This window comes from Xiphophorus couchianus, chromosome 15, assembly GCF_001444195.1.
Source record: "Xiphophorus couchianus chromosome 15, X_couchianus-1.0, whole genome shotgun sequence".
NCBI lineage: Eukaryota > Metazoa > Chordata > Actinopteri > Cyprinodontiformes > Poeciliidae > Xiphophorus > Xiphophorus couchianus.
Window position 1 is genome coordinate 19,276,219 of NC_040242.1, and position 144,179 is coordinate 19,420,397.

Consider the following 144,179-nt stretch of genomic DNA (forward strand, 5'->3'; position numbering starts at 1 on the left):
TCTCTGGAGAGAGCTTTAGTCCAAACTGCTTCAACCGGGAGAGCACACGCAGCAACCGTTCCTCATGCTCTTCCAGAGTGGCAGAGAAGATGATGATGTCATCGAGGAAGACAAGGACTTCTTTAAGATGCAGATCTCCCATGCATCTCTCCATTAGCCGCTGAAACGTGCTAGGTGCATTTGTAATTCCTTGCGGCATCCTGTTCCACTCCCAAAATCCAAGGGGAGTTACAAAAGCTGTTTTAGCCTTATCTTCTTCTGCCATCTCTATTTGATAATAGCCAGATTTTAAATCCAATACAGTGAACCATTTGGATCCTGTCAAAGCACAAAAAGATTCTTCCAAATTAGGAAGGGCATATGCGTCTTTGATAGTTTGCAGATTCAGTTTCCTGTAATCTATGCATAGCCGGACGGAACCATTACGTTTCCGAACCACAACTATTGGAGAGGAAAATGGTGATTTAGACTCTCTTATGATGCCAGCTCCAAACAGATCTCTAAGATGTTCACGGACTGCCTCCAGATCTTGGGGATGGATTGGCCTTGCTCTGTGTTTAAAAGGCGTTTCCTCATTAAGTTTAATGGTATGTTTAACTGCATCTGTACAGCCAAAATCCATATCATGATGAGAAAATACTTCAGGCATGCTGTTCATTTTGTTGATAATATGTTCTTTCCACTCAGGTGGAATAGGAGAGTCTCCAAAGTTAAACTCCAAAGTGGTTCGTTGTGAGGTTTGAGATGTGATTTGTTGTGACAAAACAGTAGGTGCCGACCCAATGTCTGCAATAATAGTTAATGGTGATATAGACACCTCTTGCTCTGATTCATTCTTCATGATCACTGGGACTTTATATGGTGGATGCCGTGGCAATGTAATTAGACAACTCTGAACACATAAGCCCCCTGGTAAAGGTGAGCTAGGGTGTTCAACAATGGCCCACTTATCTGCAGATGGAGGGGTGTTTTTAACAGAACCCTCCAAGACAATAGTTTGACCAGGTGAAATAAGGACTGGAGTGGTGCTTAATAGCCTGACAGTTCCTGCATTTCCTGATTGATTTTGCTGGTGTTTTAACTGTAGCAGTTTCAGGACCGCTCGATATCCTTGGGCCATGGGTTGGAATTGTACATGGTTACCGCTAAGATGTTGTTCATACAGTGGCTCTAGTGTGTTCATGCCAATAAGTACATCAGATGGCCTATCAGGACTAGTATCTGGGACCACCAGAGCGAGAGTTGGTACCTCTGTGTTTACTCCTATGAAATCTTCAGGGAATGTGATGACCAGCTCCACGTACCCCAGATACGGAACAGACTGTCCAGCAGCACCTTCAACCTGTAACAAATTATCCAGAGGCATTACAGGTTGGTGGCTTAGCTTATCATTATAGAAAGAAACTGGGATAGTTGTCACCTGTGAACCAGTGTCTAAAAGGCAGTTACACACATGACCATCAATGTCAACAACAGCAGCACACTTTGATCCAATCAGACCTTTGGGTAGCTGACTGGGTAGTTTATTAGCTTGCAGTTCTTTACATTCCACAGCCTTGTTTTCAAAAAAAGGACTGGTTTGACTGAGACTGGTTCCAGTTCGTCCCACAACAGGAACCATGCCTAGTTTAACTTCTTCTGCAAGACGGTCTGCTGTCGCTGCGCAAACTGTTTCCTTTTTCTGGCAACAAGAGCAGGGTTTGGTTCATTATTACATTGTGGCTTAATATGACCATTTTCACCACACCTGAAACAATAACCAGGTTTAACCTGAACTGGTGGGTACTGTTGAGATGTCACTGTATTGCCCCCTTTTACACCCTGCTTACTGTGTGTTACCTTAGGTTGTGATGTAATCCTTGGCTGGGTGGTGGTGGATGTTAACTTAGCCAGCTGCTGCTGTACATCTGTCAGTTGTTCTGCCAACTGCTGAATCAATCTGGTTAAAGCAGCAACTGCTCCACCATCACCTCTATCAACACAAGTCAATCGCGCATGACTGACTACTTTTTGTTTGGTGGACCCCAAATATTGTTTCATCCGGGAAGTTTTAGCTGCCTCCCGGTCCTCTTCGGTACGCAGAAGCAATAGCAGTTCAGAGAAACTAGGTGGGACCAGTTTCTTTTGTTTTAATTGGAGTTCAGCAATCAAAGTGTTGTCCCAACAACCCCTACAGAACTGGCTTATGAGATGTCGGTTTACATCCTTGGCCAACACACCACCTCGTTTCAGGGCTAAATTTAATGCTACCTGCAGCCGCTGGAGGTATGAAGATGGCTTCTCCCCTGCATCTTGGAAAGTGTCCATGAATTTTGCAAAAAGTTCTTCTCCATCTTGTACTGTGCCATATGCCGAATCCAATATGTTCAGATACACTGTAGGTGGAGTATCTGAACTTAAATGTTTCAGCATATCAGCGGCTGGGGGAAGTAAACTCTCCACGATCCTCCTCGATCTCTGAAGCTCAGAAACTGATGGGTCTTTTAATAGCAGATCCACTCCTGAATGCCAGGTCTCATAGTCTGCTTCATGTGCTGGTCTAGGCAGCCGTCCAGAAAACACTCGGAGCCTTTGTAGATGGTAAGCACTTTCCTCAGCTTTCATGATGTGTTCCACCACGTAGCGCTGGACTTCAAGTGGTTGGATATCACCATCATGAAGAGAAGGTTTCTGTCGTGAAGTAGATTGCTGCTCACTTCTCAGTCTGGGAACTTTAGGATCAGCGGTAGTTGACAACGTTGGCTCTTTCTTCATTGTTGGATCTGCAGATGCTGCCGTAACCTCAGACTTCTCATCAGGATCCTCCATCTTAGCAGCTGAGTGAAGTTCAGCAACTGATTGTCCAATCTGAGTCATCGTGGATTTTAACACCTCTGCAAAGTTCACTCCAGAATGCTTTGCAAGTTTCTGTAACTCAAGTAAATAAGAATTAGTTTTATTCCGTGCAACATGTTCTGCATATACAACAGCTAATTCAGAAATAAAAAATGTATCTGACTTCTCAGCTGATTTGAATGCATATGGTAGAATTGAACGCAATTCAGCTACTACTGTACCACTGCTAAATTCAACCACAAGCTGGCCCTCAAACTCAGAATCCGCTTCAGAAATGATTTCAATCTTTGTTATCTTACCATATTGTTTCAAAAAGTCAAATACTTCCTCTTTATCATCTTCACCTGAAATGCCTTCAACCAAAACAGAATTGGGAATTTTTACATCAAGGTTTTGAAATTCATCCATATTGGTGATGACAGGAGGAAAAAATAAATTTGTGTTTAACAAAATGCCAACAACCTCCTACCTAGCTCGCCAAGTAATGTAACCCACATTGCGTTCAAGGATTAACAAGATTTTAAATAATCAGAATTAAAATTTATCCAAACAGTTCTTAAAGTCTAGCTAGGTTCGGCTACTGGAGGAGATGGCAATTTGTAAAGCACAGAGACAGTAAGATGGTGCAAATTGGTGAGTTGTATTTAGTATTTACAATATATATACACATTAGTCCATAGTTTAAAGGAAAAAACAAGTTAAAGTTCCTTATACCAAGGACGTCCACCAGTCTTTGTTGATGATGAAAAAAACCCAAAATAATCCACTTCCTTCAATGGGGACTTGAGCTGATCCTCCAATTAGTTCGGAAGAATGTTCCCAGATAAGTCTTGTGTTTCTGGATCCTGCTTATTTTAGCTCGCCAGTCTGGTCAGTGAAACCAGACAATCCTTGCTATTGTCAAGATCCCTCCAGCCACTCCTTGCGCGAGGGATCTGCAACGCACCTGGCCTGTACAAACAGACCTAATTAATCAGTACATGTACAGAAGTTTCATAAGTATATATAACTTATGCAACCAATATTGTTACGTAACAAATCAATATACAATCACAACAGGCTGGAAGGCTAGTGCTAGCATACTAGCTCCCGACCACACTCACCAGTTCCCTCTTGACTAACCGTGATTCTTGCAACGCTTGGTTGAGTAATCACCCGGCTGCAAGTTAACATAATTACACGATTGAAAAATAGACAATAAAGATCTGAAACCTCTTTGGAAACAGACCAGTCCTACCTGCACGTCAGAGTCCCGCAGCGGTTCTGCCTAAGCTGCGATTTGCAACCATATAAACTGTGCTATCAATTTAGGACGCTGATGTGCAGCTGTCGCATGACGTCAGAGTCACGCGAGAACACTATTGTTCTCGCCTGGTTGGTGTTAAATAAATTAAAGGGGAAGAGGAAAACATTTAATTAAACCTTTTTTTCTTTTTAAATAAATCTAACAAAATGGAAAATAAAATAAATAAATTAAACCTAATATAGAAAATGATCCTGGTTACATTTTCAACAAAATTTGAACCAGGAGAAGCTAAAACTGTCACTTAAGGACAAAGTTGGGGTTTTTTTTTTATGTCAAATGCTAAATTTATATATTTTTTTGTGCAGTTTGGATTTAATTGCTGCTTTGTGTTGTTCTTTCAGCAAATGGCTGTTTTTGAGTTTGTATACCCTAGTTATCAATTATTCAGTTACGAAATAAGTTGGCAATTATTTCAATAAGCGATTAATCTCGACAAACCCAATTAATTGTTTTGGCCATACTTGAATTTTTCCTCAGATTTAGATGAAAATGATAGAAATTAGGCATTACGTGTGTCACAGGACTTACTGTATTTTGATGCCAAGTATTATTAGCATGGGTTTGGTGCAACAGAAAAAAGAAACGAAAGCCAAGCTAACTTTTTTAGGTTAATATATTAAAAACAAATTGAACAAGCTATTCTTGGCGCATGACATCTGTAGCCACCACTGCTGCTTTCGGAAGCTGGTCCGAGCCAGATATCAGGGAACAACCAGTGGCTGAAAAGCATTAGTTCACAATCTTTTTATTACAAAAACCACCAGTAAGTTCCTCTATTTGTTGAGATTTTAAAACATCAGTCAAATGTCATGAGCTCTCTGTTTCACGCTGCTCACAGCCCCTCCCCTACCTGTTGATTAGTGCATTGCTCTCACCTGTACCTCTGTCTACTTTAAGACCTGCCACAAGCAGGCAGACCGTTTCTACAAACCAGACACGTCGTTTATCACAATAACTTCTGGTAGAATTTATCATCCAGTAAAATTTGTTATTGCTGACAGGCCTTCACATCCAACATCAGTGTCTGACCTTGCAAATGTTCTTCTGGATGAATGGTCAAAAACTCCAATGGACACAATAACCTCTGTGAAAGGCTTTCCCGGAAGAGCTGCAGCTGCAAACGTTGGCCCAACGCCACATTAGAACCTTTGCATCATTAAAGTTCCCGTGTTCCAAAGAAGGAAATATGAAATATGACTGTTTTGCAGTAAAGTGTAAATTACACTCCGTCTGTCAAACAAATCTATATGAATTGAACAAATCCAGCCGAGCCTCATGAGCGGTCCGTTGCGATTCCAATGCTGACGAGAGATGCTGGAATCAATAGCGATCAATGCAATGCATCAGGGTTTGTGCCGCCTCAGCAGAGACGCAGGTGATCCGTCATGCTGATGGGAAAGGACCTTGCTTTTATTCTGCACCGGAGCTAAGCTTTGTGCACAGCGATGCTCACCGTGCAGTCCCCAGGTGCAGAGCACAAATCCGTTTTAGCATTCTGATCGCAGCCGTGAGCGACTCGGACCTTTCCCTCCGGCTTGCGATCCGATCGTGTCGTCTTTAATCTGGTCCGTTCAACAAAACGCTTTAAATGTCTGTTGCTAAAAGTTAACGTGACTCTCTGCAAGCCGTCATCTTCGCTGGAGTTGTGGTTTTTATAGGTTTTATAGGCTGAATGACACGGCAAAGAAACAGACCAATCACTGTGGAGTTTGGGGGTAACGGCATGGATGAAGAAAAACCCCAAGAGATTAAAAAAACACAAAAAAACAATTGGGGATTTGTGTGATCTATATTCATGTACTTTGGAGGTAAAAATAATAATAATTGGCTTCAGGCTTAGTCACATGTGTAACCTACAGTTTTTTCCTCCCACAATCATCGTAGGAGAGGACTCAAAAAAAGAACAAGGCCTCCACTTGTGAAACCCTTAAACCTGGAGTGTGTTATTATCTCCCTGTACGGTTCGAAGCAGGAAGATGAAAGGCCTCCAGAGTAGTTTCTACGGACGAATTAGTATTGTTGCACTCAGGCGCTGTTTACTTCCTGGCTTCAGCCTTTTTCCTGAGGAAAATGTACAACTCATGAACAGATGGCTATGAAAAATTCTGAAATTACTCCTCTTATTATGGCTCCTGTAACTTTGCTGCTTAATAATTTGTGGGGAATGATATTGACCACTTAGGGCTGAGGCGTAATCTTTTTGACAGAGAACTGTCTTTAAAAGCTAAGGCTTCTCTTTCCTCTGTTTTTGCAATTACCCATTTAAACACAGTTTCACACACGTATCACTTGAAGCCTTAAGGTTTTCGATATATGAAATGTATTGAAAATAGGTCAGAGCCATCAGTCACCAATGCATGTGCTTTTTGCTTTTAATACACTATTTTATAAAGGCTGGATTGAAGCCCATTCTGGACAGCATTGATGATTTTCATATAATTTTACTTTGGTATATTTGTTTTGCCACTGACACCTCTAATATATAACACCATTTGTATCACTCTTAATCATACAGTATGGAGAACTTGGATGTTACTGGAAACTCCAGAATACCAAAACCAACAATAGCTCTGAATGTAATATAAACATTTATGACTTTCCAGTTATGTTGTGTGCGATTTATTTCAGAACTGGATGCCCGATACATGCATTGGATCTTGGATTTTTTTTTGTATCAAAAACAGGCATTTTTCTCGAGTTAAGAAGTACTAAAAATACCGTATCTTGGCCGTCTGTTAACGCTGCAGTATGTAATCATCCTTGGTAATCCATATTACCTCCAAGACAAATCCAGTTGCAGACGATGGTGAAACCAGAACACAAAGGCTCTGCACACTTACCTTTTAGTCTCCGAGTGTTTATCCGCTCATAAGTCATAAGACATGACCTCTCAATCTCTTCCACTGATTGGCTGATGGGTGTTATCATCATTCTCTGTGCTGGTGAATGTTGGGCGTCTTTATTTAATGCTGATACAAACAGACTGGAATATAGGACTAATTTGGGAAGTAAGCTAAACACGGGAAAAATGGTCTGACATATTAATAAGAACAGTATTCATAGACAAGCTCCAGAAACAAAGTGAGCTTGAAATATATTTCTGTTAGACCACTGCATTAAGCAGAGTGATTGTATCTTCAAACTCCTCCTGTTACCCAAAAAACCAGCAGAAACCAAACATCTCTGAGATCGTTTTTTTTTTTTTTGGGTTTGGAAGTAACGCAAAGAGATTATATTGGAGCTAAACTGAGGCAAACTGGACCCAATATAATTCCCTTCCAGCTTTCCTTTTGACAGATCTTGACTGGCAGTTTAATAAAACGAATGAAAGGCTAAAGCTAAGGCAACAGGAAATTAGGTATTTACTTAGACCTGGCCTAATCAACCGATCAAAGCTCAAGATCTGGCCTTTAATGGGTGGGCCATGTCATTAGCTGACTAAGAATAGGAAAATCACTGCTTTTATTAGTTGATAGTTGATTGCCAAATGTTGGGATGAAAACCTCTGCCAGATGTTGAGCTGGTACCTATAATGCTAGAACTGCGACTTTAGACTTGCCAGCTTGCATCCAGGCAATAAAAAAAAAAGCAAATCAGCGGCAAAAGCTCATAAAGTTCAGTCAGAAACGCACACTGTGGTTCTTAAGACCAGTACGGCGGCTCTGCCAGGAGCAGGGAAACAATCAGTCCAGAGACATGTTCATAATCAGTGGTGTCTTACATAAGCCGGAACGTTGACGATGAATGTTGGAACCAGAAATGAGGTAAAGAAAGTATTCAAGCAGAAATTGCTAGCAAGACTGAAATAGAAAACAAAATGGAGTCACGACGAGGCCCTGGAAAATGAAACAGACTTTAAAAAGCATGGACCATCTGTGAGACAAGGCAAGAGAGTCTCACTAGATTTGACCAGTTACCAGTATCTAAAGCTGACCTGCCACTACCAAGTTTTCCAAATCAGGAGGTGAGAATACATGTGCCAAGTGTTAATGCACCTCGCTTGCTTTTTAAACTAAAAAAAAAAGAATCTACACACACTTTCGAAATATCACAGGCACAGGAGAGCTCCCACCCCCCTCAAGACAGCAAGCATTGTTCCTATTAGCAGGAAGTCTGCAGTGTCAGGTCTAAACGACAGTCACCGCGTTGCACTCGAAAACCTCTCTGATTAAGTAGAGAAACTGGGGATGTTGAAGTGTAAAAGCTGATGCTGCGCTACCTCATGGCACATAATGCCAACTTCTCTGGCTCCCCGCCAGAATAGCTGCCAGAATGCCAGAGATAATGGGGATCCTAATAAACAAGAACTACCATCTTTCAGCTACACCCTGACAACAACAAACCCCACATTAGGATGCCGTTAGCTGATTTCAGCTCACCACTCAGTGCTACGGTCCCAATGAGTTGGACTCTGAAGCACAAAACCAGAGCTTATTAAGGTTCTGCTCTGCTCACCGAACACCCAGATGGCATGCTGCATGAAGACCGGTGGACTCAGTAGTTTACTGACAGCCTCAGTAAGTCAGATTTCAGACAGCATGTTATTACTAAAGGCTACAGTTTTGCAGTGTGGTGGACAAGGAGGAAAACATGGAATGTGATCAGAACTAAAAAGGTGACTATTGATTTTCGAGGATAGAGAAAGTGTTGAGCTGATGGCACTGAAGCTTCCTCTCAATCAAAATTCATCTGAAACTTTAGTTTGGTTTTTATGACACGTATAACCTGACCCGGAGGTTCTCTCTGCCCTGCACGCTGCGTAGAGACCCATTTATTAATTGAAAGCAAATTCCATTTAATTTGATTGTGACGCCTGAATGCAGAAAGCTTTATACCCAGACTTTGTTTTATATATGGAGCTTAAGTTGGCTTCTGACTATAAAAATTCTGACCAAATATTTGGTTTATTTTTGGTTTAACAAACCAAAAATAAACCAAAAACAAGTGTTTTTTTAATTTTCTTTTGTTTCAAACGAAAAAACAAACGACCTCAATGTACATTGTCCTTGTATGGATAAGCAAAAAAGAATAGCTAAAAAAACAACAAGACAATAAGATCTAGCACTTGTATCTTCAAGCTAAATGTAAGTGATGTTGTTTTTATGTTCCTCCACTGATTTTATACACAGTGATTTCTAAGGTTGTGTCCATGCAGATTTTTTTTTCTTTTGCATTCTCACTGAAATTCGTTTTAGGGGACCCACAACATTTTAGGATTTTTTTGGACACGAGTTCCCAAGTGAAAATTGTGTATTCATTTGATCAGATCAGATCACTTTAACCTGACCTACGTAGCGACAGTGGTGGGTTACGTGTTTATGTTTGTGCTGCGTCTACAAAAAATGATACAAAAGTCTCCTCTCATGTTTTGCTGTTCACCGTTTTTGTTTTCTTGTGATTAGCGTGGCTGCGTCACAATCAAATCCCATACTCAATGCTTAGCACCACCTACAGGCCTGGAGGAGAGAAAACAGCATTTTTTTTTTTTTTAGCTTTTCTTTGTTTTCATTTTGAAACTGACAACCTGTTTTTAGATCTTTGTAGAACTTGCATTAAATATAATAAATATAAGTATAACAATACATATAACTCACCAGATAAGATACTACCAGATACAGTGGCTTCTAAAGATAAGACAAAATTTATTTATTTATTTTTTTGTGCATAATAATCCAGCCGTGGTGTTACTCGTTCATATATTGCCATATGTATGGTTGTCTTTTCAGAAATTCAGGAATTCCTAATGACGAAAAAAAAGCCTTTAATATATGTTTATACAAATAAAAATTAATAACTTCACATATGAATTTATTCATTGAAAATTTTTACAGATACTCTGTTCAGAATCATCATACCGTTCAGGTTTAACTGGATTTTTTACCAGAGACTTTGGTCACAAACAGCTCTCAATGCTTTTTTTCACCAATTTTTTTTCTATGTTATGTGATTGCTTTTGTGTGTGATATTTTGCATTATGATTTTAATGTGACTGGCATAATTGTATGCCAAACTTCAACAGGTGGACCTAAAGAAGAAGGGTCAATTTTCCCACACTAGCCGAGGCAACTCGAAGTGATTTAACGAAATGTAAATGCAGTATCAACGATAAAAAGTTTCCAAAGCATAAATAAATAGTTTGGTATTCTTATGATGGCACTCCAATGTAGAAAACTATTGATCCAGCTCTATAAAAATATGTTGTTGTGGGCACGAGAATTGGCTTCACCTGATTTTATTTCCATGGTCTGACTGCAACGACATCCTTCAGCCGGCACACACACACACACACACACACCCTCAACCCCGCTCCCAGACAGGCACAGGTTATCTCCACAAAGAAGAGAAAAAAAAACACACATCCAATACTAATCAAATGAATCAGTTCAAGTGCATTTCTGCCCTCCTATTTATCAGATGGCTGTGACTGAACCTCTGAACCTGCTGATAATGCTACGCCGTGCACACCCAGGCAGAGGCTCACTTTGACACACAGCGGGCGCCCATTTCACGCCCGCCCAGTTCAGGCTTGGGGGTTGGGGTGGGGTGCTAATGAGTCTGGCCTGCACGGGAATCGAACATCATTAAATCCACCGCGATTCATTTTGCAACCAATTCACTGATCAAAGTTCATTCCGGGAGAATGATGGTTTGATGTCAAGCCGTCGCATCGCCTCAAACAAATTATATGGATTCCTCCCCACCTTGTCTGCGCACTTGATTAAATAAAAACGATTGTACGTGAGATTAAATACCCATCTTTTATTTTTGGATGAAATGGCTGACGGATTGTTGTGGGTTGGCTGAAACCTTTATCTGCCTTCCATATGTAAACCTTAGGTGGTCAACCACTTAAATAGTCTGTTGAACAAAATGTTTTCTCTCGAATCGGTTCAAATCAATCCTGCTAATAAAGACGTTAATCTTCCCTCACTGACACAAAAAAAAACAGGTAACAAGCACTAGAGTTGGTGTAGAGATGGAAATAAGATTGTGTACTGTATGTCTCAAAATGTCATGGCTATCTTGCAATGAATACAATATTAGTTCAAACAGACAACAGAGCTAACGGTGATGATCCTCTCTTTTTGAATGGGATGTTATTAGACAGCAGCCTTCGTGCGTCAATGAAGTTACAGATTCGGTACAGAGCCATGGAGTCATTGTATCCTCATGCAGCAAGTTGGGCTGCAGCCGTTCTTGCTGCTCAAGATGCAAAATTTGTTCTGGGTTGAGGTTTACGACCAAGCTGATCCCAAACATGCTAGTGTTGCTGGGGTGGAATGGGGCATTAGCATGGTAAGGGCGATATATGTAGAAGTGCGCTGGTACGTTCTAAGACTTTTGGAGGGGTAAATGACTCTTGGTTGAGCAGGAGTGCCGAAATCAGTTTTCATTGTCGCACATGCATGGAATCTACACGTCACTGTAAGTATGACACAAGACTCATACGGTAATTTCTCCCCTGATGTCTGAAACAGTCTGGGCTTCATTGTAAAAAATAAAAATAAAATAAAAAAGCTTTCCTCCAGACCTCTGCAATCTAAGCCACTTCCCACTGATTGTAAGTTCACCCTTGATGGTTTTCTTGGAGAGAAGTGGCTCTTTAGCTTTTCTTGGGCCACCATGTTGGCATCCCAATGCCTTCGTTGAATTGTCCTTATGAGGCCGTTCTGAGAGCTGCTAGACTCTCTGAAGCATCCAAATCTTTCTGTACAGGTGTTGAATATCTCTCTTTCAAATTCCTGGTAAGTCAATAAATGGTTGGGTTGATGCAAATCTCAAAATAGTTTTTTCTTACATGCGAGGGCCTTTTGATGCAAAGCAATGATGACATCACAAGTTTCCCTGGAAGTAGTATTGGCTGACAAGACAGGCAATTATGACTCTTCCTAACTGAATCAGAACTTGAAAACATTAAAACATGAATAAAGACAGTAGTCGTAGATTGTATGTCATCGCATGTTGGTTCTAAATGGGAAGATGGATTATTTCTTCCAGGGTACAAAATGTCTCTAAAACTCTAAGCAATTCTGTTGTCACTACTGTCAAATACAATTCATATTACAATTTCTTCGAGGACGTTGTTTGGAGTTTCTTGTTTCAAACAGAACCACAGTGGCCATGTAAGGGCGCCAAAGATTTGCTTAGGTTTCAGAGGAGTGGTGTATTTTGAGTTTGAAACAACTGTGTGACTTTGGTTGCTTTTATTCATTTTCACTCAGTGTACAGAGGGCAAATGAAAGATTACAGTTAGGGCTGGATTTATGTTACATTTGTTAACACATGGTAAAAGGCTGAACTTCTTTGTTGCTACAGTGACGAGTCCACAATGGCATCCTAACGCAGTTCTGTTCTTTTTTTTTTTTTATTTGAAGCCTAGTCTTGAATTACTGAAATCCATCATAAGTGATAGATGTTGCTGTTTTTAGAGAGAGAAAATGCCTAAAAGGACAGTCTTCAATTCCTTCTTATGGGCTTTGTGAAAGTAATGGGATTTTATGTGATAGAGGAACACAAATGGAGCACAACTGTGAAGTAGAAGAAGGATTATTGACCCGTCGCATGTTATTGTTTACATCTGGAAATTTCGCACATGCGCACATTGCTGGAGGGCAAAAAGACTATTTGTTTACATGCCATCCGAAGCCGCGCTGCTGTGGTAGAACAGTTCTGCTAACAACATAAAACCTGGAGATGTAGGTGTTATGAATTTGGTGCAGAGTGCCACATCAAAGGGAAAAATAACCATTGAATAACAGCTCAAAACCACTCAACCTTCTTTGGTTCTTTCTATTTGTCGGCTATGCTACACACACACCTGTTACCATAGCAACCGACTGACAACAACTCCACTAATGTATCAGTACTCAACACCGAAAAACACACTTTGTTTTTTTTACTGAACCGAAACACTCCAAATTCTGCAGTACATCTACATGTTATGTTTGTCAAAGTCAAGCTAGCATAACGGATCTCCTTCCCTGTACTGCAATATTGTTTTTCAATTCAAACTTTTCCCTGGCCTTCTCTAATTGTCGTAGTGTAGTGCTGACAATTAGTAGCAAAGCACTACATTCCTTGTTCTTTTACATTTTATGCATACATTTAAGATTTAGTGCGTTATGTTGATACTTCCAGCTAAAACCAATGGTGGTCATCGTTGGCGAGCAGCTCAGCTTTTTGCCCTCTGGTGGAGAACGGGGTGACAGGATGTTGCAACATGTCTATACATGTTTTTTTTAGGCTTGTAGGGCCACCTTGTAGTGAAAATACAGGTGCAATTTTTTTGTGGGGGTATGTACAGTATATCAACATTGCACATACATTTTTTCCCATTTTTCAGAGTTTATTATAGGATTTTCAGACGATCTGTGAAAATGCTTGCAATTGGGCCGACTGTCAACCTAATTGTTTGTAGTACATTTTGTAGTTTACATTGGATAACGAGAAGTATTCTCTAACCCCCAGGAATACTGGAGGCTTACTGTACTATTGAATTTGATTTGATTAAACGAAGATCAATGAGAAGGTGGCGAATTGTTTTAAACTTAAATTTGCACCCCTCTGATTTATACACTTCAATTGTAGATCTTAGTCTGGAAGTTGAAACTTTTTCCCAAATCCAAAATCTTTTGTTTTCAGCTTTAGCCATCATCTTTTCTTTTTTTTTTTTCTTCACAATTGCCCTGAATTTAGCTTCGTCCATCATCCCGTCAACGTCTTCGGAAGATGGATTGGACAGTCCTCCGCGAGACGCTTAAAATTTGAGATATTGTTTTATAACTTCACCCAACTTCAAACTTTCCTCAGCTTTCTCCCTGACCTGTCTGTTGTTTTTCTCATTTTTTATGACTCTGGTTGCTTTTTGATGTTCTCTAACGAACCTTTGAAGCCTTCGCATCAACAACTGGAATCATTCTGAGAGGAATTTGCTTTGTATGTATGCGACTTCTGATTGCAGCTAGTTGCACTGGATTTTATTTAGAGGTATCAGTATAAGAGGTACTGTATTGAAATGGTCATTCCACTTTCCCCCCCATAAATTCATATTAAAATACAATAGATATGTTTTTAAATGTGACACATTCTTTCACCATGTACCATATCACAGTTGATCGTCATCATAAAATAATGCTGCAAGGCTTTTTTTTTTGCCAAAAGATGATTTAAACAAAAAAGAGAAATCCCTTTTGGGAAAATAAATAAATAAATAAAATTGTTAAGACCATTATTTTAGGAAATTGACAAAATCTCAATTATGTTTTTCCCTTATTCCTGTATCTGCTTAAAGGCAGTGTGATACAGCTGGTTCTTACGCAACTAAACTTACAGAGAAGATGCTACTAAACTTTCGTCAAAGGACAGACAGCTTCACCAGTTAACCTAACCTCCAATCTTTTGGACTGAAAAGTAAAATCTAAGCATGCACATAGTCAATATGCAAACTCCCCACATGAAGACTGCAGCTGACAGTTAAATCAGAAAACCTGTAGCTGTGAGGCAACAGTGCTAACAAACACGGCAACTTGAAAGCCAGAAAAACAACAGAGCAAAAATATGTTTTTTTAAAACTCTCCCCAGGTGCACGGTGTTGTTTCTGGCACAAAACCAATACAAGTGAGTCCAAATGCTGAAGTAAACAAGAGGCGAAAGCAAACATGAAGACTGAAGTTTCAAAAGTATGGAGTCTAATAGGAAGGTGAACTCATGACAGAAAAGTCTGGAACACCACCACCGTGCAAATCTCCAAATGTGAGCTTTTTTCACTCATAGGAACTAACTTCTGTGACAGTTTCACACATTAAGTTTCCCTGACTGGAGAAAGATCAGTTCAATTGGTGTTCCATACAGCTTTTTAGGCATCACCATAAAGTAGGAAGCATACACAGAAAACGTCCTTAACAGTTTACATAGGATAGCCAAAGATTATGTCCAGCTAAATAATGGATTTGAAAGGGTTTATACTTTTTTTTTAAAAAAAGTTTAATTTGCAGTTTGAGAGGCAAAACAAGTTAAAGTTCCCACACACAGACTGCTGGGTCAGTCATAAAAGTCAGCAGTGAGAAATGTCCTAAAATACAGAAAACCTATAAGTGTTTCAAAATCTGTTTGCATACTTTTAAATTATTAGTAAATATGTATAAAATAAGTGCCATCAATGTGACTTTAGCTGATCTGAAATGTATTAATGATGGTATACATGTATACAACTTCAATATTGAAAAAAACGAATGTATTTTATTCTAATTATGTGACCAATCAATGCAGAGTAGTGCTTAATTGTGAAGCAGAAGAAGAATGATACATAACATAAAATCTGAAGTACATGTTAATAATGCCTCTAAATAAGCCCTGAGTAATCAGTAGCTTTCATCTGACAGGAAAACACATTCCACCTTATTTTATTCAAACTGCATATACATCCAACCGCTCTGCGAAGGCCTCAGAGATTCGTTAGAGGACATTAGGGAACGTACATCATCAAGAGGATGCTGTGGAGAAGTTTATAGCAGCGTTAGGTTATAAAATAATAATCAAAGATTTGAATGTCTCACGGAGAACTGTCCAGTTTCAAAATGGCCAGCGCGGTGCGAACAGGTGGAGGAAGCCGGCGCAGAAATAGATGCACAAAAAGGAAGGAAACATCTCTGGAGCCAAGTAATGCCAGCATGTTCTCCATCAGCTCGGAGGGCTTGCGATCCCCCCAAGCCATTCAGAGAGAGTCTGACAGTTGGTAGAGCCGAAGCAGATTGGTGGGTTCCTCAGCAAACCCATCAGACGGCGGGTGGAAACAGAGTCCAACGCAGCGACTACATGGAAGTACTTGGTCTCACTCGGTGGTTATCCCACGGAGATGGAACTGGGCTTCCACATGCTGGAACCATGGTTCTGGGTCGTGCTAACAGAACTCTGGAAGCTTGATAACGGCAGCAAAAACAGAAGCGGCGGTCGGTGCAACGGCCGCCTGGCAAGAAACTGGGTCCGAAACCACAGCTGGCGGAGAAGCGGCGGCAGCATCTGGTGAGTTCTCGTTACAAAACGTGTTCAGATGTTCGCAGATGTTCGGGGTCACCAATGTGGAAGTCAGCAGAAAAAGACGAAACTATAATTTGAGTCTTGTTTTATTCTCAGTGTCTTCCAACCAAAACCAGACATAGAATGTAGGAGAACCACTGGCGTCTTCTCACCTCACCTTCAACAACAACCGCAAAGTCAAAGTGAGTATGTCACCATTAACCAAGGATCACGTAGAAGGCACTTTACTGCTACCTAGTGATTATATTGAGGTCCAGTTACTTATGCTTGATATGTCTAATGTTTCGTGCTAAATGCCTAATATAGCCTATGTTTGTTATGTGCTATAATCAAATGACCAAGAATTTTAAAAAAACCCCATCTAGGTCTTCTCTTTTCTTTTAAGGTTTCCGGACCGACTGAGGACATTTTGTGTGCTGGACAAAATCCGAGCTTATTTTCAGATTTTTCAACCACTTCCATTTTTACATCAAACGGAAACTGGGGGAAATTTCGGCCTTTGCCAGTGGAGCCAGTCCTGTTTCATTAATTGGTACAGTAACTCCAGCTATATTGTCCTTTGCATTAAGTGCTTGAAATGACCCATTTCAGAAACTTCATATTTGGCAACATCCATGGTTTTGGTATTGCCTCATTTTTTCCCCCCCTGATCTTCGTTACAGTTGTTTCAAAGCCAAGTTTGCACACTGTGAGTATTGAAAGTAAAAAATTGTGTTTTTAGCACTGATCTTAAGAAAGTAATTTTCCTCTCTATTTAGATAAAAGTGGAGGTCAAATCCGATTGGTATAGCGGAGCTGCAGTACCAGTCCATGCGTGACAGGCGCAGCCTGGTTCGGAGCGAGCGCGGCGGGTGCATTCATACAGGTGGAGCTGATGCATATTGATGGACACAGTGAGCTGCGGTAGCTGCTGCTTAACGCAAGTTATGAACAAACCGGATGTTATGAAATAAGTTTCATACCACAAAAGCTATAAATAGCTGGGCAAATTGACCGAAAATGAACACATAAACTTACAAACTGGAGTATAGACATTTTTTTAGAAGTGCTGCTTTATTATTAAATTTAATATAATTTCAGATTTATGTATAATCTTTGCCCAAGTTAACTTAAACAGTGAGTTATTATTGTTCTGGGTTAATTTTCTAAACTACAGAAAATTAAATGTTAAGGATGCACAAATGTGAAAATTTGGTCCGATGTTTATATCCGATATAAATACTGTTGTTGCGGTAATTAACATATTTTATTTTGTTTGATCAAATTGTTTCATCATTGGAATAGTTGCTAGATTACTCAATTACTAAAATAATTGTTTACAACAGCCCTAACTCACTTGTGACTTTTTAATTTAATTTCTTATTTAATGGGAACACCGTAATTGCGAAATTGCGTTGTTTTTTTCAACATTAGCAGAATAGCGACGAAGATGAGCGCAGATTTAAAACAGAAACGCAGCTGGTGATGGTCACAGATGCTTTCAATTGGACCCTGATGAAGCCTGTGCTATTTATTAAAGAGAAATAGGCCAAAACACTTGGCTTTATTAGCAACACTTTAGTTCCAGAAATTATTGAAGCAGGGTGGCTAAGTACAAATCCACAAAACACCGTTCATACTGTTAGTAAAGAATATTGAGAACCTTGGATGATTCTTCTTCTTCACAGTTACACCCTACTTTGTGTTGTGTCTATCACATTAAATACCAATACAATTATGATTGCGATATCACAAAATGAGTTGTTCGATGGGTTTGAATGCTCTCGTGAGGTGCTGCAGATTGCAAGATAAGCGAGAACTGAAACCGCAGGTGATAACGTATCCGAATGCCTGATGTGAACAGACACATTCAGAGCAGATATTATCAGGCGCATAAATTAAAGGTGTGAAGAAAGCCTCGGAGATAATCCCGTCAATGTAAGACATTCTCCTGACGTCTGAAATATGTGAGGAAAGCTTCCTCTATCCTCCCCAACCCGTTCTGTTCTCCTGCAGCTGGCGGCGAACGACGCAAATTTGGCGTAAACGGCTTCGGAATAACCTGCTTCCTGAAAGGAGGGCGGGGAGAGTCTGGGTTGTACAAACACTGGACTCAGAGTAAATCTCTACGCATTTGGTAAACAACATGTTGCACATGTTTATCCGCCGCCAGCGAATGACTGTGTTAGAGATTGCACCCGTCCACCCGGTTCTGCGGCCCTTACAGAGACATCAGTTTAGGAAGGAAAGGCACATTCCTATTTTAATGTTGAGTTATAGCACCACCAGTGGTGTTGCAAGCTTCACATTTAAGTTTTACTGTTTTAACAGTCGAGCCCAATCAGGCTAATCACTCTACTGTCCCCTTGCCAAAATGGGAGTTGGAGAAAGCAGTGATTACCCATCTAATGAAATGACTTTGAATAAATTTTATAGCACCCTTATTAGGCCACTTTGAAAAGCCATAAAACTATGACAATACATCAGCCCTTCACACTTAACTGCCCGTGAAAACAGTCAAACAACAAGGCAAACCACATTCATGGAAAAGTCTGTAAGGACAGGAAAAGGAGAACTATTAACACTTTTAACAAGCCAAGTGGGCATATTTTATTTAACACAGAGGGCAAAGGCTGGGATTGGTTTGATGTGTTTTGAGCCCTAGTCCACATGTTGCCAGTTATCTGAGAAAACACATTTTTATGCGTTTTAGCCTCTCATCCACACAAAACCTCCGTTGTACACCACCAGAAACGATTTACAAAAACACCAACCAAAGTGGAGGTTTTTGAGAGCACTGCGTATTTGTATTTCGTGTGTACGTGGAAAACGGGGATTTCGGGTCGAGTGCGTTACGGTCTGCGACAAACACGCCAAATACAAAATCGACATGATCCAGTTTTAACCTTTTATTATAATACGCTATTTAACCAATACACACAAACAAACCTCCTGGCACCATGTTTAAATCCCAACGGGAAATTATCACTGCTTCGGAGCATTCTGATTGGCTGACAGGTTTTAGCTTTGCACCACACTGCCCCTTTTGGGTTTGACATGTTTAAAACGACGCTCAGGGACGTGTTTGTGTTGATGAAAACCTTTGTGAAACCGGTCCCATGTATATATATATATTTTTAAACAATATGGAAGAGAAATTTGTTATAAAAGTTTGCATATTCAGACTTTATTCCCTGTTTTTTTATTCTAAATTCATCCATCCATCCGCTTGTCCATCACTCCTTCCATCTGTCCAAAACCTAATTCCCCATCCATGTATCGATGTTTGTCCAACTATCCATCCTTTACACCTACAGATGTTAAAGCCACAGATTTGTCCAGCCGTCCTTCATGTTCATGTTCCTTTATGTTTGACCATACATTGTTAGGCTTGTCACGACAATCAACAAATTAATCGCACGAGAAAATAAAACAAATTGAATCATTGTTGTTTTTCTTATTTTCTGTACACATTGTTACACTATTCCACCCACCTTAATGGGAATCCTTTCGGTGTGGCGATCCCGTAGCCTTTGGAGTCCAGGTTACCTCCCACCTTCATGGTGTCGCAGGACTTTTGCTGCTCGATGTATCTAGTTGGTGCTTCGGTCTCAACTAGATCATTCTTTTGTTTACAGAGACTTCATAATTCCCCTATTTGTTGTTTTGTTTATTTATTTTGGGTATTTAAAATGTCTTTCAGTTCCAGTCTTAAATGTTCATTCAAATTTAAAGTTTACTCATCTTCGAGAATGTGCTCTTGCATTATTGTCTTGCCATTACTGTTAAAAATAATCTCAAAACAATACTTTTTGTTCATCGCAATTTGTTATTGTGACAGGCCTATCCATTCTCTCTCCCTCTCTAAAAATCTCTTTGCCCTGCATAATTAGTCAAATGACTGCAATCCCTGTACATTTCTGCTTAGAAAAACAATCAAAAAAAATTCCTTAGAATTGCAGTACAATGGAAAAGATATAAACATATAAAGGTGCCAGTGTTTTCTGTAGGGATGAAACAAACAGGAATAATAAATACATAAACTGTTCAAGCAGTCACAAATTCACAGGTACAACAATAAAATTTACAACAGACATTAAAACCCCGCATCAGTTCACGCCCTCTCTTTAAAGATGTTAAAATTAGCAGCTGTGCAGCAGAAATTAGCCCCACCCCACTCATTGAACGGCATACAATGGCTGCATGTGTTTTTCCACGGCCCTCCTTGTTCCACGCATTCCCTGAGTGCACTGATGTGCATGTCCTGCTGCCTGTCTGAGATGACAGGGATGGCACGGCGCCCGAAGACCCAGCGCCGCATTCCGATGGCCATTAATTGAGTACCTGCCCGTCATCTCCTGCCTGATTGATGGCATAATTAGAGACGGGGCCGTTTGATGGAGATGCCTGGCAAACCCTCCTGTCTGTTGGCCTTTGTGTGAACGTGAGGCCCAGATCCCCGGAGCTTTGGTCTTTTGCTAACCTTGCCTCATAAGGTAGCAGCCTACCTTAGTGTGTGTGTGTGTGTGTGTGTACATGTGTGGGTGCTGTTCACCGGTCCTGCTCTCTCTTTAACAATGAGCACAGCTTCAAGCTTGGGGAAGCTGATTAAATTAAAGTGCCTCACAGGCAATCGTCCCAAGGTCAAAGAGACGCTGTGCAAACTGCTTTTGGCATCGGCGCTCCTCCTCGGGGTGCAGAGGCGCTTATCAGCCGCTGGTGTGTGTGGTTTCGGCCCCGGCCGTGGATGAACAGTCGTGGAACGTGGAAAATTGAATTGTCACTGTTGATTTTGCTTCTTGCATATCAGAGAGAAAGGAGACTTTCATCAGCGGCACAGTATGAGGGCCGCGGCTTGCAAACATCCAAAACAAAACGAGGGAGTGGGATTGCTGCCTTTTTGTCTCTGTCAGCGAGATTCGGTGAGATACATTTCTTCAGATGAGTGGTAACTCATTTGACTGCCACGTCAGTCCACCAATGTAGCCGTCCCCCGGTCAGACTCAGTGGTTCCAGCTACATTAGAACTTTATTCCTCAAAAGCACTTTGACTCTATCTTTAGGGTGTAGAACTTTTGCACAGCTCCTAATCACCGTCTGTGTGCTTTTATGAAAACGGATGAATCCATGCAGGTTGAAAGAGACTTGTTGGTTTGATGAGTGCTTAAACATGGGAAACAAATGCTGTATGACTCAGTCACCGGGTTTTCCAGAAGCCACTTAAAGGCCATGTGAGGCGCAGCATTGCCTCCAACTTAGTCATAACATCAACAGACAGATGTTACAAATAAAAGTTGTTTTTTTTTTTTTTTTGGATAATGGACAAGTGTTTGTCTATTTACCTTTTGATTACACTAATATTTTCTAAGGTAGATAATTTAACAGTATTGGTATTTATCATGTAGTGTATTTGTAGTACCGGGAGGTGTTAGAGGTATACAGTTGAAACAAAACTTTTCTTTTTCTAGTGGGTTGGTCTGTCAGTCAAACCTCTCATTGCAGAGCAAAAGTGGACAGTGGTTGATCTTTAGACTTTTGCCGAGGTAGATGACATCAGTGGATGAGATTGACTTTATATATGCATTGGCCGATTAATGAAATTGGCACCGATAAATCAGTTGGCCGATAAAGTATTCTTGGCATTTCTGTCTGATGCATGCCCAAAGGTGCCAATATGCAGGCTTGGAATATGTTTGGAATAGAGAGAAAAATCCTATAATGTCCTATAGGGTCGTCAGCCGGGGGGCATCCTTTATTAATGTTTCTGGGAATATTTTAAGGTGGAGCGAAGGACTTCTAACCTAACTTAACTCTGTTCAAGCTCGACATTGGACAAAACACTGATGTGCAATTTATTCTACTCTGTGAACTGGGACAACTGTTATTACCGACACCGGCTAAAACCAATCAATTTCTGTGCATTTCAAACACTGCGACAACTTGTCCAGTAGAAGAGGTTGTGCATTAATACACTCCAAATGTGAACGATTAAATAATATGCAAATCATCAGAACCAGCAATCCCGACTTTCAAGGCTACAAACCTCTGATTTCCCCACTTGGACAACTGATTTCAAGGGACCTTTCATTTTCCCCAACTACAAACATCTTTACATTGCATCCTTCAACTAACTAACAGATGATGGCGATCCAGTCAGCAGCTGTTTTCCGCTCCTCCATGGAGGTCTGTGGCTAATGACTCACCATTTGAGTGCCTCCACGTCCCGTGGAGAGATTCTGAACCACGGGCCAAGTTTTGCGCGCCATCAGATGCGCGACCCCCAGCGGCGTCGGCAGCATATGCTTAATTGGCAGTTTGAGCCTCTGCTCTGCTGTCTGCGTTCCAAATCATTAACATGCATCACGCACGCCGGACCGACCGTGGGCCCACAAGAACCATTCCCGTCCGCCGCGTCCGCCTAAGCAGCTTTGCAGGCGCGCTTCCCCCAGCTGCGAGACAAAAGGGGGGCCTCTGCTTTCCATCACACGCAGACTCCTCTTCGGTTTTTGCGATGTGAACTGTCGCCACCTCTCAAAATGGATCTCTCTTCACAGCGCTTTCTTGTGGGATCCCACTCGAGCGGCGGCTGGGTTTTTTTTTGTCTCTGCTGGTTTAAGGCGTAAAAGGGAGGAGAGACGAGGGTGGGACAGCGAGTGTTGTTAGCAGCTTGTCAAACATTTCTGCTCAGCTGAGGAACATTCACACCCTTCTGCTGGTCTGCGATGCACAACAATCATCAAACCTGATGCAAATGGGAAATATGTTTGGAATAGAGAGAAAAATTAATAATGTCTCACCGGTCCATGTTCTGAGTGAACATGTGAGGCTTTAATGAGCTACTAGCTCAGACTGAGATGTCTTTGTTTTAGACCGTAAAGGACCAGGCATTGCAGGCATGAATATGTAGAGAGAAATAAGTTGCTCAAGAATAAGTAGTAATTAAAAATTTCCCTCTAAGAAGAAAAAAAAAGGTCTTTTTTTTCTCTCAAAGCTGTTTGAAACTGAAGCTGCAGTACTTATTAGATGCAACCAAATTCCAAAAATAGTCATGCTTACTATTTTTTTTCAGCTTCCTGCTTGAGCTTTGATTTAGACTTTGTTGCCACTACATTTTCCAAAAACAATTCCTGTATTTGTTGGTTGTAAAAAAAGCTCCTAGTAACGGCATGATTACACAAAACCCAGGTTTTAAAGTCACCTGTTCGATACGTTTCGGTATGCTTTGATCGGGAGAAACAGATTTTTCTTTTTCAAACTTTGACCCTCTTTTTTTTGTTTTAGAACTTCAGAGAGCGACTCTTTTAGAACTGACTGGGAATTGGCTCGATTATTTTAAATCAATAAAGCATAACCAGGAAAAGACGACGTCCGCCTGAGAATGGACAAAGTTGTCAGTAAGAAATATTTGGATATTTTAGTTATATTTTGTAGTTTTGGGCAACTTTCTCTGCGTATACATGTGCTGTTTGTGCAGATAGTTCTGCAGGTAAAAACACTCTGCATTGGTTCTGTTTTGAAACATGTGCATGTGCAACTGTAAGGGCTGTACTGGTACCGTTGTCCCTATTTACGTTTCATCCATCCATCCATCCATTTTCCGTTCACCCTTGTCCCTAATGGGGTCGGGAGGGTTGCTGGTGCCCATCTCCAGCTACGTTCCGGGCGGGAGGCGGGGTACACCCTGGACAGGTCGCCAGTCTGTCGCAGGGCAACACAAAGACATACGGGACAAACAACCATTCACACACACACACACACCTAGGGAGAATTTAGAGAAACCAATTGACCTGACAGTCATGTTTTTGGACTGTGGGAGGAAGCCGGAGTACCCGGAGAGAACCCACGCATGCACAGGGAGAACATGCAAACTCCATGCAGAAAGACCCCGGCCGGGAATCGAACCCAGGACCTTCTTGCTGCAAGGCAACAGTGCTACCAACTGCGCCACTGAGCAGCCCATTTACGTTTCAATATTGACCTATTTGTGAATTATTCTGTGGAATGTAACTAAATTATTCACATAAAATCTGCAAAGTCAGATTTTCTCTTTTTCCTTTTTTTGTGGTGCGTATGTAAAATATACAACAGGAAATGCTACAGCTAAACAGGAAGCGCTTTGACTGGACAAGCTCGTTGTGTTGGCAGGATCAGGGCTTTCACATTGTGTGTTTATGGGAAATATGTTTTAAATTACATTTTTGATTTTTAAATTAAAGGCACATGTCTAGTGCTACTATTACAGTTAAATCTCAATTATGTTTTGGTGGTTCTGGAGAACATCATCCTAATTAATCAAGACAGTTTCAATTGTAATGTCTAATTTAAAAAGTAAGAAGTATAAATAGTTCATCTGCAATCAGTAACTGTTATTAGATTTTATGTTTCTCATGAGTCATTATTGGATTGAAGAACTGATGCACACCAATGCTGCAAAGAAAAAAAGAAACTTGATCATTTCTAATAAATAATAGTCAAACGATGTTTTTATTTTCCCTTTAATAGCTTTAATAAAATGAACAAAGTAAAAAGTCTTTCCAAGTTGTTTTTTTTTTTTTTTTGTATGTTAAATTCTTGCCAGAAATGAACTTGGGAGTTGAGTGAGACCATAAATAAGTGAACATCAAAAGCCACTTCCCAGTGTTACATCAGCTGCAGATGTTTGCCAGACAAAAATACACCAAAAAAAAATAAATAAACCTCTGCAGTCTTTCCGTCATAAATGAGAAAATGTTTTGCCTCTCTAAAGCTTTCGTTCTATCTGGGCCGGCTGTACCGCAGCACAACAGGCATCACTTTCTCTGCAAGGGCGGCTTTTATGACTGCGGTCCAGAGAACGCCACGGCGAACAGGGAGTTCACGACGAAGAGAAACCCGACGTCTCGCATTCCAATCGAAGCCATCTACCGATACTTCAGGAGAACAACGGCAGGGTAGTGGGACAGTGGCACACTCTGAAAAGGTGGATCCTGACTTGCACAAAGCCGAGGAAAACTAGAAATGTTGGAGTTTAAAAAAAAAAAGAAAAAGAAAAGACCCATCATTGCAACTTTTACAAGTGTGAATGCTTTAACTTTCATATACAGGAAAATTTAACCGAATCCTAACGTCTCATTAAATACTTCAGTTTCCACTTGTTAGGCGACGTTGGATGTGTCTAAATACGTCCGTGCTGCCCATAAATTGACCATAAAGTCCAGAAGTAAATGGCTGTAAAGTTGGATGGTGTATCCTTCTGATTTATTACTCCCACCTCGGCATATGACCTGTGACCCAGTAAGCTAGCAGGCTAAAGTGAGATGCGAATCGACAGAAGCTGCATAGGAAAGCAACGACCAGGCTAGCATATGTTGAACTGTGTTAAGATGGTCTAAATTATCTGACTCTCTATCTCAAGTACAGTTTGACGTTTTATAAGCTCAGTAATGCAGTTCAGGGTAGGAACCTTTTTAATCCAAGTTGTCAGACTCACCAGACTGGAATGGTGCTAATGATCTTTCTTTGTTTACAATAAGTGATTGCTATTTTGAATTAATTTTATGTCATTGTAAGGTAAGGTCATTTTATTTATATAGCACATTTTCAAAGTGCTTTACATGAATTGGAATAAAACAACAAAAGAGCAAAAGAAAAAAAGTATAAAACTACATATTAGTTCCCTATGTTTAAGAATACGGAGTCTGTAATTTATAAACTGGTAGGGGATTCTTGTTCTGATAAAACTAGATGGTACTTTCTAAGTTTGTTCTGGATTTGTAAACTTGCAGGAGTTTCTTTAGGTCTGATATTAAGAATTTAATGCTAAATGTTGATCTAAGGTAATGAGTAGTTTCTCTAGTTAACCTAATTAATCCAGTTTCTCTGGATTCTAAGTTTGTTCTAATTCCTGTTCTGGGTTGAGGGAAGAATATAATTGTACTAGCTAATGATGGTAGTTGCTATGATTAGATCTTTCTCAACGTTTTTGGTCATATCCTTTTTACCTCCTGGGGGTGAAACATCGCTCAAGTACTACATCAGTTTATTGCCCTTTTTTTTCTCCTTTTTTAATGAAAGCCATCACAACCTCAAAGATTAACTCTACCAATGATTTATGGGGACTTCCTGTGTGCTTGAACTGAAGGTATTTCGTCTCTCATCCATAGCCTTTGTGCAGGTCAGACTGATTGAGGCGAGTCCTGAGGCTCTTAGACGCTTCACGTTCGCTGCAGGCCTTGAAAGTCTTTAAATGCGCGCACTTAATTTTGTCTTATCAAGGCTCTTCATAACTCATGTGAAGATGAGTTGACCTTTAATATTCAAGTCACTGCCATTGTAATAAATACGTCGCCGTAAGACATAGTTTGGACCTTGGACCTCGCAAAGGAAGGCTTCCCTTTAAAAAACTAAAATTTAAAGCAGTACAAAATGTGAACTGAAATAATAAATTCTTTTTCTTCTTCTTCTGAGAGGTCTTAACTTTTCTGGAAGTTGTTTTAAAGTACACCGCCTAGAGTCCAACTGTCCCGGGTCTCCTGAGAACGGTAAATCTCTCTGCATGGACCTTGCAAACACCTCCAACATGAAAGTAAAGAGGAAGAATGTCTTCCTCGTCACCTCTGGTAAGCTGCGAGCCCCGCCGCCTTCGCTGTTCATCACCGTCTCCACGCGTTACGGGCCCTACCAGACGGCAGGTCCTTCTCAAGGTCACAGCTGCGCCGTCCCTCCTGGATCGGCGACTCCTGCGACCCGCCAGCCCGGCATGTGGAGGCGTCGCCGCGCTCCACGAGCTCCCGGAGAGAAAGCCCAGCCTTAATCTGGTCAGCTACTCGGGAATTTGCTCAAAGTTTCCTTGGCAGGTGGCGCTTTAATTATTGACATAGTTGGGTTCACATTTAGTTTAGCCACCGGTGACGTTTACATCAGCAGCAACTGGGAGCCAGAAGTAGCCATATGCAGCACATTTGAAGCTATTTTGAGCTGTTGTGCTTTTCTTCATCTTGTGCATGCAAAAAAAAAAAAAAAAAACAACTTCTTTTTTTTTTCTCTCTCCATTAAATCTCTCGCCCAGCTCACCCCTAGACAAAGTTTACACATATATTTTCAAAAATCCTTGGCTGGCTTAGATACAGCGCCTTTAAATCAAGGAAGCCAGACGACAAGAAAGCGTTGTTTATGTCCGAGCCAATTATTCCTCTGTACTCCTGTCTCCGGAGACATCACCTTTCCCATGATAAAAGGCTTTCCAAGGCGCCCAACACTGCAGCGTATGCCGAATGGAGAAATCACCTATTAGAGAAGAAGTTTTCTTCAGTGCAACTTCTGTAAAAACACCGAAAGAAAAAAGATTTGATTTTGTTATAATGAGAAGAAAAATGTGCCGAGACCTATAGGTTGTTAGTTGGCAGAAGCAGAAAAATGTTGGGGAAAAAACTTTTATCACTTAACAGTCAGCTTCACTCGCTTTTACTTATGGAAGCAGATCGTCGGTATTATGCCGCATCGTACTGAAGTGTTACGGAAACGTAACACTTTCTGCGTTACGTTTTCCAGTGGCGTTCAAAGTGGTTCTGAACTGTTCACATTATTGTTGTACACATTTAAAGCCAGAAGGGAATCGAGCAGTTAAAGCTCGACCTGCAGGATCAGTAGGATTAACTGGAGTTGGAGGAAAAGATACAGTTTGACCAAAAATGAAGTCGTTTATAGACGTGGTTAAATGGGAGGTGCCACTGTAGCAGAGTATTATTTGATTTTATTTTATCTGAATTGCTAAGCGTTAAAGTGAGGCCCAATGGATTTACTTTCACAAGATTCTCCACTTGATATACAGCTGTGAAAAAAAATTAAAAGACCATTTAACATGATCAGTTTCTCTGATTTTACCATTTATATATGTATATGTTGGAGTAAAATGAACATCGTTGTTCTTTTATTCTGTGAACTACTGGAAACATGTCTCCAAAATTCCAAGCAAAAGTTTCGTATTTATTTGCAAATAATGAGAAATGGTCAAAATGACAAAAAAGATGCAGAGCTTTCAGACTTCAAGTAATGCCAAGCTAACAAGTTCGCATTCATTTAGAAACGGCAATACTAATGTTTGAACTCGGGAAGAGTTCAGAAAGCAATATTTTGGTGGAATAACCAGCAGGTTTTCAATGGGGTTCAGTGCAGTGCGTTCTTATTTTTGTTCCATAGCTGTACATATGTAACTTTAACTAGACGATGCTTTTGCCTTTATTTCAAATGTAATGAGAAAAAGAGAGAGAGAGAGAGAGAAAGGTGCTGGAAAGGTTTAAAGGGAACAAAGGAGTTAGGAGTAGAGGCGTGAAAGACACATACACAAGTTGACACCCCAAACGTCTGCCTGTAAACCTGCAGAGAAACCACATCAATAAACATGTTCGTGTATAATAACTGCAACACCACTTAAAAGTACAAGTTAATTCAAGATGGATGGAGTGGCGGCCAAAGCCCAACTGACCTGAATCGAAAAAATGAACAAGTTTTTTTGTTGCTTTTGTTTGTTCGTTTTTTTGTGTTTTTTTTACATTTTAAACTCTTAATTTAACATATATTCCACAATAAAACGTATAAAATCCTTCAATACGGTTTATTACATCATAAAAACCTGGCGTATAACCAGGTAGTGTAGACTTTTCTACCACTGCAGGCGTGCTCAAAACTCGTATTTGCAAGCAAATATCAGTGCGAGCCTCGGGGGAAACTGAGCCAACGAATCCGACCGTCGGAAACTTCCCAGAGGCCGAACTGGTTGCACGGTTCTGTTTGTGGGTTGCGTCATGCCTCAGATGGTGGCTGGCGCTTTTGTTGTGTCAGGGCCCATAAACGCCTCCTGAACCTAAGAGGCTTTGAGGCAGCAGTTTTCAGGCCGGTTAACCCCGCTGTAGTTTTACTGAGTGGACTTCACAGACTACGGTATTACAACCAGACTCGATGTAGTGAGCATGTAATTTAACAATATTGTTGTTGATCAAGAGAAGGAGCCTGTTTTTCTCTGCGAGTAAAGATTGTTGATTGCGTGTACTGAGAACCGAGGAGATAATTTCATGTACAAACATTAACAGCAACCAGCTTGATGACTATTGAAGGTACTTTTTCTCAGAATTCAATGCTTAAATCCAGATGAAGTCGATGCAGTATTTTCAGTGCTTTGTCTTGTGTCAAACCTTGATAAATGAAAAGAGGATAAAAAGTTGGTTTTGAAGGTTTTTAATCTTTGATATGACCTAAAAACTGCGTTGAAAACAAGTGAAATTTCTAAGAACTGAATGCTCCACTAAGGTTGACGAAGAGACAAGAAGAAAACTGGATCAGGAGGCTTCGAAGAGGTCTTCAACCACTTTCAAGGGGCTACAAGTACTTGCTGTGCAGTACACGTGTTCGCCCCTGTTCTGGCCGATCCTATGCAATGGTAGCCTGGTAAAAACCAGCTCCTTGTCCTACACTGTGCTGCAAGCGAGATCTTTTTCTTTTTTTTTTCCAAGCATAATTGCACGGGAAAGCAGCAACCAGGCTAATAGAGTGATGAGTCAGAAGCATTTTCTTGTGAGGAAAAGCGTTCAAGACTGGCTCAATTCAGCAAAACTACATTTAAAGTTTCCCAAAACCAAAAATGTGTCACGGTCTGATGAAAGCAGAATTCTTCGAGAAATGAATATCATGAGAACAGAGTGTCTCCACTTAAAGGCTTCAACAATATGAGATCCTTCAAAAAAAAAAAAAAAGAAGATACATTTAAGAATTGTTACTATAATTTTTTATGCCTACAAAACATGTTTTTTATCATAAAAACAAGATTTTTAATTGATTTGCCTAATTTTGCTATATGTTTGTCATTCACATCTACTTGGGGGAAGGAAAGCAGATATCATGACATTTATTCTAAATGCTGTGATGAACACGAAGCTTCATTTGTTCTCCAATGAAAAGACGACTGAAGACGATGAAACGTACCGAGCGCAAGAGTTGATTTTCCCAGATGTAAACGTCTGCAATACCTGTTTTGAGTCTCCTTTAAATCGCATCCCTTAATTACATTTTCTCCATATTGAGTCTGATTAGAAGTTGTTTAAATGCGGATCACAAAGTGAAGCCGTTCAAGGAGCTTTTAGTAAGCAGGAAACTGACAGCTCTTCTGGCACAAACAGAAGAAAGCAGACGTACAGCTCACATCTGTTCAGCGAATACAATAAAAAATAGAGAGGAGATTCCCACTTCGTTGGACTTCGCCGTATGGACGGTGGCGGCCCGTTTCCTTTTAAAATGAAAGAAGACCATCACAAATGGTCGAAATCAAACCGTGCTGGGAAGAGAAGAGACATTTTTGAAAAGACTTTTGACAATAATGTGAGTTGCGATGCATGAAAATGAAATATTTGTATTGTCGTACAACTGGCGGCTTGTTTTTCTGCCTAAATACGACAACATTCCCGCTTTTCGTACCGTTTAACATTTTATCCAGACCATTCCTCCCTTAGACCCGGCGGCGTCCGAAGCTATTACCGTATTTTGGGTCAAACCAAATCCTAAAGCAGTGGGGTTTTTTTAATCTTTCTCTCTTAGAAAACAAAGATTTCCACATCACAAAGAACCCATAGTGGCACTTTATGACATTAGCTCTGCTAAAGCTGGGCGCATAAGTTTAGTTAAAAAAAAAAAAAGAGAAGACAAAGAAAATTGACGAGGGCATAACTTTTAAGGAAGTGGACAGCACAGAAGGAGGGAAGAACAACAAGGTGGCCGATGCCAGCGCCAAAAGCCACAGTTCATTTCACTCGGTTAGCCTCTCCATAAAACCTTCACTTCTCTAATAACAAATCACATTTTGACGTTCTGGGGGCTTTTAAGGAATATAGAAACTTCCCACTCCAAACACCAGGGTGACACGCCCTTTTGTGTTCCAGCTGCGGTTAATTGTCAGAGTGAATTAGAACCGGGCTAATGTGGGTTTCCAAACTGGGACGGAGGCTCCAGAATTCAGGGGAAATAGTTGACTCTGGGATTAAACCAGTGCCATGTGAGTCAAATCCTGGATTTCCCCCCAGCTCACTGCGGCGGCGACGCTACCATGTCTGTCAAGACGCTTCCCTCACAGCGAGACGCGGATAACTGGGCTGGGTGGGGGCAGAGCCAGAGACCTTTGACCCAGAATTACGACTGTCTGACCCAGAATAAATTTAGCCAGCTTCTGTGTAAAACCAAGAATGCTGGGTGACTTCACGAGGAAAAAAAAAAAAAAAAAAAGCGTTCGTTTAAATCCAATGGCTTTTTTTATTTCTCAAAAAGCTTCACTTAAGTATTTACAGTTTGTGCAAAAACATTTAAAGGTTTCAAGGACTTTACATTGTAAGTTCAACCTCAAGGCACATACATGGAACAACATCAATATTTCATCATGAGAACAAAAAAAAAAAAAATGTTGGTTTTTTTTTTAAACTTTGGTTCCTAAAAATGTCTCGGTGTGGATGGCTAACGTAACACTGCCGCGTCTAAATGAGAAGCCGGTATTCCCGAACGTAGCCATTTTACATGCACTGCATAAAAATGTATTTTATTTTATTTTATTTTTTTTCCCAGCTTGCGTCCTCCAAACCACATGAAGCGTTCTGCGGACGCTCGCTCACACTGCAGCTCAGCCACCTCTGGGGATTTCCTTAAACAGAGAGACGGAGGAAAAATGAGAAAATAAAAGGCCAGTCCAAAGCCTGGTGAGAGAACAAAATGAAAGGCTATGAAGCTAAATACAGAACATGCAACAACAACAAAAAAAACCTAAAAAATGTCACTGACTAATAGTTTTGAGGACAGGTTTTGTCAGTATGAAGAAAAGATGACATGAATCCAGAGTCATGTGTTTCTGTCTGAATTTAAAAAATGATTTAAAAAAAAAACGCTTTAATGTGAACAGTCTCTCCATGTTTCAGCTGTTGAATTTTCACAGAAAAACTAAATTATTGAGAGGTTTAAATGAATGTCCAATTTAAAATATATACATATTTTTTTTTCTTAAAAGCTATGATGTAAATGATTTTCTTTCCCCCCACAATGTAAAAACAGTTGGTACAGACGTTCACGTGTGTCGTAATGTTTGGATTTTCTCTTTGGAAATAATGACAAACTAAAAAAAAGGAAAAAGAACAAGTTTTTGTTTGCATTTTTAAATGTAGAATATTAAATTGAAATGCAAGCAGTCGCTCTTTTTTGGGTCAAAGAAGGACGAGAACACATATTTCTTGAATATATAAAATAATAAAAATTCACTGGTAAAGGGAAACAAAAAAAAAAAAACAGCTTCCATATCTGAAGTTGCAGTAGTAAATGCTTCAGAGGTTTTTTTTTTTTTTTTAATCTATTATTGTGGTTCTCCAAACGTATTGAAGCTGTGGAGGTTTTCACTTTGTATGATTTTGTTCATTCATTATTTGTGGTGAAAAAATATTTGTGACGTCACCTTTGAGGTGTTCATAAGACACGGTACCTCCTACGGTCACAAGCACCAACATGAAAAAAATAAAATAAAAATTGTTTGCTTTTTTTTTTACACTGGAACCAACCACCATGTTTTGTGTGGAATTTACCCTTGTTTTATTTTCTATGTCGGGGTAGATTTGGTTTGCTAAGAGGACAACCAGCACACTTCATTTATAGCACTAATAAATTTATTAAAGTAGGCTAAATTCAAATTTCTACTCATCCATTTTTGACCCCAAGAACTGAATATTTTTGCATTTTAAAACTAAAATAATCAAATGATGTGTTTTTTTTGTCATTACCGTTTTATGATGGGAACATTAATTTACCAAACAGGCACAGGCCCAAAAAACAGTTGGCTTGCTTTCTCGTCTTCTGACGCTCTACATCTCACTTTCGCTAGCCTCACAGCCTCTAAAATATGTGACGAAAACAATCATCTTTGTCTAGACGCCTTACGATTTTAGAAATGTGTTTATTTCGTATGCTTTTATTCAACTGCATTTAATCTCTGGTCAAAAAAAAAAGCAGCATAACTCCTTTGAGGTACACAAAAGTAGCGGAAACCCCGACTGTTGAGATATAAAAATGGTTGCAGATGTGTCCGTCTTGGACTGTGGCGGGGCGGGAAAGAAAAAAAAGGTAGAATTTTTCTATTCTCTTTGCCTGTGAGTTTGTTTGCATGACACAAAGCAACATTCAGATTTCTATCATCTGTTGAGGGCTGCAAAAATAACAAAAATGAAAGTAAATACTTTGTATCTTAATTTTATTTGTATTTTACAACAAAAATCCAATCATCTTTTTTTGTTTGTCGTTGTTTTTCCATTCCTGGTTTCTGACCAAAATATGCCTGCTGGCACTCTGCACACACACACACACACACACACACACACACACAAAAGGAGCCTCAGAAAGGTTTTCGGTTATGCTGTTGGTCCTGACAGTGACGCCACATTCTGTCAGCGAAAGTTAAGAGAAACCGTAAAACAGCCAAAGCTCCACCGCTGCCTGCTCAGGCTCATTTTTTTGGCACAAAATGGTGGACGAACCGTCTTCGGTTAGCTAGTACGCTTGATGCTAACAGTTAGCCTGCCTCTTAGGGCTCTGTGAGAAATGTGCTTTCCTTTCAGCTTTTCTTGTTGACGTCTCTTCCCATCTTTCACCCCCTTTAGCTCTCTGTAGCTAGCAAAACAAAGGTAAGGCAAAAATATCCGTCTCCGTTAAACATTCACAGACAGGGCAGATGCTATGTGGCAACGATTCGACCGGACTTGTTTGACCAGCGCGTGGCTTCAAAATGGGGCTTCTGTGTTTGAAAAAGGCCGGGGCAAACAGAGGTTCATGGCGGCGGGTCACTGCGTGGGAGAGTGGGAGAGGAATGGCACGCAGACGACGAGTAACGGGAAACCTGTCAGGCGCTGAGCGGGGAAAGTCCGAGAACAGATCCGGGCGGTCCGGTCACTGTCGTCGGACATTGTGAGCAGGGCGAGCTTGATATGTAGGTATTAGTAGAGAAACGGTGAAATAAAAAATTGGGGAGGCTATGGTAACCACAGAAGTTGATGATAAACCCATCTAATCGTGTCCGACTTGGACAATATTTGCTTAGTGAACCGATTCCCAAACCTTTCACTTTCCAGCCCACAAGATAACAGCAGCAGAAACATGCGACGTTCAACTGTCAATGGAGTAGGCAGGCATTACTACACTGTAGTAGTGGATATTATATTATGACAACAGTGACATGTTTTGAAAATTGCTTTTTTTTTTCTTTTTAATACTAAAAACAAATTTATTTTAATATTAGAATCACACAACTTTGCGTTACTTGGCTGTAGATGGCAATAAATTAGAGTATGCATCAAATGACGCTTCTTCGTCAGATTAAAAGTACATTTTGAAAATAAGCTTATGGAATAAAGGTATGAAACACATTTTTGCTAAGCCCACATTTTTGAACTATAAACATTGAAATCTGAACGTTTTGTTGTCCTTTTCATTGGTCCGTTATCTTCCAACTTTAAATGCCATGTTTTCATTGGCTGTAAGTGGAAAATATCATAAATGAGAGAAATAAAAGTTTGAAAACATGTGCAACTAATATGTCTAATGGGTTTCACTTTGTGAACTGAGTTACTGGAAAAAAAAAAACTTTTCAAATGCACTCTGAACGTATCAAAAGAGTTAATTGAATAATTAGATTTTTTAAAAGTCTTTTAACCTACCAAACCTAAGAAGTCCCACAATTTTTGGCCAATGAATGCAACAACCGACATGTGCTTTGATACTATTTTGCTAGATTTTGTTTATGGATAGAGGGAATTAAAAAATGAGATCAAATGAGGGTCATATCCTGTGACAATCTAGAAATGTCTATTGATTACTTTCTTTTTCTCCAGGGGTTTATGAAAAGGCAGCTGAATTGGCAGGAAAACGAAATAGCAAGAATTTACCATTTTGATTTTTGTTGGCTTTTTAGAACCTCAGTTTTACCTCCGTTTTTTCAAATTTTATTTTAGGTATTTTGTTTCACACAGAACCGCCGACTATGTTACATTTAAAGGAAAAGTTGAGACAACATACCTCACTCTCAAACTAATGACCAAACTGATAACTCATGAGTGGCAAGCAGCCAGTTGGTGAGCTTAAATCAAAGCACACACTAGATAGCAAGACCTGACTCAGACCAATTATAAATCATGCTTGTTGACGAATCAGCTAGAGAGAATAATTTTCTTTTTAAATTTAACCTCCTGCCCATTTCTAACGTTTGTGATGCGCTAAGCTGGTTTTCCTTAACAGCTCCCACCTCAGACTGGAATAAGTGAAAGAAAAACATAGTGAAAGTCGCAGCAACTGGTTGCATTTGATCACATCAGCTCCAACGTCAGTATCTTCTGTGCGATTATCTTTTTGTAAAAATGTTCTTTTTGGTGTTTGGAGCCATAAAATATTATCAAACTGGCTTGTAATGCGAAAACTATAGTCTGGTCAACCAGCGGAGCAGTTGGCTAAAGCTTCTGGTTTATGATTTGCAACTGGAACGCTGTTAGAAGATGTGAGGCAATTAACAAAAACCTTCCAACGCACAGCTTTTCCCTGTAGTTAGAAAAAAGGGTTTGACGACTACAATGTAAAAATAACTAACTTTTCCACTAATTATAAATTTTTCCATAAAACAAATAATGAAACCAGCTGACTTGTTTTGCTTTTTTTTTTTTTTTTTTCCCCAAAGCTGTTGCTCATTTTCTGTTATTTTGTTCTCTTTTGTTTCCTGTCAGGTTTTAAAGCTGATTTAACATAGAAATCTACCAGGGCTGACATAGAAAATAACTTGATATGTGCAAAATATAATTAGCTAAAAACATCCTCAACCGCTGCTGGAATTACTAACAAGTGAAGCTAATTTTGCAAAACTCTGAGGATAAATACTTCCACCGATTATCTCCGTGATCTGGAACAAGCGTGTTGTTTTTTCTTCTGCTTCAAAAGTTCACCAGCTCTGTAAAATCTATTCCAACAACTAAAGTTAATCTTCTAGGGGGAGCTTCATCCAGCGCTGCAGATTTTTCTCCTGTTTTTTTTGGTCGGATTATCAGGAAACATGATCAAGTAATTCTTGAAACGTGTTACTATAAAACTTCTAAATCCGACTTGAAAATTGTGAGGTCGTAGTAACAATCTGTTAATTTGTTGTTTTGACAAGAGTCTTTGCGTAGTAGCTACTGTCAATGCTGCTGGTGTTATGCTGCTTGATATGGTGTTTTTATAAAAAATCTAATCCTTTCTGATGGAAATGGACTCGTCACTCTTAAGAAATTAACTTCAATTTCAAAACAAATAGAAAAACAGTCATCGTTTGCTAATTGTCAAACGGTTTTTATCATAGTGTCTATTTGCTGTTTCTATGTTGATCCATTATTTAGCAGTAGGGCTTGGGATGCCTTATGACAAAGTAAATCACGGCTGGAATTAAAATCAAAACCAACTAATTTTTCAGATTTTGGAAAAGAACAAATCTGGAACGCTTTCCGCTCTAAACGTTTCCTACCGTCTGTGGAGCCTCGCAAAGAGTTAAAGACTGTTTTCATCTAGAGCGGGCTTCATGCGGCCAAGTGAAAATAAGGTTGACATATTTTTCTTCCTTTTTTGGTAGGATTACGAGGAAAGAGGTGGGCGGGAATTCTTTAAGCTTGGCCGCCTTAAAATCAAATTGTGTCAGATCAAATGGAGTCCTAAGAAGTGCATAAATGGAGACCTCTCGCACGCTGAAGTGCTGCAGCTGCCGCAGCGTCTGAGCCGAAGGGCAGGAAGAGGGTTTTAATTGAGCCCATGCAGGGATCAAGAGCAATGCGGCCTAGAAATGGAGGGTAAATCGGGTTGGACAGAGTGCGAATCATCCTCCCAGCTACTGTCGCCCTAAAGAGAGCAGGTGCAAACGTTTGAGACGAGCAAAGGGGGAGAAGGGAGGGCGGGGACAAAGAGATAAATAATGATGAGCTAAGCGAAGTGCTCGGCGTGATCATGGGCGGGGCGTGATCTCAAAGTCATTTTCTAATTCATCACTATGTCTAATAAACGCCAGGACAAGGATGAAATATGTGGGTGTAAAATTAGCGTTATGTGTGCGCCATCTCCAAATTCATCACTCTCCCCTCGCCCCTCTTTCTTTCTTTCTTTCTTTCTTTCTACAATCTCAGAGGAATCTTTATGCTGTAGCTGAAAATCCATATCATTTAGCCACCAAACACTGAAAACACTGTTAGTTTTAAACGCTTCCGTGTCATTAAGTAGCTCGATGAGCGTGGCTGTGCTGCTTGAGCGTGAGTAATGCTGTCTGGGCAAAAGGCTCTGGGGAGAACGGTGGAGGTAAAGTGATCTCTCTGGCCGCTCTACCATTACTTGGTCCCACACACACACACAGTTGAAGGAAAACCTGCCCCCTTGTGGCCAAAAGATGAGGCCAAGAAAAGGACAGGATAAGAGCACATTACAATTAGAAAGGAGCTTCAAGTCTCCTCATTAGAGACAACAATCCTTTGTTGCTTCTAAGCCCACATTAATTATTTTTTGCTGAAAACTGCACATCCTTTTCTAGACTTTTTGTTTGTGTCACGACTAACCTCCTCTGTGAAGCAACAGAACAAAGACGCTTTTTATTATCGTGTGGCACTTTTGGGAAAATTTCAACAAATACTCAAGTTTGACATTCTCTATCCACAATTCCGTCACCTCTACCCTCTACTCACGTCCTGCCTGGCTGCTATTCAATATATATGTATATAAATTTTACAACACTAATCAGCAGTGCTTCGATTCCCCTTGCTCTGTTTTACCGGGGAGTGACTGAGGTGGAAGGGAATAATCGTTTTTAGAGTTGTGAGGATAATAACCAGAAAAGGTCATATTTTGTTTTTGTGGTTGGCAAAGGATCCCAGCCCTCTGGAGCGGCCCTTTCGTTTCTGAGGCTGATGCTATATTTGTCTGTCAGGAGTTACACCAGGGTGCCGTGATTGTACAAACCTATGTTCATGTACAGTACTGACCATTGAAACGACTTTCAAAACCCTGCTGGTTATAAAGAAAAAGAACAAAAGAAGAAGAAAAAAACCCACTTGTCTCTTTTTTTTCTAAGAATAAAAAAGATAGCAGAGAATCCCACATTATTATCCACAGTATAAATTACATTGTAGACAGATCTTGGAAATATATATGGTACAGTTATATTTCACTAGAATTTTTGTATATTTTTTTTTAGATGTCATCTACACAAACAGTGTGTATTTAAGCAATTGTTTCTGGTCCGTGTCCGTCCGAGCACTGCATCACGTGTGGCAGAACTCTGTACTGGGCACGTTGCTGCTCTTGCAGTAGGCTATGCTGTTGTTGCTGAGGTGACAGTCTCTAAATCCAATGCCCCCGTTGGGCGTGTAAATGGGCTGGATCCGGAAGTCTCCCTTGAGCAGCTGCTCATTGTTCAGAGCCACTATCTGGAAACTGGTCTCAGTCATCTCCAGGATGGAGTTGTCCTTCTTGGTTCCCGCCTCGCAGTAATCGTCTTTTCTCCGCCCGCGGTTGTATTTCCACTTGGTCGAGGACGACCGGCTCTTCCGGTGCATGTGCCAGCAGAACAAGCCCAGCAGCGTCACCAGGATGATGAGGACCGCTCCGCCTATAATCCCAGCCATGAGCAGCGTGAAGTTCAAGGTGTCCTGTGGGGCTTGCTCGCGTCCGGGAGGCTTAGTGGAAGCGGGCGCCTTGGTCCTGGCGTCGGAGCAGATAGTATCCTCTCCTGGCCTGTAGGAGTTCAGGGTGTCCAGAACATGAACGCAGATCCGATACACCGAGCGGGGCTCGAGGTCAGTGAGGCTTAGGTGGCGCCGATCCCCGCTCACCGTCCTCTCCCGCATCCCTTCGTTTTGCCTTTGGCTACTTTTGACCCAAGTGACTTTGTAAGCTGTGACGGTGAAATAGGACGCCCAGCTCACCTCGATGTTGGTGGAGTTGACCACATGGAAGGAGATCTGAAGGGGATCCTCATAGGGGGGAAGTGGCCCAGGGGGGTTATTATGGATGGGTGGTAAGGGAGGAGAGGGGGAGTCGAAGTAGTAAGGGTTAGATGTGGTGATGAGGGTGGAAATCATGGTTGTGATAGGGGCGGTGGTGGGTGGAGGAGGGGGTGTGGAGCGGAGAGTGGGCCAGGGCGTTTGGTCAGGGAAAATAGGGCACTCAATAATATCCAGCGTGAGCTCTCTGATTGTCATGCCTCGCACCTTCTCTGGACTGTTACACACAAACCCCCTGGCGTTGATGGAGGACGGCAATGACTTGAGCCACACCACCACCCACTTGACAGAGCAGTCACAACGCCAGGGGTTGCTGCGCACCACGAGGTGCTTTAGGCTCGACAGGCCATCGAACACTCCGTGTGTAAGAGTCTGCAGCTGGTTGGAGGAAATATCCAGTCTTTCTAGCCTGTTTAGGTCGGCAAAGGCCGCCACAGGGATCTGGTCGATCAGGTTCTCCTGCAGACTGAGCTTGATCAGAGACTGGCTGGGTAAGAGGGGTGGGGGAAAGGTGAGGGAATTCCTAGCCAGAGCCAGCTCTCGGAGAGAGCCCAGGTCCCTGAAAGTCCCTGGCGCTATGCCCTCGTCCGTCAGTAGGTTCCCGTCCAGCAGGAGGCGCTGCAGGCGCGTCACATTCTGAAAGGCCTCCTCTGCAATAACAGCTATGCGGTTCTCATCCAACCGCAGCTCCTTCAGGTCCTCAGGAAGGCCAATAGGAACACTGCTTAAGTGGTTCTTGGTAAGGAAAAGGAGCTTAAGGCTTTGCGCCTCCCTAAAGGCCCCTTCCTCCACCCCCACTGTAGAGATGGAGTTATCATCAAGGTGCAATTCCTCAAGTTTACTCAGCTGAGCCAAGGCTGCTCTGGAGATTGTTTGGATGTTGTTTTCCTGAAGATGCAGGACTTTTGTGTTTTTGGGCAGATTTATGGGGAATTCATCCAGCTGGTTGCCGTACAGATAAACAACTTCTATGGATTCTAGATTGTGAAATTCCATAGGGAAGCCGGCATTGTTGATCTGGTTGTTATGTAAGAAGAGGATGCTGTAGCCCTCCCCTATCCCCAGAGGCACTGATGTCAGGCTGCGTTCGTTGCAGTATATAAACGCTTTGTCACAACGGCACACTTGGGGGCAAGAAGCAATTGGGCTGAACTGCATGTGAAGGCTAAGGATGACAGTCAACCAAAACTGCAGAAATGATGCCCAATCTTTATTCCACGGTCCAGAAAGAAACTCCATAGTGGAAAACCAAAAAAAGGAAAACCAAAAATAAAATATGTATATATCTCCCTCCCAAAAAAGGGCAATTTTGGTATCCACCAAAAAAAAAAAAAAAACCCAGACCCTGCAAAAATGTCCACCAAAGGAGAGTCTACCAACAATTTACCGTTAGTTGGGAACAAAGACAGTAATCCCGTAAATAGTCCTCAGCTGAAGAGCTACGGCCTCATTCACGGTGGCGACTCCATCCATGCTGAGACGTCAAACAATGGTGGGACCCTTCACTCGCCGCTCCACAAAGAGCTCAGCCAGGGCCAATTTGAAGATTCGCAGGAGAAGGCCGCCACAGGCTTCGCTCGCCTGTCCGTCACACACTGCTGGTCCCAGACCACCGCAGAGCCCACAGGGGGCGGCATTTGGATCCAGCGACCTGTGGGAAAATGAAGGAAAGCTAGATAAGTTTTTTGTTTTTTTTCATGGAATGATTAGTTCTTGAAAAATGGGGACCTTGTTTTTTCTTCTGAGCCTTATGTACCTTTATTTAACATACCAACACACACTTTTCCATCTATGTGTCCCTGTCTCTTGAACAGACAACCCGGGTCACATATTGTTTGGAATTATACACCGACTATGTTATATAGGAAAAAAAAAAAGAGTCGTCGTCTGATAAATATTCAGAACAGCTCTCGCACATCCGGTCTCACAGACATAAAGAAGGCTTTTATTCCCCTCGCGCTCTATCAAAGGAGGTAATAGAGCACTGCAAGGACACTCACTCATGGATTCACGGGGGCTTCTCAGCAACATCGGGGCCCGCTTAATGGAAAACATGATAAAAAGAGATAAGGCTAATACAGACATCGGCTTTCTAAGTGCCAACATGGATGCACAAGACGGTTCCTGGTGAGAAGAAGACAACATGAGGAGGGGGGGGGAGATGGATAAATAAGAGCTGAACCTGCTTTTATTGTTATTATTTTCTCTTTATTTCCAGCTGCTTGAGCAGACGTTGCACGGAGAGGTGCACGAGTAAACACGACTGCTTACAGTAAACAGAGGCGACTGTTTTGCCGGTGGCCCGCAGAGGAGCTTGTTATTATCAGCAGACTGGAATGACGTGCAGATTTAAGGCCGGGGACATTGGGGAGAAGCAGAGGCAGTCGAGGAATAGAGACACTGCGTGTCGGCTCCTCCTCCGGATCGGCGTGACATACACGACCTGCCAACTGGAATGGGATTGGAAAAATCATATCCCCCTTCAAGCTGCAATGCATGACCAATACAGGCTTATAACGTAGCACTGAAGAGATATTGAGCACCCCCCCACACTACCACCCCTCCGGATCCATTATTCCGACTTTTACAAGTCATCAAACACCGCTTCTTCCATCTTTGCGGGATTTAAAGATAGTGGTCGTCATCTGCAGCTTTCAGCTTTGACCGAAGCCCCTCCCCGAGTCGGCCACGGCGTTGGGAGCGAGGAGTTGAATGTTAAGCACTGCAGTGGCCATGAGTGTAGATGAAGGGTTCCTGCTCGGTTTGGAGCAGCCAGAAAGAGACGGACTGGGGAAAACAGGCAGAGTTTGTGCCTCTTTTAAGGAGAGTAGGACGCTTTTGCTAATGAAATTTTGGGTGAATTACATCTGGCAGCCATAACGGGTGAAATCTGTTTAAAAAAACAAACAAAAAAAAAACAGATCGATGGATCAATGGATGCACTGATCGTGTCTTACTGACTGATCCCGGTTTTGTGTTTTACACTAACAATTATAAAACATAGAAGTGTAAAAATATGCTGCAGGTTCTTTTATGTAGCTATGAATAGATTAGAAAGTGAAGAAATCACCATGTTACCCTTAGTTAAACATGAAAGCAAAAGAATACATAGCTACTTAGTTATGAAAAATATCTCACACTTTATATATATATTTGTGTGTATATGCTGTTTTACAGTATATATGCCACCAATACCTAGATTGGACTATAAGAATAGTCTATTCTTATAGGCCCCATTGCCTTGTGCTTCAAAGAGTGAACTTACAAATAACTCATTGAAAAAAAAAACATGCAACACTTATGTCACTTATGTGAACATATTTTGGACGCTCAGTTGAAAACAGAGACACTGACAAACAAATTATAAGGAAGCGCCACGAGAATAACGTCAGTGTTTTTAGCTAATTGCTAGCTAAAAACACTGACGTTAGCATTAGCTTCACAGCTTTTCTCGAAAGTGATGCTACGTTTATTCTTTTTGAGAAAACAAAATAATATTACTTTCTGCGATTCCTGGGACCCTAATGTTCAGTCAGTGGACCCTTTAGGAACAAAAACCGGATTCTCGGTTCTCCAAACCATCCTGTCTCGTTCTCCTGAACCCATCATCATCTAAGCTGGTGTTCAACCCAACTCAACCCAAATATAAAACACATATAGCTGCGCTTTTAAAAAAATGTACCCTGCCTTTGCTTGTTGTGGAGATGGGAGCCAGAGACAGAGGAACAATCCTTTGACACACATCTGTGATCTACTTTTCTAAATTGAAAAGAGCTAAATTTAATCAAATAAGCTTCAGGGGTGGTGGTGGCGATGGGGGTGGATAAGGATAAGCAACTGCATGAGGAGATAAAATGCGGCTGAATCAACAGCAGAAGGCAGCAGCATTAAGATTATTATGGCAGCGTGAATCAAGCGCCACCAAGAATCCAAATTATAACCTTCAAAAAGCAGCACAAGTTTACAGGAAAACACCAAAATTCCCTCATGTCAAATGCAGACAGGAACCAGCACGTCAGGGGGTGCTCTTTCTTTCTTTTTTTTAATCTCCCCCTCCTCTCTCTCTCTTTCTTCTTTTCTTTAATTTCATTTCCAGTCGAGGGAGCACAGTTTCTCACCACCAGATGAACGCGGTGAAACGCGACCAGGACAATCCGATTAGGAGAGTGGGTTTAGCGCCTGAAACGCAATTTAAGAAAGAAAGAAAAAAACTTTTTTTTTTTTTTTCTTCATTTTAAATGGATAGGACCGTTTAAAAAGAAGGCGATCAGGTAGACTTCAAAGGGCTGCCCTGTTCATCTGAATGAATTATTTCTAAAGGACGGGGGCAGGAGAGCGTGCAGAGCATCGAAAAGCTCCTCCAAATCACAGAAAAGGAGGAAAAATAAAACGTAAAGCGCAGTAGTCCACGGCATCCAACTAACATGAACTAAAAATGTGGAATTAAAAAAAAAAAAGTGTATAATGCGATGACTGTAAAGAGGTTGAGTTGTTCTGTGTGTTTGCACATACATTATAGAAAAAGTCTAAGATCCTAATGTCATTTAGGCCAGAGCCACACATGGATTTCTTTCCATTTCCCTCCCGCTTTAACATGAGACATTCTCCGTACCTTTTGCGACCCCGCGTCCATCTCGAGCCCCGCAACCGCATTTAACTTTTGCCCTCTCTCCGATCCTCCGTCCTTCATGCGGTCCCGCTGCGTGTCCGTGCGTAAAAGGCTCCCATCAGCGGCGTGGACCCGACGACTCCTCGGAACAGCGAAACATTTTTATCCCGCATGGGTCCCCCCCCCCGTCCTCCGTCTCCTGCGCGCTCTCTCCGTCCGTGCGTCCGCACTTTTTCACCGGGTGTGCGTGCGTGTGTGTTTGCGTGAGTGAGAGCGAGAGCTCCGCCGCTTCCACTCAGCACAGTCCGCGGCGCACCGGGACCGAGGAACGCGGCTCCCCGCTCACACACCGTCTCCGCGCGGCGAGGACGCACTCTCCCGATCCGCTCCGGCGGGCCATGGCGGCCAGCTGCGTCCGTCCGTGTGTGTTTTTCTTTAAAAAAAAAAAAAGAAAGAAAAAGAAAAAAAAAAAAAGAAAAAGTCGGGAGGCTCAAGTCTTCTTCTGCCTGCGCAACTCGGAGCTCGGACTCCCTGCGAGCTGTTTTCCAAGATGGATTCAGTTGATAGTGCGACGTGCCTGCTCCGCTCACCTCTCCCTCCTCTCCTCTCCTCTCCGTCCCTCCGCCCCCTCCTCACGGTGAAGAATGCCTCTCCTTCCAGCAGCTCCGTGATGGCTCCAAGCCACAGATCCTCCCCGCCGCCTCTCAAACTGCACAAAATAGTTTGCCTCTCAACAGACTTGATCCTTGCGCGTTATTCGCCCAGCCTCCCCCCTCACCCCGCAGCGATAACACGGCTTTCATTTGCGCTTCATGCACAAAATCCAGGCATTCGACTTGGAGTCACATCCACGGTGAAAAACCCCCAACAAAAAACCCCCAATAACCACACAGAAGATTCCTTTATTTCTTTGGATTGGTGGATTTTGGTGGCTAAAACCTTCAACTGCACTGTTCGCTGTGTTGATATTTTATTAGCTCAAACTCGCTCGAAAGTTTGGTTTTAATTCGTGATGTGATCGAGTTAAAGAGTGAAAAGCTGAACCCCTTTGAGTTTTTTCAGAGTTTTCCACGGGTATCTGGATCAGCCCTCACAGCAGAACTAATTTAACAAAGATTTTTAGCATTAAAGTTTAACCCTAACCCTACATCCAGTGGCGAAAATAGCATGAATCGGGGCCTGGGCAGACTCTTCCTCTGTGTCCCCTAAACAAAACTGAACACATCCTCTCTGCCCGAGTTTAGAAAGGGCTTAAAGGGGCAGTAGCCCCGTCATCTCTCCCTCATTTTTTTTGTCACAAAGTATTTTATAGGACCACAAAGAAAACATATCACATGAAGTTTAATTTGTTTTAGTTTTATTAGCGATGAGAATCGATTAAAATCTTTAATTGAGCCGTAATTTATCACGCTTAATCACATTTGAATCAAACCATTTAACAACAACATTAACATTTTCAATTCAAAAACCCTTTTTTTGCTGCCAAATTATTGAATGAATAGAGAGATGAGCTCAACGACAAAGATATTAATTTTTAAAAATCTGTTAAGGTTATTCAGCCATTCGATTGGTGCAAAGTGCTATTATATCTATCCAGCTTTCAAGTGTTTCCCTCATCAGCCATGTAGCTTCTTTGACACTTCTTTAGAAATGTGGATGCTAACATTAGCATTGGGTACACTTGTGCTGCTGGAGCCTCGGTGATGGGCCACAACAATCGTCTTTTCTAGCATCATCGGATCATTTTTTGAAGCAAAAATGAACACAGAGTGTTTTAAAGTAGCACCAATTCATAATTATAACCTGCAAATGGGATTTAAGTCACTGCTGTGGTTTATAGGCTTGGTTTAAGAAAAAAGCTCGGAGTGATATGACTCCCAACTATTACAATTAAAAATCTATTACACCTATTAGATGCTAGCTCCAGTAGAATTAGCGTTACAAACCGACATCAAAGTATTTCTCTGAATTTTATGGGAAATGGATATTGTCTAATAGCGTGTGTGCAAATAACTTTCAATGTTCCTTGACTGTGGCAGCCATGTTGGATTTACAGTCATAGTTTACGACTTCCAGCTGATTTTCAGCTGGAAGTCGTAAACTATGACGTCGTATTTCAGACGTCATATGACAAATGTAATCCACTGAAACATGCACAACTATATTCCTTAAAGCAAGGCACACCTAGCCACAAGTGCTAGCATGAAATGCATACAAAATCCTACTTCTCTCTTTTTTTTTCTCTCATGCACTCAAAATAATGTTTAAAAAAAAACAAATGGGGAAATAAAGCATGAAAGTTTTACACTTTTTTCCAACTAAGATAAACCCAGAGGTGGAGTTAAGGTCGTAACATTTGACCCTAATCAAACATGTTTGAACATCTTTAATGTTGAAATGAGTACATGATGTGCTGGATTGTGCATTTAGAAACGAAACAGAAATAACCACTGATTGAGTCCGCATTCGTCTCGGTCATTACTTCAATTGTTCCCAGCGCAAGTCAAACACCAGGAAGTAATTACAGCCTCAACAGTGATGACAGTCGTCCGGTGAATTGTTTGTTGGAGCCCTCCATGTCCTCTTATGCAACCAGGGTCACTTTCAACTGTGACAAGCTGATGACTCCACGCTTTATCTATCCGATAACCTCTTCTTCGCCTGTCCAAACCCTAAGATGTCCCCGCCTGTCTGTTGCACTCCTTATCTCCTCTACTCCTCCGCCTCACCTTTCCACCCTCTGGTTCTACTCACACAGAGAATGCAGTGGAAAAGCAACCAAAATTGACCTATAAACTATAAAATGTACGTTTTTAGCTTCTAAAAACAGACAGGGCTGCGGCAACAGATGCTAATGTTTTAGGAAGCCAATGGGAAAACATTAAACTATAAGTTACACCCTGGCCCTGTTTGGTACATCCAGGGGATTTACTACTTCAGCCGTAATCTTATAATTTATGGATCAGAGTGCCAAATATTTGCTAGTAGTTAACATAGCCTAAAAACTTAATGGTGCTAGCATGACTATGATCAAAATATTAGCATTTTTCATCACACCGTGCAGTGCCTGAACGGATTTGACTCTCTGTAGTGTTGCCCGTTCATCTGTTATTGTAGAGAATAACTTTATAAATGTTAGATTTTTCAGTAATTGTGCATCTTAATGCTGTTCTTCTGATATGTGTATTTCCACCACCATCTTGTAATGAAAAACATTTCTCTTTTTAAAATGAAAAAATAGTAGTCAGATTAAGTATAGTTTATGAACAGTTGTTCCTTAAGTAATTTAGATTTTTGAATGAGTGATAAGAGTAGCACAAAGTAATCATGAAGAGAGTGAATCTGTAAAGTCATGGCTTTAGCTGCTAGTTGAGTATTTAACACTCTTGTCAACACAGAGGAGAACAATATAAAAGTGGCAGAACACTTAAAGTATTTTAAATGCTTTTGCCGCCCCCTGGCAGAACGTTACCCTGGGCAGTGAGGCGTATTTCCCCTTTTTTAAAACAAGGTTTGACGGAAGTTGTCTTTTCACCAGATGCTCGATAGACATTTTAATCTCAACGCCGCTTCTAAGATTGTGGAAAGGGACCAATTTTGGCAACAGAAGCCAAAAAAGTATTCCCATCCTATCTAGGTTTACACACTTTTGAGTATTTATTAACCAACTCACCTCTAAAAGTACAATATACCGACTCTTGATCTGAGTTGAATGTAATCCTGAAAGCTGAACGATGACAGAATATATACTTTATCTGTTTTAGGCTACGAAGAAACGATTCAGTCGTGCAGCAGGGTAGTTTATGGCCATTATGCAATTTCAGGCATCAAATTTCAGAGGAACATCAGTTTAAGCCATTTCATTTTATTGCAGTTTCTGTTTAATTTATATCCACCGAGGCAGAAAAGAAATGAAATACAAGTGAAAGCCATAAGACTTTCAGATTCAAAGGCCCCGGTTTTACTTAAAAAAAAAAAAAAAAGAAAATGAAACCTGTCATGTTCTTTGTTTCCCCCCCGTCTTGCAGTCGAGGTCAGAAAGGCACACGGGAGTCACAGGATCCACACGGGTCAGCAGGTGCACATTTTCCCTTTCATCTCTGCCTCCGGTTCTCGAGCGGTATTAATGTTTGACTTCTACTGACCCGTTCCAACATATACAAATCACACGCCAGACTGCCGGCAAGTAACAAGGCTCCCGTTTAAACTGCCGTCAGTCATTTTGCGCACGCGCCGCAACGCCCCGACTCGTCAACTCCGTCACGAGACAATTCGGTTGTTCCAAACGTCCCCTCCTTTCATGTCCAATTTCGTCTGCCTTGTCCTTAGGACAGACGGCTGTTGCGAAGCCCCAGTCCACAACGTTTAATTCCTTCATAAATCAAGCTTCTCTGCACGGCATGCATTATTGATTGAGTGAATTTAGAGGAAACGGCCTATTTTTATTTTCCCTTTGACGGACGTGCTTCGCGGCGGTGCACTTCGTTCGCCGCCGCCGCATTATGGAATGTCTCTTTCAAGCAGCCAAATAAGAATAAAAATTACAGCTACCTGAGGGGCCCTGAGAGGACAAACACACCGGTGCCATTATACGGCCCGTTAATTTAATTGTGTTTATTGTTGCCAAGCAAAATAGCCGAGCCGGCATTTACGTGTGAAAAGGCTGGAACAGTATTAGCGCTTTAGTTTGTTTTTTTTTAAAACAAATGTATTATTCTGATTAAGTGAGTCTGTTTGGTGCATTCGTTTAAGGTTTGATGACTGCATGCTGTGCACTGTATTGTCAAAGTATTCACACCCAATTAAGTTCTTAATATTTTGTGATATTACACTTTCAAATTTTTACGAACATCTAACTTTTTGGTATTTTATGCATGCATACTGTGAAAACGGTGGCATGTGTGGGAGGAAGCCGGAGAGAACCCAGGACCTTCTTGCTGCAAGGCAACAGCTCTACCAACTGCGCCACTGTGCAGCCCTCCTTCTAGAGCCTGATCCATTAATTATTCCTAAGCAGCTTTTCTATTGACAAAAATAACCCCCACAGCATGACGCTGCTATCACCATGCTTGAGCATGAAGGTGGTGTGTGCAGGATGTATAGTAGAGGCGGAACGAGCCAACATATCGGTTAATAGACATCAAATGGGTATAAATATTGGATCCATGCTAGCGCGGTAGCATGGATCTTTTAATTGTTTTTATTTTTAAAGTTAGGGTTAGGGTTAGGCTCAACTCTACTTCAAAAATGTTGTTTTGATTTGCTTTCATATAATATTTTGTACTTTATTTAGGAAAAATTCACATAATTCATGTTATGTTCTTAGAATATTTTATAGCTCCCTATAAACTTTGCATTTAGTGCTACATTTGAACAAAATTATTCACAGGAAAAAAAACACAAACACCTAGAGGTCAGACGTTTAATGACATATCGAACTCAAAAAGTATTGGCATCAGTATCGGCGATATTTTTTCCTGTATTAGCATGGTATCGGATAAGTACCAAGATATGTGTATAATAGTGTATTGCATGTTTGCTTTTTTACATGTTTTCCAAAGAGTTATGTTTCACACAATGAGTGGTTGTCATGTCAACACATTCTTCCACCTGAGCCGACTCCTCCACAGGTGGAATTTAGTGAGTAATTTGATGATCTGTGGATTTTATTCAATAGAGAAATAACAGATAAATAGGAAGGTGCATTTTTAAGTGGCAAAACTGTAAAAAAAACCTTTTCTTTTCATTTTCCTTATCCTACATTTACTCTACTCCATAAAAATATAAAGTACATTGGAATTTGTGTTTTTTTTAACGGCACAAAATGTAGGTATATTCAATCCCTTTGCAGGGCATTTTTTTCTATCCACATTCCATAAAGGCAGAGTAAAATGGTAAAACATCCATGTGCGTCCTCTCTCAAATCTCAGACTGGAAATTCCCCCTGCCTTGCCCTGTGTTTTGGTGTGGCATATTTACTCTGCACGCATGTGTGGCGTGATAAAACTACAGATAGCCATGACCCCAGAGAACTTCAAAGCCTGCTCCGTCCATCTGCTCCTGCTCAGGCCCCAGACTCTAACGGAGAGTAGATGGGCTTTAAAAAAGAAAGAAAGAAAAAAACGATCCAGTTAGATATGTAGATATGTTTCTCCTCCTGGTTGTATCCACTCCAGTCCCCGAGGACATCATTAGCTTATCACATTTCTCCCCGCCGCCCTCCTGCATGAATTTACATCTGGACACCGAGAGGCACTTCAAAGGTGCCAACAGCGTGAGTGTTTAAAAACCCCCTTCCCCTCGGCAAGTCTTGGCGAGACCCTTCTCAGGAGCCCGAGTGTGGGAAACCACAGTATCACGGCGAGCGGTGATGTAATCGGGCTCCGTCGCTCGAGATTCGCCAGGCTTTGAGGAAAAATATGCTGATTGTGTTTAGAGTGGGCGATCAATGCATTCATTAATTTCCGAGGCGGTGTAATTACGTCTGCCCCTGTCGATTATCAATCTACATACGGCTCACGCCGCGGCGGGGCTCTGAGGAGAGCCGACCGGACGAGTCAGTCAACAACACGCCGTATGTTTTGCTCATGGAGCACGGCGGCGTTTTACCCAGCTGTACAGAGAATGTTACAAATGAAGCTACAGCTCAGTTTTCCTTCAAATAAAGTATTTGTGTCTGTTCATTTTAAACATCAGGATGTCATTTGAGGCAGATTACGTTTTCTCAAGAATGTGGCACATGAAAGATTAACACTGTTACCGTATGTTTATGTGTTTGTCAGAAGTTCATTATCTGCTCTGAGACCGAGTTCAACTCCTCAAAAATGTGAGGAGCACGCTTTCCATCGTACTTTTATTGAATTTGCTTACATTGATAATATCTTTTTTTGCTGTTTAAGGAGATTTTGTTGTTTGCTCTCCTTTCATATAGTGTAATAGCAATTGGTTGACCACTGGGCCAGTTTCTAAAGGTCACAAAGTCTCTTAACTGGAGGGAATACAGCAACTAAACAGGATATGATGTCATTTAGATGAGAAAGCTCATCTTCTGAGATGAAAGGTTAAATTATATTCCAGCCACACCTTCTTTAATTGTTCAAATGTATCAGGGCTACAGATGAAAAACTATACTTACATTTTCTAACACAACAATGACAACATTAAACATATTTTAACTGGGATTTGTTAAAGTGCAAAACTAAGTAGGGCTTCATTTGCTCTTTCACAACAATCAATGTTGGATTTATATGCATTTTTGCTAGTACCAGAAGGAGATTATTTAACGTATGACAAATTTCCCATGTTACAAGTGCAATGATTTACTAGTGGAATTAGTGCTTCTTCATCAATACTAAAGAATTTACTTAAAACAAGCCCAGATATCGTAATCAAAAGTTGCTTGTAATGCAATTTTGGCTTATTTCAAGTGTACCAAGATATTTTTACTAGAAATAGACTTGATAAGAGTTTGTGTTTTTGTAGTGTTTGTCCATTGTGGTAATTATATTGTCAATATGTTGAGACCAGGACATTTGAATCAATAAAGGACAATTGTGGGGGGGAAAAAATATGTTAGAAGCTGCAAAAGACATGTTGGTTACTTTTGTGTTAGAACGGCCCAGTCAAAGTCTAGACCTAAACCCATGTGAGAATCAATGGCAAGACTTGAGATATTGATAGCCACAAATGTTCTCCATCCAGTCTGACTGAGGCTGGGAGAAAATGAATTCATTCAGTTGCAAGATGTGCAAGGCTGGTCGAAAAACTTTTGATTCAAAACCTAGTTGTTGTTTTTTTTTATGTATATGCTTTATTAGAAATTGCTTTGGATTTATTTCAAATTTAATGGACACATGGAAAAGAGGGAGGAAAGGGTTTAAAGGGAAAAAAGAGAGAAAGAAACAGAGAGAATATAAGTCAAGACCTGCAGAAAGAGGAAAAAATGGAGTTCTAATGTTGAAATAAAGGATGATTACAGATACATGCTCCAATTACAGATTGTGGTTTGTAATAAGAGAAAAAAAATGTAAAAGTATTCGGAGGACATAGATAATTTTGAAAGACACTGTACAGCAAAATGTCATGTGCGATATGACGCGTGGCGAGAAGATTTATCAGCAGAAGATTTATTATTTTTGAATTTAAAAAAAGTCTAAAATAGATGGGGAAGCTGTCAGAAGGCCTAGCAGCACTCAATCAGGGCCATTTCATATGTGGCGGTGCTTGCAGTAAGCAAGGTCTGGGATGTGAATTTATCGAGGAGGGAGCGCGCGATCCTCGCTGAATGCTGCCCTGTGCTGATGCCAGGCTGTAAAACCACCGACTTGACAACAAGCGAGCCCCTGTAGTTCTGCTGAGAGAGGGATGGGAAGAGGAATGGCAGGAGGTGGGAGGGGCCGTCACAGACGGAGGGCAACCTTGGAGGTAAAAAAAAAAGAAGGAAAAAAAATCGCTCTGACAGAACTGCCATGTCATCCTTGTCCTCCTACTGTTTAGTATATCAGATAGCTGCCATGTAATATCATATTTTTAACTGTAATGTTACACTGATGTGTTTGTAGTCAAAGTAACACAAAGCAAGCTGTTCCATTTAAGGTTTTCAGGGTTTTTCAAAGTTGATTATTTCCAGCTTTTCTCCTGACTGTTTTCTCCATTTAAAGCCCTTTGTTAATTTCATTTTTAACCTGCATTACAAAAAGTCAATAAATAACTTTAAGTCAATAATTCCTTAATATTGATGAAAAGGTTATTGTTCCATAGGCAGATTATTTCACTAATAAGACATTTTCCCATGTCATAAGAGAAATAATCTGCCAATAGGATTACTGTTTTTATCAACAATATAAGAACTTGTAATTAACTTCTTAGTTTTTTGTCTTATTTCAAGTTTACTATAATATTTACATTAGAAACTAGACCAAAAATACTTGGTAAGATTTTATGTTTTTGCAGTGTGTCGCAATAACCAATTCATTAATTAATCTTAAGACAAATTAAAATTAGGTCAATTCAAATGGGTTTAACATTTTTTAGAGGCCAATTTTGTTTGGAATTCATAATCTGTTTTATTTATGGTACTGGCTGAATTTAGTTTTTATTTCCATCTTATTTATTGTTTTTGGTTTATTTTTTATTTGGTGGCTTTATTTTGTCTTTGGTCATTTAAGCATCTTCCAGTTCCTGTGTGACTTGTTCGTTACAAATTACACTTTATTGACCTTTGAAAGAGCAAACGTGCATTATTTTTGCAATTATCAATGTATCTACTTGAAAATGGTCTCAAAACAACAATATTGTTTTTGTTTATAATAGTTTCTGCAACAATTTATTGTCCAGCAACATTTATCGTGACATGCCCAGTAGGACTTAGGAAGACTGCACATATTAAGACAGTTTCCATGGTGTGTATTAATCTATTTGTAGTGGTAAGCATTTTTTGATGGCATCTGAAGTATTAGCAGATTTTAGCTTCTTGCTAGCAGCTGTCAATGACTCCTGTGTGAATCCATCGTCCTGCGCAAACCAACGACAAAAATCCAATCTACTTAAATGTTCTGGACTAAAATATCCCTGAGTCTAGAGAAAAGCAGCAAAACAAGCCATTTGTGTATGGATCAGTGTGGAAACTGGAAAAATGTGCAGGAACTCTGATGCAGGTGTTAGCATTTTGAGTCTTAATAGCTTCACAGAGCCGCATTCCAAGCTTTCAAGATTGCTAGAAAAAATGACCATGTTGGCGTATCTGTGCTAAAGCTCATGCTGAGCTCAGCAGCTCAAACAATAACAATGACCTTCATTAGAGTGAATTATAACACTTACTTACTCAAAGTCCATTGTACTGTCACAGTGTATGAGTTGAGGAAGCAGAGGGGGGAGGAAAGCCAGAGAACAATGCACGCCGTGATTGATAGTTCAAAGGAGAACAAAGTTCTTTGAGACACTGATCTTGTATCACGTCGTCTCTTAATCTTTCTGCGCATGATGTTCGGCAACAAGGCCGGTCAGACGGATCAGCACTTGTTAAAAACAGCCTTGTCCTTCTACGAGCCATTAAAGGAGCAATGGAAAAAAAAAAAAAAAAACAACTTTGAAGAGCTCAGCACAGAAGAGATGCAGTGGAGAAGAAAAATAGACAGATGCCAGGAAGGAGCAGGTCCCGGGGTCAGGCGAAAGATGGGCCTGATCCCACCTCCAATCCCCGCAGCTTTTCTTTTGTTTGAAGTCACATCTGGGCCAAATTTCCCCCGTTTCTGACTCGAGCAGAGAGGAAGTCTTCTGTGTGGGTGCGAGGAGGACGCGGCCCGCCGTGGCCTGCTGGGCTAAACTGTGCGAAACTCTGTAGCCGCCATGAGTCAAGGCAGAAGGGACAGAAGCTGGGGGGGTCACAGACATGTAGTCAGGGTTGATCACGGGGATCCAACGGTGAGGACAAGAATGTGTCAGATAAGTCATTCAGTGACACACAGGAGTGCAGACATGTTTAGACACTGAAGGCAGATAAGCAAGGAAAAAACCTGGGGGGTGGAGGGTATTAATCACTACATTTAGCACATCATCTCAAACGCAGGTCAGCACTGACTCAACATACAGTGGACAAGAGAAGAAAGAAATACTCAACGAACTTCTCACCTCAATTAAAGTTTGCTCATAGCTTTGAGCTTTGACAATGAAAACTAAAATGCTACATAATATGAAATTAAAGAACTCATTGATGGAGTATTCCCTTAATTCTTTTCATAAACTTTGGTGTAATTTATTGGGATTTTGTGATAGACCCACCCAAAGCAGTGGATGTGAGTGAGGTGGGAGGAAAAAGATACGTTTTACAACTGGAAAACCATCTGCCATAGAGCCAAAACAACATTGGTTGTGGGTCCTATTGAGCGTCGCCATTGGCTTCCTATGCAATTCTGCTAGATTCAAATCTCGCTTATCTGACCTAAGGACGTTCTTCCACATATTTTCTGTGTCCATAGCCTGACAACCGATACTTCTAACCTTTTTGGGTGCTTTTGCCTCTTGAACGGTTCCAAAACTCTGGATTTTTTTCCAGCCCTCCTTGATATGTCCGAAAGTTGGGATCCTATTTCATAACCTAACTAGCTTAAACATCTGCAACCAGACCTGTCTGCTGGGCACCTTGATCTTCAAGATGCTATTTGTTCACTATAGTTCACCAACAAACCTTTAGAGAACACCTGGATCGATACGGAGACTAGATCAAACGCACATTTGCTGAGATTACACTTTAGTAATTAGGCGACCTCAGGGGAGGTTAGTTGCACTGGATTTTATTTATGAGCAACAGAGTAAAGAGGCCTTCATGCAAATGCAAAACAATTTTTCTAGATTTTTATTTTTACTTCAGTTTTTTTGTTTTTTTTTTATGAGAAAGGACATCTGCAGGGACATCAGTTCTATGTTTTCCGTAAATTTCGAGATATACTTTAGAATTGCGGTTGCAAATCATTGAGATGGAATTGGAAGCAGAGTGGTCTGACGCAGATTATTGATTCAATTATGAAGGAAGAGGGAAATGAGAAGTTATGGAAGCACGGTGACCCGTCACCTGCTTCTCTGCTGGCTATCTTTAGCTCAGTTGTTGCCGTAGTTTCACCAGAGCAGACCCAGATTCACTTGGAACCGGCAACATTCTGTCCAGAGAAATAATCTCCCCTGTTTTCCCTCTTCTTGACCTCATGCTGTTGTCCATAGAGGACAGAGTGAAAAAAAAGAAAAAGTAGACATTTTAAGAATTCACGCACTATAAAAGCCATATGCCTCTTTGTTTCCAACCAATTGTCTTTTATGCTGCTCATGTGAGTTCAGTAATTCTATTACAGAGGAGCATAAAAATAGGGACTTTTTTTTTTTGTTACATTTGGAAAAGTATTCAGTAGATTATTGCAGATGTAGCTTGCACATTAGTAATGGACATAAAGCATTTACAAAAAACAAACAAAATATCAGATTATGCAGACCAAAGCTGATATATAGTGGGTTAATGAAGAAACATGACTTTATGGTAGTATATAATATCCAAAAATCTCGAAAATAAATGAATGGTTCATTTGTCTTCGTCAGCAGTCAGTCTAATGCAATCCAATTATTTTCTTCAAATATGGGGATTGTTGACAAGCTTTTGTGGATTAAATTTTATTACATTTATTCAAATTTACAAATGCATACAAATGCATTAGAGCATAACAGAAAAGTTTATTTTAAAGCAAAACTCATATTGAATGGTTCCATCAGGTAGTGTTATTCCACAATAAATACATTTTTATTTTAACTTTTTTTTTTTTTTAAAGTACCTGCATATAAGTATAATTTAGCAAAAGGTTTTCAACCACAAGAATGTCTATACAGTGATAATTTAGCAAATTACTTTACCTCATATTTGTTCTTCTGGAGCTTTTTTTCTACCAAACTTTTTCTCCTTCCACTAAACTTTCCATTAATATGTAGCTACCTTCATTAGATATTACATTTTGTAGCTTCTTTTTGTCAGTGGTACATTTAAATTATTTGAGACCCAATTTAAAAAAACTATTTGTCCCTTTGGAACATTTTGGTAAACTTTTTCCGTCCACTAAACTTCCAAATATTATGTAGTCGTCTTCATTAGAAGTGACATTTTGCGGCTTCCTTTTATGTTTGACAGTGGTATATTTAAATTGTTTGAGACCCAATTTAGCAAATCACGAATACACAGTGCCGTGTATTCGTCTACCAAACCTTTTCCTTCCACTAAGCTTTCCATTAACATGTAGCCATTAGAAATTACATTTAGTGACGTCTTCTTTGGTGATTTAAAAAAAAGAAGATCGAGACACTCACCTTTGGTTTTTTTTTAATTATATATAATCTATAATAAAAGAACAAAACAAAACACAGACTGTGTCTGAAATTATCTGCATAGATGTCATTTGTTTGAGTTGAATCACTGTAGCAGTATTCTTTTTATAAAGCAGGCAAACTATTGAAATATACCTTTATAGTGTTAAGTGCATGTAACTTTATAATTAGAGGCATTAATCATGTTAGAACAGTAGTCTGTATGTAGAACAAGGACCTATGATGTGAAGCCCGGTGCGTTTAAATGAAGCTCAGCACAGCGGCGGCGTTCTGCTCCGTCTCAGCACCACCTTGATTTGATCGGGTCCTTGCAGCTGTTTAAAAGCTCCGCCTGCGCTTGAATGACAATCTGTGTTTATCTTTGGCTTTCCTCTCCAACTAATTAACTAAACCCCAGAACACCAAAACACACAGTTCCTCCAGAACCTCCCCCCCCCCCTCCCCCCCAGCTCTGACAGCTAACGCATTGTTGCGCCGTTTTTAAATTAGTGCCGAGTGGAAGATGTCTCACAACAATTTACACTCATGTGGCCTGAGACACTTATTAATTGCTGTATTTTAATTAAAGGAGAAATTACTCCATCTTAAGCATATAGTGGAGTGTAACTGTCATGTTTGGGTTTTTATGTGTGAATTACAGGAGGATGATCGAGGGAACCCGCTGGTTTTCTTACTTTTTTTTTTTTTTACCTGGATTTTTATTTCATTTATGCTTTCTTTTTTTTTTTTCCTTTTAATTTACAGCGGCAGGTTTTGGGTTATCAAACCGGATGCGGGGCACTCTGGAGATGAGGCTGCTCACTCCCGCTTCCACTTCTTCAGTTTCAGATGAAGCACTCTGCCAATCTCTATCCCTCCCGGAGACGTTTAATTGCCTCTGAAGCGGAGAGAGACGTTTTCAGGCTCGCGTTGCGTCCAAACGCAGGCATTGTTTTGTCCCCAATTATCTATTCTTTTTGTTTTTTTTGTCATTCCCCCTTCAGCATTTGAAATGCTCTCAGTGTGTGAGGTGGGAATTTGGATAAATCCAGATTACATCAGCAGGCAGGTGAACCAGCTCAGAGAAATAAAAAAAAAAACAACAAAAAAACCCCCCACACAACTAAAAATATAATTATGCTGTCAGAAGCTGCAGCCTTTAATCCCTCGCCACGCAGATACCGCCGCTTGTCTTCTCCCATCACCAGCCGAAATCCAATATTCTTATCCCAGGTCTTAATATGCGTTTCTTTCCTCTTGTTAATTCATCATCATCGTACTTTTTCATGTTATTTACTCTGGTAACAATCACAGTATTGGCCTTGGCACGCTCGAGCGTAATTTAATGCGCTGTGATATTAAAGTCTGGAAAGTGTTCATTTGCTTTCATTTCGGGAATATTGCTCTCAAGTCGAGGCGAAACTCCCCTCCGACAGACTTTTCTCTCTCTCTCTCTCTCTCTCTCACGCACTCGTGGCGTTCCTGCCATCGTTCCCCCTCAAACTAAACGGCCTGGACAGCGTGGCAAGAGACTGCATTGATATCAGGTTTTTTGTTTTTGCAGAGCCCTCTTCCCCTTTAAGACAATCTGCGGTTCCATCTGGTCGCCGTGGGTTTTTCGCCTCCTCGTCCTCATCAGCTCCCCTCCACTCGATGACCGGTTTGAGAGTAATTTTCTGAAACTTCCCGAGGGCATCCTTCGACGTGGATGGGAGCTTCCGCCCCACGTCGCTGGCAGGACGCTGCAGAGACGTCCAGAGAACGAGTCGCTCTGCCCGGCCTTCATGTCCCCATGAGGTACGATGGCCAAGAGGAGGAAGAAGAAGAAGAGCTCGAAGCGAGCAATCAGTTCAGACAGATTGCTTTTCATGGCTCCTTCCTTCCCTCTCAGGTGGCAGTGGGCCCATCTCTGGCGCCTGCCACCATGCCCACGTTAATTGGAGCGTGCCGTTGTAAATGAATCGCACGTGGCTCATACCTTTATGATGGCTGAAGTAGTGGTTCCTTAGTTTGTCACATTAAAAGAACAAATCTCTATGAATTTTAACCAAGATTTTATGACAAAATTGAATTTGAGTTGAAATGGTACACGAGTTTTGAATTGCTACAAATAAAAATCAGAAAGTTCTGGCATACAGAGTCTTTTGAGAATCTACCAGATTTGTACTAATAAGGAATGAAGGTTTGGTCAGTTCTTCTGTGCAAAATAGCTCAACGTTAGGTAGGATGGACAGCGTCTCTTTGGTCAAACTTGTACGTTTTTAATCTCATTGTCGCTTTAGCTGGGTTTTTAGCATTGTTGCTAATCTGGCTGTTGCCTTCCTATGGGATTCTGCTCGTTTCTCATCTCCCTTCAGTGCTCCGTCTGGGATTTCTCCTATTGAGTTAAATTTCTCCGGCAGAATTTCAACAGTGCCAATTGGCGAACAGAAGGGAAATTTATGAACAATGTCAATTGGTTTTAAAACTGAGGTCTGTACGTAGGGTTTCCGTTTAGCAATGTCAGTGGAGAAAGCAAACGAAGCCAGTGTTGGATTTCCAAATGTTGAGCAATTGAAGTCAGACCAAGAAGAATGTTTGAGACACTTTATTACTGGCAAATATGTCGTTCAGCTCAGTGTTTCTTTCATTTCGCAGGTTGTTTACAGCCCACATAATTTCCGCCAAGCTTTGTAGCGTAGCTTTGTTCACAAATTACATATGTGATAGCCAAACAGTAACGCTTTGGTAAAATCAGATCCAATCATTTAAAACTGCAACTGAGTTCATGACTCCAGCAAGCAATCGTTTCCCAATCGTCAATGGTCCAGATACTCTGTACGAAGCAAACGAGGGGCTGGTTTTCACCAGGCTTCGTTGTCCTTTTATTGGATGGTCAACGCTTTTTCAGCCTCTGTTAGTATATTCTAAAAGTGTTTTGTAGACAGCTATAAGCTTTGTCCAAATTTTTCAAAAAGGTTTAACAAAATAATTGAAAAGTCAAACCACAAAAACACCTGAAGGTCATTAGTTTGATGTTATATCAAACATAAATAATATGTTTCGGTGTTGGTATTAATATTGTTGATACTGGTCATGTATTCACTTGGTATCAGATCAATTCCGTTAGATACTCAGTATCGCACACCTACAGTATCAATACTTTTGCTAGGCACTGTATGAACATTACTGATTTATATGTTGTTTTTTTCACAAGTCTCTCCCTATTGACTCTTTTTTTCCTTTCAAGAAAAAAAAAAGGTGAAGGGGTAAAAAAGGAGGAAGAGTAAAGATAACCGAGGTCAGGTGCTCATTGGCTGGAGTTCACTGTAAAATTCATGACTTTCCATTTTGGCCTTTTCCATTTGTCTCGTCCCGTGGTCCACTCTCTGCTCTTAACCTGGCACAAAGCAGATTAATTGCTCTGTCGTACAAAAGGTAGGAACGGGCCCGCGCACCTGTCCGCCGTGCCACCATGCGTTAAGATGAATGCGTCCCACAGTTGGTCTTTATTAATTATTTATAAGGACCCACTGCCCAGAATAACAGCACTAAAAAGAAAGGGACAGGCTGAACGCGGGAGCCAGCGGCGGTTTCTGGCAACGCTCACAGGGAAGTAATAGGAAAGTGTTGACCAAAGTGACATTAAGCACGGTGCCCCGCCAGACGGCTCAATTGGGTTGTCATGTCAACGCGGCGTGCTTGTCACATAAACATCAGGCTTGGACAAAAGCTGTGTGAAGAGGATTTGCTTATTTTAATGGCTGCAAACGGATTAAAGCCATTTGAATTTGTTGGTTTTGGCACCGTTTTAAGTGTTCGTTGTTTCTTTTTTTTTGGTGTCGTAAAATAACAGAGTAATTTTATGGGAGACTCTGTAATTTTCACCACAAGGAACATTTATATGTACAGTAATTGATCTCAAGGAAAAGAAAAAAAAAAACTATAGAAATACTTTTTTTTTTTAATAACCAGCATCTTAAGGTTAACTGAAGGTAGACACTAGAGAGGTATTTCTGTAATTCTGCTTAATTTCATTTTGCTGTACCACTGTCAGCTCCTCTATGGAGTTCTCCAGGTGCCAGGTGTTGAAATAAAAACAACAACTCTGTTTTTCACGTTTATTTCATGCAGATGAGCTAGCGGTCGTTTTTATGTGCGAAAACAAGCAGTACATCAGTTAGATGTACAAAAACCCATCAAACTAGGTTCTTCATAAAATAAAAAAATAAATAAAAAAACTACAGACAACCTTAAGCGTCCTCTTCATGAAATTGTTACATGGCAACAGTGTCTTCAGTCAGATGCTTCTACAGAACCACTGTAATACAGACTGCTACAGGAGCTAGAGCCGTCAGCATCTACAGCGACTTGATAACGAAAATTGAATATGAGTCACAACATTCATTTTACCTCTGGGATTAAAGAATACTTAACTTTTTTAATTGAAGGTGCAAATATACTAAAATACTAGAACCAAGAAATCCAAGGATAGACATTCGAGAAGCTTTGCTAAAATAGTCGACTCTGCATTCGACAACTCACTGAAATCAAAGTATGTTTAACATCTTTTCACCTTCATGTAATTTAGCACAATACAGATACATTGCTTTATTTGATTTTATATCTAGAGTCTAGAGGGCCACATAAAAGCGTCTGGTCGTCTGGGTTTGGTCAGCGGGCCTTTAGTTTGACACATTATCTATTGAAAAATTAACTTCAGAACTTTAATTGGAGTAAACGATTCCCAACACGAAAAATGGTGTTGGCAGCATCATGGTGTGGGAATGCTCTTATTAAGCACCTGATGGGCATTGATGGGAAGGTGAATGTGAGTATATGTAGAATGTCGGCAAGCCCAGTCCAAATGTAGACAAATCCAGTGAAGAATCTATAGCAATACTGGTAAATTGTGGTATTTAACTAAAAATTGTGCAAAAGATTAATAATCTTGAGGTCTCCAAAGTTAGAGACATACCGTAACTTTTTTCCCCAGACGTTTGAAGGCTTTGGCAATGTGCTGCAGCTTTTCAGGAAGATCTCGTAAGACGAAAGGCACTCTACCAAAGTTTGAAGAAAACCATTAGTGAAGAGGAAACGCGGCATTCACTGCGCTTGTGGGGTTGGTTTGCTGCTGTCAAATTTGATCTTCCAGCAGGCTGGCATTGCGGGAGTTTACTGCCTGCGAGCTAATATTTAGCAGCGACTCGAGATGTCTGATAGCTAATGAGAGGACAGGCTTTCACAAAGCCACAGCGCCCCATTGATCCCCCCTTCTTATCATCAGCCTCATCAGGGTGCATTCACTAACTTGGCAGGGACCCTGATTGCATGGTTAGAAATTCAAGTGGTGGATGTATCAGGTTTGATATGAATATTATGTGGTTTGCCCACAGGGACAATTCCATTTGTACAGCCTTACCTCCCTACTCTGGAACCTTTTTGCATTTGTCACTTTGCATTTGCTTTAAGGAGCGAAGCTTTTAAGCACTCCCAGTAACAGAAAGCATGCTTTGCTGGTGACATGGCTGTGATCTCTATGAAAGCCATCTGGAATATAAAAGTTCTCGGCTTGCGTTTTAAAAGCATGTTTTGTGCTTCTTTTTTTTTTAAATTTTATTTCCTGGTCTGTGCTGGGGTTTGGTTGGAAGCGAGTAAATCAGTTCATGCACACGCTGAAAACGCTTTGAGGACGACGATGAGAACGTGTTAAATTTAAACGCAGTGAGAGTTAAACACTTGTCCGTCATCGCGGCAGCGCGCGTCCCCAGACGCCCCCTCGCATTTTCCCATCTGTGTATAAAAACAGATGTGGGCGACGCTGTTCTTTGAGTGCGTTTTAACCTTCAGCCCCTCCCCCCACATACACATTAAAAAAAGAGTCTGTTTTTTATTAAATGCCGCGTCAATGTACGTAATCGGCCCATTAAACGGCACGTTTCGGGCTCCCGGCACGAGCCGTCCGCATGAGTTCGCCAACCCACCGCCGCGATTGGCGGCCTCGGTGCGCACGAATGCGAATGAGGGTCGGCTCCTGCTGTCGAGGGATTTGTGTACACAGGCTGTAAAGAGGGTCTGCGAAAACATTAACGCGAAACGGAGCGTGAACGCGCGCCGCACGGCTGGGATTTGCAGGTGCCTCGTTTCCCGCACACTGTAGGTCTTTGTTCTGCCACGACCTCAGTCCAGACGCTTCCGTCTGACGGCGAGGTGTGGTCCGCGATGGCCGACTGGACGGGTTGGCGATTGTGAAAGTGATAGAAACGGCCTTGGCATCCGTTGGCATCTCCTGGGTGCCTGCGAAGCGGGAAACAATAGCTGACGCACGGCCGAAACTCCGGAAAAAACAGGACGGAGGGAATGGCAAAAATCCCCCCACCCCGCTGTAATTTAAAACTGATAAAAGCTAGCAGGTATTTCTCATGACTATCTGTTTTCCCCCTGGGTGTCTGGTATCTGCGGGAAAAGTCGTGGAAGGTAGTGCTAAAGGTAGGCGGAATGCAAGGGCTGCACGTGGAATCGTTTTAGACCGACCGTATTTGAGAGGGATGTGAGGAGAAACATAATGTCCTCTTCAATGTATCTCTTGGAGAGAGTGTTAGCACATGTTTGGTTCCCTGGCTGCCCAGCCCCACATGTGTGTGGGGGGGTTTGTGTGTGTGTAGGCATGTATAACCGGCCTTGCAGCAAAGCAACTGCCACGTTAAGGTGGGGGGTTGAGCAGAAATACACCCCTGGGACTTGAGTCCTGGCTCAGGTCCAGCTCTCCTGATATGTTAACAAGAAGAACTTGTTCTTATCAATGGACTGCTTTATTCCTATTCCACACACACACGCACGCGGATCAACAAAAATGCCAACATCAAAAATTCCAGTACTCTCGCTTGCATCTACACACAGCAACACACACATCCAGATAGACCGACAGAGGAGAGACTCAACCAGCCTCTGAAACAAACACAAATGTACAAAGGTAATGCTGGACCTCATGTCGTCGGTAGAGACGCACCGATACACACTTTCTGTGGCCAATTCAAGATTCTCAATTTTTTTTACAGCTCTGGCTTGCCAATACTGATGTTGATAAATCTTCAAGATTATGGGACAGTTGGATCTATACATATGGTTTACGTTCAGCTTAGCTCTCTGATGTGTATAATATGCTCTTCTTCATACTAAATCCCCTAGAAATAACGTTGTCCATCTTAGTACCTGAGTAAATATCTTATTTTCTATTGCAAAAGAAATTAACTCTATTATTAATTAATTGTAACTTTAAAAAAAAAAAGCCATGATACTCTTTTCTGCTGTTGGTAATCAATTATTTTTGTTAGAACCAAAGGTAAAATTATGAGATGTATGAGAGAGTGCAATTGGTGAGAATTTAGAAATGGAATTTATTTAAAATAAAGAAAATGATTATAGAGTTCACCTTCTTGACTGCGGTTATCAGCGTTTGGCATGCATGTAGCCTGTAGCAAAACAAGCATAGTTAGCGCAGTTAGCATTACTAACTATAAATGTCAAGTAAGGTAACTAGACCAATATCTCACTTTGTGCTGGAGCAGACTGAATGAACAGCTACAAGATTTCTAGAAGCTTCTTCTACTTTTTGAAGCTACTTCCTTGGACTTGATTTGTAAATAGCTCTGGTAGCTAACAAGCTTCTTCCCTCAGTAAGAACACCACACCAAAATGGGTGGCTGTCATTGGCCCAGCGTTAAACTGGTGATGTTTTCACCTCCGAATGCCAGGATCAACACCTCCAACATGCCGTTTTGTTCTTTGCACCAACACAGGCTACGTTTTGTCCATGTGCAACTTATATGTGGCCTTTTCATGGCTGTTTGGCTCAAAATCTCCACATTTTGTTGCTTTTATATGTGGTACTGAATCGCATACGCATCTCGTTTTCAAAGCGTCACACGGTCACGTTGCATTTTATCCAACTTTTGCGTCACTGATGCGAGGCGCGAGTCATGATTCTGCCCCAGAAGCAGGCAGGCGTGGTAAATCCAGACGTAAACGACGCTTCATGGAGACCAACAATCAAGCGAAACATTGTCAGCAGCAAGTTTAAAACCCTGGAGTTTATCTGCCCAACTTAAAGAATTGTACTATCACACTGGTTTAACAATGGAATAAAAGAAGCGTACCCAGGGTTTCCAAGCGGTAGTGAAAGGTAGTAAATTAAATGAGCTCAAATTAAGGCCAGTAAAAGGTAGTAAGAATGCAGGCCAGTAACTAAAGAGAGTAAAAGGTAGTAAATTTTTCATCCTCCCTTCAAAATATTTGTAATTTTCCATTGATGCTCAGTTATTGTTTTAAGTTCGTTTTACTAAAATCTGTATAAAAAAATTATAACTATCGTACTGGCAGGACCTGAGCTGTCACTGACAGACTCCAAGCTGCTGTGCGCATGCTGACTGCAGAGCAGAAGAAGAAAGTGGCTGATTTTTAGACCTTTGCTGAAGTAGAAAAGATCAGAGGATGAGATTGGCTGAGATTGAAGAAGAATTACTTTATTCATCCCAGCAGGGAAATTATTTCGCAGTTACAGCAAGAATTTTTTATACACAGATTAACACACACAAGAAATTGCAGGCAGCCAGTAGAGCCGGCGCCATTTTTGAAGGAGGACATGCGGCAAAGGTTGTCGAGACCGGGAGTCGAACCCGCGACGTCCGCGGGTCTAAGGCCTCCAAATGTGGGGCGTGCTAACCCCCTGTGCCACCACAGGACGCCCCAGACATTTGCCACATGACAAATGTTCAGAATTATCCTCGTGTTTTTCTCTTGCTGTTGAAAACAAACCTGAGATGGCTCCATTCTTCCCACTGTTTGCCTCAAAGCCTGCGTCATTACTTAAAGCCGGGACCTCGGTCCTATTGATACCTTCGCTATCAATCCCCTCCCCTTCTGCTCCTCGCCCACGACGACAAGGAGCGTGCCAAGCGGGGCCCGCTTGTTAAAAAAAGTCTGAATTCAAAACACCTGCTGAGAGGAGAGGGCTGAGTGGCACTGATAAACAACACCTCAGAGCGCTGATGAGAGGCAGGAGAGGAAATCTAAACAAGTAAAAGGTAAAGTCTGAAGGCTGAGGGAAGAAAATGAACCGAGAGACGCTGCGAAAAAAAAAAAAAAAAAAACAAGCAGGAGATGTCTTGGGCCGATGCGAGCTTGATAACTGAGGTTGCGATCCGTTGCAAGCAAAAGATTTAATCACTGCTCTGCATTTTTTGATGTCAGCCAAAAGAAAAACTGGAGATATGGCAACATTTGAAGCAGATAAACTCTGTTGTTGCCTCAATGGGAAGAGTGCCAACATCTTGGTGTGATGGTAGGATATAGGCCGCAGCAGTTCTCTCGGTGAGCCCCTCCCTTTGCCTGCTCCCAGCCAATTAGAAGGCAGGAAATCGTCTCACACATAGCTGTGCAGTGAAAGGAAACTTTGTATAAATTCACACCCCTGCAATTAAAGCAACAAGTCTTTTGGGGAATGCTTCTAACAGCTTTGTGCATTCTTCTTTAGAAAGGAAAAGAATCCCAGATGGACCGGATGGAAACCATCTGTGTACTGAGTCTTTTTTTATATTTTCTCTTGTGGTGAGACTCTAACAAAACAATTTTAATCGAGTTAATTGCAAATTCTGTAGTTAATCATAAACAAAATGAGCAGCACTTTAAAGTCAAAAACCCCTTTTGCTGATAAATTTGTGCAAAAAAAGACACTTGAGCTAGCTATTATTTTAATCTGTTATTTGACTTATTGATCTATCAGATTGGTGTAAAGGGCCATTATAGCCACTCATCTTTCAAATGTTTCATGAACCTCTGATCATTCATGGAACCTCTGTGGGAAAAAAAAAATTGTCTGAACTGGACGAAGCGTTGGGGTTGTCCACGCTGCTGCTACATGTTTACCATTCAGATGGCATGTCAGGCTGGAACAGCTTTGCTGATAGGCCAACGTCTTTTAGCACAACTTGAACACAGCTATAGTCTTTTTTCCAGCATCTCTGAAGCAAAAAATGAACATTCAGTGGACGGAGAGAAGCGGCTTTGTCGTCCGTTGCCGTTTTTGGATGTTGCCTGTGCGTCAGATTTACGGGTGTAACGGAAACGCGCAAATCCAAAGGTTCTGGCCGGAACCTTTGGCTGTAAGAATCAATTTAAAAAACACATAATTGTGTTAAAATTCTTAATGTATTGAAATATGAGTAATTCATTGAAATTAACGCATAAAAGTCCAGATTTGTGGAGCAAACAACTGCAGTTCTCCCACCTGAGGTGTGATCCGCTAGACTATAGAGGGCCGCATAATCAGAACTTGCAAAGTAACGGATGTGTGCTTTGATATTATTTTATCAATCAAATAAAAGCAGGTTTTATTTGTATGCTGCTAAATTACATGGATATGAAAAGATCTTCAATATTATTTAACTTCAAGAAGGACTAATAGAATGCAGAGACGGCTATTAATATTTTAAAAGTTTCTTTATGGCTTTTATCTATACATTCTGGTTCAACCGGCCCATTGAGAACATTCATAATCTTGATGTGACCCAAAATGAAAATCATCCCTGTCTGCCTCCCTGATTGACAGTCGATAGGCCTGCAGCTGTTCCATACTCTCCCTATTATCCCGTTGATAGAGCAGTCCTCAGTAAGACATTAAAAGCCTGGGATAACTCTGCTTTACACATCTCTGCAACTTTATCTCAGCACATTTTATTAGTAAATCAGGGGAGTAGCTGTGCTCTGTATGCCTCTCTGCATTATAAAAGACACAAAGTGAACTTCTGGAGACAGAGAGAGAAGCTGATGAAAACAAAAATGTGACAATATTGTTTCTACTAGCTGACGGGAGTTAAAGCACAGAGAGAACCGAGCGGCGTCTCCTCCAGGTCGGCCCGCTGACACCGACTCGGGGTGAGGCAGTGCGCCGCGTTGCCCCCGCCGTCACCCGCCCTCCCCCCCGCGGCCCACCTCTGTGACGGGGGAGCGTAATTACAAGCTCCTACACTTTCTCCGATTCTCTCCATCGGCGACTCCTCCGCAGACCTCCCATGCTTCCTCTCGTGTCGTAATCAGACCCGTTTACTTATGCCAACAGAAAATCCTTCACTTTTTCATTTTCTGTCGCTCGGACTGCTGCCCACATCCAGCACACACACACACACACACACGCACACAGTGTAAAACACAACTCCCACTCTTGAGTAGTACCAAGGCCAAGTGCTGCATTACTCACACTCTGTGTCATTTGAACAAAGAGCGCAAGGCTTGTGCGGAGGCAAGATGTTAATACTTTTTCCCTCAGCACAGTGTTATTATAGCTGGAAGGGTCTGAAAAATCTGCCATGTGGTTGACACCATCAGGAGTCTCTTCTGTCTGATCCTAGAAGGTTTTTTTTTTTAGTCTCGCACCGGAAGTCACATGTACCTGTTGATTTTTAGAAACCCGCCCGCAAAAGACAAAGCATGTGGCCGCCTGCAGCCACCCTCGCTTCCTCCGTTGCCCCAAAACACGCGCATTGTGTTGCATCCTCCGTCACGCGGCTCACTCTTGGGTTTAATCAGGACCGTTATTGCTTATTCTGCTACGAATCACAGCCCCTGTGCTTTTAGTTAGGAGTGCAAACCCCAAAATCGGAGTGCTGAAGTAATTAAAATCCTGCTGTGTTTGTTGTATTTTCAGTTCTGGTGGTTGCAATCTGGGACTTAGTCGGGTACAAGAGTCGGATTAGAGCAGTCAAAAGAATTAGAAATGGATTCTTGGTGTCTGGATGACGGTGGGTCCAATATGAGTTTTTGATGCAGGGAAAAGTTATGGTGCAAGTCACAAATGAGACTTTATACAGATCCAGACAATGAATTACAAAATTGAAAAAATGACTTATTACAGTAACTCAATTAACTAAGCAGAACACATTATATAGATTATTATGATGTTGTCAAGGCTTTATGTATGTATGTTTTATGTATTTTGCAGGCACATAGTGCCATTTAATAACACAATCAAGTAACTATGTTGCCTTCTGTTCTAAAAATGCGGTATATATCAAACATAAGTTAAAATAAATTTGACTTTGCAATTTAATGCCTGGGAATTGGCCTTTATCTCTTTAAAAAGCTGCTGCTCTTATGACAATTCGTCTTCAGCAAGTCTTCACAGCAGTGTGAAGATGTAAACAGTGTGTCGTTTACAACAGTTTTTAGCATTTTGGGACTCCCAACTGGTTGCCACGAGAGATTCAAGGATTTCTCAAACATGCATGAAAGAATCAAAAGCAACACTCCAGGTACATCTTGATAAGGGAATAACATTCTAACATAACAGAAAGCTCAATAAAGTTGGTTGTGAAAAATACTCTCTTTCATGCACAAATACGGACTTAATTAAAATGTTAATCCCTGCTTGAAGCTCGTTTTCAAAAGGTACTTGTAATCTGACAAACAAGTCTCATTGGGATAAATTTGAGCAAAATAAAAACTTTGAGATATGCGTTTTTATCCAATGTTTTTTTTTTTTAATCCAATGAAATTTTAAGGAGGTACAACTATAAAACAATGACACTTGAAGTGTAATTTTATTCAGAACTCAACCCCTACTAGACACCAAGCAGTTCAGGTTTAGGAAAAAGACGACCAGTTCTTGTGTGTAAACATGCTGTGACCCAGTTCTAGACGAGAACCTGGTGACGTTCAAAATATAATCAACTATCATTACAAACGGAACAGAGGCTGACAGAAAATAAGCAGACATGAACATACATCACGTAAACCCTCAAATCCTGTTTTATGACCAAACATCTTCGTCTTGGTAGTTTCCCTTTTTACCCGTCACTATTTCTGATCGTGTCATCAAAAGTTTTGACAGTTTTTTTTTTTCTTTATCTAATGGCTAACAGGAACTGGAATCTGCTTTAGTTTCCTATTCCTAGTTTTACACTTTCATCTCATTGACTGGCCAAACGCCAAGTGGATAATTCTAGACTGAACAGAGATCCTGAAAATAATGTTTCATATTTCTAAAGCTTGTCATTCTCACAACATTTTCATTTTTTATTGTTCCTTTTGGCATTCTATGCTATATGGTCGGGTTCACCTTTTATGTTAAAAATCTTGTGCTCTCAGGAACCCAATATTGTGGATCGTCTCATGTTGCGATCTGGATGCAGTGCTACATCCATCAGCTTCTTGACAGAATATCCAGTTTTGCTGTAGATTATTTCTTCTGCTCCTGGAACAAAGTGCTAAAGAATACAAGGGGGCTGACAGGGTAACGCAAGGAAATATGTTTTATTATAAGACAAACTTTTGATTTATTTCCTTGTTTCATGACTGCTGGCGTCTTTCTTGGAATCCATTTGAAAAAATATTGTGTTTATCTTGTGTTTGACATCACTACCAAAACAATTATGCACATACCAGTTTGCGTTACTATTATTGAAGTCGTACCATTTGGTGTTTCTCTCACGACATTATTCCAGAAGGTTTTATGAACATCTACTCAATTGAATATTACTATGGAACAAAGGTAATTTCAGCTGAGAGAGTCTGTTTCCAGTGGAGTACTGTTCAAGTAACCATGGGAGCGTTTTTCTAAAGTTTTACCTTGTCCTTCCCCAAATGCCTGTAACGCTTTTGAGAAAATCTCCTTAAATTTGAAACAGTTTACACAGCCGGGCCGACTGAACACACAAACACACAACTTTTTACTTTCTCCCGCTCCATTCCCGCTCCGCTCCCACGGCTCCCTCATCTACGCTCGATCCGATTTCAGCCGGACGCCGGCGATCCGTCCTCTGAGCTTTGTCGGGCTGCAGGCCGCGGGGCCATTTTCACGCGCCGGAGCGAGAACGAGGGATTCCTAAAGACTCTGGATTCCGATAGTCTTCTAGTGGCGCCCAGGGCTTCCAGTCAAGGACCTTCTGATGTGACATAACTACTCATCAGGCCGTCCCCGTGACTCTGCGGCTCAGGCGGGAACAACACGGGGCCTCCGAGTCCGGGAAGCTCGGCAGCAGGCGAGCGTTAGTGGATGGAGACTTGCTGATCAGAGGAATTGTTTCAAAGGTCTTTTCTTCTCTCCCTATAATGAGGCGCTAATTTTTTAAACACCTATTTTGTCCTTGGGGAGAGCTTGAGAGTAAAAAAAGCTCCTTTCGTTCAAGCAGAGGTTTGTAAAGTATTCATAATGCAATGTATAATTGATATGCTCGTATAAAAAATATTTATAATCCTTCAGAAATGAGGAGCTGTGAATGTGTCCTTGGGCGTTAAGGAACCTTAAAGCTTTGTATTACCTTTCAGATTTATACGTTTTTTTCCCTCTTGGCTTTCTGAACTTTAAATTATTAAATGTACACGACTGGACTATTTCAACACCTTCTGTGTTTCATGTATATAAAGTTTTATAAAGTTATAAAAGTGCTTTACTGCAATAGAAAATTGTTTTAAGCTATGCTTTAAATGTTATACTACAGTGATGGATGAAAAGTGTATTATTTTGTATTATTTCTGAGTTATTTTACTTCCAAACTAATTAAAATTGGTGGTATTATTATTGTTATTCAAGTCAATATGTATCTTAGGAAGTTCTGTAATGTTTGTAATAAGTAACATTACATTTCTAAATAAATCTACTTTCAAACCTTATTGGGTAGCAAAGCTTATGAATTAAAGAGAAAATTTTGGTATTTTTTTGTTTATTTCTACTGATGCTCCAAAGTTTATGTCTAATCTTTAACTGAATATGCATCAGAGAATATTCTACGTCCTGATAAGTTTATGACCCAAAGACAAGGAAGCTTGTGGTTATTTGATTATGAATGAACTAGACTTTGTTTAGACCTGGTGATCGCTGGTCAGATGTGATGAAGGGAAACCGGCCGACAAATTGGTGCATCCATAACTCTGATATGAACTTAGATAAGAACTGCCTTAAGGACTTTCAATGTTCATTCATAGTATTTTTAGCTTTTAGCTACCTTAGCCAAACAACCTATGTTATACTCAGACATATCTCATTTTTACTACAGCTTCTTAGGGGCATAAATAATGTTTGCATAATGTCTAATCAGAAGAGGACAAGAATAAAAGAACCAATAAAAAAAGAATGGAGAGATTTCACACCATGCCATTACTGTAGTATTTGTGAGAAGTTTGTACATTTGCTTTCCCTAAGAGGAAAATATGGAACAACATTCCAGCATCCGTGCATAGAGCAAATGCAAATCTTTCAGTGTTTGCTGATTCAATTTATAAGGTCACGATTCGATTCAGAAACAATTTTTTATTCAGAAACCAATTTTTCTATTCAAACGGTCTGGAGATGCTGCTTAAATTATGTGACTGACGAGAGGAAACGACAGTTTAAACAGACCGTTTATTGAGAACAATTTAAACGTTTCTATACTGCATCAAGTTTCTATTTAAATAGAGACAGGTTTGGGCATAATATTCTGTAACAAAAATGACCAGTATTAGGTTAGCTTAGCTGCCAGGTGAAAAAGAACAAAATCTAAGAAATATTAGAAATTTTACACAAAAAGCTAAGCAGACAACACACACAAACTTTGCTGACACCAGTGCGTAGTTACATCTAACTACACACTTGTATGGAATATGGGCATATTCAGCTTATCCCACTGTGTAGAAGTGCACAGCGTTGTGGCCACATCGATCCCAAAGAAAAAGAAAACATGGTCTAAGCTTTTTAATCTGCTTGTTGTTCCAAATTGAGCGGCACTTTCAATCTCATGTCTCCCCGCCTGGTTTTACTTCCGCTTGTACAAAACTGTCAGACGGATTTTAAGCCCCATAGTCCTCAACACGAACCTGTAGTCACATTGTACGGTGCGCGCTTTTGTAAATGAGATAAATGTTCTCCACAAAGCCCGTGGGAGAGGCTTGTAGGTCGGTCAGAAAAACATTTAGTAGCTTCAGATATTTATGTTTGACTCCATATAAAACAAATTTGAGTGTGTGCTTTACTAATGCTGCCACATTCAAAGACAACCGACTAACGATGCCGGAACATGTTACATGCGTGAAACATCCGCCGTTTGGTGTGAAAACGTTGCGGTGGCACATCAATCCATGTGATTATGGATTAGAAATCGTGAGCTCAAGAGCAAAAGAAACTGCGTCTGTTTTCAAATGTGGTGAAAGGAGCAATTTAAATGTCCCCCTTTGCAGCCAGCACTGATGTACTGCGGAGAATACTTCACAACCTAACACCTCATCTTCTTAAACAATGGCTGAATGTGGTGCCAACTCTCTCTGCACTGGCGCTGCAGCTCTGGAGCGCCGTGGTGCCTCGCTCGGCCCGAACCGCCGCCCGTTGAAACTCCTCGTTAGCAACTGCGTGCAGCGCTTTCAAACATCTTAAATTTGTTTTCGAAAGCCCAGCTGAAAGACGGCTTGCAGGAAAATGAATGTGGGCAGCTCCGGTGCAGAATGTTGGTTGAAATTTGAATCTGTTGTTTTGACAGCAGCGCGACACTACAGAGGATTTTCTGCTGTTTGTCAATGTTAGAAAGGATTTTGTCCTGCACCAGTTCTTTTGAAACAGCAACATGCTCTATTCTTGCAGTAGGTTTTTGTTTTTCTAGCCTCCGCCCCTTGGCCTCAGCTTTTGGTCAACAGACGACAACTAACAGAGATTATATCACTCCTTGTTAAATCTGGATCGATCACGTGTCTATTGGCAGTCTTTATAATGAAAATACCGGAAAGGTAGGTAGTTATGATGATTTCACTTGTAACTAGATAACACTGAACAACCATAAATTATTGAAAAGCTTGTTTGTTTCACTTTAAATTATGCCATATTTGTAGAGGAAATACATTTGTTGATTGAGCAGCAAAGTAAAGTACAAGGGTTGACAAATCCTCTCCACTAATGCCAAGAAGCTTTGTTACAACAAAAAACTAACTGCACACATTCACTTACTGTGTGAGAAACTTAAATATTGATCCCCTAATTAGATATGGCAATACAATTACAAGAAAAGCAGCACACCCTGTCCTGATATTGCAGAATACAGAATTTACGGTTTTGACAGCCTTTATTGGCTGTCAAAACGGGACATAGTGCTACTTTCACACAGCAGGTCTTAATGCTCAGAGCTTCAGACTGTAGATACAATTTAATAAGGAACTGACACAAATCAAAACATTTTAGGGGTGAAAATATCGGAATGGGCCGGTCAGACTGCCGTGATAAAGCCTGATATGGGTTGTATTTGCCTGTTTAGTGAACATAGCCGAAGTGACACATTTTTCATAAATTTGACTTGATGTTTCAAAGAATGAGCTTCATATGAATGTTTCTTTTTTTTTTGCCTAGCATGCAAAGAGTGAGTGGGCGTGTCGCTGAGCTAGGAAGCTACATCACTTTGTCTACTATGGTGAAGCTAGCCAGTGCATGTTGGCATACAAGTTTTTCAAATCTGAGAAAAAAATTTTTCACACAAAAACTGCATGAGGACAAGGGATGTAAATGTAGGAAATAATTCTGGTTTATTGTAGGTACTTCTTGGCTAATATGCTGCGGTGGCCAGGAGCCAAGTGGCATCAAAAAGCCCCGATCCTCCTCCATATGGGTCTGAATAAGTGCTATTAGGGTAAAACTAAGCTCTTGACCCCCATTGTGTCTGCGCTTGGTCATATTTCTCCGTCATCATCACAGGCCCACGCTGAACTTCACTTCCTTCACCGTATCCATGTCTGAGACAAAATAACACGGCGGGCGTGCAGAGACACACACTTAGACAGAATGTCATCACAACGTGGGTTCATCACCTCAATCAAGAATGAAGCAACTCATCATCTGCTCTGGAAAAGGACACACACACTCACACCTAACTCCCACACAGCTACGTTTCAGTTTGTCATCTGGGCACACCAAGATGTGCGACGTCTTCACCGTACTCATCCCCCGACAGTGCGGCTCCTCTGACATTTACCCAAAGCAAAACAAATTCCACCCATGAGCGCGTTTCCAATACACACGGAAAAAAAACACGTTTAAAGCCATACCCGGAGTAATCAGAGTGTAAGAGCGTCCCTGGATAATAAAGGCGGCAGAGGAAGAGGACGGAGAACGAAGCTCCCTCGCTAGCTGACTGGTGATATTTTGCGGCAGTGCAAATGAGGCCATTTCGCTGCTGATAACGACGCGGGATTCCACGGTTTAGGGGCTAATGTAAAGAGGAGGACCGCTCCAGACTTACGGCCCGTACGAGTTGAGTATTTTTCTCCTCATTTGAGCTTTGCTTTCAAAGCAAAACAGACTCAATAAACCCTTTTTTTTTTTTTTTTTTACGTGTCTGGCCCATTTATGTGAAAAGCGTTGTATAACTCCTCCAGAGGCTCCCTCTTTCTTTCTCTTTCTTTTGTACCCTCCGTTCTCCCTTCCCTCTCCACCATATGGGAGATTGAGACGCAGCATGTTTTGAGGATGGAAAATTGATTATAAATAGATGATGCGGGGATCCACGGTAACGACGGGCGGAGAGTGCTCTGTCCCACATTGCCTGTGTCTCAGCTGAAATGATGCAGCACTCTGAAGCTTTCCAGAGCATACTCCTATGCTTTAATGCTAGTAAGTCTATATGCCTCTAGGGAGCTTGATTGGAGGGGGGATCACCTAATGGGCCATCCTCTTCCCTCTTTGCCTTGGAAGAGCGTCAATTTCTTCTTCTTCTTCCCCCACCCTGCCACCCGCCGCTTTCTGTTTCTCTTTCCAGAAGACTGGTTACAATAACTACAGCTCTCACAAACTCCGGTCAGAGCCCCGGCTGTGCGAAGAGATGGAGGAAAGGCGCGCACGTAAACCCGACCTGCACATCCAAAAGCCCGCACACGGTGACTCACGCCTCGGAATCCTTCAATTTGAGGGTAATAAATTGCAGCAGGAAGCAATTGTGTCACCGATGTGCTAAGGGAGATGAAATTGAAACCCGGCTTGGTGACAGTGGCACGCTCTCAAAGGGGGAGAAGCACCCAGGCGGCCCCTCGCTTTGACTACAGGGAGACGAGCTGAAACAATTCCCAGAGTCCCCCCTCACCCTCTTTTGCGATGCCAAGGCTTTCTCTGGGTCATGAAAACGTTAGTCGGGTTGAGCACTCTTGGCAGTGGAACTGCGTCTGCATACACGTGTCAAGCAATAACCTCCTCTCCCTTATTTTTTTTTTTTCCTTCGCGAAAAATGAGAATTCGATTGACAGCAGCAGCATCTAGTCGGGTAATTGTGCAGGCAACCAAACAGAGATATGGAAATGCGATTGCTGCGTTAAACAACCACAGGAGGTTCTTATGATGATTGAAATATGTAGGAACACACACACACAGAAATAGACACACAACCTATGCATTGCCTTGCGAGGTTCTCTTATTGCTTGAACTATTTCACAGTTTGTCACATTAAAACCACAAACTTTGATGGGTTTTATTGGGAATTTTGTGAATTAACAACACAAAGTAGGACATAAGTCTAAGGTGAAAGACAACAGTAAGATTTTTAACCCTCATTGTACCAATAAATAAAATAAAATGCTTCTTGCCTAGTTAGAAATATAGGAAACATCTCAACTAGGACAGTTAAATCCAGGACTTGAAAATTCACTAAGTCCACTGAATCAAGGCTCCACTGTAACTCTGGTGGACCTGTAGAGATCCAAAACGTAGGTGGCAGAATACGTTTGTAGGAAAACCGCTGATCATGTACTCCACAATCTGTTCCCAGATGCAGATCGAGAGCAAAACTGAGTTGATGGGAACAAGGACTGAGGAAAATACAGATAAACTCTGGAAGCAGTCATTCTGAAGTCTGCCTTCCAGCAGGAAAACACACCTAAAAATACAACCAAAGCTACGATGGCATTTTTATTATTACAGTTCACACCTACTCTCCATCCAATCTGATTGAGTTTAAACTAATTTGCAATAAACAATTGGCATCTCTACAGTAGATGTGCAAAATTGCATATTCCTCAAAGATTAATGCCTGACTTTTCAGACTTTAATTTGTTCAAGTAAAAGAAATGTACGTTTTATTTTCTCTCCATGTGACAATTGTAGACTGCATAGTTTTGTCTTATAAGGAATCCAAGTAAAATACATTGAGATTTGTGAGGTCAGTGAATACAGAAATGGGTGTCTAAATAATTTTATAACGTGCTGTATATATAGTTTTAATTAATTAGATAGATTTGAAAGGGTTTAAAGTTTTAAAACAGTTTATCACTCGTTTTATTTATTTATTTTACATACAAAGGTTCCACCTGGAACCTTTAGGTAGTTTCAGTTTCTGCATCAAAAATTGATCTGATGCGACGCCGGAAAAGACAATTGTGTGAATATTATTCAAAAAGGAGTCAGCCAATCAGCGAAGCTATTCAAGCCTGAAAAAAAGCATCTCAATGTTAAACGCGTTGCAGCAGAAGAGACGTCCCCAACATCAATGTCCGTGTCCACGAGACATATTTCTAAATAAGTCGTTTTTCAAAGAAGTTACTTGAATGATCCGAGGTTCCTGAAACACTTGAACGCTGAACGAGTCTAATTACAGACACTCCAATCAGCACAATGAAAAATCTGAACCAAGTCCCATCACTATATAGATATATAGCTCCTCCCTCCGCTTTACTGTGCAGCTGGTGGGCGACTGTTTGCTCTGACTACAGGTGGCATTGGTGACACACACACGACTCCATCTTTGGCCCCGAAGAGAGAAGTCAATCTGATCCCCCCCAGAGTGCTGAGGGGGAGCCCCAGCATAACTGGATAAACGCTACTGTCTGGCTCGCGAGTGGAAACGCAGTCGGAATCCAATAAGAGCCCAATCCGCATCCAACGAAAAACATAGCTAAACTAGGCCTGCGCAACGTGGACGTCCTTAAATGGGTAATTTGGCCAGGTTTAAACTGCCGTCATTCTGTTACGTTCCCTCACGGCCCTCTGCTTCGCTCTCCCGTCTTGCTCCGCTCCGATTCGATTCCCTCCACGAGAGAAAAAAAGCAGACGTTTGCTGAGCTCGCAAATTCTCTCACAATGATACTGTAGTCTGTGCAGACAGCTGATTTCAAATCCTCAACCTCGTCTGTAACGTCTTGTTTTATTCGAAGGCAATGGTGTTTTTTTTTCTTCTCATGCAATATAAAAAATAAACAGCATGTGTCGAGAGCGTCAACAAAGGCTCGTCTAAAAGCAGGCGGACAATAGGATTGGCAGAACCTTGTTTTCTCGCTAAGTCTGTGGGTATCAGATAACGCGGAGTGTTTTATTGGGTGACAGATAAATAAAGAATAGCAGAACAGCGTGTGGGAAGACAGACACCAGTCTAAAAGCCCTCCATTCATCCCTGAGTTATGTTTCAGCTGGGTTGCAGTGTCAGATTGAACCCTAATCTCCTCCAGATGCCCCCACAGAACAGAATTATCCCCACCCACGCAGGACCAAAGCAAGGACAGAACCTTGAGAAGGCGACTGATTAGCTAGGTATGCTGTAGTTGTAACTTGCTCATCCATCTCCTTGGTTTTGTTTCAGTGCATCATTTCTTTCTAGTCCTGACTATAACTGTACAGTATTTTCTATAGCTCTTTATCTTTTGCCTGTTCCTTGATGGATGGGAAGAACAAGGGAAATATATGCATAGCCCTGTGATGACACACCACCTGCTTTTATGTTGGATTTTCAAACAGATGTGCCGTCTCTCTCTCACATTATTGGGCGTATTAAAGTGCGCCGTGGCTTTGTCTCCCTGACTTTGTAAATACAAACACCCACAACATCATTTGCAAAAGCCAATTCCATTTCCTGCTCTATAAACCCGACCCACCGCATTTGTTTTCCATGGAATCAATAAAAACCCGACACGAAACTTTTTAAGTGTGTGAAGGACAGCTGGTGCCGTCGACGCTCTGCGGGGGGTGGCAAAACCCCGGATTTCATCATACGGAAAGGAATTTTTACAATGTTTGACATTTGTGTTCAGAACAGAGAACATAATTTATTCCCGGGTATATATATATATTTTTATAAGCCTTCAGTCCGATTTCTTGCATGATGAATTCCACATAAAATTAGTTTGGTTTCAGAAGCACTTTGGGGTTTAATGAAAAGAGCTAGGCTACGTCAAAAGTTTTCCAGAAAATAAGAATCGTTTTGAACAAACTTGTGTAGAGTAAAGCAAAAAAAAAAAAAAATAGAGAGAAAACAAATTATTCAGAGTTGGATGGAAAAGAGTGCTAACACAAAAACCAAAGTTAGTTAACACGTTCGTTCTCTTTTGCCAGTAGGTCAGTGTTTGTATCATCTTAAATCTGTAGGAAGACAAAGGAGTTGAAATTTAACTTGTCGTCGCTAACAAAACTAGCTAACAACAGTATTTCCGCTATGCTAATGCCTGTGCAATAGTATATCAGATTATTCACAGTTTTTATGGGTGTTTTTTTTCTCATGGTCCAGAATCTATTAATTTAAGGATTAAAATTGTTAATAAATTAATTTGTGTTAGATATTATTCAGTGCTTAAATTTTTGTCAGATAATTGCATACATTTTCTCCAACTGTGTTTGGGGAAGAAATACTCATCTCACTTGGTCCATATCTGTCTTCTCAGTGGAAGAAAAAGATGAAGTGGTTTAAGATATACTGTAGATTAATCTAGCATTGGTTTTAGACACATCTGATTAATCAGTATTAAACTAGACATTCTGATCACCAGTTTGTCCAGACTGCTTCAGATTCTTTTGAGAGTAACAAAACATTTTCTTGCAAATTAGAGATTACACATATCCTGTATCCCTACCACAGAATGTGTGCCAGTGATACTTGATCACTTTATTACGCCAGTTAATCAGATAATAACTAGTCAATCTCTCAGGGACACTCTCACTATAGCGTATTGAATCTTCATTCCAACAGTCAGGCCAGACGTAATTATACAAAAACATTTAATGTATCCTAACGTCATAGCAAAAGTAGCACAGCCCATCCTGATGCAGTCCAACACTTGATGTTTCACAAAACGTGCCTCAATTCTTCATGCCTGACACGTGAATTTATTTTTAAGATATATCAAGATACCTTTGATTGAGTGGTAACCCAATTCATTTATTTATGTTTACATTTTAAAAAGCAAATCTTTCAAGGCTTAACATTTATTCTCACCTGGCGAGGACGGGCTGTAAAATATCCGAGACGACGCGGAGTTTTAAAAGGCCCCACAATTTGAGAGGATGTCCGTCTGTCCTTGTAAAACAAAACTGTAAATACGCAGAGTGAAATTTACAAGCCAATTGAGCCGCCTGGAATTGAGTCAACTTAGTAAATGCTGAAGAGGAGAAAAGGAGACAAGGAGGCCTGGAATTATGTAGGCCACTCGAGCTGAAGTGTGGTCAGGGACGGACTGGGCGGCTCTCGCCTCGCTCTGGGCCAGGTCTGCTGAGAAGGTCATGTGAAAGTGGAATGTGGCTGAGCTGGACGGTCGCCAGAGGCTGTGTTCAGTTGAGTTCCCACTTTTTTAAGCTAAGTGAGACCTGTCTGCCACTTGAGAGAGATTCTCTCTCTCCATTTCCAGACATTTTAGATTTGAATAATTGAAATCAATTAAGCTCTCTTACTACAAGAGAAAAATCTCGCTTTTGCTGAAGGAGTTTGTGTTTTGCGTGACATAATCACTACAAAAACAAATTATACTCTAGTGCAAATATCTTGAAACTTAAGTTTGTCTTGAATTAAGACCAGCTTTAAAGTAAAATTTCAGCAAGATACATGATCTTCTTTTGTAAATAATTCCTTAATATTGATGAAAAAGTTTCCATTGTCAGATAAATGTGAAAAATGTCTTGTTACAAAGTGAAATAATCTTCCAATGGAACTAGACCGTTTTCATCAAAATTAAGGAATTATTTACTTCAAACAAGCCTCTATATCTTGATAAAAATTACTTTTACGTTAGTCTTAATTCAAGTGTACCAAGGTATTTTCACTAGAAGATAGATCAAGATCAATTGGTAAGATCTTGTGTTTTTAGGGTTAGGGACAAGTCTGCTGTTTAACTGGACCAGCTATGGTCTGGCAAAAAACCCCCAAAAAAACGGTTAAGATTTAGTGATAGAAGGGAATCAGTCAATCAGCAGGCTGCCGACAGAGCGAGTTAACCCAGCAAGCGACATGCAAAACACCAGAATGATTTGTGTTTTGTGCCAGAATGTAGACTGTCCGTACCACGAGGAGGCATAAAATAAACAAATAGGCAAAGAATGTACACAGGTAGTGAGGCCACACTAATGTGTGTATACAAACAAGACACATATCCACAGAGATATGAAGGGATTTTCCTGATAAAATCCAAACAGACAGCGGTACCTCGCCCTGGATAGGCATCTTCAAGATAAACCAGTTGGTACAAAAACAAATACACTCTCTTTTTGTACATGTGAAGAAGCTTAGAAAGAAAAGAATTACGGTAACCCCTAGCAGGAGAGGCAAGGAGTTACATATATGGTGTCAGAATGCTGTTTGGGTTGGGAGCGATACCGCATTGTGTCAATCGGGCTATTGTTCCCACCTTGAGTCACAACTCTTGGTATCGCAATAAGAAACCAGGCGGTGATGTCATGCTGGAAATGGAAAGACTAACAGGGCAGTCTGTAAAGGGGAATGAAAACAAGGGTACTTTTTCATGAGCTGCCTAAGATCTCATCAAGTGGCGACTTGAACAGCGTAAAAGTATTAGGTGCATTGAAATTTGATCCAAACCATCTTTTGCCTCGAGGGCAGAAAAAGGATTAATTTACTTTAAAATAGGAACCAACACAGAGCATTTCTAAAGTATCATCATACACCTTTAACTTCCTGATGCGAGTAATGTTACAGCAGCAAACTTCAATGCATTTCATTTAGATTTTATGCAACCAAAACCGTAAAACAGATAACTGTAGACAGGAAGTACTGTAGGATGATAAATGGTCTTCAAATTTAGAACCCCTTTTTGGTGCAATTATATGGCAGCAAACCATTCATTTGGGAAATGTTCTAGCTGGTGTTGCAGCTCAAGAGGCTCAAATGTTCTGCATTTTCTTTGAAACGTAGCTGTAGCTCAGTCAGGTTAAATGGAAGAGCAGCAATTTTTTAATTTTGCCTCAGATTTTAAACCTATTAGCTTTGTCTATATGCTTCTGATTCCAGGATTGCACTTCACTTCTGGTTATACAATAATTGAATCATGACATTACTAGCCATTGTTGGCCATAAAGTCAAAAAATATATATATCAGCACCTGTCCTTTTGGAGATGAATTTAATATAAAATCTCCCCAAAAATTCCTCTCTTGTCTGATTGAATTAAATTGTTTATTTGAAAGTTTCCAGGTGTGCAGCTTCACAGCTTTTTTAGATAAAAGCTTCATTTAAGAGTTCACAGTTTACACTGATGTGAACAGAAACCAAGTACAAGCATATTTTGCAAATGAAATTGCAGCAAGGAGAAAATTCCCTAAAAGTAGCAGAAGGTAGGAGAAAATCGAAACGGCTAAATTGTGTCATTTAACAGTTTGTTTGGAGCGTAAACACAGAAATATCTGTGTGCCGCAGATACCTGCCCACATCGCCACCATATCTGCGTTGTGAAGTGGGACTTGTCTCCATTTTTCATCTTATCAGCGGCTGCATTTGTGGGGGGAGGGAAAAAAAAAAAAGTTTCATCCGTCCCGTCACTATGAATTCTCTGCTTCTACATAAACCACCTGAAATGCCACTCGCAAAAACGTCAGCAAAAGGTTTCTCGCTCCGAAAGATCCCGACTGTTGAAGAGAAGCTCCTGAAGGCAAGGTGAGTTTTTAATCAAGTGCGAACATAAAAATGGAAGACGGAGAGGAAAGTTGAGGGCAGACGGGGTTGAGAACGTGTCAGAGCCGCGAGGCCCCGTTCGAGGTTCGGTGAGGCTGGAGCAGAAAACCACAGAGTGAGGTTCCATGTAGAGTGCTGTACGCCTGTTGGCAGGCCTTCTGGCTCGGAGTCACTGATGCGTTTTTGGCCAATTTATGATGGCTCCAAAGCAAACAGTAATGGTTCTGCTTACGGGCTGTAAAACATGTGTGTCAGCCTACTCAGTCATTGCCAGCGCTGTGCGCGCAAAAAGAAAAAAAAAAATGGCACGATGGTATTATTACCTTTCATATCAGATTAACACTAAATGTTAACCTCATATTCTATAAATCCTTGTCTTTAAAAGGCCCACTTGTGGGATTTAGATTAAAATGGCTGGGTTTTCGATTTCTCCCTAGAATGGCTGAACAGGGCCAAAAGGCCCTGAGTCCACCCTGACGACTCTGATGGCTCAAATTAGCATTCTTCTTCAATTGTAAATGTGGCCGTTGACCGTCAGGCCAGAATGTAGGAATGTGAATAGTCCATGTTGGGGGTGGGTATCTATGATACCTGCAGGAGATCAGATCTCCTGTAGGTAGTGCTCTTCAGTTTAGTTTTGAAGCATACATGAAGTGTTTTTGGAGAGATGTGACCTTTTGCAGCTGATCCATGATGTTGTGCTGCATTATCCAGGTCATTTTGCCAAATGTACATAGAGTTTGCAAAACATACAATCTGTTTCAAAAAATATGCAAAGGTTTTTCTAAAAGAAATGAGTAATGTTTCTCTTTGAAATAAAGCTAAGAGGGTATTAATTGTGTTGATCCACCTCAAAAAAATCATGCAAAAAGTGTAAGCAAAAGAAATCTGGGAGACTTAGCACATGCAAATTTGCATGCAGCCTTTTGTGCTGTGGAGGATAAATAGGTGACTGCTTCACCTATTTAGTTCACAAGAACTAATGGCATTTATTTCAGTCATAATCTTGCGGGGGGTGACCAAGGTTCCATCACTATGTGACAGCTGGTCAGCAAACCTGGCAAACATGATTGACATGGCAGCACTGAATGCACATGTGCTTTATCAGGCATGCATTGGGGTGCAGGAGAGACGGGTGGACTTCCTGGTTGAGCTTGCAAAAGAGTTCGGTAACTCTCATGTGAGTGAGAAGAAGGCACACAAGGAGAAACTGCTTCGGCAACAACCTTCCACACCCAGCTCAGGCAAAAGGGCGAAGTGTCAGGTCAACCATCGATGCAGGATGCGTGTCCTGAGGCCGAAACATCATCAGTGACCCCTCACACCCCCACCATGGACTGTTCTCCCTGCTGCCCTCTGGAAAGAGGTTCTGCAGCATCCGGTGCAGGTCCACCTGGTTCCGAAACAGCTTTTTCCCACTTGCCATCAGACTGCTGAGCTCTTAACTGGACTGCACTCAAAAACTGGTCTCCACTTTATACCTTGCACATGTACAGAGCTAAATAACTTCTATTTTACTGTCAGTCCTGCACTTTATATTTTATATTTAGATTTATATTCATATTTTATACTGTATTTTATTTTACTCACAACATTGGAACCTCAAACATTATCCTGAGCCGTATGCAACGAAATTTCGTTCTGTATACACCCTGTGCATTGAAAATGACAACAAAGTCAGTCTAAGTCGAAGTCGAAGTCTAAGGAACAATTGTGCAACTGTGAGATGCGTTGAGGCCATTACCAGGGTACTTGGCCTAGGTAATGGCCCTATTTACTGAACAAAAGCACCTGCTAGATAAAATCCTCAGGCCAGTTGGACTATCTCTAGCCTGAATAGGTATATGTCCAAATGGCCTAACTCCAGCCATTCTAGTTAATGGTACGTTGGACAACAGCATGCTGGATACTTTAGAACAGTGAGAGTGCATTTGTATTCTTTGAACAAATTAGTGAAAGCGATCTAATGTTTAAACTATTTGTACATGTATTTCCCACGCCAGTGATTGACAGGACTCCTGTGGTTGGACAACATTCTTTCACCACTAGTACTGGTCCACTGAATTGGTCTTATACCAAAATAAGTATCAGCCCATTGTTTCGTCTAGTCAGAATCAGTCATATTCACCAGCTCTCTCTTGGGATAAATCAAAAGACCTCAACTTTTTCAAATCAGTCCTGAATGTAGTCTGAACATATTTCCTCGTCATGTTACCGTTTTCCAAAATGAATATTTAAACGTAGCTAAATGAAGTGTTGCGCCTGCAATCTGCAGGATTTTCCAAATGGTGGATTTCACTGTAAAGACTAATTCCTTGTACAGGTGTGAATATCTTACATCGTTTACATACTACAATACTGTACACACGGGATTGTTTTGAGAAAAGTTTTCATCAACACAAACTTCCACAAATATACCAAGAAGCATTGTTGTAAATATGCCAAACGAATAGTGGGTAGGGTAGCTAAAACCTATGTCAGCCAAACATAGGTCGTCAAAACAACCAAGATTTCCTGTCAGGAATTAAACATGGTGCCAGAAGTTTAATTTGTTTGGACAATATAAAAGTTGAACTACTTTTAAATAGAGTATTAGAATATAAAGTTATTAAAACACAAGGCGATGCCAATTAGGAATCATGTCAAAGCAAGTATTGAGATACATTGGCGCATTAATTGTTGTGTCAATGTGATAGTGTACATGTTTTCCCATGTACACACACAAACTCAGAGTTTTCGTAACTCTCCACTTTGGTCAGAGTTTTTGTAAATAATTGTTCTTAGAGAGGCCAAAATGCATGAAAATGCATTCATTTTCCAAGATATCCATCTACCTGAGGACTACACCTAAGAACAAGTAAGACTGTTTGTAACCTGATCAAAAAATCTTAATTAGGCAAGCTTGGAACATGTTCAAAGTCAAAAATTATTTTTCATACAGGAGATTTTGTTCTTCGGCCCTGGAAGATTCGTAATTGGCAAAATAAGAATTATAAAAAAATATGGTGTAACCCAGAAACGAGCAGCCTGCCAACCTAAAAACTGTTCCAAAATCAGACTGGTCCACCTCAACTGGGAATAAAGAGTACTTAATCTCCAGATTACCAGACGCAATGTTTACAGTGCAGTGACACTGTTTTTCTAATTGGTATTATGTAAATAAGCATTTTCTGTAGGTCTGAGATGCTCACATTTTGTGAAATATTTATAACATATGTACATTTTGCATCACTTACATTCCTCCAGGTGCCCTGCTGCAGACTGTATGACCATCTGGGGATGATTGTTAAGGATCAAACACTCTACACACTGCAAACGTGTTGGAAAATTGGTCCCGCTGCCACGCCGTTGGAGCTACATCGAGAATTTCATTGAGGTGAGACAATTTATATTAGTAAATTAGTACAGAAAAATCTGTTTTAATTATTAATAACATATGCTACAATATCAGATGTATAGAAAGCTAGTGCTGCAACATTATTTGAAGTTGTGTTTCTTTAAAACGAAATACATACATGAAAATGTGACAAGGGCCCTAGTGTAGTTTTTGTGAGAGGCCTTTTAGCTAAAAAAAAATTATTGTGTTTATTCGATCATGGTGCAAAGGCCATGATTAGACTTTGAGTATCAAGCAGGCGCAGCCAGGTTAACTGTCACATAAAACTGAAGAGCTTAGATTACATTTCATTATCTAAGTGAATTTACGCCATCAGAGCTTCATTTGTTAGCTGCTGCATAAAATCAAGCAAGTGAAATTTCTGCAAATAATTTTTCTTCTTTCAGTGTTGGACAAGTAAAATAAATAAAAACATTCTAACCATGTTTTTTTTTTATTTATTTATTTACTTCAAGTAAAGTCAGAAATGTATTAATCCATTTTTTCTGTTTCTGTTCACCCTTTGTCCCTAATGGGGTCGGGAGGGGTGCCGGTGCCTATCTCCAGCTACGTTCCAGGCGGGAGGCGGGGTTCACCCTGGACAGGTCGCCAGTCTGTCGCAGGGCAACACAAAGACATACAGGACAAACAACCATTCACACACACACACTCACACCTAGGGAGAATTTTTAGATAGACCAATTAACCTAACAGTCATGTTTTTGGACTGTGGGAGGAAGCCGGAGTACCCGGAGAGAACCCACGCATGCACAGGGAGAACATGCAAACTCCATGCAGAAAGACCCCGGCCGGGAATCGAACCCAGGACCTTCTTGCTGCAAGGCAACAGTGCTACCAACTGCGCCACTGTGCAGCCCAAAAATGTATTAATATATTTTTTTATTGAAGCAGTTCCTTCTTTTCATTCAGGAAAGCCTGGAGGTTGAGCTCAAATCTCTCTCATTATGTGTTTAATGTTCAAGAAATGTCTTTATGCCAAAAGAGTTTAGATTCAAAATGTTCTGTAGCATTGTTGATATTGCAGTCAGGCTGATTTTCTCATTTAGGTTGGCAGGGGTTCGTTTAAGAAAAAGATTGCATTTCACCACTTATGCTTACATCCATAATGCTGCACAACGAAGGTCATTGTGGACGACTCGGCTGCACACTGAGGTATATCGGAAGTAGTGAAGTTTTTCCCCCCGCTTGTTTAGCTCTGGTCATCTTTAGAGACCAAGGCTAAATTTTTAAGTGTTTTTTTTCCTCTCTTCTAACTCTGAATGACAGATCGCAAATAAACAGGTTGCTGTGGTCGCTAAGCAAGAGATTATGAGCGTTTGATGAAAACATCTGTTGGTTTAAGTTGCTACAGTTGACGTCAACGCCGTGGTTCGACCTCCAGACGTTGATGTGAATTAACCGTTAAGGCCTTTTTTCTTTTTTTTTTGGTCTTGGTCTTTGTGTTATTCTAATGTCTCGGCAATGGACTTTAATCTAATGACCGTGTTATAAGTACCCAGGTATTATCTTCAAAAAATATACATTTGCAACATTCTTTCTGAACTATTTAGTTTCTGTTTATTTTCCAGGAGGCAGAGGGAATTTGAGCCCAGTTGGCAGGATGGAGGCTAACTTGCAGATGTATATAGAGGGAGCTTTTTTTTTTTTTTTTTTTTTTTTTTTACAGACACTTAACTCCAATTAACCTTCATTCTCTGATTTGCCTTTAATCACATTGTCCGACGGTATTCGACTCCATTTTTGTACCCCTCTGCTACACGCTCAAAGAACAGTGAAGCAGCGCGAGAACAAGCTTCTCCTTGTGTTGGATCTCCCTATTGGCCGGTGAAACATGCTATAGTCTTCTTTGTCCGTTTTCTCTTTCCCTACTCTAAGATCTCTCTCATTACTTCTCGTCTTAGCCCCCTCTCTCCTTCTTTCCCCGCTCCATTGCAGGATTACCCTCAGGCTATGTCCAGCTTCAGACAACGGCTGATTCATGCCCATAGTAGGCTGCTGCCTTTACTTGACTCCACTGTACAACAAGATTGGGCTTGATCAAGCAAATGTTTCCACATGAGAGAGAAATTCAAGAGGATTGTTAAAAGGGGGGAAAAAAGTCAAGAAATGTCATCCAAGTGTGCTTTTTATTTCCAACATTTCCAATTTTTTATTTTTTTTAACAAAACTCTCCAGACTAAGTAGGTCATCGTTGTGTCAAAATAATGTCAGATAATTTTACTTCTTAGCCTAAAACTGTAAGAATGGACAGTATTGAAACAGAGGCATAAACCGGTTTTTTCTCCTTTTTCCCTCCCTCCCCTCCTGCTTCTTGCAAAAACACATTCCAGCTGTCGAATGTGTTCAATCCTGCTGCAATATATAAAACTGTTTCAGACTACCTGCCTGTCCCCTAAAGCAATTACAAGTGACAGAGCTCACTTTTGGCTCTTAAACCCAAATGCCTCAAAAAGGTGCCTGTTGAGCTGTCACCTTCCATGACACATTAGTAACATGCTTTGTCTTCCAGTTGACACATGAATGACAATGCATGGAATTCACAGATTAGGAAAGATGTCGCTTCGGGAGACTTCGCCACAAAAGAGAAGGACTGCGTGACATTTATTTTAGTTTTAAAGCTAATACTGCAGGCAGGTTGTAGTAGAATAATAATAATAATAATTTTAAAAAAGAACGTAAATTGTACTGTACGATAGTTTAATTTAGCAAAATTTGATAAAAACAATTCGGTACAAAAATGTTAAGTAAATTAGATGGAACACAGTGCCAACAAAAACAAGGGACCAAGATTAATAGAATAAGCAAAAAAATGTGATTAGGCAGAAAATATTTAATTAGCTAAAATTAGTCAACAATGACTAGCTGAAGTAAGTCTTGCTGATACATGTTAATCATTGTAAATGACTTAAAGAAAAAAAAAGAAAGAAAAAAAAGTATTTCCTGAGTTTTTAAAAGCCAGTGTTTCAAAGATTCTTTTTTATTAAGATGGAGTAAGCCATTTGAAATTGCCGTAAACTATCTTAGTTAAGCTAAAGTTAGCTTACAAATTCAGTAAGTAATCCTAAATTGCCGTTTTTTTAAGGCTACAAAAGAAGGTAAAAGTAGTCAGACTTGTTGAAAAGGGCACATTATAACTTTTTTGTATAATATAATAAAACGCTTCAGCTAAGACTTAATTTTGAAATTTGCTTCCAAAATGAGAAATGTTTAAATATATTAAACCAAAGTAAAAAGTTTAATTTAAATACATAGATTTGTTTTTATTTGTTATTTAACACGATATGACAAAAATTGTGTGTCCTTTCCAATAATCAACGGACATACAGTACTTGACTGGTATTACAGACATCAAACCCTACTTGTGATTGCCGATTGGTATTTGAAAAATGTACCTCAACTTCTTGAGGGTAGAAACCCTCTTTGCCATCGCCCTAATCTTTAATTCTTTCCACACAGTCCGTCATGGATTATAGCCACAGAGTCCACTCTGTGTTAAAAATAAATTTTTTAAAGATTTTAAAGGCATCTTTAAAAATTACTTAAATCTAAATATGCTTGATATGTGAATGAATTATTGTTTTTATATTTACGTATAGTTACGTGGTTTTGGCAGTGGTTTCACATTAGAGCTGTTAAAAAAGGGGAAAAAAAAACCCATTACTTTTAATAGTTGAAATACGGGACACAACGGCTGGAGTTTTAGAAATACTGAACGGAAAACTTTACATATGTTGGCATGACTTGACATGTTAGAAGAAAATAGAAATTTCAGAACCTGGAAAAAAAAAAAAAAACGAATTGATTTCTTTAAAAAAAACAGAACAAAATGAGTGACTCAGTGAAGGTGAGCTCAGCTGATCTCCAGGGGGAATCAGTGTTATGAAGCGCTTTATTTCCTTCTTAGCACATTATAGATCTGACCCCTTGACTCATCCTGCCATTCAGTGGATACGGTAAAAGCTGCCTTTGAATCATTCTGTAAATAGAATTTCTTCTTCTTTTAAAAAAAAAAAGCAAAGTAGGGTTTCCTGTACAGCAAGTGTGGATCTTCAGTAAAATCAACTTCAGTAAAATATGTTGACACCGGGGAGGTATGCATTGTTATTCTCTATAAGATGTAACGCTCCGTCATTAATCACGTGCATTTGGCAGTCGGGGTCTGGTGTTCAGCGCGCCAGAGGTGTATTAAGTGAAAGCCGTAAATAAAGCAGCTTTGTAAATTGAGTGCATTCGGGAGCAGCTCTTTTTCCTGCCAACAAAGCTTTTGATCATAGCGATTGTCATTTTCTTGGTGTGTTTACTTGCATGAGGCAGAGGAAGACTTCACACCTTTTTTTTTCTAAATAATGACACCTCTGCAACAAGGCAGAGATTAGAGATAAATGGTGGCGTTTCACCCTCAGACTAATAAAAAGGTAAAACTTAAAAGGCTCCAAAGTTATTTTTAATGGCTTTCAGCGGAGGAAAAAACAAAAAAAAAAAGAAAAGACGATGGAAGACTCCAGACTGGCCTTTAAGCTGATTTGAATTTTTAAAACGACCCCCTGAGAAAGCATGCAAGTGCTCTTTTATCACGCTCGGTTCAAAAAAAGAAAAGAAAAGAAAAAAAGAGCGAGAGAAAAAGAAAAAAAGAATGCGTAGCCAACCTTTTATTTACTGTCACCTGTAGGTCGCTCATTAAAATCATCAAACCTCTTTAAGACTCTTCCTCGGATGATTCACGTCACCCCGAAGGTTGACGAGATGAGCGCGAGGTCACGGAGGAACAACAGGCATCGAGTTAGAAGGGAACACGGCGCTTATGAATAATGCATGCACCAAAGGTTTTGTCTAATGGCACTCTTAAAAGTTTTAAAAGTTCATCTTTCAGCTGAGGGTGCTCTTGGCTAAAAAGCCTCTTTCTCCCGCCCCACCGACGTACATGAAGTCATCCTCCAAACTCAGTGTGAGTGAGACACTGATTGGTGTAATTATGTTTTCAGTGATTACTTATCTTAATGGCACTCATCACAATATGAGACATGAATCACAATGATTTCTGAATTAAGTTTCTGGAACAGACTGTCTTTTTTCAGTTGTATTTCACCAAAAAGAGAAGAAGAAAAAAAGGCTGCACAGCCCCTAGAGCAATCCACACACAAACACAAACACATGTTGAACATTTCAAGAGGGCCACTCACCATCTTCGGTCACTTGGTGGTCATGGCAGGGTCAGAGGGAGAACAGAGGCGCTGAGAGAACGGAGAGCGCAACCCCACGGTGTTTACGCTCACATCCCAGGCACGAGGAAGAGAGCGGCCGGTCTCGCTAACTTGAAAGCCCAGACGGAGTGCGGTGGGTTCCTGCCGCCGTGAGTTCAGAGGGAGCCGCTCGGTCGGTCAGGCCACGACAGCGAAGAAACAAGACGGACAAAAAAACCCAACAAAGGCAGGGAGAATTCAAAGACGCTTCTTCCTCTTTGCTCCTTGCTTTCCTCGGTGTAACTCGACCTCCTTCGAGGTCCTGCAGGCAGGCAGGAAGGCGCACAGAACCAGTTCCAGACCTGTCCCACTCCCGACGGCTGCCTCACCCCCTTCTTCTCTCTCAGGTTTTTCTCCATTTTTTTTTTTTTTTGTATCGCTTAACTCTGGGTTCCGCGGCCCTGGTGATGAGCTCACCGCAGGCTCAGGTTTCAGCTTCTTCGGCTGGAATGCGAGGGCAGCGTTCGCAGAGGCAGAGGTGCCGGGCGAGGTCAAAGGCTACCGGGGCAGTTTGGAGGAACTAGGACGACAGGGGTATCTGTCATCTGGGACCAATGGAGGGAAATCTGAGGGGCCTGGAGAGCCGAGAACATAACAGGAGTTACGAGGGTCACAGGTTACGGATGTTGTGGAGCAAGGCAACATTTGACAGCTCTGGAGGCTATGGACTAGGCGACGCTCACTACATTTACACGCTCAAATTCACACACCAACACGCACTACCACTGCTAAGTGCCAGATTTACTGCTCACTTAGAGACCGGAGTGTTTTCCTCAGGGAGAAACTTCTTTTTTCCCACCCCCTTTTGTTGAGCTACTGCTTTCACAGACTTAGGTCAGCAATATGAAATCTGCAAATGGATTAAACAAAGTTTGTCACCCCAAGCACAAAAGGAATAATAGTTTAATTTGGTCAGAGTATTGATACAAAAAGATACATTTAATGGTAATTAAGCTAATAGCCAAACCCCGGCTCAGTTAATAAGATTAAAACAGTACATTTTAGAAAGGTACATTTTACCTTTCTAGTTTTAGAAGGTAAAACTAGAAAACTTCTTAAGAAATTTGAACGGGGCCTGCCACAGTGTACCTGTCGGTTGGAACCCAGAGTAGGGATGCTAAAAATTAGGATCAATGCCAAGCTTAGCTAAAATAATATTAATAGCATGTGGAAAATCAGAAGCTTGAAAATAAATTCAAATTAGACCAACTTTTACCAAATCAAAACAGGTCTCCTTCCATTTTAAATACCAGATAATACCTTAAGACTGAAATTCACCACTATTCTGAGTTGAACATTTTTTAAAAACTGGTAGGAGGCATTCTCTTTGTTATAGAAAACTCAATAGTCTTCTAGAGCAGTCGTTCCTAACCCCCGGGCAGCGGACCGGTACCAATCCGTGGACCAATTGGTACCGGGCCGCACAAGAAATAATTAAATATTTCCATTTTATGTATTATTTGAGCCTGGAGGTTCCTTTATTTTGAAAATCCTTTAACCAGATTCTCTCAGTTCTTGCGCGCCAACATTGAGCCCACAAGCAGCAAAATGAGTAAGAAACAGATCAGATGTCTTTGAAAAGGCCCAGAGAAGAGACAGGAGAATGGATTTATCCCGTCAGGTGATTCCCACATTCCAAACCCGCTCTGCATAATATGTGGCGACCGGCTCATAAGCAACACTTCGGGCGTCATTGTCTCTCATCTCTCCCAGATGGGACCGTCTCGTTGCAGAGAAACAAGCTCAGGGCTCCCATTAGTTGTTATCGTGAGTTAAAATTTTCATAAAAATGTTCATTTTTGTGGTGCATCTGTATCTTATTTTGAAGGGATGTGTAAATGTTACCATAGCAACCAGAGCCAGAGAGCGTTAGGGCAGTGGTCGAGACAAGATGAGAGGAGTAGAGGTTGTAAGTCTTTAGTCTGGTTCACATGGCACGATTTAAAAATTGTCGCCTCTCAGTTGCGCCATGTCAGCTGTTTAGGATTCCCCTCCGTTCTTACGTCACGGCGCTTTCTGATTGGCTACCTGTCACATTCAACAGGTTGCGTTTTTTGCTCCCAGTCAGGGAAAATCCCACACGCTGCGATAGTCGGGCCAAGACAATGTTAAATATGTCTGATTTTAGATCAGAGCAGTCCCAGTGTTCTACCGACTGAACCAGATCAGTCGTGACACACATCACACTAGGAGGATCGGTTACTATTATCGGAACACGCCAAGATTGTCATAGGGGGGAAATCAGCGCAAAAAAAAGAGAAAGTTGTGCCGAGTGACACCCAGGGCCGCAGTAAAATTGCCAAGCCTTGACCGGTCCGTGGTGACAAAAAGGTTGGGGACCAGTGTTCTAGAGATTAAGTTGTTCAATGCTAGTTGTTTGTTGTTTGCTTTGCTATTTTTTTTCTCCAAAGGTGTTCCTCAAGGATGATCACTCAGCCTCTTGCTGATGTAAGGTAAAGTAAAAGATTGCAGCATTTTTGCTTCTTCACGTCTTATGAATGGCAAAAAGCTGCTATTCACTTTGCTTTCTTTCAATTTTATTTAGCTTATTTTTTCAGTTTTATTTATGTATTTGTCCATGTATTGCAAAATATGTCATCTTATGATAATCTACTTTTTTTTTTAGGTTTAATTTTGAAACCAATTGTATTGTTCCATTTGCTTTGAAAAAAAATGTAAATAGAGCTTATTTTCCAAAATGACTTAAATCAGAAAACCTTCAACTTATTCTCTGAATGAGCCTGTCTCCTCATTCAGACTCTGTTTGTAACCATTTCTGTTTAACCTTTTCAGTTACTGCTGTGACTGTACAAATTTGCAGCCATGAGTCGTTTCCTGACTTATGGACATCAAAAAACATCAATCTCCCATCTTCATCTTCCTCGCTTGCCCATTTTGACAAACGGCTTGGAGAATTAAAACTGTCACATATTCATGCCCCAGGGAAATGGCATAGATAAAAAGTTTATTAAAAGATTTCTTGAGATTATTTCTATCGGGTTTGCCAAGATTTTTAAGTTTTAAAACAACCTCAAAATAGGATCTTGAGTCTATTGAATAAAAGTTTTCAAATTTGAGGTTGGATTTTTAACATTATTTTCCCCCTGTGTTGCTACAAGATGGATTAATAAATATAATTTAGCTTTTTCTCACACCCGTTTAAAAAAAACCTGAGATGTTTTTCCTCTTCTGAAACATCTCGTGCTTGTTTAGGGAATGTGACATCCAGAGTGAAGGTTTGATGAAATAACTTAACCTTCTTAGTTTTAAAGCATTTTGAACAAAGTGGTCAGGTCGTGCATTTGTACTCTTACGTACAGCTCTGCCAAAAAAAAAAAAAAAAAAAAATTTTAACAAAAAACCTGTTTCAAATAAATTTTCAGAAAAAGCAGTTTTGATTAAAACAAGTCAGTCCACAAAGCCTTTAGCAAGGGAGAGTGCATTTACTGAGGAAAAACTGGCCAAAGTCTCAAAGGGAGATTAGTTAAAGTGCTGAGATTTCGGAGGAATTATTGCTGGGCTTTTACATCCGACTGTGCTTAATTTAAGATGGCGAACCTACAAAACTAATGCACATTTTTACCAGCTGCACAGAAATGTCTAACTGTGCAACAAAATAAATTGCATTCTCTTATTTCAAAGACGTTTCCATTAAAACTGGCTCTAGCTCTTTTCCCCATGGATTCCTCTGAACATACAAAAACTTAGCAAAGCGTCTCTGCTTTTCTTGGTTGGGCTAAAAGTTCTGAAGCTAATTTAAAAGTTAAAATATTTACCTTACCTCAAATCCTTTACTGTAATTTTTTTCTCTCTCTTTCTCCTTGTCGCACACCATCGCCTCCGACGTCGTACCTTTCGGCCGTGCTCTCGAAGACTGTTAGCAATTACTGACACCTGTTCTGAGGCGCGCGCTCGCTTTCGCCTCCGCGAAGCCACGCAGGTACACTGTGGGATAATTACACGGTGTTTGTGCCACCTGGAGAGGAACAGCAGAGGTGTGAGGACAGGCGCTAATTCCAACCAAAGGCTAACCCGACGACGCAAACCGCGGAAGGAAACGGCTAATATTCGAGAGCAGAGTGTTACTTTGAAAGGCGTCCCTGTCAGACTGACTTCCGGCGTAATAAAAATGGCTTACTGAAGTGGTTTAGCATGCATTTGTTTCGTGCTTTTGTCCTTCCTTTGCCCCCTGACAACAACCACCACCACCCCCCAGCCTCAGTCTACCCCTGCTTCCCTAGCCACTAGGAATGTGTGGACTTTATTAGCAGGAGGAAGTGAGCACCGCAGGCCCAACGTCTCAGGTGTCTTGATCCCTTTCCCCCCCCCCCCACGCTGCGCCTCTTACAAGCGGGGTCCGGCTAATCGCTTACTCATAGCGAGGGCTCCGGTTCTCCACGAAAGAGCCCGTGTCTCTCTCTTCCTGCCCTCCTGGTTTCACTCAGTAGGAAGAAGAAAAAAAAAAACCCGAAAAAACCTCGCATGTCATTTGTGCAGTTAAGTGTCGGAGCGGGGCTCACCCTCGGCGGGCCTGTTCCCATGGGAACGGCAGGGATAGCGAACAGCTTGTTTTTGTGTTTTTTGGAAAGTGTTGCTGCTTACTGGAATACTGATAGGCACTGGGGAGGTCTGATATGAAAAAAAAATTAAAAAAAATTTTTTAAAAAATCATTGCTAGGTAGACCCTATGAGAGAAGATGTTTTCACTCCCACTTCCTCCGCTGTGTTTTCACGTCCACCCCGCAGTCTGCCGGGTTCACGCGGCTCCGGCGGAACTTTTTCACCTGTTCTTCTGACCGAACTGGGTTCGTGTTTCAGAGTGTGCCTGGTGCCACGAGCTGACAGGCTGAACTTGTTCTCCAGGGCTGAGAAAGCCCCCCCAGGGGGGGTTTTAGTCAGGTTAGTGTTACGCGTCTCCACATGCCTGGTCGACAGACACTTGGCTTAAGTTTTGACCTCGCCACGTCGCTAAGGAAATTCCCCACCAGGCGGGCAGGGAGGAAAAAAAAGAAAAGAAAGAAAATAATCTCCTCTTTAACATAAAATTTCCAACGATAACATCACTACATGGTTTAGCCGACTTCATTAGCATATTTGTAATCGGAGCTCTTGTGGCGTTTCTGAAAAACGTCGTCCCTTGGAAGGACTCGTTGGTACAGACTTTGTTTCCCCTGCTATGATCTCCTCTGCATTCGCACGGGCCGCTGCAACGTTTGGAAAACACGACTAACATTATCCAAATCCAATTTCATCAATATCACAGCTGAACGAAAGTGCTGTGCAGTACTAAGACAGGTCAAAGAAAGATAAAGACAATCATGAGATATTGAAGAATACAAAAAAAGAAGAAGAAAACAAATTATAAATACTGTAGTAAAATAAAATAAAATAAAAAACGCTACACCAAACCATGTGTCAAAAACCAAGTGTGTTTTAAAGAAAAAAACTGCAAAAGAAAAAATCTGTCTAACATGTAATGGCAACTTGTTCCATAGTTTTGGAGATACAACAAAGTCTCTTGATTAGAGCACGTGGTGAAACTTATGGGTGGAGGAGTTTGGAGAAGGGTGGAGGAGCATTAAGGCTGAGAAATCTGTGGCCATGAATGCTTTGATGTCATCTAGTCACTTTAGGAGATGCTGAATGGGCCTTTGGGCTTAATAGGGAGGTAAATCTGACAGTCATCTGGGTAACAATAAAAAGAGATGCACTGGTTGCTCAAATTTGACCTTAACAGAAGAATATACCAGACAAAACAGAGAGGGTTGAGAATTAAACCTTGGGGAACTCCACAGGAAATAGGTGCTGACATGGACCTAAAGTTTTCTGTAGGAACACAGAAAGTTCAGTCCTGCAGGTATGAACTATACCAGTTTAATGTTGCCCACCCAAAGCCCAATTTTTGGATGTTATAATACTTTTCAGGCTGGACTATTCCTGTTGAAAATGTCATTTAGTCGGATAGATCCTTTTTTTTTCCGGTATAGAAAGCGATTTGAAGTTTGGTCTAAAACCTTATGACACTGTACACATGTTGTTCAATATTGTGATGATTGTATGGATCCATATCCACATTTTCCAGAATCTTCTCTTGATTTCCCATCATCATTGTGTTCCCATCACTTCGACCTACATCAGGTGGGGCGATGAAGGTCTTCCAAGACCAAGAGAGACCACAAGATAGAAAAGCTAAAAGGAAAGAGAAAAGGGGGGGAGGTAGGACACGAGGAAGGTTATAAGAGGGCAGGAAATAAAGAGGACACAAAGAAGAAAGGAATCAAAGAAATAAGGAGAGAGAGAGGGAGGGAGGAAAAAAGGCAAATACAAGGACAGAAAATTGTTTACAGAAGAGGACACTTTATAAAGTCTAAACACAACACATTTTTCAAACTCTGTCTTCTTTTTTCATCCAGGTCTGGAAAATACGCCAATCAAATTCCACACTTTTCCAGAATGCAAAATGCAAAGGAACCCTGCATCAGATCCCAATTAAACACAACGAATCTGCGAGAAAATGTGAAAAAAAGCTCCAGCAGTACGACTTCCTTTGCACGGCCCTGTGGGCTGGACAAACACAAAATCCGCCATCTGTGTCCTGGAACAAAGAGCAAAAGTCTGCCTCTGCCCTTCATACATCAAACAGAACCGTGGACTGGAAATAATGTCTTTTTTTCTTCCATTAATATCAGCCCCGCGCAGAGCGGGGGGCAGGCTCGAAATGAAATTAAAGCGCGTGTTTACTGTGCAAACGACTACCTCACTTTATGGTGTTTGGATTCCTAAATGAAAACACTCGCCGAGGAAGCCGTCGCCAAGGCTTCTTGCTGAGAGAGCGAGCGGCAGCTAACGCCTCTCCGCAGCTCCGCTCGCCTGGGACAGCAGGGTAATTACATCATTTGGAGATGGAATGAAAGCACTTTACACGTGAAAGTAAGTGAAATGCTTTATTGCTTGCGGAATTGCCAATTAAAAAGCAACACCTGGAACGCAGAGGCTCGGCTGAAACAGCCCCACTGCCCCCGGCCCCTTTGACAGGGGCCAAAATCCAGCTGCCCGCTGCTCCACCGAGGCCCCAGGAGAATGTTTTCCTTTCCTTGTCTTTAACTCACTTGTTTCAGGCCCCAGCCTTATTTGTGGAAAAGGTGTCGACAATGCACCTTCACATTGGCAAAGCCCTGTGTGCTCTTAGAGGTATTAATAAAGCCTATTTCCCCGGGTTGGGAATGTGGCACGGCTGCAAGGTAAACCGGCGCAGGGCACGCTGCTGAGAAAGAAAACAGTGGTGATTCTCTCTAGCACCCACCACCACCTGTCCAACATAAACACACATGCTTTGGCCCCTTCCAAGCCCAGATGTGCTCCACGATTTGGCTTGTCCCCTTCCCTAGGAGACAGACAGAGAACCGAACCGAGCAGAAACTGAGAAAAGAAAGACGAGCGTCTTTCATATTCCTGCAGAACAGAAACAGACCTCACTCTGTGGCGTACAGGCGCCTCCTGCAGCAGAGTGTCAACTCTTCTGATGAATAGATTTGGTTCAAAGCTGTTTTGTCACTGAGGAAGCCAAGTTTCTATCTTCCTGTCTATGGGTGTGTTTTTCTTTAAAGCGCGCATGGTGATCATTGTACAGGACAATAAACTAGTGTTCTTATCTACAGTTCCACTGAGAGGTTTACTACTACTTCTTATGGTCACACTCAAATGCACCATAAATGCACCAGTTTGCTTTAACCAAACTTTAAAGTCTGGTTAAAGCAAACTGGTGTTTTGAGATTAATTCATTTGCTCTATACTTGACCAGTGAAGTCTTCAGTATTTTTTTTGCATTTTTTACTGTCAGTTTGACTTCCATCAAAGTTTGTAATCAACATTGCGTTCCCTCGCCCTGAGTATTCACCGGTGTTGGAGTTCATTGCCGCCCGTTGTTAGCTAATACCTGTGAATACTTGAGACTCCTAAAACTTATTTTACTAGTTCAAACACCAATTACACAGCGTGTTGATATGCATTAATACACACAGCAGAAGCCATCTTAGCTCTACCACAGAATGTCAATAGTGTACTTTTTTTACTCTTGGGGGTTTAGTCAATCAGTGCCGAGGTAAATGAATGGCCCTCGTGGATTGGCTGATAGCGTGTCAAGTAGTATTGGTGTTATGTGTTTCAGCTGCAATTTCTTTTGAATAATTTAGAAACAAAATCTGTAAATAGGTACGTTTCCTGTAAACATAAACATTTGAAATGCGTGTTAAGTTTACACTTTACACATACATATATTTAAATATATGATACATAAGTTCTTGTTCGATGAATAAATACTGTTGAGCCAACACTGACCCTTGTGGTTCTTTACGGTTGATATCAATCCACCTGTGGTTGTCTTTCTGCTCAAACTGGTTTCTGTTATTCTGGTCATTTTCTACCGAGCCAAACACAAACCTCTCTGAGAGCAGATTTTCTATTGGTTGCTGTCTCATGGTCTATCATTATCAGTGCTGGTTTGTAAATCTGTTGCAAATCTTAATCCCTTCTTATCTATGAAATGTGGTGATCTCTTTAATTCTCTAAGTGCTACTAAAATAGTGATAATAGTTAATAATGTTACATAATTTAATTTTTCAATTTTCTATCTCAATCTTTGCACAGTGTTTGAGCTGTTTCCTTTTTCATGAACTCAAGTTATATATCATTTCAGGCAGCAGCTGTCTTTACCAATATGCCTGTGTGTGTCTGAGGATGTAATGGTCTGAACATAAGTTTTGTGTTTTAAGTCCAGCATTTGAACTGTTCTTTTTCCAGGATGGAAGGTTTTCACAATGAGCAACGTGATGAGCTTTTAAAACCAGATTGGTTGTACACATTTAAATTCACTGTGGATTTTTCCAAGTTTTTAAACTGTACACACATGCTCAAATACATAGGCATACATCCCTATTAATATTTGACAGTTTTAGCAAGTTGCACCTAAGCTATTAGCTTCTTTCTTTAGTCATCAAAAAATATTTGGTGTAATCTTGTTTGGATTGTACCAGTTCTTGGCAGACTTGGTAGCATTCACTAGTTCATTCACCATTTAAATTGGTTTGTCCACTAATTTTGGTGAGATTAATGTCAGCGATTTGCGAAGGCCAGTCAGATAGTTTCATGTAAGGTTTCCAAACTCAGTTTGGACAAAGATTACTAATCACTGTCCTGTTCTAACACAATTCTGTGCACGTTTAAACCGTCAGATGAAAGAAAACTTCAAGAGATGATAACAAGCAACACTGGAAGCACGTCAGACACTGGAAGGTGTTGAAAGACCAATCTGATCCGGTGACTGTTTCTCAACAGAGGTGCTGACTACACCACAGGTTTGAGTAAGAGCTTGTCGCTTGAGTAAGAGTCTGTTATTCCAGACTTTGATGTGTCATGGCTTGGTTTTGATTTGCATGTAACGCAGCAAATTTAGTTTATTCAAACGGCTGCCAAGAGTGAACGGTCATGTTTCAAGCCGTCCACTTGAATCTGAATAAGTCAGAAGTCAATCTGAGAACCATTGATGTGTGTACAAATGTTCGTCAAATGTTCTGGTTGTTGTAACTTGAGACAGTCATATAAGTAGAGTTGGTCAACAAATTAAGTAACAAGTAACAAAAATCATTGCCTTCTCCAGCTTAATTATAGCAATCACAAAAGAACGCTTGGATGCAACATTGGGAAGGGTGTTGGGAATATTTGGAGTGCCATTCGTTCATGCAATACTTTTATCCAGCTGCATTTTGTTGCCCGCACCTTTTCATTCATGACCAAGATCCTAAAGCTTTTGTTTGTTTAGCATCAATCCCTCAAATGATGAGGATTTTATTCTCCTGATATCAGAGCTCCGACCTTACGCATTCTTTGGTGACTAACAAATCCGGATCGGATCGGGTTGGCAGATCACGTTTATTGGCGTAGGAGGGGCTGTTGTTTTCTTTTGTGCGTAGCAATCGTTGCCTCTCTAGGTCTTTTCTCTGAGAACTGAGATTCCGGTTGCTTCCCTTAACTCAGGCTGATCTTTTGGCAGCTTTTCCCATGATAACAATGGGATGTCAGCTGTCTTCAGGTACCGGTGGAAGACATCACTGTAGCGTAACTGTTGCCTCTCTATCGAAGATAACTGATCTGACTGTCTGTGGGTTGTCGGCCATCAGGTATCCCTTTGGGGTTCCAACATTTTGTGTTCCTATTTTTTATTTTATTACTTTTTTAAACATACCAAATAATGAAAGATTTCTTCTTTTTAAAAAAGATTTTTCAGCACTTGTGGCCTTTATTCACACTTTTCAGAGAGGAAACAGACAGAGAAGATCTGAACTCAGAAAGTTACGTCAAGGACAAATCCACTCTTTTGCTATGTCTTATACCGCTTCAATTTCCAGAATTGTTAATCTGTTAATTGTTTGTTACCAAAAAAGACAATTTAATGACTAAAACTAATGTATTTTTACCATCTAAAAAGGCAATGTGCTTTCAGAGGGACACTATCCAAACCTTGGAGTGTCACAAATCGGTCGCAACATTAACTCAGACTTTTTTTGGGTGTTCATCTCTGTCATATGGACACATGGAATGGCCTTGTAAAGACTGCCAAAAAATATCTTCTATATGTTTTTTTTTTTTTCAAACTTGTTTTTATAAATCCTATGGTTAACTTCAGTCTGGACCATGTATTATAAACAACCTTCGTTTTGTTTGTTTTATCAAAGTTGAATTACTTTGGACGAAGACCGGGCGGAGTGAATGCATTCCTCAGGAGTCTGGGAACGTCCAAATTAAGCAGCAACATTTACTGTCAAAGTATTTTCATTCTTTAGGCACAATTCTTAAATATGAAATATATAATTTAAAAGATTTGCAAAGTTGCAGATTTTAGAGAACATAGAAAAATATCTCCACCGTGTGTGCGATGATCACACTTGAAAATTGTAAAGGGTTTTTTGTAAAAATTTTAGTAAAAGTGAATTGATCAGTAAAAAGAATTGATCAGTCAGTGGTACAGAGTGAACACAGCTCAACGTCATATTATAAGAAAAAACTCGTACATGAATAAAGTCAAAATATGTCGAGAATAAATCATAGTATTATGAGTCCTAATATTACAAAAACAAGTCATAATATGAGAATAGTCACATTTCAAGAATAAAGTAATACTAATTTGAAAATAGTCATATTACAAGAATAAAGTTGTAATATTATGGCTTTATTTTCATATGAGTTTATACTAATATTATGACTTTACTCTTGTAATATTAGGACTATATTCACTTACTTTTATTACTTATAATTTTTTTTTTCCACTAGCATTGCCGTAATACATATTGAACCTTGAAAAAAGTCAAACAAATTTAAATACACCTGATGGCCAAATTTCATGTCACTTGAGTCAAGTTATGCAAAAGTAAAATTCTAAACCCAAATAAGTCGTCCCTGGACCCAGGCAGGCCGTGGACTCCCCTCCGCTCTGTTTGCACCTACATAATGTATCTCTAATGCATTCTGCATAACTGCGCTCCGGGGTTTCCCACTCCGACCAGCAGCCTCTGTCACCCGCACAAAAGATTAACATCAGCCCGCGCTGCCATGGCGACACCGGCGATATCGACGCAGACAGGCGCTGCTGTGGCAACCACACTTTGTGGGCACGGATTTGTGGCGTTCAGAACGGGAGACCTTATTTACTTTGCAAATGCCTTTTTCCAGCAGCGTCGGCTTTATTACCTCTGAGGCCTGAGTGATGCGGCCGTACGGAGAATAAATTGGGAGAAGCACACTTGAATCATGGCACGGCCCTTATGACGCTGCTTTAGATCCTGAGCGGAGACATGAAAGCAGATGGATACTCGAAGATAAGATGTATTGTCATGAATGAGCGTGAGAGGGATGAGAGAAAAAACTGAACAGGGCTCCCAGCACTTTTGTAGGTGCTGTCAAAGTGCCTGCTGCATATTTAGAGCCCAGCAGCCAAGCACAATGTGCCTCTCATGTCCAAATAATAAGCTCCTGCGCTTTGTACATGTCCTCACAATTATGGCTGCATATCTTCTTTTTTTTTTTTTTTTTTTCATGCCCAACTTTATTGGTTGTCAAGCTCACTTGGGAGGAAAGCGCCGCATAAAAGCCAGGTGTCACGTTTCCATCTTCCTTTCTCTTTCGTAAAATGCCGCTGGAGGACGCCCCTGCTCATTTCAGCCACGGCGGATTACGTCTACCGACTATTTATGCGGATTGGCTAAAGGCAGTTCCTGCGCTTAGCTTCACACCAGCAACCGGAGACCTGTCTGCTGCAACGCAACAATTGCCGAGGCGGAATTATCTTTTGAAGAGATACGAGAGAAGTTTGTTGCAAACAAAAAAGGAAAAAAAAAAAAGAAAAGAAAAATGAGAAAATACCCTCGAACGGCACGGATGGAATTGGAGATAAAGTTGTGATCTAACATTTTAGCTGCGGGGTTAGCATGCCGACTGTATCATGTCGTAGTTTTGCAGGAGTCGGATGATCTGATGTAATGGTCTGCGCTTGCAAGAAGGAGGAAACGCGAATACGGGATATTTTGTCATGTTGCTACCAAAATCTAACAGATTTTGAGGGGGTTTCAAGTGATGAACCAAGAAAAATTAGAGCGCAAGTGTGAAGCAGATGGAAAATGATTCATCATTTCGAAAAAACAAAAATAGATTCTAGAAAATGTGGTATGTATTTGCATTTTTTCCCCCACCATTTATCATGCCATCAATTCTGAACAGCTGCCTTGTTCTCACAGCATGACGTCGCCACCACCGTGTTTCAGAGTTGAGGTGGTGTGTTCGGGATGATGTGCACCGGACAAATTCCAGCACACAGATTCTCCCACCTTTCCTGGTTTGACATGTTTGGATTTATGCTGTGCTCTCCACATTTACAGATGTTGACAGCGTTCTGTCAGATATTCAAAGCTTAAAATTCTGATTTATCGAACAGCTGTACACACAGGCAGACTATTTATTAATTAGCTGACTTCTCAACAAATTTTTTCAGATTCATATTTGCTAAAACGTTTGGTTAAATTAGACCAAATGCGGTGCTCTTTGCGCTGATGCGCTAATAGCACAGCTAATTTTTTCTATAGCGGTTTTGCTAACTTTCAAAACATTCCGTTCATTCAGCTTCCCCTGAATGTATTTTTTCTGATAAATCCCAAAGCACTATTTTACTTGGCCATCCCAAAAACTTTCAGTAGAATAAAGTGCAACTTCTGGGGTGAAGTTTTGATTATCGACTGTTAATAATTCTTCATGTTCCTAACTATTTATTGCCATGCTCTTATTTTGAAGTGGGTGGGTTTATACAGCCGCTCTATTTCCTCCCCTCCCATTCTCTTTCTCTTTTTCTCTCTTTCTTTCTCTTTTTTCCCCCCCAATAACTTTATTTCAAACTAGAAGCATACAGGAACAAAATAAAACACAGACAGTACAGAACAAGATATAAAAACAACATTTAACAACATTACGTAATGTGGAAATTATGTCAAAATCCTTCAAAGGTAGATATAATTTGAATTTTAGTAAGCACTTTAGCATTAGCTTCCTCTAAATGCCGTGTCGGTGTAGCGTGCTAGCGTTAGCGGAACTAATGTTTATGTTAGTGCTTTAGGGCTAGCAAAACTTTAGTTGGCAGTTCCAAGTAAAACAGCCACATTTTGAGTATCTTCTGCTTTATCCTTTAATTTATATTAAATAGTACTTTTTGCGTCACCTTCTTTAACAGCTCAATAAACATGTAACCGTCTTCTATCAAACTTTGGGGGTCAAACCCCAGGGTGACCCGGCCCCATAACATCTTGATACATTATCCCTGCTCTCTGAGCGTGCCCGGCACTAATGCCCCACCTGTGACGTTCCCTGACATCGGCTGTGCCAGCACGTCTGACTCAGGAGTAATATTTATTTTGACATCCTGAAATATGCATCGGCACACCTTGGGCGCACCAGAGGAGGTGCGTAGTGTGTCAAATAAGAATATGGGACCAGGGCTCGCCTTACCCCAGTCTGAAATGAAGGCTAATCGGAGCGACTCTTTGGAAAGTGGAATTTGCTAGAAAAGGAAGATGTTTCTCTGATGCAGATTTTAGTTAAACTTTTTAGAACAAAAGTATGAATCAGCAGTTCCGTTGCATGTATTCTCTGTCATATCTGTAAGCACAAAGAGTTGTATTTTGAAAGCGCGTTGGTCAAAATGAAAGCCCGTTTTAGTCAAACCTACAGTACATAGAGCAAAATACTTGCTAACCTCCGTCTCAATTTTCTGAATGGGGGAAAAGTTCTTTTACCGATTATCTGAATGTCAGAAACACACAAGGACAGCTGGCGGAGTTAAGAGTTACGCTTCGATATTGAGTCAACACAGAGCCGACACCACCAAAACAGTAGCTAGCAGCAGGGTCTCTGTTCTGGTTTTGACTAAAAACAGCAGTCACTGGAAGCAATTTCGACTTCTGAAGACGCGGAGCGTGACTGACATCGGAGCTAATAATCTTAAACAAAAAGCTACTTCAATGCTGCCAGAGGAACGCAGAGCAGAGGAAGGAGGCAGGGAGAACTTTGTATGGGACAAATTAACTGATTTTGTAATACGGAGGCTTACAGCAATATCGCACTGAGGGAAAGAGGGAACGGTAATACAGGATGTGACAAATTACGAATATGAGATTATGAGTTTATGGCAGTGATTGTCACTAATATGAAACATTTGCTTATTCTATAGATACAGTACAGCATTTAGAGAGTATTTGTCCCTTTAAAGATTTCTTGTTGTTGTTTTGCCAGGTCAGCAAATTTGAATGTAACATACAAAAAAATATTTTAAAATGATAATTGCATTGGTTACAATGAAAAGTGATCAAAAGCAACTTTGTTGAAAATACAATTTACCCCCAAAGCTAGTGGTTGTGTTGCCCTCGGCAGCAATCCAGTGATTAGGACAATTGCTAATAAGTTTTGAACATCGACGTGAAGAAGTTTTGCTCCACTCTTCTTTGCAGAATTGTTTTAATTCACGCTAATTTTGAAGACTTTGAATTAAAGAATTACAACAACATTTAATTTCCCCTTGGGATCAATAAAGTAGTTTTGAATTGAATTAATTTGATGAATTTTGACGATGAAGTGCCGGTTTAAAGTCACATCACGGCATCACCATTCGATTTACGTTCAAACTTTGACTACACCGCTCCACAACACCTTCCTTTTGATCTTTTTCACACCACCCAGGACCGTCAAGGTTGTGTAGATAATGCCATTATAATACGCAAGACAATTCAAAGTACCTTACAAGACATCAGGGGAAAGATAAAAAGATAACAACATGAGCAGAAAAGCATTGCATAAGAAGAAGAGATGTAAAAAAAAAAAATAAAGGTGAATGTAAATCTGGTTTTATAAGGTCAATCAGGCAATTATGTTACCATCTTTAGATATCCTGTTTGCAGACAGAACTGCTCACGGGCCAGATAGGCAATCAGCTTCTTCATGTGGTGTGACTGAAAATAAACAAATAAATAAATACATAAATACATGTACTATGACCCAAAAGAACAAATTTCAAATCTGTTCTTAGACAGGAAGTCAGAGCATTGTCCTGTTGGAGTTTGCTTGATCTTAAGGTCGCTGACTGATTGGATGATTCCATAAAGAGCAAAATCTTTTATAGCATGGTCAAAGCATCAAACTACCACCGCCATGTTTGACTGGCAGTTTGATGGGTTTTTTAACAGAACCCTCACAAAAGATCCACATTTGTCTGGTCAGTCATCAAAGTATTTTTCCAAAATATTTTGGACCAAATGTCAAATGGGCCATCTGGCATTTTTTATTTTATTTTTTTTTACAGCAGTTGTTTTACCCTTGAATACATCCCAAAGTGAATCCTGGGAGGATTTCCCCATAAATGTTCCTTCTACCAAAACAAAAAGAAAAAAAGGTTATGCTAATTTATTCCTCACCAGAATTCTGAATTTTTTTCAAAGTACACTGGTCTAGGACTTTTCTGCAGTTTTCTTCAGTCTAAATTGTTGGGAAAATAGTTGCTGGAATTTCTAAATCTCACATTTGTTAAAACAGATTTTAGATATTAATGTGTCCAAGTATGTTAGAAAAACACACGGGCTTTCATAGGGTGTCCTGATTACCTCACTCACTCACCGTTATTTTTTATTCATTTCATCTGTAAAAAGTGTCCCACCTTCATTTTTCCCCAGTTCAACACAGCAGCACCGCCGGTTAGAAGCCACAACCAGCCGCTAATAGCTAAAAATCCAAAAATATGCTTGAGATGCCAATTATACCTTAATATCCATTAACAATACACACACTATAAACCAGAACTTCCACAGAAGCTAATATCAACATGTTTCCTTATTTCCACTCTTGGACATACATCCAATCAGCGCCAAGGTAAATAAACGGCGCTCCTGGATTGGCTGCTTCCGTCGTAGTGTCAAGTATCCCTGTGTCTTTGTATTTCAGCTTCCCAAGATGCACTTCTGTTGAATACTGTGTGCAAAAATCTGTGAGTTGTCACGTTTTCGTACTGCATACTGAGCCTTGAACAGTCGGGGGTTCACTGCACTGACTTCTGTGAGTGACTATGATTATATCAGCATGTTTACTTCTGCCATACAGTGAGAGCCTTGGCACAAAAATCTCTTGGCCCGTTCAAACTCATCCATAAACATTTTTCTTGATTCACTGACTGTTTACCTCTGCATTTTCTTTCGGCTGATTCTTACGTGAAAGTCTGGTGCCTGGGATATTTCCTTGTTTTCCGCATTGTTTGGAGTGTACGCACAACGTGCAACGTCGAGCTGTGCAGGACGCCGTTTTTAATAAAATATGTTTACGTCTTCTTAAACAAGAGCTTCAATTTAAATTCTCTCATTGGAAAAGAAACAAAAATAGAGAAATAAAGAAGTGCATCACAATCTGATTCGTCAGCGCCGTCTGCATGCCACTCGGCACCCATCTGGCGTGTCCAACTCCAACAATGTTTATCTCTTTCTTTATTTGTTCAGCTGTCATGTCATCACTGCAGACATTTCTTAAAGCACGCACACCCACACACACGCACACAGGGCCCGGAGAGTACACAGGGTGCTTCGTTTGTAAGGACAGAGAGAACTCGGAGCGCACACAGCGGGACGTGTGATTGAGCGAAACATAAAGGCGGAGTGAGTCTCTTCCCAGATTGTCAGATCAGAAGTGCGGGCGGATTTACATCTGAGATCTGCCTCGACAGGGAGCTCCACCTTCCCATGGCTCTCTCTCTCTCTCTGCGTCGCCTATCCGTTCCCTCAGAGCTCCAGGAGGGCAGCAGAGGAACATCTGGCTCTGCAGGAGGATCCTGCTGGAGCGAGGTACACCGAGAGGGTTGAGATATTTCCAGACAAAGGTCAAGCACTGAACGGCTCCCTCGCTCTCATCTTCCAGTGTCTGTAAACATTCAGACTGACAGAGTTTTCCTTCACCCGACACCATTAAGGCGGATCTCATGAAAACACAACCTACAGTTGGGAGTAAAGGGACTTACTGACCATTTTTGCTTTTCTTACGTGGTCGAATAGTGGGTTGCATCTTTGCAACAGGTGTTCAATACTGAGAGTTTTGGTATTGCTGTATTATAACTTTTAGGGTTTTTTGTGTAAAATGCTATATGGTAGCATTTACACTAAAGGTGTGATTTTGACATAGATGACGCTTACAAACACAAGGCTAGTATCTATGATACTTTTTTCTAGAAATGTTATCATTGATTAATTTGATGATTTGATTTTGTTTATGATAAAATTCAGAAGATTTTAGGTAAACTAGTTTGTTTATTAACTACAATTTAGCCGAAATGAACTTCAATAATTTCCTTTTTACTTTCTACTGGAGACTGGAAATATCGATACCAAATTGATATGAGTATCAGATTGATTTCCTCTTGAAGGTTAATTTTATTTTTGCATTGCCATTTCTCAACTCTCCCTCAAAAAAAGATTTTGTTTTAAATTGCTCTCGTGATAATCTTTTGGACTTTGTTTAGGAAGTAACAAAAAACACACTCATTTGTTTTTGCTTTTCTATTATTACCGTTTGTCATGCTAATATGTTATGAGAGCATTTTGTGAACATCTTTAAATTATGTCTAAAGTTAGTCCTCGGTTTGAACAAAATTATGCAAACCACAAAAACGGTCAAAAGTCTGATTATATATCAAACTTAGAAAGTATTGGGAATAAAGGGAGTTATCGTATCGATATTGTTATCGATATCAGTCACACTGGCCCTTTACTTGGTCGATACCAAAAAATGCACTACTATACAAATGTTTATTATTATAACTGAGTCTGAAACTGTAATCTATTTGTAACCTAACACAAAAGCATTGTCACATTCAGCCTGGTTAATAGATAAAGTTTGAAGTACACATCTTTACTTCAGTGTATAATTTGGGTGTCAGATTTTTTTCAGCTGCCTGAATATAAATGACGCTAAAATAGCCAAGAGAGAGCGGTACGGCGTTTCCGCTGACAGTACTGGAGTAAAGCTTTGCCCACGGGGCAATTCAACAACAGACGTCTAGAGTGCAAACATTACAAAGGTGTGAAACCCTGCTCTCAAATTGAAAAACATGTGAATGTAAAATGTAAGTTCTTGATATTTGGTATTTTAATTTCTGTGTGTGAACTCTTTGTAGAAATTCGAGCAATTAGCTGGACATTCGGAAAAGAAACTGCAAGCCAAAGCTTCTGTCTTATCATGCTAGTAGCGATCCGATACCAATATTCATCTGGGCAATCGATAGTATCGGTTATTAGACGGATACACCCAGCCTGACTCTATGCGTCAACATGCTTGCATACCTTTCATCCAGCGTGTTAAGCTAGACATTCAAAGAATCCTGATGGAATGCGTAGCTCAGTCATCGGAGTGAAGGGACGCTTATAGATGCAGTCGATAAGCGAGCTCAGATCATGCGGCGTTGGCTCTAACTTCCACGAATTCTGTTTAGCCATTGGCTTCTCTCCCGCCCTCCGACATGCTCTACATCCCTCAGCATACAGGCAACCCCGCGCGCCCCGCCCCTCCCCAAAGACCTTCCTGCACCCACCCCAGGCTTGACACCACCAGCTGTTGAGTGCACCACAGCCCTGAAATGGCTCATCAGCTGCTGCTGTGGCACTCACACACTTCCACAGCCTGAGCAGCTGCTGAGATTAAACAGAGGAAGGTCACCCTCAGGATGAAATGTAGCTACCTGCTAAAACTTGGGGATTACAGTGCCTCGCAAAAGTGTTCATACCCCTTTAAATCCTCCACATTGTGTCACATTGAACTCCCGGCGTGTTTTACTGGGATTTCATCAGACAGAGAAACACAACAAGAGTGCAACTGTGAAGTGGAAGGAGGTAGGTGTACTCCAAAATGAAATGTATTTGCCTTCAGAGGTCACCTGCTTAGCCCTACACAGAGGTGGGTAGGAAAACACTTTTACACTTCCAATATCTGATATCTGAAGTCTAGTATTGGCCGATACTGATCCGATGAAGAAAACAGCTGAATTGACTTAAAATGTTTCTTTCTTTTTCTTAAAAACACAGACATAAATGTACTGAATTAGAAATTTATCGGATAACTCCGCACCAGTACAGCACACTGAGACACCAATAGCTTCACAAGCTTGGTCAAAAATGTAAGAACAACTTTAATTTGTTCTGTCTGCTGTTGTTGCGCAACACCCCCCCCCCTCCTTTCTGTCTCTACTCTCTCACTCTCGTACTTCCTCTTCTGAGAGGGGAGATGTGCTACCAGCTCTCCGTCTAACGGGTCCGTTGAGTTTCCTAAATCTGCTGGGATTTACCCTGTCCAGAACTGAAGTAAACTCTGTTTAAGCTGGTTTCGAGAAACGATTCGCCTGGTTATCTGACGGCCTACATCCAGGTGTCCCACCCTTCTTCCCCCTGTGAATTAGCCAGACTGAGCAGCCTACAGCCAACTAGTTTCACAGAGCACACCTGTTAACGGTCGCTCGTTCTCCATTTTACAACGTGCATTTGTTATTGAACCAGGTAGGTTTTAGTAACTCGGTCGAGTCCCAAGGATGATGTTTTAAATATGGGCTACCAGCAACCTAAAAACATTTTCCACTTTTTCCTCTCCAGACTCAAACATCACAGCTATTTTACAACCATCAAAGAACTTTAAGGTGACTCATTAACTGAATGTCCACAACATCTTTAGATTTTCTTTATGGTAAATATTTTATTAGTAAGGCATTTTTGCAAGGGTCAGTACAGCTTAATTCAGTAGCAGAAATAATCAAATAAGTAAAATCAATCATCTAGTCTATCTTTCCCTACTGCTGACACTGAGAACTAAAAAAGGAACCTTAGAGCGAGACGGACGGAGTTTGGCGCCTCGAACCCCAGACCTGGCACGATGATGAAGAAGGTGCGGCAGCAGGAGGAGGAAGTTGATCGACGAAGGCCAGGATCTCCGCAGGTCCGATGAGCTTCTTCTCCGCATGGATGGTGAGGTCACACAGGACTTGGTGCTGGCAGGAAAAAAGGCACCAGTTCTTCTTCCTTGTCTTTGTCTTCATCTTTGTCTTTGGGGTCAGAACCCAGCCGATGAGAGAAGTGCGATTCGAAGCCACAGATTGTGGGCCAGACGGGTTGGTCTCCATGTGCAGGACAGTCTCCGGCTCCGTGGCCCCGGCTCTTCTTCAGCTGCAGAGTTCTTTGTCCATCTCGATCTTGGCTCGAAGCTGCCCGGAGGATCCAACGAACGGTTCCTCTTTTGCACCCACCTTTTATAGGGTTTATCCACCCCCCTGGTGCGCCTGCTGTCTGCTTAGACAGATGATCTCATATCCGTCACTGTCTTAAGAGACATCATGTCATGATGTCTGTGCCAATGTCTCAGGGTTGCTCAACCTCCTGTTTCCATATAAGGTGCTGATCATCTCTGCTCTCCTGTTAGTTCCCCTGTTTCCCTTAGCCTGTCACCTTTCACCTACCATCTACCTCCAACATATCAGTGATGTTTAATTGCAGTTTTACAACCTTTTACACCATTTCAAGTTCAATGTCAAAATCACATTTATATCACATTTATTTTCTTTAGCTTCTCTGATTTAGCATTCATTTATAATTTTATAACCATAACTTATATCACATTTATTTTCTTCAGCTTCTCTGATCTATCATTCATTTATGATTTTATAACCATAACTTATTAGTTACTCTTATTATGATCTTAATGTGAGTTATTACAGATGTTTTTCTGAAAAGAAACCAAGAATAATACATGATTCTAATTATTTACTACTAAAGTTACAGTTACTTGTTTTTCTTGTAAGTGTTCTCACAAATGTAAGTGTAAGTATTATTACAATTAAACCAATATTCATATAAGTATTTTACTTTGAATCTTATCCAATTACTAATAATGTTTAGATTTCATTCTTTAAAACTTTACCTTTAAACTAAGGAATAGTCTCAGCTATTTTTATAAATCTGCAGGCTGGAAACTTCCTCTTTTTCCAGGAAACCTGCTTTTCCTGTTTAATGACTCTCTCTGACTGACTATGATTTCTTATGATTAGATAGAAAAAAGTAGAATTAAAGCAAAGTTTGCATGAGACAAAAACAACACACACAACTAGATTTATTTTATTGACACTTAAGTCTACTGTTGGGCCTTGATATCACTTGAGTGATTCATTTTAAAGATAACTTTATTTATTATTACTGTTAAACTAACTTTATTGACACTTAAGTCTACTGTTGGGCCTTGATGTCACTTGAGTGATTCATTTTAAAGATAACTTTATTTATTATTACTGTTAAACTAAAATCTCCAGCATGGGGAAGTGGGATGAGCTCGGATTTTCTTGACACCCCCTCCACGAGGTCAGACCTTTCACATGCTGGGAGTCCATCACCCTCCTGCAGTTTGCCGTCCTCATCCACTAGAAAGAGAAGAGGTTCGTCTGGGATGTGAAGATGCAGATTCTTCATCCTCAGTTTTCACAGAGGGCTCAGTGTAGTCATCAAAACTCCACTTCTCTTGACACTGCACAATTTGGAGTAGAAGAGCAAATATGAAATAAATCAGAACCCAAAGCATAGAATTAGACTGAATAGATCTGCCCTTATGGATCAGGCTCAGTGTCACAATACCCAATCTAGAACTGACTTCAATATCGGGGCAGATAAAGATATTAATATTGGATCGGTGAATCTCAACTAGTAAAATTTATTCAGTTACATTTACTTGAGTAACTAGTTGAAAAAAAAATACTTTTAAGAGTATTTTTACTATGCCATACTTCTTTACTTTTACTGAATAATTTTATTATGAAGTATCGCTAGTAACATTTCTGATACCCTAAGCACTGTGAGTAATTTCACTAAATGAAGAAAAAGTTTGTTTACTCAAATAAATCACCAGACACACCTGCAGTTTTTGTTCGTTTTATATCGAAAGAAATTGATTGATAGTTTGTTATACCTCTGAAAAAAGCATGACACTTCCACCACCGTGTCTCACAGTTGGCTGGTCTGTTCGTGTATGACTTAAAGGGTTGCACTTGTAAGGCCTGATTAGGGGATTCTTGAAGATGACTGGTCGCACAAATTTCAATGAACGAGCACAACTGCAGCCAACATGTCTAAAGCGAATAAATAAGCAATAAATGTAATAATTATGCTAAAGGAAACGTGTCAATCCTCAGTCTTGTTAACCGCTGAGGCATTGTGGAGTTGAAAAAGCAGACGGCTGATTTACTGCTCTTGTTGACACACAGTAATCGTCGTCCTCAGGCTGCAACAGAGAGTTGCCGTACCACTCCCGCATTAAACTCTTAAAACGCGGCTGTTCCTAATAAATCAGTCGGCGCGGCGGCGAGCAGGGGAAACATGCGGCACGAAGAGGTTTGATGTCGTTACCTCGTCACAAGTGTTCCCCGAGGGCGAGCTTACAAGTCAGGTTGAGTTTGTTCAGTTGGTGGGAAGATTAATGGCTTGAAACGGGTTTGAGTACCACAGGGTGACTTCTGCAGCGTCTAGCAGAAAAGATAGCAGAGGAACCACATTTATTTATTTTTCCTCAAATGTCCTGTTGCGGCCTTTCAGGCGTACCGTATGGAGAAGCTGGGTGCCTGTATGTCCCGGGGGAGTTTTGCGCTACGATAGCCATAGATTGGAGCATAATTACTTGATCGACTTTATTAAATCAGGGGATCCATCTGGCTTCAGTAGACAGCCTTCATTAATAATGCAATTGCATGACCTTTGACCTGTTTGGCTGTTTTGATGGGGTGAGTGAGCGTGGATGTGGCTGAGTAGATTCGTCACGTGGAATTGCGAAGATGCTACAGTACAGAGAAGAGTAGTGACAGCACAAGTAACCATGGTTACCATAGACTGCCAAGTTCTCCCCTGATGCCATCGAGGTTCACCTTCCCATACCCCATCATCATCCTGTTGTATATATATATATATATATATATATATATATATATATATATTATTATTATTATTTTTTTTATTTGGCAGCTAGTTTAAAAGTAAAACTAGGAAAGTTGATTGTGAAGCCTGCTGTATATTACTGAGAAACGACTGATTGCTGGAGGTGTGGACTCTGTTGGTTTTAAACAACTGGATCTGACTTTACCCAACCGCTAACATTTAGTCATGACGTATGATAACGCTTAACAGAAATTGCTGTTAACAACCCCGTGGTAAGTAGGGTCTCGACATCTTTGTCAGCAACAAAATCCTAAACATTCCTCTCTTGTTTTCTTGCTCTGACTTTAATTGCTCAGTATTTGGAAGTGTCTCCAACACGGACTCAGAAGTTTCCTTCGCTGCCATTACCAAACTTCAACCCTACTTAGACAGACTGCATTTCTAAAACAGCGCAGAAAATCGACGTCATCGTTCACAACTCCTCTCTCTGTTTGCTAATTGGCTCTGGTGGAAATTCAGCTGGAGAAATCAAACTCAATGGGAGAAATCCAAAGAGTCCTGAAGGGAGATGAGAATCAAGCGGAACTGAGTAGGAAGACGATGGACAGGCTATCATTCCTGGTATCAAAATGTCCTAAAATACGTCTATAATAATAAAATGTCTATAATAATCAAAACCCGATTTGGTTTTAACAGAGCTTGTCCTTTCTGATCAAGTGGTTCTCGCACCTGAAGGGGTCTGAGGAGCTTCCTGTTAGTCGTTGAGCTTGTCTAATTGACTTAAGCTTTAACTGCTTGTTGGTGCTCGATAAACTCCACATTTCAAACAAATGTATTCAGCTGCTGTTTTACAACGACTGAGAGGTATCTTGTGTCAGCAAACAGCCTGCTTGGTTCCACATTTAACACATGACACCCTATATGCATAATAGATGACAATGAATGAAACTATACCTTAAATATTTCTACCAATAGTTTGCAAAGAAAGAAAAAAGATGCTCATATTTACTGATGTTGATGTTTTTTGGTGATTGAAATTGGGTTTTACAGGTTTTTCACACATTTCACCTAAGGTTTAAAAAAGTTACAGGGATTTCGTAATAGTAAAAATCAAAATTGCATATACTCTATCTTGAAAGTGTAACAATTGCACAGTTTCAATCACATTCCTTGGATAAACTACCTGACGGATCATTTCGGTCTGATTTCAGTCTCTCACACACAGGTTCCTAGTAATACCCGGTGTTCTACTTGTACTAATCTTAAATTCATCAGCGTGGATTATGCTAATGTGATAGCTTCAGCCTGACAAACATCCTCTCCTGTGTAACCAGAGAGAGTGAGATAGCGCTGCCTGCTCCGCGCGCATCCTGTCAGGGCTCTATTTCGAGAGGTGGATGACTCGGTAGCTGGCAGATGTCCCCTCTACACATCTGATGGATGCCCCACTGGGGAGCTAATGCTGCGTTCCATTTGCCTCTGAAGTCAGAGCTCTGTGCTGGGAATGGCGTCACACCCCAGACGACTGTGTTCTGGCTACAAGGCAGAAAGCTAGCAGGGCTCGCTTTGATAGCGGTGCTTTAGGCGTGCACACGAAATGGTTCCACGATACAGCTGCAAACGGGAGTCGCTCCTTTAAACTCCACTAGTCATTCACAAGTCAGTCGTGTAAGCGCTTTGTTTCCTGCAATGAAATACTTACATGTGAAGTACGTTGTTGCCAAAGCGTTGGCTCTTCTTCTTATCTCTTGTAAGAATGGAGCACAAGCAGCCACATAGGGGAGGCTGGGGTAAGATGAGCCATTTTTCATATTTAGGATTCCTGCATCAAGGCAACCTTAGGGTGTTTTCCCACCTGAAAGTCCGATAGACTCTGTTTGATTTATGGACCAAAGTTGCAACATTTGTTCCATTTTCAGCTGGTGTGGTTCTCTTTCTCAGAGCACTGTGTCAAACAATCGAGACTAGTTGAAAAACATGTCCCCCCCTTCATCTGTGGTGGCGCTGCACCACAAACTACTGAAGGAAGCAACATAAAAAACTCTGAAGAAGACATTTCGAAATGTAAACAAAAATGGAGTGGCGGTTGTAGTTGGTTTAAAAGACAGCGAGACATTTCTCCAACTGGCGCTAGACTCGCAAGTTTGTTTTGGTTGAATTTACCCAGAATGCCCTGCGCTGCAGTCTACTTCTTGCTTTTAGAGCAGTCTCTGGTCCACCAGAGTTCACTTTAATCGAACTGAGACCTAAAGTTTTATTAGGACCAATGTTTGTTTTTTTGGTCGGCATCAGAGTTCAGTTGTGCATTCACACATTCCCAAGCGAACTGGACTTTCAAGGCAAATGGACTATCATTTGATTAAATCAAACTGAACAGGGCTGGTGTGAATGCACCCTAGGTTTGGTCGCTAGTTGTATGTATGCATATTTCAAGATATGCCTTCAAATGAAGGCATATCTTGAGTGTAAGCACTCAGAATGTGCTTACACTCAGAATGAGTGTAAGCACAGCTGTTGTGATAAAATAGCATGTCCAAAAAAGTTGTCTCTTGGCTCAACTTACCCCCAAAAAAACAAAAACAAAAAAACCCTAAACAATATGTTTTAATGGGCTTGGGAAGCGAACATTAACATTTAAAATCTGAATCGTTGGCAAGTTGAGGCTGCATTGCATGCCAGTGGCTCTACTTACCCCAAAGCTACCATTTCCATGTTATTTGTGCTCACAACTGAAATGCCACACTTTTACCTTCGGTTTATGACCTCATGTTGTAACTCAGAAAAAACACAAATAAACAAATTTTAGAAATATCTAAGTCTAAAGCCTCACAAATATACCAATGTGGTTCTTAACTTCACAGACTTCAAAAAGGTGATGCTTGCCTCCTAACTAGTTGGTCACATGATCATTGTTTTTAACCATTTCCTAGCAACAAGGGGCGACTCAACTTACCCTTTGGCTCAACTTACCCCAGCCTCCGCTCCGTTCTAATCCAAGTGACACGCATGGATACCGTGTTCATCACTCTAAATATACTGTGATTGAGATGAAGACAAGTTCATGCTCCATTTCTGGGACTGAATGCACCGTCAAATAGTTTAAATCTGATAAGAGTGGATGCATCTGATTCCATCAGCACTTCTCTCCCGATTGACTGTGATTTAAGCTTTTGAATGCCAGAGACAAAAGGACATCTATACTTTGTCTTTCATAGCACATTGTGTTTCCAAGTTAAATCTGATTAAATGTGTGTGGCTTTATGCGATTGTTGCACTATTCGGGTGACTTGAGCCTTTCTAGTCAAGAACGCTGTTTGACTTTTTGTATTTTCTTCACACATTTTTTACTTTTTTAATCAGGTGCTGAAAGTAAATCCTTGGCATATCCCAGTCTGGATTGCCTTTTGCATTCCTAAGGCATGTTTGACAGTAGATTACATGCATTTGTCTCATCATGTCCTCAGAAAGAAAAAAGTAACGTGAAGGTATCTTGCACAGAGCTGACACAAAGTTTCCTCTATACCGTGGTTTTTGAAAGAAGATATGTACAACCAGTAATCTTCTGGTCTAAAATGTATTTTGAGATCAGAGAATAACCAATCTAAATCGTTACTAAAGGAAGGAAATCATAAAACCTCATTTTAGAGGGGCAGTGTTATGTAAAAGTATCTTTGTTTAGCTTTACATTGTGTTTTAGTGTTATTACCTCATCAGAACACAGCTGGAGTGTTGTTTTGATTCTTTCATGCATGTTTGAGGAATCCTATAATCTCCCATGGCAACCATTCAGCTGTTCAAAACGCTGGGGTGGACCTAGCTCCGCCTTCAACGCCAAAGCTCCTCCTCAAAGCTGCAGTTTCCAAGCTTCTGGATTACAGAGCACCCTCTCCACTCCCCCACTCAGCTCCTTCAGACTAGCCAGCAAAAAATTAGCAAACAGCTGGTGGAACTGCTGAGCTCATTATAGGAGCTTCTTCTTTGGCAAAAATGCTAATAAAGGGTTAATAGAGGAGCCATGTTGTGACGACTTCCTGAAGGTGGAGTTTCAGAAAGAGCAAGAGTTTCTTAAAGAGACAGAGGCCCAATTTCAAGGCGTTAAATTTCAAAGTCAAATTTCTTTTAAGTCATTTTTGACAACAGCTGAAGGTAAGATAGTTGGTTGTGCAACAAAAAGCACTATGTGACTGGAATACACAAAGTATCCCTTTAATTATTCAAGTCATAGCTTATCTGATGAGTTACTTGCATTTTTATGGTTGGATGAGGAATTAAATTCTTTGACAGAAAGACATCTCACTCACTGTTCTAAGAGAAACTGTGAGTCTGTCAGAAAGCCCGAGGAAATGCACATCAAAACTCTTTTGTAGAGTCTGAGAGTCAAATTATAACATAGGATGATAGAACACCTTGTAAAGAAACTCCCCCGTTTAGGGGCTTTTGTTTCCATCATTAATGCCTCTTTCAGATTTTATTTGATTTTTTTAATGATCTACAGACAACGCCTCTCCACAATCCAAAGCCCCTTGATTGACTCCAACAACTCTTTCCCACCCACCCACTCCGTCCCACCGGTGCTAAAGGGGTGTTTCCTGACAACTCAGGTCGTTTTACATTTATGGGCTAAGGCTTTAAGGCCAGGGCTTAGGTTCAAAATTTATTGGCTATTGTATAATGTTTCATGCGTGGAGACCGGGTGACTTCGTCTTGTGTTCTGCCGCCGGGCCGACACTCAGGAAAGAGCCGATGTATTTTGATAGCAGTGAGAGTTGAGGCTGTCAGAGAGGCCCGGCCTGGGGGATGGGGTGAAGCTCACCTTTTTGCATTTCTCGCTGATTGCGTAAACTCCCGTCACACAACAAAAGAGGCACTGTGTGAGCCTCGGCGCACTGTAATTACCTCTGACTTTGCCTCTGCACATATTTCTTTCACTTGAACTAAAGGTTGCGGCGTATAAAATATTAACCTTTAGCGGAGAGCTGATTAATACGGCGTTGCGGGGTTGGTTTGTGTTGCTGGAAGACATTCATCTATGAAAATATGTGTAAAGCAATGCGAGGAATTCAGCAGTGTGAAGTGTTTTTCTTTAGGTCTGATGAGCTTAATGCATCAGCTTCACTTCCAGAAAGTTATTCTAACCTTTCGATTTTTGAGCCAAGGACGAGTGCTGGAGTGGGTGGTAATAACACATTAATGTGAATAGTTTTATTACTGCAGTACAGCTGTTCATTGTGACAAATGTGAGCTTTTTTCTTTTCTTTTCTTTCTCTGCACTGTTGTACCGGTCACTGAAACACCCCGGTGCTGACCGGAGTCGTCGCTAAGACGATGCGTCTGTTACGACCGCCTCGACCTTTCTTTATAGTCTGCTCTGGATTAGTATTTATTCAAGATGTACCTTAGTTCTGATCTCCCATCTCCTCTGCGGTATGCAGTGCTGTAAAGAGAAGTTACCACACTTGGATGTTTTCACATCAGAACAGAAATGCCAAAATCCAATAGAGATGACCCGAGTCCACAAACCAAAAAAAAGGCTGGTCTTACTGCGATGATGTCATTTATTGTGGGGAAGAAACGCTGCCGTTGTACATCTAAATCTAAATGAATTCCTGTTTATGGTATGCTTCAGTTGAATTTCACAAGCCACACCCAGGTTTAATACCCGTGTTATGGAGTCATTAAATTACTTGATGTGCTTTCGCACCTGATAGTTCATACCAAAACTGCAACATTTGTTTCATTTTCGGCTGATCCGTGTCGACCAACCAAACCCTTTGAAAAACTAGTTCCCCCCTCCGCCCTGTGGGGGCGCTGCACCGAAGAAAACGACAAGGAAACCTCCGAAGAAGAGGCAACACTGAGCGCAACTTCCTTCGTCACAAAATGTAAAAAAAAAAAAAAGGATTGACGTCACAATATAGCGATTTGTAGGATTTCTCTTTTGCCATTTCTCCTGCTAGCTTTAGACTCTCGCATTTGTTTTGGTTGCATTTACCCAGAATGCCCTGCGATGTAGTCTGCTTCCTGCTTTTGGAGCCGTCTACTGTGGACTGATGGGACAAAATTAGACATGTTTAGGTTGAGTTTGACTTAATTGAACTTATTTTAATGATATAATTAAGCTATAAAGTAGATTAATTTAAAACAAAAGCAAAGAAAAAAAGAACGACAATAGAGCACCTTGTTATATCCTAAAACTATCACATATTTTAAGAAAAAGAACATTATAGGTGGTCTTCCTTTTTGCTTTTCATGGGTATTGTACCATGAAAAGTCCTGCCATCTGTTTTTTTTTAATTATTTTTGAATGTGTAACAGCACAACAATTGATTAGACCACCTCTTAATCACTAAAAGATGATGTTTTGGACGGGCTCACTCCAAGTCCCGGCCATAAATCCATTCCAAGACGCTGCAGTGTGGACCTTCATGCTGCAAAACCACATCATGCGCCTAAATTAGAAGAAATCAGCACCACAGATCCGGCCAAAATTCCTCCAAAGACTCATTACCAGTTATCCCAAACACTTGATGGCAGCTAAAGCCGCCAAAGGGTCAAACAAGCTGCTATTGGCTGACGGGGGCAATTACTTTTTCGCGTACCACCACATTGGTTTGGATAGCTTATTTTCCTTTTTTTTAAAAAAGAAAAAAAAGGCAATCCTTTGAAAACTGCATTTCGTATGGTTATTTGATATTTAAAGGTCAGTTTGGTGATCTAAAACATTCAAATAAAACAAAAAAGAAGGAATTCGTGAAGGTGTGAAATCCTATAATTCCTTTAAAGCAGCTTCTTCCTGGGGGTGCTGTGTTGGCGCAGGGGTTAAGCACAACCCACATACGGAAGCCTGTGGTTGTCACAGGTTCGATTCCCGGCCGTCAGCATTTTCAAAGAAGTCCAACACCACAGTGAAGCTCATCAGGGGGCAGCTGCCCTGCAGGGTTTCCCTGTCTACATGTTCTCACCATAAACCTTGACTGTTAGTGTTAAGGCTGTGGACAAATATGCACATCCACCCATAATCCAAGGCGGAGTTTGGCTGGCTCTGTAAGCACTCATAGCCCCAAAGCCAGAATGACACACACACACACACAAACACACACCAGTCATATGACTGGCCGTGCGCATGTCGCCACACAGATGTCGAGTCGGGGGGGGGAAAAAATCACACTCGTGTTAAAGACAGATGAAATATGAGTTGGAATTATGCCTCATCTCTCTTATCTTCCCATCCCAGTAAACAGGAAATCAACTTTTTTTTTTTTTTTGCGGTTCCTGAAAAGTGAAACACAAAGCCACGTTGATCTGTAATTTTGTTTATTGCAGGGCCGCATTAAGCTCTCCGCAAGCCGCTCATTTTGGTTTCCCCAGGCCTTCGCCTGGTGTTTGAAGCCCCCTCCACTCCACTTATCTCTCCGCTGACGTATTCCTTCTGGTTTTGCTCACAGAATCATCACGTTTCGTTGAGTCACCGCGTGGTCCCCGCGCCGCGTCGAGCGTTTCGCAACCTTCTACTCAGACAAACAATTTAGCGAGCTCTGATGTGCAACAAGCACAAATGGAGCAAATTGCAAGATGACACACGTGTGCCGCGTGTGTGTGCGTGTCTGCAGGAGCAGCTCTTGTTGTGCAATTTTGTTTTGCAAGATAAACAGAATTATGCAAATCGTTTGAAAAACCTTTTTTATTTAAAATCACTACAGAGGAATTTTTACAAAGCGCTTTTTGCTCTCCTTTTTTTTCTCTTGCTATTTCTTTAGTCAGCAACTGTACGAATATATAGAGAAATACATCCCCAGACTTTTTATTTAGAAAGCTATAATCTTCCTTGTAATTCTCAGTTCTGCACTATTTATGTAGTTTATCATAAAACAGCGAAGCACGTTTTTGGTCATAATACAACAGAATGCAAAGGTTTTAAAGAGATGTGTCACTGCATCTGATTTCTTCTACTGCAAAAGTGGAAAAATACTGAATCATCAATAAAATGCAAGATAAGCCTCCTGTAAATCATTCTTCATAAGCAGTAAATAAAGCAGGTGTAGTTAAAGTACAGTTGCGTTCATCACCGTTAAATTATGGAAAGCTTAGTCTGTTTTGATCTGTGGAGTTATTTTTCACCGATTGTCATTTGACTAAATACTTACAGGAATAAGCAATAAAAAATCTACTATACAGCAGCAGAGGTAAGCTAGTTTAGGTAAATTAGTGACATTTAGATGAACAAATATGATCCAATTATGACCTTAAACACTTTTGCTGTTTACCGTTGGCAATAGCCAAGAAAAAGTCTCATTATTTTATTCATATTCTTTCTAATCAGTCAAGTTTTGTTTGTGTGTTTGCTTAAAACAAACTAAACTTTTTTTTTTTTTAAAGTAGGTTGGTTATATTAATTTTCCTGAGTTAAAGCCTGCTGAATGTAACTTTTATTTTTTTTAAAAAGTGCTGTATGTATTTGTTAAAAGTGTCGCTACGTTGTGACAGTTTTAATATAATCTGTGGAAAAAAAATAAAGTCTTCTTCTTCTCTGCCCTCTGCCAGCACTAACTTCAGAAATACACGGCTTGGTCAGAAGCAACCAATCAATCTGGTCTCTGTGTTTTCCCTGCTGTCTAAGTTCTTGTTTAATTATTCTTGTAAAAATAACAAAAAATCTCTCAATCTGCTCGCTGCCTCTGCCTGCTTTCGCTCGGATCCAATCATCAGCACTGGATGATGACACTTTCACTGCTGTTCACTTTAAATGACTCCGTAAAGATGTTTGATATCAGTCACAACAACCTCTTGTCACACACACGCCTACCATCCTTTTCTGAATGTCTATAGATATACATAGTAAATACAAAATGATTTAAACACTGAGTGTTTAAATCATTTAGCTAATTTAAACACTCAGTGTGTTTTGTTCTTTCCCTGCAGCAGAATGACGACACGGTTCAGACCTTGAATGGGAAACAGCTTCAGCCTGGATATAGTTTTATCTAAAAGCAGTGTTTGTTTGTTGACATCTTTGCTCTCTATTTATGCTAAAAGATGGAATATATATATATATATATATATATATATATATATATATATATATATATATTATGGATGCTCGGTGCGTCAAATGCCTCTTACGGAAGTTGGGTTTTGAGAACACAAGTCAGCAGAAATGAAGAAAAATTTTGCTTGAGCAGATTTAAGGTCTTAACTTCCGATTTTTGTTACTTTACAGTAAAATAAAAATGTGTGTGTGCCCTGTATGCTACACAGCATCTGTCTATTTTTGCTTTACAAGATTCTAATCTTCCTCCATCCACCTCTGACACCTAATAACTTTTTGAAAACAAAAATGTTCTTCTTCATATCCGACTCAGTTCGATCCAAACTAGCAAAGCATCCAAACGTGCAGTGACCTGGCCCGGACCGCCTGGCCCGGACCGCCGGGCCTGGACCGCCGGGCCCGGACCGCCCGCCACGGAGCGACCCGCTGGCCCTTTCCAAACGTTTGTCGTCTCACCTTTTTCTTTTCTTCTCTCAGACTGTTTCCCTTAAATTAATGCTAAGTATTGCATTCAAAATTCTACAACATACAAACCATCTTTTAAACTCACGAAAGGCCAGCAAGCTGAAAAAAAAGCCAAACTTTTAATCAGATTATCGAATACTTTGAACGTTCATTTCTTATACCACAATTTCCCCCCACTTTTTTTTTACCGCTAGCAGTGCAGTTTAAACACTTCTGTTTTCAATTTGTCATTTTTCTTAATTACATCATTAGGAAATAGACCCTAGTGTGATTAAAATTGCAACTTTTAATACGGCGAATGAGTATTTTCAAGTGTTTTTTTCCCCCTTATCTTGAAATGAACTGTAATTATTTTTGATTGATGGAGAAAAAAAAAACTACTACAAAGTAAACACAGTATGAAACGCTCAAGACAATGCGGCAGAAATGAAGCATCTATTGAGTTGGGATGCAGAAGCAGAAATTGAGAAAACCTTCCAGGATTTCTTTTTGTGATTGCTGAGGCCTAAAATTACTGATTGAAGAAATTGCGACCAAAGTATGTTTTTTCTTTTAGCTTCACTTTTGCCATTATTTTACAAAATAGTTGAAATTTGTAACCTTCCCAAACAAAGGCAGGATTTTAAAAATAGTTAGTATTTAATGTGAAAATAATATTTGGAGGAAAGGCAAATGTCACCACTTAGCGTCAAACATGCTTTCAGCTTGCAAGTTCGGCTCTCGAGACGAGACATTTATATATATATATATATATATATATATATATATATATATATATATAACTGTTACCTACTGCACCTATAAGAGCTTCTGCTGAAGGGCATGTATCTGATTCACTCAGTTTAATTGCTGTTCCTCTCATTTGGCTGTGATTTAGATTTTGTCACTTCAGTGATCTGAAACTGAATCTCACAACCTTCAGCTAAACTACGAGTGTTTCAAGTGTTTATCAGAAGCATCGCTGATAAAACGCAAACTTACAACTTCCTGGTAAGATGTTTGCTTTACCAGTTGTTGAAAAGCCCTGCTAGGAACTTCATGGAAACAGTGAAGCATTTTGAAGCATAAAAAAAAAAATAAAAATCTCCAGTCTTACAGCAACAACTTCAGTGTTTTTCCCCATCAACACGACAAAGGCTCTCAGTGACACACTGCTGGGCTCTACAGTACTGCATGTTCTGTAATAAATTACTTTACTCAATGGTACGGATCTAATGTGGACCCCCCCCCACAATACGATTTTAAAACGTTTTCACCAAAGATTCATGTTCCCAAGATAATTGGTTCGGGCCTCCTTTGACAACTTGTTATTAATAATGATTTCATCTCCATATTTCCATTATTTGTCTCTTCAGTCTGACCGATGCATTTCATTGGTTAAAAGTCAACAGCTTATTGATTTTTAATAGGTGACTGGCTGACTTTAAAAGTGCATTCTGGGTGTGGACTGGGAGAGAAAACAGGAAGTTATGCCTTGAATACCTTTCCACATTTTCTTATCATTGCATGTTAGTAAAATACATTTCAATATTTTTTCTAGGACGTCGCCGCTGAAAGTCTGTTAGATTTGTCTGAGTTTCACACTTACAGACTGTATTTCCCCCCCATTATTTTATACAAGATACCTCAAACTCTTTCAGGCTGGATTGATTGGTTTTGTACAGGTTTCAAGTCTCTCCAAATGGTTCCCAAATGGACTTTGACTAGGCCAGTCGCTTTGATCTAAACCAAATGGTTCTCTGATTGAAGCTCTCCTTGTCGGGTTAGGCGACCGGCCGTGTCCAGGTTGCTGTGGTCACTGTGATAAAATTAGCTGGATTGAGTATGAGACTACTAAAGGCCATCGGTCGCATTATTAGTGACCAACACTGATTAACTAAACAATTAATCACTGTTTAGTGTTCCAAGATGTGTGACTGTGTTAATCAGGTTGACCTTATCGCCAATAAATCGTTGACTCTTTCAAATGATAAGTAGCGTTTATGGTGGGGAGACTAACAGCAGCTTGTCGTCCGTGTTAAGTTTCATTTTTCTGTGTTTTTGCATTTAAAAACCCCCGCAGAAATATGCGACAAGGGGGTTTAAAAACATAATATAGTGACCAATTATGAAACAAGCAACAAATGCCATCATGAAAGTCATTAAGCAAATGAGCATCAAATGTATGGATCAACGTTCTGGTTCTTATGAATCTGGGGCAGCTCTAAACAGGTGGAGTTTTAGCCTTGATTGAAAGGAGCTCAGTGTTTCGGCATCTTTGCCGATTTCTGGAAGTTTGTTCCAGATTTTTGTGGCGTATAGAAGCTGAATGCTGCTTCACCATGTTTGGTTCTGATGATGCAGAGCAGAACCAGAACCAGAAGACCTGAGAGGTCTGGAAGGCTGATGTAACAACAACGACAACAACAACAACAGGTCTTAAATGAGTTCTGGTGCTAAACCATTCAAACACTTTTAAACAAAAGTTTATTAAAGCCTATAAAGAATGGTAATCTTAGACTATTCTCTATAGTGTAAGAACTTTAAAACTTGGGTGATGTTCTTTACTTTCATCGTTTTAGAGAGAACGCGAGCATCAAAACCAGAATTCTTTCACCATGGAGTAGAAAGTCTTTTGGAGTGCATCTCTACCAGATTTTCCCAGAGTCTGAAATTGAGAATGAAGAGAGAAAACTGCAAAACATTCGGGAAGGTCTCCAAAAATTCTTAGTTGGATTTACGTCTGGTCTTTGACTGAACCGTTCTAACATTCTGGCTGTTGCTCTCCTGCAAGACGGTGGACCTCTGTCTCTGCCCCAAGTCTTCCTGAACGTTTAACAGGTGTCATTCTTCCTGTATTTAGCTTCATCCATCAAATTGTCAAATTTCATGTCTCAATTAATTAAAAGCATCCAAACAGCTTTGGACCACCAACGCCACATGTACAATTTTGCATACAAGCCAAAAAGGTCAGATTGGATCTTGTCTGACTTCTACCTCTGCTTTCAGATTTTTGTTTGGATCTCCAATGAGTTGTGGCAAACTCCAAACATTTTCCTCATAACCTTTTTTACAGTAACTCAGTAATCTTGCCTCTGTTCCATCTGACCCAGATTTGTGGATTCCAGGACAAACAGTTGTTCTGTCAACAGATTCTCAGTGAAAGAGCGTTGGATCTCTGCAGCTCCTCCAGAGTCAGGATGGGTTGTTGGCTGATCCTCTGATTGTTGCTGTTTGGTAGAATGGCCGTGTTTTGGTAGATTTGTGGTTGTGCCATGTTCTTAATTTCCAGACGATAAATTGAGTTCTAGAGCTCAGCTCTGCTCTACACCTCTCAACAACTTCCTTCTTGCCCAGTCTCTTCTTGGTCTTCCTGATGCTGTTTGTTCTCTGACATTCTCCAACAAACCTCTGTGGCAGGAATTCTGAGATTACATTCTGTCTCCTAAACTTTGTTTCCTAATTTGGTCACTTCTAAACCCACGACATTGGATATGGAAAGGGTCAAGGGTCTGTAACACTTCACACGACAGTACACTTTCACATTTCCCGCATCTAAATCAGCGATGCGTTTGCAAACGCCTGGCCTCTCAGGCAGCAAAACAGTGAAGTTGTAACATTATAATTCATTTGGAGTCATGCCTCAGAGAAACCTCACCTTTTAACTTTGATTTGGGTTTCCGAGGGGCGGCGCTCCCCTCATCCGAATGCTGCAGCACGTCTTACAGCTTGCCACAAACAACTAACTTCCTTGAGGTCTTGTTTCAGGGCAGCCGGTGTACGGCGTAATCTTAAAAAAAGATTACGGAAGAGCCCAGAGGCTAAGTGCTGCAAAACTCGGTAGAAAGTCGGCAGTTGTGTTGCAGCAAATTATAGGGATGTGAAATGGGCTGTAAAACAAGACAGATCAGAACAACACCTCTCAGGTGGCATGATGCACCAAACAAAGACTGAAGTAATAGCATGTAATCGATTGTGCAAAAAGAAGAAAACGATACACAGAACCCAATTTTCATCTTTAGTCGCACTGGTTGCCGCAACAGCGTCTTCCGAAAAGGTTGATCAGAACGCTCAGAGTTTAACATGTTTTTATCCGTTTATTAATCACTGAGCGACTTTGCATTAAAATACATCCAAGACCTGTTGTTGTTGTTGTTGTTGCTGCATCAACCTTCCAGAACCAGAACACCTCAAAGGTATTCTGGTTCTGGAGTCTACTCTACATCACCATCCAATCATCTGGTACAATCATCCAATTGAACCAGAGCCAAACATGCTGTTTATGCAACAGGTGCAACAGGTACTGTTGCACATAATACTCTTTTATGTTTTTTATGGTGTAAAGCACTTTGAACTGCCTTACTGCTATACAAATTAAAACAATTTCAACCTTGGAGACTAAATATCTTTTCCACTTTTCAGATTGTTGTCTTTGAGAAAATTGCCCAAATGAATTACACAGAATTTTGTGGTTAGGATGTACCAAAAATGCCAAATGGTCGAGTCACTCACTGTATGTAGGAATATAAAATTAAATTATCTTTAGGAATAAAAGACAAAACCCATCTATTAAACCAAACTGTACTGATTTGTAAAGACCAAACCGTCTCCAACTTTCGGCGTTAGCATTTCCTCTTCACCCTGTTTCCTTCCTGTCCTTGAAAGCCTGAACTCCTACTGGCCAATTTGCTCTTACCCTGCAGGCTGCGCCGCCTCCCACTGACGGAGAAGAAATGCTGAGACAGGCTGCAGCAGCCGGGGGCCCCAGGCGCCGCACGCTGAGCTGTTCAGAGAGCAGTGTCATTACGGCTGGTCGCCCACCGTTCGGCAGACGCGCCCGGCGTCCCGCGTACCTGCTGATGAGCAACACGGCGGCGCAAAAATCACACCGCTTTGCACCGCGAGACAGGACGAGGAGAGAAGGACACCGTTGCTATGGCAACAGACGTCCTGGCCACAAAAGTTGAGGGAGAGCAGCTCAGCTGTGTGGGGCCTCCCTGCTGATGCACTTTGGCTCGGAAAAGTTATGCTTTCCTAGATTCTCTGGTCTTTTCTGCTGCTTTTGCGTTTGTGTGACTGTTAGAGCGAAAACATGAAAGGGGAAAAACGGCAAAAGGTCAAAAACTGGTGAGTACAGTAAGTATTTTTAACACAAGCAAAAAAAACTGTTTGTCTTCCGCTATTAGACAGCAGAGCAGAATACAGTTTAGCGCCACAAATTTCAAAATTGTGTCCAGATGCTTATGTTCTCTATGAAATCGTCAATAAATGTTTCGGGCCCACTGAAGCGATTTATACGCCCGTGTCATCCCACTGTCTCCACATGTTTTACAGATGTTGAATAGAGATATGTTCTTGAAATCAAAAACTCGTCCAGCTCTTATTTTAGCGTGGACAAAACTCAGGTTTATCGATCCCAAGTCGCTCGTAAGCTACAGACAGCCCAATGCAACGTTTACGGGCTCACCGTTTGGGCTGACGGCGAAGCTGCCGTTTCTATCAGCTGGTGAGGGTTCCAACGCAGATGTTACACCCAAAGGTGCGTTTAAACAAAGGATGCTCCGTTTCACATCTGGCCTTCGAGGGAGAGAAACGACAAACAGGACAGAGAGCGTGATCATGAGCAAAGGCAACCCAGGGCAAGTTTGTTTGTACACAGAATAAGTCAAGATGAGTTTCGATCTAAAGTTCATGAACAGCAAGAGGCTCAATGATTTAGATTAAAGCATACTTATGTGCTGGAAGGGCCTAGTCAAAGTCCAGACCTAAATCTGTGGAAATATTTGAAAATAGCCGACTGAGATCAAGTTATATTCCAAATGTCTCGGTTTTTAGATGCGTCTGTCACATTTAAATTTGCAGCTATAAAAGGACAAAATGAGATAAAGTGTAATTTTGCGTAAAAGGTTTCTTCCAAATAATATATCTTTAAAAAATTATAAGTTACTTTTAACAGGTTCATGAAGCACAGTTATATTTGGCACCTAACCCGAACCCCTGAAGTCCAAGGTGTTCGTGCTGACGGGACGTTGATAAGCACCGTTGTTCTCTCCCACTTTGAACAGACCTTCATGTGAACCTCATTATTAATTCATCAACCTCCCAGACTGGGCTTTAGCCTTAATACATTTAGAGATTGAGTGATCTGCGCTGGCAACACTCTGAGTGATTAATGATTGAGGAGAGGTGAGCGCATCGGCTCGGCCCACTAAGAAAGGATGAACCCGTTCAAAGGGTGAGCCAGAACCCTCCAGATCCGCCGTAGTTTTTTGCTACAGGGAACATTTTGAGTATTCTTACAGGCGTACATCAACATCAGGAACGATGGTCACATCTCCTCAGCCTGACGCGTGAAGTCGGCTTTCCACTGTAGAGACATGACTGATGGCTGCCTTGTCTGGCCTTTAAACACGTCTGAGCTTGCCGAGTCACCTCAATCAAGAGAAAGGCTTCAGAAAGGAGAAGAAGAAGGTATTGGCATGTACACAAACACTGAGCACGCGTTATTTCAAGATAAACACGCACTCCCTGCAAGTACGGGTGAACTTGCCTTACTCTCCTTGGCTCTGTTGTTTTACCTGCCACTGTAACACACAACCTTGAGCGATCGCTCACAGACAGCAGCACGTTCCGCCCCGCTCCAGCTGGCTGAGACTTTGTAGACAAAAGATGAAACGAGACCTTTTGAAGGTCGATGTGAGCGGGTGAGAGACGACGGGGAACCTGGCGGCGCTGCCTCTTATCCTTGGCCTCTTATCGCTGTCGATGTGATGCCTCCATCCCGCTCTGCCCCTATGTTACTAACGGGCCACCTGCACTTTGATGTGCCGGTCTCTGTGTCTTCCCAAGCGCATCCTAGCGAAGGTGCTGTCAGCGAGGAAGACTCACAGATGTGTGTTCCAAAACAAAGTACGAGCTGCTAAATACAAGAGCCTCGGAGTAATTGTAGGATGTGAGCGAGAGACGCAATCAGTGGGCAACGTTTTTAAGTGGATTCACACAAAGTGTCAAGGACGATGGACACGGCCTTGTTGACACGCTGCAAGCAGAGACTTGCTCTCTGGTTTTATCTTCGCGGTAAGCGTTGTGTTTTGTGTGTTTTGTGAGTGCCGACGAGATAAAGCCCCAGTTTAAACTGAGGACAATCTGTTTCCATCGGTGACAACGGATGATACAGTTTCACCTCACACTCTGCCAGAGGTCTGTCGGAACTTGCCTGAGCCACAGTTTTCTTTTAACTCGTCACCTCAGCTGAACGTGACTTTCTTCACAGGATCTGTGAGGGCTTTGCGGATGTTGACCTTTTTTTGTCTCCGGGCGGCAGATTTCTCAAGACGCTAGCAATTACAGTGCTGTCGTGTTGCCAGAGCAATTTCTAGTGTTGCATGCTTTAGTCTTCTTTTTTAAGGTACTTAGATGAATTTTCTCTTGTAATAAATCTTTTGACAAGTAAGGAATGCTACATTCCTCCAGGCAGGGGTGTCATTCTTTCACTTCCTTTAAGACAAGAAAGGTTTGTTGCTGCTGTAGCATTGGCCTTGTGTTTTACGGCTTTGAATGCTCGTGCTTCCTGGTGCTTTAAAGCACTACGCAGTCCTTGTATAATAAAAGCAAGAGCTGTGTTCGCATTGTCAGCAAAAAAGGACAGGAGTATTTCCAGTGCGGCTGGACTCGCCTTGCCTGGCGCTTTTCTCTGATCCTCTTCTTGGTGCTCACGGACAGGACCTTGGGGTGTAACCATGGGGAGTCGGGTGAATGGTTAGGGGACATTATGGTTGGGTTTTTTGTAAATGATGTGGTTCATCTTCAAGCCACGGCTCTTGAGAGGATGGATTTTTGGATTTTTTTGGTGAATATGTAACCATAAATTAAGATAGTTGATGTGAGCTAGATGTGAGATAGTGGCTGAAATTTGGCCTTTTCTCCTTTAAACTCTCTAACAACCAATTCACAGAAACATGATTATGCTATTAATGCTATGAGGCTCTTACATTAAGCTTCCTGGACTACAGAGATCACATGACCCCTCAATCTGACCACAGAAGTAGAGGAGACTGTCCAGATTCTGGCATATTTTTAAGGTTCTGGGGCAGTTTGGAGTTAAAGGGGTTGTTGTCGTCCTTCCTTCGCCTCTTCCTATGGGGTTCCCATAGAAAACAAAACACAACCTCCCTCAATTTACACAAGGACTCGGCACTGGATTCTCTTCCTAATGCCAGAGATTTGATATGGGGACCTGCAGGACCAAGTCACTGCCTTCTCTATGTTTAGAGTAACAAAGTCATTCCCTACAAGTTTCTATATGAACCATCCATTGTTCATACTTGCTTAGTGAGATAAGGGGAACTGGTGCCTGTGTTCAGCGGTCCTTGGGCGAGAGGCAGATTAATCTCTGAACAGGACAAATAACCATTAACACACACACACACACACACACACACGCTGTAGGGCAATGATGGCGATGGTAAGGGTTTGTCTTGCAATCGGTGGGTTGCTGGTTTGATCCCCGCTGATGTGTGAATGAGTGTATGCCTGAACGTAGTGCAAAGTACTATGAAAATACGGGCCATTTCCCATTCTTACCATTTAGAGAGTCCAATGAATCTAACAGTCATGTTTTTGGACTGTGGGAGGAAGCCGGAGTCCCCGGGGAGAACCCACGCATGCACACGGAGAACATGCAGAAACACAATCCGTTTTACAGCAAAGCTACACCGCTAACATCCGCACCGCTGCGCAGCCCTACGTGAAACGTATTGCTGACAAAACACATGAATTTGAAACATTAAGAACAACAATAAGTCAAATACAAAAACTTCATGACCTCAAAGATGTTTTTTTTTTCTTTGACAATATTTACTTTGTGTTGGGGATATGGGTTCCTGGTGGGGTTTCTGGTGGTGCTCCTACAGCTTTCCACCAGATGGCGCCAGAGGTGGCTCCTCCTGGCGGGGCGTGCCGGTATCAGGCGCACCTGAACCACATCTTCTCATCATCTCGGGAGTTCAAGAGGAGCTGACTGCCGTTTCTCCGACGCCTGAGTGTTTGCCAACAATGGTAGTCAGACCCTCCTAGTATAGCTACTCCTGGATTCCTAAGAAATCTCGAGTGATTCCTGTTGTTGTTTTTTTTTCTTCTCTCCAGGTGTTTTCAGCCAGACGCTGAGTTTCCTCCGTGAGAGGTTTTTTCTCCCCTGGTTTTCCCTGTACCTACCTTCTCGTGACGCCGTGGAAGTTACCCACTGGTTGCCCGAGCTCCTTCCCTGTTTTCCTCAAGTGGACCAAGCCGTTTTCCTGAGGAATCTGACGTGCAGTCGAACCGCTCCTCTGTCTCCCACCGCCTGAACTTACCTGTCCGCCCTCCACCACAGCCTCTTCCGCGCCAGCTCACCCGAGCTACGGTCAAAGAAGAACCCCGTCCGATCGGAACCCAACCCGGCAGATTTCCCTCCCCAATCTGAACCGCCAACTCCACAAGTAAGACCAGTTCTGTTACGAATCTGTGTTTCCATTTTCCCACATCCTTGAACTCATCATCTCTCTCTCTACTGCCACCGTAGTGAGCCGCCTTTTTCCAGAGCTGCCTCCAGAGTGCCGTGTCCTTTCAAGACAACCCTTATCTGAATCTGCAATAAATATTATTACTGATCTTTTGTCTACTCTGTGGTGTTCTGCATGTGGGCAAAAAGAGTTGATTCCAACATGACACTTTGTGAATTCAGATGAAATCTCTAGTCTCACGCCAACCATCCTGCTTTATGCTCCTCTGTGACGGAGTCACAACCAGATGGCTGTCACTAATTACTTCTGCAGAGAGTGTTAAATGGTAATAGAAAATGTCTTCGCTTTAAGAGAAATGACAAACTTGTCAAGTACGTTGTGATAGTAGCTTAAATAGACCTTGAAGTACAGAGACGAAACAGTCATGGCTTTGGGGCTAAGCCAGTGCAATATAAATCTGCCCTTTTTCTTTTTTTTTTTTTACCATAACAGCACACGGCTTCACTCGATCTCTGCTTTTGGTGTCGTCTGATTGTGGAGCCGAACGATTCGAATCAGGGCGCATTTATTAGCGCGGTGGTTTCTCACAGGAAACGGTCTCTTTGAAAGCGAGGCTCGTGTTTGAGGCGCAGAGCTCATTTCCAACAAATCAAAGGCCCTCTTATGTTCTTAGTAGTAATTAGCGCACTTGAATGGTGTTCAGGATGCAGCCGGGGAATGTGGAAGCATCTGCAAAAAACAAGAAGTCCAGTCCCAGCACTGCACTGTCCAGATCTTTCATCTAATCTGCTGTAATAACAAGCAGTTATATAGCGAGGGGTTGAAGTCGCAAGTCGTGGGATTTTCATAGTGTCTTTAAGATGTAGAGGAAATAATGAGCCTTTGTCTGAAGGAGGTCAGTCACTGCAGAATCTAAACACCTATCTTTTATTAATTTTTTTTTTGTCACAAAGCTATTCTTGGACTTCTGTTTTTGGTCTCAGTTCCTGCACCGAGCCCAGGAGCATTTTCCTTCCACTAAACAACCCCAGTGATTAAAGCGCCAGCCTCCCTTGCTTAATAAGTGACTAATCCCGCTGCCCTTTCAGTTTGTCAGTTCAAACAGATGAGCTAGCAGGTCAGGGACGCTCGTCCAGGCCAGGTTGGCGGTTGCTGCTGAAGTACGACCGCAGCAGACTTCATCCTTTGCAAATCGCTCGGTTCACTTATTTTACTGAACAGCCAACGTGAAACCGGTTGAGAAATGACGCCAAGAATTCAGGAGTTATCCCAGGAAAAAAACAGTTTTTCCTTTGAAAAGCCTTTGAGGTCTGGCTGATAATGTGCCGTTTTGTCAAATAAAAGTGTGCCTTAAACATTTACGTGCGTCTAACAGCTCTAAACGACGGCTTCTTCAGCGTAGCTCTGATGAGTCGAGTTGTCCAGCATCTTGCTGCTTTTGTGTTGATGCTGCGGCCAGAGACCTGAGTCTTTCAGAACAAAATACCTCAGATAAACTCAGTGCTCACCCCTTTAGCATCCAAAGACAGGATATTCTGACACAAGTCATAGAGACTCACTCTCATCTATCTTCTGTACCCATTTGATGCTTTTAGTGTCAGGTCCAGATTGGTTTCCAATCACGCTTAACGGCTGTAAAAATACAGCTCTGAAATTTTGTTCAGTAAAATCCGGTAATGTTTTAGATTTTAATAGAAGTACATAAAATAAATCAATTTTCAGATATAAGTTGTACTGCTCGACTTATCGCTCAGTGTTATTGTTAGGGACTTTCCAAATGAAATGCTAAGCTGGTCTGGACTACACTAAGCATCCATACAACTATAGCTTTGTGTGTGAAGTTTAAATTCTTTTGTTGTGATATTTTCTTTGTATTCCCTGGTAACAACAGATTGCAATAATACCACAGTTTCCTGGTATTTCAGTATTAATGAAGCTACCTGCTCATTTAGCCTCCTGTCCGTAGCTTACCAGACATCCTCCATGACTGGTGTTGTCATGACCGGAAATATTCCCAAACAATCACATTTGTGTCTCCTTTGCAGTAAGCAAGGGAAACAGGCAATATCTCCTCTTAGACAGCTAAGTAACAGTAAACAGCAACAGGAGCAGAGGAGTACCGCTGTATTGTTCTGTTCTTTATGAAAGATTGAGAAAATGTTGGTCACTTTGGCAATTTTTGGTGAGATTTTGAAGGGAAAAAAAAGAAACTTCAAGTAGGATTTTATTCTGTTTGCCTTATAGTTAAATTTCATACTATGACTTAAAAATAAATTTTAAAAAAAATCATAAATTGGTTCAGCTATGTTTACTTCAAAGTCACTCCACATATCTAGAATATTCTTTCATGTATTTTGATGATACTGATAATGAGAACTTTATTTCCATAGGTAAGTTCATAACGTCTCCATAGAATCCGGCTTCAAAATTGCATAATATCCTTTTAAACCCAAACATTTGATCATTTTTCTGTTAACATAATCCATTTTCTTCATGATAAAAACAAAAAAAGTCTAATGGCAGAAACATGAAGCCTAAACGTACATGAGGCATGTTGGCAATAATAAATACATCCAAGACGAACCGGCCCATCTGTTAGTGTCATTTCTCACAGTATCATTCTTAACGCCCCGCACTCCCAGCAGTCAGCTGTGCCACAGTGATACATTTAATCTACATGAATCATAAGTGAGTCTAAAAGCATCTATTACTCACACATGACAGACAATGGCAATTGGTTTGAAAAAAGGGGGGAGGGACGACTTGAACAGAGTTCAATTGTCACAGGAGATAATGTTTCATCTCTTTTTGTTGCACAGCAGTGAGTGACCTCTCACCCCGCCAAACCCCGGCCGCTCCTAAATCAGTGGCTGTGATGTGGATCACATTCTTGGCTGTTTACATTGCCCCCCTCCCCACTTTCTTTTTGCCAAGCGCTGCTGCCACCAGCCTTTTACACCTGTCCTGTCACGTCCTCAGAAAAGAAACAGCAGGACCATTTTTTTTTTTTTTTTTTTTTTGTGCGGAGTGGAACAGAAAGACCTTTGTGTGGCGTATGAGTGTGTGTGTGTGTGTGTGTGTGTGACGAGACAGGAGATTAATGCCCAGGCATACACGTCCGCATGCACACACCTACATGGACGGCCCACACAGAGTGGCGCAGACGCTCGGGAAGACGCTCATAATTCTGTACGGAGCTGTCAGCCCGTCAGACGGGTGAGTTATGGAGCCGCTGGACGCGTCTGAACACGGAGGGAAAGATTCCATTGAGGTACGGAGTGATAAATGAGGAAGATGTGAGGAGTGGAAGCTCACTCCTGACAAAAAAGGATCTCTACAGCTGCTCAGTTGAGAAGCAGGGGAGGCAGATATGGGCCGTCGCCTCGGTGCTGTTCTCTCACTTCGTGCATAGACCGGGAATCAGACAGGGGTCACTTTAATGTTTAACATTACAACATGAGACAATGCTTAAAGGGCAGTGTTATGTAAAAGCAACTTTTTTTTTTAGCCTTGCATCATGTTGCAATGTTATTCCCTCATCAAAAACGTGCCTGGAGTGTTGCCTTGATTTTTTTCATGCATGTTTGAGAAATCGTTGAATCTCCCGTGGCAACTGTTCAGCTGTGCAACAACGTTTGTGGCGACCTCACGCCTCCTTCAAGACACCGTTCCTCCTCAGACCAGCAGATAAGCTCCTGAGTTTCAGCCTCACAGAGTAACCCTCCCCCACTCAGCTCCTTCAGACTAGCCAGCAGCAATTAGCAAACACCTGATGGAACTGTGCATTTGATGAGCTCATTAAATGAGCTGCTTCTCAGTGCAACGCTGGTCAAAATGTCGTTAAAGGCTTAATAGAGGAGCCATGTTGTGATGTCTTCCTAAATGTGCAGTGTTGGAAAGAACAAGAGTTTCTTAAAGAGACAGAGGTCCAATTTCGGGGCCTTAATTACAAAGTTTAATTTCTTTTTAAAGAAATATTTGATGTATATGAATTTTTTTATAACTGAAGGTAACATAGTTACACGATTGTGCTATAAAACGGCTCTATGTGACTGGAAAATACATAGTACTGCCCCTTTAAGACTGAATGAGAATTGGACTCCAGGGTAACTTCTTGGTAACTTAGATCCACAGAGGTTAGGGACCATGTCTGCCTGCAAAAAGCTTTAATCCGTGAATAGTTCAGACACCCTCTAAAAACACTTATGGCTACCTATTTCAATAGTTCAAACATCAAATACACTGTGAGTATTAATGTGCATTAATAACACTCAGTGGAAACTTGAGCCATTTTAGTTTAGTTTATGTATTTGATTCAAACATATTCACATTCACAATTTAAATACAATATGATTTTTTTTACAGCTATTTGTAAAGAAGGTAGGCAGAAGTATAAACTTACTTACACTTATTTACTTATTATATTCAGTCCTGCCAGCTTACCTGCATGTCTTGCTTTTTACATATTATTATTTATTTTGCAAGTAAGAATAAGCTACTGTGCACTCTTAATGTCTTCCCTGAAAAAACACACATTTTACTGTCAGACATTTCACACAAGTGAAAAACTGAACGGTGTTTTTATTTATGTAAATATTCTTTTTATTTATTTCAATGTGCGGCTATTTTCACCGACGTTTTATTTTGGTATTCAGGTAAAATACTTCCCTCTGTGGAGTGGAGACATAGCTAAAAGCTCCATTTGTTTTCTCATCACTCGAAATGGATAAATAGGATTTCATAAGTGCAAACATGGTTGAGTGGGAATAAAAAGTCTGATCATCATGCTATTAAATCTGAGCTTAACTGTGTTTGTTCGCTTCACAGCAGCTCCAGGCGCACGTGACGTTAAACGGATGCATTTTGCTTTACCCCACGTTGTGTCGCGCGAGCTCGTTATCATGTTCTTTTGTGCTCTCCTTCCTGTCTGTGTCACACACGCTTCTCAGCCATCCATTATCCACACCCTCGCCACATTCACGGCAGCCCACGCGCGCACGCATCCCCGCGCCTCGCGCAGGGTCATGCTAACCTGCATCGGTGCCGATTCATTTCGCATCCTCCTCCCCCCCTCGACGCCATTTCGGGCTAATGGGCCCACTGCTATTCAGAGGATCACCGCGTGCGCCACAATAACCGATGAGGCGCGCGCGCGGAGATGGAAAAACTTCAGGCGGGACTGGGAGAAAAGACCCGACGACGCGGGAGGGAGGGGGTGAAAATGATGGATAGAGTCGGAGAGGAGTGATGAAAATGACATGTTGAGAGATACAGAGAGTCGAGATGACAAGGCCGGACTGACGAGAGGCACCGGGTGACATGAAAATGTTGTCTCGCCGCACTCAGACTGTCAGCAGCCATGGTGTGAAACCTAAACATCACGGCTCTTTGATGGAAACCTTTTTTTTTCTTTTTGATACTTTGTAGCTTTCGCCAAAGCTCCGTGTAAGTGTGAGGGGAAAATAAAAGACAGCTGAGACGGAGATTAAGTGGAGAAAAAAAAAAAAAGACAAAGCTACACGTGTGTTTGGAATCCAGCGTCCTAAAATGTGTACGCTTGGATCTTGTGTGATTTAAAGCACATCCTCTTCCCAGGATGCTGTTGCAGCTAGCTCAACGCTAGATCTGAAGCTGGTGCCAGACTGTTTCTCATCTTGTCTCCTGTGTACGGGAGTCTAAAAGAGCCTTTCTCTCATATCTATGAACTGTCAAAGCAAGTCACGTGTAAGTGTGTACTGGGTGTACAGTTAAAAAAAATGATAAGATTTTTTTTAAATTATTTTTTTAGTGTCTGTCAGAACTGATAATAATTGAAGTGGTCATATAATTAGTAGCTGAATTACTGACAGAAATTAGCTCCTGTTGGAGCCACTATAAGTTCAAAGAATGCTGAGATGTGAGAATCTTCACCGGTGAAGACAGAGCGTCTGCACAGCATAGCAAATTCTTGTTGCTGCAACGTTTAAGTAGCACTGGCATAAATTCTGCTGCAGCAGTGGGAATGTGAAGCATAATGTACATTTTTACTAACTGCAGCTAAAATGAAACACCTTTATATAAATTAATTACACTTGCGCTGTTTTCAAGCTTTTATTTGTTAGGATGATTAATGTTGGTAGCTAATGAAAACATGGCATTTAAAGTAATAATATTACATAATATATTAAAAAAATTCAATAGATAATGTTGGCTTAAAGGTTATTTTCAAAAGGCTAATTTAATCTGATAAACACATATTTATATTTATTGAATATGGCTGTATATGGTGTCTAACCCTTGTACATGTTTACCTACAGCCTGAAATCTTTGTGCCTGATATGCAAAACTGTGACAGAGGCACAAGACTGGAACTGATTGCTTTACTTTGTTTTTAAACTCTAATAAAAGTGCAATATTTCAGCAGGTGCCTATTGCATATTGTTTATTTATATTTAAATACACTAAAGTGTGTAGAAGGACGCCTTTTCTGAAAGGTATAACTTTCATCTCAGCTGCTGTTGTTTGCCAATACCTAATCAATACTGAACACATTCACCACAACGCAACAAAAATACACAAATCCGTTCTGTAGTTCATCAGTTCAGAGGAGCTACTTTTCTAACTTCCTGTATCAGTTGCGCAATGGTGCCAGCGTTTAACACGACCGGCGAAAGCGAAGATTCACTTTCTGCCGTATTTCGTTTCAGCAGAACAAAATGTTTTGTAACTGCAGGATAACTTCCAGCAATCCTAAAGCATTTGCTCAGAGATTTGGTTCATTTCCCTTCGAAGCATCCCAGGTGCACAAAGCAGCGAAATCAAAGCTCCTTCCAACAAAATCAATGTCACCTGCTTGCATTTCAACAATTATTTACAGTTTTACTCATTTTTAAATAACATTTCTGACTTTGTTGCCCATTTGTTTTCTGCACTGTCTTTATTTTTTTATTGCTCATATGCACATTATCTATATTTTTAAAAAGTCAACTGGACATCCATTGGATTGCGAGTACAATCCTATTTCTGATAACTGTACAGTATTTCTGAAGCTATATTTTGTACAGCACATTGTTATTATTGCTCATCTTGTTTTTTTAAACTATATATTTTTAAACTTTTTGATCTTTAGTGTGAGCCTACATATCTTGATGCTGCTGTTACACCTGTATTTCCCTAATGGTGGACGGAAAAAGAAGAAGAAGGAAAAAAAAAACGCTATTTCTATACAACTGTATTCTGTTCGTGCGTCGTCCGTAGCGCCCACATCTCCTCAAACAGGACAAAGTGGGTGAAGCTAGCAGAGTGGATGTAGGCTGTAAAAATTCATGCCTTTATGAATTCAACGTTGCCTTGGAATATTGCAAAAACTACGCTGCCGCTAATGCGCTCATTACCGAGTAAATTAGCCCAGCTAACAGTTTCCTTTTGTCCTTAGCAGCTCTGATTTAATAAATGCTAATCATCTGCAGGCGCGCTTAATGAGAAGAATGGCGGCGGTCGCGTTTACACTGTATGTTGGATTTAAAGCCTGGAGAGGTGAGTCACAGACAGAATATTTTCGGCGCCGAATGAATTACGTTTGTAGAGGGAGCGGGAGGTTGGATCGCAGAGCTGTGTTTAGGCTGATAAAAATGAATCCCGCAGCAGCCATGTACAGCAGAAATAGATTGTTTATTTGGTTGAGGCCGCTTTATTCGTCTTCCCTTAAACAAACTCTCCTCGCTATTTTTAAACGTGAGGCTGCAGACGCGCCGACTGAAGGCAAATCGTCTCTTTTAGTCATCCAGTCGCTGTCATTAAAGCTCGTTTCAGTCTAATGCCTCGGAAAGAGAAAGGCGAGTTGAGTTGTAACACAAATGGAAAATATCTCCAAACGCTTTTGTCGTCTTTTGTCGCTGCTGGAGAGAGGAACAAAAAATAAATAAAATAAATCAACAAATACGCTAAAAAAATGAAAAAAACAACAACAGCAGCAGCTAAGGGCTCTAAGTGCTTCAGCTCAGTAATAAAAACATGCCTCTTATTGCATGAATAATTAATGTGCGACTAAAAGGACATTCTAAAAGGAGAGTGAGTTATAAAGTCTTCTAATTTTAGGTTTTCTGTCTGTTTTCAGAAGGTTTCAAACTGGGCTGCAGCTTCTCCAGCATCTGAGTTTTTAATTACAGCAGAAGATCTGATCTGATGCGTTCACCTCATCTGGAGTCTGATACACGCATTCAAGCTTTATCAGTTCATTATCCGTCCATCCATCCATCCGTCCGTCCGTCCAGCCAGCCAGCCAGCCAGCCATCCATCCATCCATCCATCCATCCATCCATCCATCCATCCATCCATCCATCCATCCATCCATCCATCCATCCAGCCAGCCAGCCAGCCTCTCCCCCACTGTATGAATGCAAAACTAAATTCTGGAAATTTGATTCCGAGAAAAACTCGTTGGAATTTTGTCTTGTACTATAAAAATCAGTGGAAATGTTTTTTTCAGAGAAGTCAGAGTCATTATATATTGGTGATGTTCTTTTCCCGGGACCCTCGACAAACACTTGGCAGCTGCCAGGCGGGTCCGCTCAGTGTGCAGCCTGAGGAGAGACGGGGCGTAATAGACTGAAAGGTTAGCGAGCGGAGCAGCGAGAGCCGTGTTCCACTCCAGTCTCTGCTATAAATTGCTGGTATTCATCAACTTAAGTGATGAGTCTGTGTGATGAATGGGCTCTCATTAATATCATTATGCTATTAGGCTACGTCTCGCTCACTCGCTGCTGCGCTATGTACAGTAAGTAAAACACACGCAGTCTGCTGCTTTCTGGATTGTTGTGTTTACTGTATCTGTACGCCCTCGGGAAAACAGAGCTACGGCGGTTTCGCCATCCCAGGGAGGCAAAAAAAACAAAACAACTAAACTCCAGCCTGTTTAGAGCCCCGCTGGCTTTTGTAACATCATAAACAGCTGAGAAGAGAAGAGAAAAGAAGAGTGCACTTTGAAATGGAGCTTTTGCCAGCTGCGTGTGATACGGCTCAGTCAGAATGATGATAAGATGATTCTTTTTCTCACTAAATGTAATATTTACATCCATAAAAACGCACCACAGGCTCATTTCGACATGCCACCAACACTAAATCCAACACATTTTGTCAGATTCATGAACACAATAGGGTGTATAAATGTCATGAGGAATAAAAATAATATCTATAAATAAAAACTGAAAAGTGTGGCATGCTTTTGTATTCAACCCTCTTGATTTCTAACCTGTCGGTTCAGGTCAGATCTCCGACTCTTACTAACATTAGCTAAAAAGAGCTGGCCGGTATCCAAAAAAGAGCTAGCTAATGCTTTTCAATAGCAGTATAAAAATAAATTCAGGTTATTGAAGATTTTTAATACTCTTTTGAATGTTGGAAACTTTAGATTTGTATTTATTTATTTTTACTCTTTTGCTATCAGTTCCACAAATAACATCCCACAGAAGAAATTGAATCTTCCATTGAAAGTTCCATGTTGTCCCCGCCGAATAAACACCATGTCTACAGGCTTCTGAAACCGCCACCGTTTCCTGGGTCGCCTTGTTGAGTAAAAGCAAATTTCAGAAGTCGTTTGTGTGTCTGAGGCAACGGCAGCGCAAATGGCTTCCTGTGGCACTGCTCCGTCCCGTGAGGCTGGAGGAGGCCGTCTCCTAAGCGGAGACGACAAGGCTGTTTAAGTGCACCGATCACCAAAACATAAAGGTGTTTGGGTGTGTTGGGGTGATTGTTTAATATTCTGAATGAATCCCTGCCAATCAGAGTGCTAAGAACACCATGGATACCGGCCAGTTAAAGGTTGGAGCGAGATCCCAGAGAGACCATCCGCTGCATTGTCCCCAAAATGCTAAACTATGATCCCGGGTTACAAAACTGTATCCCTCATAACCAGAGCAGAAACATAATTACATCCATCTAAGGCTTTGGTATGCCTCTGTAAATGGCCCTTTAAGAAGATGTCTAACCTGTTGTTATCACTTTATTCATTGCCAACCAGATCTGCTTATTTCTCTACAGCCAAATGATCAACAAGTCATATCAAAACAGAGAGTGGACCAGCTAGTTAGTTGAGAAAACTGATGTGTTAAATCTGATATGTCTTCACGAACACATCATCAAAACATTAGAGTGGCTCGTTTAATCCCAGCAGCTGCTGTTGGAGCAACATATTGAGGAAAATCCAGGGGAAATTGAAGGAATACGAGAAGCAACATTGCTAAGTTGGAGAATCAGTATGTAGTCTGGCGCTTTTTATCAACAAATGCCTATCCTTGGATGACCGATCCACAACAAAAATTCCTGATTAGGACATGTCGAATCAAAACGGTAAAAGGAAATACTGTCCACATCGGCTGAACACCTTTCGTTTCTGGACTGCATTAAACAGAGCAAATTAAACTTTTTGTTAAAGGGGTAGCGTTATGAATAATCGCCTTTTTTGAGCTTTTCACCAAGTTGTAATAATATTCCCTCATAAAAAATATACCTGGAAAAATGTACCTCTTGCTTCTTTCATGCATGATTTCCTAAAGGCGGAGTTTCAGAG

The 144,179-nt window shown here is 41.0% G+C and overlaps 1 protein-coding gene and 1 long non-coding RNA gene across 4 annotated transcripts; both read right to left on the reverse strand.

Moving 5' to 3' along the window:
* Positions 1 to 3,454: 3,454 nt before the first annotated feature.
* On the reverse strand, positions 3,455 to 4,075 carry LOC114158759 (uncharacterized). Its single transcript, XR_003598469.1, has 2 exons — positions 3,939 to 4,075; positions 3,455 to 3,786 (listed from the first exon to the last, which is right to left on the reverse strand). It is a non-coding gene; the product is annotated as an uncharacterized LOC114158759 (long non-coding RNA).
* A 30,767-nt stretch (positions 4,076 to 34,842) lies between these two features.
* On the reverse strand, positions 34,843 to 95,649 carry flrt2 (fibronectin leucine rich transmembrane protein 2). Of its 3 annotated transcripts, none has more exons than XM_028040147.1 (2): positions 95,504 to 95,649; positions 34,843 to 40,849 (listed from the first exon to the last, which is right to left on the reverse strand). In XM_028040147.1, the coding sequence occupies exon 2, from the start codon at positions 40,435 to 40,437 to the stop codon at positions 38,458 to 38,460; it is 1,980 nt and encodes a 659-aa protein (XP_027895948.1). In that variant the 5' UTR covers positions 40,438 to 40,849; positions 95,504 to 95,649; the 3' UTR covers positions 34,843 to 38,457. The 3 variants fall into 3 exon arrangements, with proteins under 3 accessions (XP_027895948.1, XP_027895947.1, XP_027895946.1); XM_028040146.1 differs by lacking the exon at positions 95,504 to 95,649 and adding an exon at positions 91,071 to 92,131; XM_028040145.1 differs by lacking the exon at positions 95,504 to 95,649 and adding an exon at positions 43,811 to 44,412.
* Positions 95,650 to 144,179: the final 48,530 nt, after the last annotated feature.

Excerpts from the sequence above, each read along its gene's own strand:
- flrt2 (XM_028040147.1), bottom strand. The coding sequence starts at position 40,437 with ATGGAGTTTCTTTCTGGACCGTGGAATAAAGATTGGGCATCATTTCTG.